This window comes from Aptenodytes patagonicus, chromosome 2 (assembly GCF_965638725.1).
Source record: "Aptenodytes patagonicus chromosome 2, bAptPat1.pri.cur, whole genome shotgun sequence".
Classification (NCBI taxonomy): domain Eukaryota; kingdom Metazoa; phylum Chordata; class Aves; order Sphenisciformes; family Spheniscidae; genus Aptenodytes; species Aptenodytes patagonicus.
Genome location: NC_134950.1, coordinates 122632117 through 122758535, shown reverse-complemented (window position 1 = coordinate 122758535; position 126419 = coordinate 122632117). Strand labels below are relative to the sequence as shown.

Below are 126419 nucleotides of genomic sequence, written 5' to 3'. Positions count from 1 at the left end.
ACTTCCTCTCGGATGTCTTCGGGCTGCCTGCCGGGCAGGCTGGCCGCAGGACACGGGAGGATGCCCCCTTTTTGCTGCCCCGGGGCATTGTGACTGCTGCGTTGCCGCGTGGTGGCACTGTGACACGGGGGTGACGGGGCCCCCCTGTGCAGCCCCGCCCGCCACCCCTCCGCCCACCCTCCTTCACAGAAGCCTAGAGTCATGGAATCACAGAATCGCTGAGGTTGGAAAAGACGCTTAAGATCATCGAGTCCAACCGTCCACCTAACACTGCCAAGTCCACCACTACACCATGTCCCTAAGCACCACACCTACAGGTCTTTTCAATACCTCCAGGGATGGTGACTCAACCACTTCCCTGGGCAGCCCGTTCCAATGCTTGAGAACCCTTTCGGTGAAGAGATTTCTCCCAATCTCCAATCTAAACCTCCCCTGGCACAACTTGAGGCCGTTTCCTCTTGTCCTAGCGCTTGTTACTTGGGAGAAGAGACCGACCCCCACCTCGCGACAACCTCCTTTCAGGCGGTTGTAGAGAGCGATAAGGTCTCCCCTGAGCCTCCTTTTCTCCAGGCTAAACAAGGCCAGTTTCCTCAGCCGCTCCTCCTCAGAGTTGTGCTCTAGACCCTTCACCAGCTTCGTTGCTCTTCTCAAGGAAGGTCTGCTGCTCTTCTCAAGGAAGGTGTGCTCTTCAGAGGAAGGCCTTTGGGGTGCTGGCCCCGAGGCAGTCCCCGTGCCCAGGGGGCTGTCCCTGCCCTGGGCACAGCTGGAACCACCTGGGAATGGCGGTGGGATGCCATTGCTGAGGAGGTTATCCAGATGCAAAGGAACTTCTTTTTTTTCTTTGAAATGACTAAAAGAAACGATGAAAAACAATCCCCTAGCACAGGCTTGGTAATTGATCGGTCTGCAAAACGGGTGCCATGAGTGCAGGACTCAGCCAGACTATGTCTATTCAGTGAAAGGATCTCAAGAGTTTGATGCCAGCTCCGTGTGAAGAGGCTGGCCCTCGCACGTGTCCTGATGGGGATGTGACGGACCAGCAGGCAGAGTGAGGCTAGAGACGAATTCCCTTGCCAGGAGTGCCCCCTGTCCAGAGGGCTGTTAGGAAAAGAGAGCCTGTCGGGAGCGAGGACTTCAAACCATACCTAATTTATCAGCTAAAGCCTGTGTTTTGAGTCACGCTTGAAAACGAACCGGTCGCCAGTGCCTTGGAAGACCATGCTTTCCTCTTTGCAAAGGGCCCTGCAAGGCAAAGGGATGCTGAAGTAGCACCTCCCGGAATAATTAGCTCTAGCTGGACTCATTGCATTCCCATAGAGCGCTGTATCTCGCAACACTCCAGACGGGAAGGATCAACTTCCTCCATAGCTGCACTGACTGCCACATCAAAAGAGACAGGTCACGTCTTTTAGCCAATGTAGACGGAGAGTTGTTTGGAAGTGCAGGTGTTAATTGCCGGGCTTCTTGCTTTAAATAGCCTTTGCCTTTCCTTTCCTTTCCTTTCCTTTCCTTTCCTTTCCTTTCCTTTCCTTTCCTTTCCTTTCCTTTCCTTTCCTTTCCTTTCCTTTCCTTTCCTTTCCTTTCCTTTCCTTTCCTTTCCTTTCCTTTCCTTTCCTTTCCTTTCCTTTCCTTCCCTTTCCTTCCCTTTCCTTCCCTTTCCTTCCCTTTCCTTCCCTTCCCTTCCCTTCCCTTCCCTTCCCTTCCCTTCCCTTCCCTTCCCTTCCCTTCCCTTCCCTTCCCTTCCCTTCCCTTCCCTTCCCTTCCCTTCCCTTCCCTTCCCTTCCCTTCCCTTCCCTTCCCTTCCCTTCCCTTCCCTTCCCTTCCCTTCCCTTCCCTTCCCTTCCCTTCCCTCCCTTTCCTTCCCTTTCCTTCCCTTTCCTTCCCTTTCCTTCCCTTTCCCTTTCCTTTCCTTTCCTTTCCTTTCCTTTCCTTTCCTTTCCTTTCCTTTCCTTTCCTTTCCTTTCCTTTCCATTTTGTTTCGTGTCGTTTCCCGTCTCTTTCCCGTTTCCTTTCTTTTCCCCTTTCTTTTCTTTTCCCTTTTCTTTTCCCATTCCTTTTCCCTTTTCCTTTCCTTTTTCTTTTCTTACTATGGCCAGGTCTTGGTTTCCTATCTCATCCCAAGTGCCTTGCAGTCACGCCATACACAAGACATCCAAAACCTCTCCCTCTGATTCCTCCTCCCACCTCCCCACACCCGTCACACAGCTCTGTCTTTCACGACATCTGGCTTGACAGGCGCTCTGTGAATTCTGGTTTATCCTTTACTAATACCTACTAAGAACAGCGGTTTTCTCCACTCTTACCAGGAATTAGGAAGGTGTTTCCATACTCTTTGAGTAAGGAAAGACTTTTGAAAGGAGTTACAAAAGAAAGTTGCAACAAAATCCTGCAAACTCAGCTAATAAATAGGCACGAAGCGCACTTGCAGGGGGGTTCGCCTGCACAAATACTCCAAAGTGAATGGTGACGGACGCGATCATGACCAAAGCCAATCGGTTCTGTAAACTGTACAAGCAAACGTGTCAATAGTCTTAAGGTTGCATTTAAGGAATCACGAGTTGTAAGACGGGGTCCTTCTCGTGCTCCCAGCCAAGAGGCACTGTTATTGCTAGCAATTAAAAGGGGGTTTAGCTAGCGCGTCCTTCTGCTGCCTTTTTTTTCCCGGTCCCCGCACATGAACTCGAAGAAAAAGGCAAGCAAGTCCATTTTGGTGTCACCAGCACAGCTCAGATAAGCTTGCCAATACCCTTCCCCTTCCCCTTGCCTTCTCCTTCCCCTCTCTTCCCCTCCCTCCCACCTCCCCTTTCCTTCCCCTTCCCCTTCCCCTTCCCCTTCCCCTTGCCTCCCAATGAGTCAAATAACGGTCACCCTGTTAGTTGCCTGAAATGCCAGGGGGGGTTCAGCTCCAAAAGCACTTTCAAGGACACGTATCACAAAGGTTAGAGGTGGTAGCAGGATTTTATTGTCTTTTTCTCAGTCTGTTTCAGAGCAGGTGCTCACAAGCATTAAGACGGTGCGCCCGTGGAGCCAGGAGCAGGCTGACGCAAGCCTCAGTTTAGCTTGAAAAAACATCCCTTGAAGCCTGGCAAAGGAAAGCGAGAGCCACCGAAAGTCGCAAATGCCCTACGTGGTGTGGAGAGCCGGATGCATGATTCTTCTGGTTCATGAACTGTTGACCTTTGCCACAAAGAGGAAAGCAGGTAACTGACTGAGGCACAAAGAAGGCCCTCTCAAGAAGAAACGGGAAAGTTTTAGGAATGGGGTTTTTCTCTCTTTGTTTTGGTAATGAGCTTTTTTCACATGCCTTTTTATCTTGGCCTCCAAAAAAAACCCCAAAACATTCCCGCCCCGACTTTACACTTATTTTTTCTCTTGCGTTTCTCAATTCTTCTTTTGTTTCAGCCTTTGAGAAGAAAGGACTATCACCACTGTCCCCTATCACTTAGGATGAAAACCTCAAAGAATATGGCAGCAGGAATCGAGGCCGAGCAGTCCCTGTTTCCTGAAGAGCGAGAATGTGAAGAATGAGGACCGTGACCGACCACGTGCAAAAGCGGAGGAGGAGGAGGAGGAGGAGGAGGAGGTGCGTGGTATTTTCCAAAGTATTACACTTCTCGATGCCAGTCGTCCTTTTTGCCCTCCCAAAACTGCTCCTCTGTGCTTCTTGGCCAGCCATGGGAAAGAGAGCCAGAGCGAGCCAGGGCACGAGCGGTGCCCTGGAGGTGCAAGAGCAGCAGGCAAGCAGCGAGCCGCAAGGGCCCAGAGGAGGCCTGACAAGGGGCTGTGCTCAGTGCTAGAGAGGCCAAGAAGCAAGCCGCGGGGGCCCCCCTTGGGGCCCCCCCTGGGAGTCTAGAAAGCTTCCTCGCCCCGGATGCGGGGCATGAGGACCACCTTCGTGGAGCAGGAGCAGCAGGCACCTGGCCAAAATGGCCCAAAGGAGCCCTGGCAGGGGGCCGTGCTGAGTGCTGCAGAGGAAGGCCAAAAACCCCCGGAGGCACTTGCTAGCCCACCGTGGGGGAAAAAAAGCCTTCCTCCCCGCAGGTGCAGGGCATGAGAGGCCATCTTCGTGGTGCGTGAGCAGCAGGCAGTAACCTGGCCGGACCGGAGCGGAGGAGCCCTGACAAGTGGTCATGCTCAGTGCTGCAGAGGAAGGCAAAAAACCCCCGGGGACCAGTGCCCACCTGGCCCGGGGGAAAATTCCTTCCTGACCCCAGAGCTGGCGATCGGCTATTCCCTGAGCACGTGAGCAAGACCTGCGTCCTCGTCCCACAGGCTGGTCACGCCTCCCAGGAGATGCCCAAGCCCTATTCTCCCTCAACCTGGAGCCATCTCGGGCGGGGGCTTCTGCGAGTGGCCACATGCCCCCGGGCCTGATGGACCTTGGGGGCAAGAATCCTTCCCGCACCTGGCAGGACACCGGTGGGTGCCCCAGAGCACTGGGACCCCTTGCAACACCTCTGCATCCCATTCCTTAGGGCTGCTGCCCCTGGCTCTGCAGGGGATGAGGACAGAGAGCTCTGCAGTGCTCCTCAGGTGCTCCTCCAGAAGGCATTCCCTTGGTCTTGCCACTGGGCTTGGTGGTTCTTGTCATCTCCTGAGGAGCTGGCGTCTGTCCCCTGAGGGCTGAAGCAGGATTCCCATCCGTCAGGTGGGCTTTGAAGGTGGCCCCGCCAGGAGCTGGCCTCGCAGTGAAGAACCTCCAGCAGCCTCGTCCAGCCTTCAGCCTCCCTCCAAGGAATTCCACCGGCTCCTCAAGGACTTCCTCTCGGATGTCTTCGGGCTGCCTGCCGGGCAGGCTGGCCGCAGGACACGGGAGGATGCCCCCTTTTTGCTGCCCCGGGGCATTGTGACTGCTGCGTTGCCGCGTGGTGGCACTGTGACACGGGGGTGACGGGGCCCCCCTGTGCAGCCCCGCCCGCCACCCCTCCGCCCACCCTCCTTCACAGAAGCCTAGAGTCATGGAATCACAGAATCGCTGAGGTTGGAAAAGACGCTTAAGATCATCGAGTCCAACCGTCCACCTAACACTGCCAAGTCCACCACTACACCATGTCCCTAAGCACCACACCTACAGGTCTTTTCAATACCTCCAGGGATGGTGACTCAACCACTTCCCTGGGCAGCCCGTTCCAATGCTTGAGAACCCTTTCGGTGAAGAGATTTCTCCCAATCTCCAATCTAAACCTCCCCTGGCACAACTTGAGGCCGTTTCCTCTTGTCCTAGCGCTTGTTACTTGGGAGAAGAGACCGACCCCCACCTCGCGACAACCTCCTTTCAGGCGGTTGTAGAGAGCGATAAGGTCTCCCCTGAGCCTCCTTTTCTCCAGGCTAAACAAGGCCAGTTTCCTCAGCCGCTCCTCCTCAGAGTTGTGCTCTAGACCCTTCACCAGCTTCGTTGCTCTTCTCAAGGAAGGTCTGCTGCTCTTCTCAAGGAAGGTGTGCTCTTCAGAGGAAGGCCTTTGGGGTGCTGGCCCCGAGGCAGTCCCCGTGCCCAGGGGGCTGTCCCTGCCCTGGGCACAGCTGGAACCACCTGGGAATGGCGGTGGGATGCCATTGCTGAGGAGGTTATCCAGATGCAAAGGAACTTCTTTTTTTTCTTTGAAATGACTAAAAGAAACGATGAAAAACAATCCCCTAGCACAGGCTTGGTAATTGATCGGTCTGCAAAACGGGTGCCATGAGTGCAGGACTCAGCCAGACTATGTCTATTCAGTGAAAGGATCTCAAGAGTTTGATGCCAGCTCCGTGTGAAGAGGCTGGCCCTCGCACGTGTCCTGATGGGGATGTGACGGACCAGCAGGCAGAGTGAGGCTAGAGACGAATTCCCTTGCCAGGAGTGCCCCCTGTCCAGAGGGCTGTTAGGAAAAGAGAGCCTGTCGGGAGCGAGGACTTCAAACCATACCTAATTTATCAGCTAAAGCCTGTGTTTTGAGTCACGCTTGAAAACGAACCGGTCGCCAGTGCCTTGGAAGACCATGCTTTCCTCTTTGCAAAGGGCCCTGCAAGGCAAAGGGATGCTGAAGTAGCACCTCCCGGAATAATTAGCTCTAGCTGGACTCATTGCATTCCCATAGAGCGCTGTATCTCGCAACACTCCAGACGGGAAGGATCAACTTCCTCCATAGCTGCACTGACTGCCACATCAAAAGAGACAGGTCACGTCTTTTAGCCAATGTAGACGGAGAGTTGTTTGGAAGTGCAGGTGTTAATTGCCGGGCTTCTTGCTTTAAATAGCCTTTGCCTTTGCCTTTGCCTTTCCTTTCCTTTCCTTTCCTTTCCTTTCCTTTCCTTTCCTTTCCTTTCCTTTCCTTTCCTTTCCTTTCCTTTCCTTTCCTTTCCTTTCCTTTCCTTTCCTTTCCTTTCCTTTCCTTTCCATTTTGTTTCGTGTCGTTTCCTGTCTCTTTCCCGTTTCCTTTCTTTTCCCCTTTCTTTTCTTTTCCCTTTTCTTTTCCCATTCCTTTTCCCTTTTCCTTTCCTTTTTCTTTTCTTACTATGGCCAGGTCTTGGTTTCCTATCTCATCCCAAGTGCCTTGCAGTCACACCATACACAAGACATCCAAAACCTCTCCCTCTGATTCCTCCTCCCACCTCCCCACACCCGTCACACAGCTCTGTCTTTCACGACATCTGGCTTGACAGGCGCTCTGTGAATTCTGGTTTATCCTTTACTAATACCTACTAAGAACAGCGGTTTTCTCCACTCTTACCAGGAATTAGGAAGGTGTTTCCATACTCTTTGAGTAAGGAAAGACTTTTGAAAGGAGTTACAAAAGAAAGTTGCAACAAAATCCTGCAAACTCAGCTAATAAATAGGCACGAAGCGCACTTGCAGGGGGGTTCGCCTGCACAAATACTCCAAAGTGAATGGTGACGGACGCGATCATGACCAAAGCCAATCGGTTCTGTAAACTGTACAAGCAAACGTGTCAATAGTCTTAAGGTTGCATTTAAGGAATCACGAGTTGTAAGACGGGGTCCTTCTCGTGCTCCCAGCCAAGAGGCACTGTTATTGCTAGCAATTAAAAGGGGGTTTAGCTAGCGCGTCCTTCTGCTGCCTTTTTTTTCCCGGTCCCCGCACATGAACTCGAAGAAAAAGGCAAGCAAGTCCATTTTGGTGTCACCAGCACAGCTCAGATAAGCTTGCCAATACCCTTCCCCTTCCCCTTGCCTTCTCCTTCCCCTCTCTTCCCCTCCCTCCCACCTCCCCTTTCCTTCCCCTTCCCCTTCCCCTTCCCCTTGCCTCCCAATGAGTCAAATAACGGTCACCCTGTTAGTTGCCTGAAATGCCAGGGGGGGTTCAGCTCCAAAACCACTTTCAAGGACACGTATCACAAAGGTTAGAGGTGGTAGCAGGATTTTATTGTCTTTTTCTCAGTCTGTTTCAGAGCAGGTGCTCACAAGCATTAAGACGGTGCGCCCGTGGAGCCAGGAGCAGGCTGACGCAAGCCTCAGTTTAGCTTGAAAAAACATCCCTTGAAGCCTGGCAAAGGAAAGCGAGAGCCACCGAAAGTCGCAAATGCCCTACGTGGTGTGGAGAGCCGGATGCATGATTCTTCTGGTTCGTGAACTGTTGACCTTTGCCACAAAGAGGAAAGCAGGTAACTGACTGAGGCACAAAGAAGGCCCTCTCAAGAAGAAACGGGAAAGTTTTAGGAATGGGGTTTTTCTCTCTTTGTTTTGGTAATGAGCTTTTTTCACATGCCTTTTTATCTTGGCCTCCAAAAAAAACCCCAAAACATTCCCGCCCCGACTTTACACTTATTTTTTCTCTTGCGTTTCTCAATTCTTCTTTTGTTTCAGCCTTTGAGAAGAAAGGACTATCACCACTGTCCCCTATCACTTAGGATGAAAACCTCAAAGAATATGGCAGCAGGAATCGAGGCCGAGCAGTCCCTGTTTCCTGAAGAGCGAGAATGTGAAGAATGAGGACCGTGACCGACCACGTGCAAAAGCGGAGGAGGAGGAGGAGGAGGAGGAGGAGGTGCGTGGTATTTTCCAAAGTATTACACTTCTCGATGCCAGTCGTCCTTTTTGCCCTCCCAAAACTGCTCCTCTGTGCTTCTTGGCCAGCCATGGGAAAGAGAGCCAGAGCGAGCCAGGGCACGAGCGGTGCCCTGGAGGTGCAAGAGCAGCAGGCAAGCAGCGAGCCGCAAGGGCCCAGAGGAGGCCTGACAAGGGGCTGTGCTCAGTGCTAGAGAGGCCAAGAAGCAAGCCGCGGGGGCCCCCCTTGGGGCCCCCCCTGGGAGTCTAGAAAGCTTCCTCGCCCCGGATGCGGGGCATGAGGACCACCTTCGTGGAGCAGGAGCAGCAGGCACCTGGCCAAAATGGCCCAAAGGAGCCCTGGCAGGGGGCCGTGCTGAGTGCTGCAGAGGAAGGCCAAAAACCCCCGGAGGCACTTGCTAGCCCACCGTGGGGGAAAAAAAGCCTTCCTCCCCGCAGGTGCAGGGCACGAGAGGCCATCTTCGTGGTGCGTGAGCAGCAGGCAGTAACCTGGCCGGACCGGAGCGGAGGAGCCCTGACAAGTGGTCATGCTCAGTGCTGCAGAGGAAGGCAAAAAACCCCCGGGGACCAGTGCCCACCTGGCCCGGGGGAAAATTCCTTCCTGACCCCAGAGCTGGCGATCGGCTATTCCCTGAGCACGTGAGCAAGACCTGCGTCCTCGTCCCACAGGCTGGTCACGCCTCCCAGGAGATGCCCAAGCCCTATTCTCCCTCAACCTGGAGCCATCTCGGGCGGGGGCTTCTGCGAGTGGCCACATGCCCCCGGGCCTGATGGACCTTGGGGGCAAGAATCCTTCCCGCACCTGGCAGGACACCGGTGGGTGCCCCAGAGCACTGGGACCCCTTGCAACACCTCTGCATCCCATTCCTTAGGGCTGCTGCCCCTGGCTCTGCAGGGGATGAGGACAGAGAGCTCTGCAGTGCTCCTCAGGTGCTCCTCCAGAAGGCATTCCCTTGGTCTTGCCACTGGGCTTGGTGGTTCTTGTCATCTCCTGAGGAGCTGGCGTCTGTCCCCTGAGGGCTGAAGCAGGATTCCCATCCGTCAGGTGGGCTTTGAAGGTGGCCCCGCCAGGAGCTGGCCTCGCAGTGAAGAACCTCCAGCAGCCTCGTCCAGCCTCCAGCCTCCCTCCAAGGAATTCCACCGGCTCCTCAAGGACTTCCTCTCGGATGTCTTCGGGCTGCCTGCCGGGCAGGCTGGCCGCAGGACACGGGAGGATGCCCCCTTTTTGCTGCCCCGGGGCATTGTGACTGCTGCGTTGCCGCGTGGTGGCACTGTGACACGGGGGTGACGGGGCCCCCCTGTGCAGCCCCGCCCGCCACCCCTCCGCCCACCCTCCTTCACAGAAGCCTAGAGTCATGGAATCACAGAATCGCTGAGGTTGGAAAAGACGCTTAAGATCATCGAGTCCAACCGTCCACCTAACACTGCCAAGTCCACCACTACACCATGTCCCTAAGCACCACACCTACAGGTCTTTTCAATACCTCCAGGGATGGTGACTCAACCACTTCCCTGGGCAGCCCGTTCCAATGCTTGAGAACCCTTTCGGTGAAGAGATTTCTCCCAATCTCCAATCTAAACCTCCCCTGGCACAACTTGAGGCCGTTTCCTCTTGTCCTAGCGCTTGTTACTTGGGAGAAGAGACCGACCCCCACCTCGCGACAACCTCCTTTCAGGCGGTTGTAGAGAGCGATAAGGTCTCCCCTGAGCCTCCTTTTCTCCAGGCTAAACAAGGCCAGTTTCCTCAGCCGCTCCTCCTCAGAGTTGTGCTCTAGACCCTTCACCAGCTTCGTTGCTCTTCTCAAGGAAGGTCTGCTGCTCTTCTCAAGGAAGGTGTGCTCTTCAGAGGAAGGCCTTTGGGGTGCTGGCCCCGAGGCAGTCCCCGTGCCCAGGAGGCCCAGGGGGCTGTCCCTGCCCTTGGTGGCCGTGCCCTGGGCACAGCTGGAACCACCTGGGAATGGCGGTGGGATGCCATTGCTGAGGAGGTTATCCAGATGCAAAGGAACTTCTTTTTTTTCTTTGAAATGACTAAAAGAAACGATGAAAAACAATCCCCTAGCACAGGCTTGGTAATTGATCGGTCTGCAAAACGGGTGCCATGAGTGCAGGACTCAGCCAGACTATGTCTATTCAGTGAAAGGATCTCAACAGTTTGATGCCAGCTCCGTGTGAAGAGGCTGGCCCTCGCACGTGTCCTGATGGGGATGTGACGGACCAGCAGGCAGAGTGAGGCTAGAGACGAATTCCCTTGCCAGGAGTGCCCCCTGTCCAGAGGGCTGTTAGGAAAAGAGAGCCTGTCGGGAGCGAGGACTTCAAACCATACCTAATTTATCAGCTAAAGCCTGTGTTTTGAGTCACGCTTGAAAACGAACCGGTCGCCAGTGCCTTGGAAGACCATGCTTTCCTCTTTGCAAAGGGCCCTGCAAGGCAAAGGGATGCTGAAGTAGCACCTCCCGGAATAATTAGCTCTAGCTGGACTCATTGCATTCCCATAGAGCGCTGTATCTCGCAACACTCCAGACGGGAAGGATCAACTTCCTCCATAGCTGCACTGACTGCCACATCAAAAGAGACAGGTCACGTCTTTTAGCCAATGTAGACGGAGAGTTGTTTGGAAGTGCAGGTGTTAGTTGCCGGGCTTCTTGCTTTAAATAGCCTTTGCCTTGCCTTTCCTTATTCCTTTCCTTTCCTTTCCTTTCCTTTCCTTTCCTTTCCTTTCCTTTCCTTTCCTTTCCTTTCCATTTTGTTTCGTGTCGTTTCCCGTCTCTTTCCCGTTTCCTTTCTTTCCCCCTTTCTTTTCTTTTCCCTTTTCTTTTCCCATTCCTTTTCCCTTTTCCTTTCCTTTTTCTTTTCTTACTATGGCCAGGTCTTGGTTTCCTATCTCATCCCAAGTGCCTTGCAGTCACACCATACACAAGACATCCAAAACCTCTCCCTCTGATTCCTCCTCCCACCTCCCCACACCCGTCACACAGCTCTGTCTTTCACGACATCTGGCTTGACAGGCGCTCTGTGAATTCTGGTTTATCCTTTACTAATACCTACTAAGAACAGCGGTTTTCTCCACTCTTACCAGGAATTAGGAAGGTGTTTCCATACTCTTTGAGTAAGGAAAGACTTTTGAAAGGAGTTACAAAAGAAAGTTGCAACAAAATCCTGCAAACTCAGCTAATAAATAGGCACGAAGCGCACTTGCAGGGGGGTTCGCCTGCACAAATACTCCAAAGTGAATGGTGACAGAAGAATTCTACATGAATTAGAAGATAGGAAAAACACAAGGAAATCCATGGCGGTAACACCCGCATGCCTAAAATAATCTTGCCATTTCAGCCCCATACTAGAGTCTTTCACAGGTGTCCCTTTACACCACAGAAAGGAGGGAAACTTCCTGATTACTTCAAAACCGTAATACACAGATGCAGAAATCTCAGGGGTAGCATTTTAGTGCTGACAATCCATACAATGCTCTGAATGTACAAAGCGCTTTCTACGTAGGTATCTCAAAGCATTTTTATAAATTCAGGAAGGTTCCCAATACCATCCCTGTGTAGTGCTGGAACAGATTCATTCCTGTTTACAGGGAGAAAACTGAAGCATAGCAATTTGTTCCAGGTGACACAGTTGACAATTGACAGATGGAATCATCTGTGTAAAGATTCCCCACTTTGTCTGGATTTGTTTTGTGCCGAGAGCATGAGAAACTCCCTGGCTATTGCCTTATGTATTCTTGGGTGAGTATGTAATCTGTCAGCATCGTAATTCCTTGATCATAAAATTGAAAAAGATTATAAGTACAACTGTTTCAATGGACTAATGTATTCATTATCACAGTGTATTTTTAAGAGAAAACATTCTAATAACTGTATAAGAACACAGATACATCTAGTGTATTTCATATGGAACTAACAGGTGTTGGTAATAGGCACATTATAAACAGATGAGCTAGATTATATACTATTTAATTTCTACCAACTTTCCAAAAAAACTGTAGAACTTATATTCTTTTATGGCTGCTGTGAAAGGATATTGAAAAAATTTGTTAATAGATTATCACCTATAAATAAAGCCCCTTAAAATTTATTTGTAAAGCCATGATATGAATATGACTGATCCTTTCATGTTTTTTACAGTGCTTCACACAGCATAAACTCTTTATACTTGAGTCCACATACATGCTGCTATTGCTAGGAGAATAACATTTATTTCATTGTTGTATCATCCATCTGTTTTTAAAGATAATTATCGCTGTGATTTCTGTTTGCTGCTTCGGTTTTGGTTGTTTGCTTTATGGAGCCAAGCAAAACTAAACTTCAGAGTGTCCAGATTTCAGTTTTATTAAGCAATAACCATAATGTATGCATCTGTCCAACACTAGAACATTATAAACAAAGATCCTTAACAATTTCACGTTCTGTCATATAAGAGTTATGAATCCATATTTAAAAGCTATTAATCTTGTCTGAGCCAAGAATTTGCTGTGTCTTCCCTAAGAAGAGACACCAACAGGTCACTGGTGAGGCCACACCTGGAGCACCGTGTTCCAGTGCTGGGCTCCCCAGTATAAAAAAGAGATGGAGCTACTGGCGAGAGTCCGGCAAAGGGCCACGAAGGTGATGAAGGGACCGGAGCATCTCTCCTATGAGGAGGGGCTGAGAGAGCTGGGACTGTTCAGCCTGGAGAAGAGAAGGCTCGGGGGGACCTCATCAACGCATATAAATACCTGAAGGGAGGGTGTCCTGGTTTCGGCAGGGATAGAGTTAATTTCTTTTCTAGTAGCTGGTACAGTGTTTTGGATTTAGGATGAGAACAAAGTTGATAACGCACCGATGTTTTAGTTGTTGCTAGGTAATGCTTACACTAGCCAAGGACTTTTCAGCTTCCCATGTTCTACCGACTGAGAAGGCTGGAGGTGCACAAGAAGCTGGGAGGGGGCACAGCCAAACTGGCCAAAGGGACATTCCATACCATGTGACGTCATGCTCAGTACATAAACTGGGGAAAGCTGCCCGGGGGGGCCGCTGCTCGGGGACTGGCTGGGCATCGGTCGGCGGGTGGTGAGCAATTGTACTGTGCATCACTTGCTTTGTATATTATTATTATTATTATTATCATATTATTATTATCATTTTATTTCAATTATTAAACTGTTTTTATCTCAACCCACGAGTTTTTCTAACTTGTGCTCTTCCAATTCTCTCCCCCATCCCACCGGTTGGGCGGGGGGGGAGTGAGCGAGCGGCTGCGTGGTGCTTAGTTGCCGACTGAAATTAAACCACGACAGAGGGCACACACAGGACAGAGCCGGACCCAGTGACAGGACCAGAGGTGATGGGCACAAACTGACACACAGGAGGTTCCCCCTGAACACCAGGAAATACTTTTTCACTGTGAGGGTGACCGAGCACTGGCACAGGTTGCCCAGGGAGGTGGTGGAGTCTCCATCCTTGGAGATACTCAAAAGCCATCTGGACACGGACCTGGGCAACCGGCTCTGGGTGGCCCTGCTTGAGCAGAGGGGTTGGACCAGGTGAACCCCAGAGGCCCCTGCCACCCTCAACCATGCTGTGATTATGTGATCTCAGTGTTCACTCCGTTACACCAGAACGGTATTGGGAGTGTCAGGCTACAGAATCAGTGGTATTAGGTTTCAGCAGGATTACTGCAGTAATATGAACCAGAACAGATCAAATTCGTAACGTGTCATGCAGTAACACTGAACGCAAAAATCTCAATGTGGAATAGGGCTCTTAAACAAAACTGGTTTACCAATTACAAAGCTCATCAATGCATACCCACTTACCTTTTTATTATAATTTTAAGACGTTCTCATGCATTTTGCTCACCTCCATCCCATTGCCAGAACTTCTGTCCCCAGGAGACTCACTCACTCATTCATTCATATTTGAACAGCCAGAGAAGCAAAGAATCCCAAAAACTGAACAACTCTTTTATTTTCTGATGGCTTCAAGAAAAACAAACACAAAAACCCCTCACACAGCTTCCCACCTGCTTGCTCCCGCCTCCGCCTGTCCCCGTTTCCATCGGAGTAAAGGAAGAGCGGAGCGAAACTGGCCCTGCCCAGCGCGGCCGCAAGCCGAGGCCCGGCAGCCCTGCCCTCCACGCCCGGCGGGCAGGCCCTGGAGCTGCAGGCCGCCCCGGGGAAGGGCCGGGAAGGACGGCACCCCACAGCCCCACCGAGGAACCCCGAACACCCGCCTCGCCTCGCCTCGCCCCTCGCTGACAGAACGCCGAGCTGACTGGGGGGGGTGGGGGGTGGAAGGAGGGGGCCAGGTGCGCATGCGCGGACGGTGCAGCCGCGGGGAGGGAGGCGACAGGGTCCGCGCCGAGCGCGAGCTCTCGGTGGGGGGCAACTGCGGTTGCCCCGGGAAACGGCCGCCGCCGCCCGCCGAGAGGGGGGGGCGCCGGAGACGCGGCTGCGCAACGCCCGGGGGCGGGCGGTGCGAGTCAAATGAGCGAGCCTCCGCCAATAGGAGCGTAGCGAGGGCGCTCGCGAGGCTTCGTTCTCTATGGCAACCGTCAGCCCGTAGTCAGCCGCTGAGTCCGGCCGCCGTCTCCGGCCGCCGTCCGAGCGCCGGGGAAGGGGCCGCCATGGTGAGTAGCGGAGCCGCCTCCGGCCGTCAGGGCGGAGGATGGCGTCTCCGTCTAGCCGGCCTTGCTCCCCGCCGCGGAGCAGAGCCCCGCCGAGCAGCGCCGTAGCCGCGAGGAGGCTCTCCGCGTCGGTCGGTCGGCCGTCGCCGTGGGCCGGCCCGGAGACTGGGCAGGGAGGCGGCCCGGTCGAGTCCTGCCGGGGAGAGGCGGCCCATCGTCATGCGGGGGCCGCTCAAGGGGGCTGCTGCTGTCGCCTGCCGTCCTGGGCACTCGTGCCACCCCTCTTGGACCCTGCGGAGACTAGTGGGGCTTGGGGCTTTTGCAGGATCCGATGCCCCGGTCGCTTAACAGCGCTTGGAAATCACGAGTGGCTTTGGCCTGCGCTTATGTATTTATTTATTAGTTTAATGTCCTTTTGTAGCTGCGCTCTGGATTGTGAGATTTCAGCACCGGCGATGGCATACATCTTCCTTTCTATCTGTAATGAATAGAAACTTTTCACCTAAAGAAAACCCAGCAACAGCAAAGAGAACATTAATTGAGCTTTTCATATGATCTCTCATTTGCAAGATGTGGGCCTTTGTGGGAGACATCAGACTTGCAACCACTTTGTGAGAGCTTGTTTTACTTACTGCTGTTGCTGTTTCCTAGACTGCCTTTAATTTCCAGGCAGTCGAGATCTGTGCTCACACTTTCAGTATTGTTCATCCAGGTATTGCAGTATTTCATTTTCACTGGAGCTACCCTGCGCAGTTAGATTAATAAGGACAAGGTGATCAGATTAACTGTTTTGTCTGAGTTGCTACATTGCTGTGTCCAACATCAGCAATACTAACTCAGTACATTGGAGTAAATGAAGTGGACTTCAAACGGACTTCACCTTTGGTTGCATCAGCTCTCCAGGGACTGTGATTATAAACTCCCATTTGTGCCCTGTTGTGCCTCCTTGTGACTTGTGCTACTTGCACGAGCAAGATTTATTCTAACGTAATTGGCCATGCCAATACTCCTTCTTTTGAAATAGAGGCGTACATAGAAGGGTTAGTTAGCCAGATCTAAAACCGCTTCCTTCTTAATTTGCCCTGGGAATATTTGGGTTTGGGCAATAGGCTGATGAGAAACAAATTCAGATTCTCACTTAAGTCTCAAGGTTTTGCATATAAACTAAGAAAGAAACGTAATGTACTTTCCTGTGTATTTTTGTTAGTACATCTATAAAAGATACATCATTCAGCTACATTATACATGTGTATGTGTAATACAAAGACAAATTTATCCAAGAGCTTCCTCTCCCCTACAGTCCTTCTGGTTCTGATCCTCTGATTGTCTCTGTCTCTGATTTTGTATGACTTTTCTGAGGGTACTGGTCACTTGAGGACTTACTTCCAAGTACTGGTACTTTTAAAGGGGGAGCACTTACGTGAGGTATATAGGGATTACACATATGAAAATATGGTTGGTTTTTAACATACTAGTTAACGTGATAACCCTATGAAAGCAAGCACAGAAACTAGTCAGAAGGCAAGTCTTCACAATACTTATGCTCCTTTTTACTTATTTCAGTGTATATTTATCTTTGTGCTTATATCCTTATCTGCAGGCAGAGCTAGGCCTTAATGAGCACCACCAGAATGAAGTGATCAACTACATGCGCTTTGCTCGTTTCAAGCGTGGCCTGTGTCTCAAAACAGTGGATTCTTGTTTTCAGGACCTTAAGGACAGCAGGTACTTTGGGGGGTGGTTCTGGGCAAGAATAAAGCAAAATATGCTAGCAACAATTGCAGGTTTAAATGCTTTATGGGGCAAGTTTTGTCCGTTTACATTTGTATGTTCTTAGTGAGGAAGACAGACCCAATAATTTTCCAAATGTTACAAGTCAAGTCTTTTTAAAACTAAGTTGTTCAAATTTTTAGGAATTAACGTAGATATCGACAGCATGACATTGCTTTATATCTTGCTTCTGATGTCTAAATTTGATGTAAGACTGTAGCGGAAGTAAGGTTTGTGATTATAATGTTTCCAAGAGAAAATTTAAATACCATAAGCAATTAGTAGTGCCATGGTCATCTAAGAACTACTGACAGTGAATGTTTTTAGAAGGACATTGCATTATATGAGTGATACCTGTGTAGTGAGGTCTCATAACAATGCAAAATTGTTACCTTTGTCATACATGACTCATCTTGACTGCTCTGTTTAGACTTGTTGAGGAGACCTTCACAGTTGATGAGGTGATAGACATGCTGGATGGACTGCGGACTGTTGTACACAGTGAAGTGGAGTCAGAGCTCATAAATACAACTTACACCAATGTTTTACTTCTGCGGCAGCTCTTTTCGCAGGCTGAGAAATGGTACCTTAAGTTACAGACAGACGTCTCTGAATTGGAGAATCGGTAACATATATTGGACTGTATATTGGACTGTATAGAATGCCTTTCAATAATAAGAAAACTTCAAAGTGTTAACTATTTGCATTCTTTTTCTAACCATAGAAAGCTGTTCTTTTACTATTGTATTGATGATAGGTTAGTTTCAAGTCTTCCATCTATAAAGTAGCAAGATACGCAATAATCTCAAATTTGTCAGGAAGATGTTTTTATTGGTAATATTCTTACTTGAATTAATCAGTTAAGAGCAGGTGATAGGATTTCATTAAAAAGCCTTTGTTGTCTGAGTAGATTATATTTTAATCAAGGATGCTAAATCTTACAGCTCTAATGCATATACCATACCACTGCATGACATGATCTGTTGCATTTATTGTATTTGCATAGGACTTCATTCTGTACTTCTAACGAGAATCTTACATGCAATAAAGAGCATAGCATCAGCCTGGTAAAATGTGTTTCATAACATAGCTCTTTCACTAAATAAGTGCCTCCCTTTATTTTTCTTTTCAAGAGAATTGTTGGAACAGGTTGCTGAGTTTGAAAAGTCAGAATTTACATCTTCGAACAAGAAGGTAGAGTTTTATTTTAATCAAATCATAATCAAATGTCATGTGGAGTCATGACAGGTCTTTAAAATACTTAGTACTGACTCTTTGTGCTTAAGAGAGGAAAACAAAACAAAAACAAAAAAAATGCCTTTTTTCAAAACAATCTTTGAAAGTCTCTAAAAAGTAGCATTTTGCAGTTCGGCACCAAGGCCTTGGCTGTTTCCAGATTGCGGATTCTGCACACCCAGGGCATGCCTCATAATCCTCATCCCAAAGTCAGCCAGACCAGGGATGTGTTGGAGCATCTGCTCCTGGGTTCCCTTCCCCCTGGAAAGTGGGGTAAGGCTGGGACATTCGCTTGTCCCAAGGCTTTGTCCCAACATGGAGTCAAGAGCTGAGAAGATTCCACAATACAGATATGACTCTAGCTTATCTTGTATGATTATGGTTGCACCTCATTTGGTTTGTAGCCTAAATGTATATTTAGTTAATATGTATTACATTTGAAGACTTAAAATAAGAAAATTATTTTGAGCTGTGTAAATATTTTTTCCTCTTACAATCACTCAAATATTTTTTCCTCTTACAATCACTCAAATATTTTTTCTGTTTTCCTTACTCTTTTGTCTTTTGGTTGCTGCAGCATTGGTAGTCTTTTGTAAATTCAAGTTTGCAATCCTTTTATGTCTCTATGCAGTATTTTTGTTTAACTTCAGCTGAAAGTGAAGTATATAACTTAGGAGCCAAGGTACCAGTAAAAAGTGAACTTGAAATAAAAGGACATTCATTTGCTTTACAAAAGAAAGCTGAATTGACTGTCAATACTTTTCTTCCTCCTAGAAATCTGTATAATTTAATTTTTTAACCTTTATTTCTTTAGCCCAGTGCAGATCTCATTAAACCAAAACTGGCTCCATTAAATGAAGGTGGGTCAGAGCTGCTAAACAAGGTAAGAACTTGTCTGTTCGTGCAGTTGTGGTTAATGACCATTCTGCTTATTCAACTGAACTGGATAGCTGTTGGATAATGTGCCTGTCACTATATAGACATCAAGGCAATATACCCCAGAATGTAAAGTAAAATGCTAATAAATTAATAAATATTGTAAAGCATCTTAAATTTATTGTGCAGTTATGGTCTCTAACAGGTATTACAATATTGACCTTCCTTTTGCAAAGACACTTTCGCTGTTGTAATTATTTATTTTACCATTTAATGAGGTGCATTAGTAGAAAGCAGTATTCGGTTTGTGCCATGCAGCTGGCTGGCTTTCCAACAAGGAAATAAATTAAAATATGTAGCTGGCTGAAATGATCAGGTTATCGGAGATTTTCTGTATCACTCAAAGTCAATCCTATTACATTTCAGTCTTTTTTCTTTTGTTAGCTGGTTAAATTCCTTCTAAAGAAACAGGCACTTAAAGAGTTTGGAATTTACTAGTTTTGAAAATGCCTGATTTCCCACTTGCTAAAGATTTTCAGAATTACAAAACACATTATAGTATTTGATGTTATCAATAGTTTTTATTAGGTATGGAACTCGTTTAGTTCAACTGAACTTTTTTAAAATGCCACACTTCTTTATGTTATCTTTATACACTTTTAAGTTATGGGCAGTCAAGAAGTTTAGTGAGGAGTTGTGTTTTCTGCCTTCTAGCCTACATCACCAAAATGATCTGTGAAGTACAGTGTCTGAATCAAATTGTTGTTACCCATTAAGATAATTAAAGCATTCAAGAATTCAGACTTGTATTTTACTTATAGATCAATGTAGTTCTCTTTCAAAAATAATTTCAACATCTGTTTCACAACAGTTTTTGTTGAATATGTACATCTGATGTCTTTTTTTCCTCAAAAATAATTCAATATTTATATGGTGAATTTACTCTGACTGATAAAACATGGTTATTTCCTGTGACACAGAACATGATATCCAGTAACCTGGTATTTGTCTCTTTTAAACAGGAACTAGGAATAAATTCTTACTTGCCTGTTGATTGAAAATACAAATGTGAGCAGCAATGAGATTTGCGTCTCTGAACATGCAATTTTCTTTATCATGAATCTTGATACTAAAAAGATGCTGAGCTTACTAATCTCAATTCAGTAAAGCATGTGTCAAATTTAAGTGAACGGTCCTATATATTACAGTAAAATTGGGAACTTAAATTTCTTGCTGACTGAGGCAGAAAACACAATAAATAAATGGATTACTGACTTCTTATGAAGGCCATTTTTATAAGCGTTTAGAAGCTTGTTTGCTTTCCTAAGCTGTGAAGCGTATTTTCTTACCTGAAATATTTGGAAAGTTCAAAATAGCACAAGAGTTCTCACAGACTTTTTCTTGTTCATTAACCCAAAGACAGTTGCTTGTCTCCAAGAAGAAAATGAAAAATTGAAGACCAGACTCAAGACCATAGAAACACAGGTAAATTCCCTGTAAGCTTGGATACTTAACGCTGTTTGTATATTAAAAAATACCTAAATAAGAATCCCATGGTTATTATTCTCATGTTTTCGATTAAAATATGTTTCTGAGGCTTTACATTTTCAATGTATCACAGGCTACAGCTGCACTAGATGAAAAGTCCAAACTAGAGAAGTCACTGAAGGATTTACAGATGATCCAAGGAGATCAAAAGGTAAATATAATTAAGATTTCCCGCACCAGCACCCCCATTTAACACAACTGTTGCCTGTACATCTAAAAAGTTGGTCTGTATGGTGTGTTTCTTTTCTGGTAAATATGAAGGTTCAAGTTAGTATCGTCATGTTCCTGCTGACATTGTCATGTTCCTGCTAGTCTGTCAGTCAGCAGATAACCCAGAATGTTAGTTGATTTTATGACACGTATTTTGTGTCACATAGACCATGATAAATTATTATCAGAAAGTATTATTCCAGATACCGTCAGGAAGTAGTATTTCAGAGTTCATATTGACAGGGCTGATATTTGTATTAACTGATACAAATTTATTTCTGTTTGTTTCTTCCCATTTACTAATGAAAGAATGGTATCTAACCTGTTTTTTGTAGCAACGATAAAAAAACTAGTTCTTTCAAGCATTTGTCACACTTGATATTGACATGGACAAGCCAGACTTGCTGCTTCTCACTTCAGACTTTAAAAACCTAAATACTTACATGTAAGTGTCCAGTGTCCTATATTCTTTAACATCAGTTGAAGTTTTGCTACAAATGTCAATGATCATGGGTCAGATGACAAATGTTTGATTTTATGTAGTTCTACCCATATCAGCGTAGTGTCAAAAATGGTTCACTGTTTATTTTTACTACTTGAAGTTCTTAATCTTTTTTGTAAATGAGGATTCAAACATGGTGAGTTGTTGCTGCAGAAAAAAACATAAGCTAGAAGTCATGCAGATTGACATAAATAAATCTGTTCAGGTCACCTTAGTATTTTTTTTTTTATTTTGTATCTTTGTTTTGTCAATAATCAGAATTTTCTAAAGTTTGTTCATGTGTGATTGTTCCTTAATTTAAAACATTTCAGTTCAAACTTTTAACAAAATTAGAACACTTTAATCCCATTATTTTGACAAACTGACTTTTTAAAATTCCTATAGTATTTACAGATTTGGAAGTGAAGTTCAATATCATAAAACATTTCCACTTTAATTTTCATATTTTAATCCTGATTTCTTTTTATTTTGCTTTCTAACTGGTTTATGGTATGTACTTTGGCTTTCTTAATATGTTATAATTTTATCTAGTAACTTTCAAAATCTGTATTCAATAATATTATTTAATAGGGAACTTGATTTATCAGTCATGGCAAATATTTTCTGTATCTGTCTGGTTAAGCCTTAAATTATTAAAGGTTTAAAATATTAAAGGGGTTTATTAAATCCTGGATAATAGTGTTTGTAATTTTAAAAGATTGGAACCAAATCTTATCCTACTTTTCTGGTTAAGCATGAATTGGCCTCAATGTCAGGGCTGCTGAGTATCTTCAGCTTTCATGTCCTAATTTGCTATAATCTGACACTTTCTTCTCCAGCTTTTACATTTTCTATTTACAGGCATATATATGTTGTTGAAACTAGCTAGTAGATATAGTGCTGAAATGTACTACTTTGTTTAATCAATTGAAGTATTAGTTGTTTGGAGCAAATGCTAAATTTTATCTGGTTTCACTCCATATTTTTATAGGATGGGTGTCAATAAGATCATATGAACCCAGTTGCTCATTAAAGCAGTAGTTTTCAAACTCTTTGGACAAACAAATGACTGCCAAACCACAATGGTTCTTAGGGACCAACTCTTAGCTCAGCAGATTTCTACCTTTTTTTTTCTTGTGGGTTTGTTTTTTTTTTTAATAGTTTAATATGGTTCCACACACCAAGTGTGAACCATGGTTTGGGAGTAACTGCTCTATTGGATCAGTTTAACTTGAGGATTTAGAATTTTTACATAATTGACTTATGTCACAGTTTAGAAAAATGATCACTGTCTATTCTAATCTGAAACATTATAATGTAGCGCTTTTCAGCACTGTAGCTTTGGACTCTATCTCAAAATTCAAAATAAGCTTTTCTTCTGTACAGGTACTATTATCAAGTGGTTTCCTATGCTCAAATCTTACCTTCCACATAGAAAAAGGAGCAGAGCTTCCTTAGTTTTATATTTTTGTTCTTTTTAAGGTGCTGCTGGTTTAGCCTCATCCTGAGTCATTATACTTCTGAGAGTTTGAACTTGAGCTTTTAAACCTGAGAGGGTTTGTTTTTTTTTTTTAATTGAAATCTGTAGAACAGTTACATGAATATAATGTTTTGTGACCCAGAACTGATGGCCAGAAGTGTTTGGGTTGTTTCTTCTTACAGGGAAACAGCAAAGTTGCTTCACAAGCAACTGTGGAGGCTCTTTTTGTAATGCATCGGAGAACAGTGCAATATTGGTAGCTGATTGATAATATGAGCCTTAACACTTTCATCCTTTCCTACCAGTATTACACTAACAGCTTTTGAAACGCCTGTGATATTATACCTGCTTTAAAAATACATTATAGCATAGGCATTCAGACCTTAAGCTGTAATTTACTATTTCTGTATGCTAAATAACTTATTGTGATATTCTTCACCCTGTGGCTTCACCTAATTCCTAAAAAAGTGAAAGACTTGAAAAAAAGTACAAGGACTTGAAATCTCAACTTGGCAGAGAAGACATTCCAGCCATCTTTAAAATGCATTTATTAACGATTTTTTAAAGTTATAAATTAGTTAGTGCTTTAACTAATTTTTTTTACTTAAAGCACTTCTAATTTAGGCTTTACAGGAATAACGTGAACACAATTATTAAAAATTAAGATGTACCCACCTTATGTGGAATTTTGCACTTGACAGTTTAAATATTTCTTCTCTTGCATTTGAATATTTTAAATATTTCTTCTTTTGAAGATTAATGCAAACCAGGATATCACTGAACTGGAAAATAAAGTGGCAGCTTTGAAATGCCATTTTGAGAAGACTTTGAATGACTCTACTGCAAACCAAAAATTCTTGGAAGAGAACTTGGTGACCACAAAACATGACTTGCTTAAGGTTCAGGATCAGCTATCCACAGCTGAAAAGGTTAGCATTTTATTGTAATGTAAAGATGAGATCCTTACTCATATTTTAACTGATTAGTAATTTAACAAGCATACACTACAGGATGCAGAGTTCACTGGGTCACGCTTGTGCCAGTGTATTTTTGTTATTTCAGTGGAAAAACACGTTATACATAAAACAGCAAAAACACAACTAACTGCATGATTATAACTAGATGAATACTTAAAAATTGCCCATTTGTCTGCATAGAAATTTTTGAATGAAAAGTGTATTCCCAGTCTTCAGAAGACTTTTAGCCTGATTTCATTAGAAAATAAAGTTTGTGTTTCTCTGTCTCTCCCAGTAATATCATTTGAATCTACTAGCTGACTTCATCTAAATTTGAGTAAGTTAGAGAAACTACTATTCTGAAACTGAGGAGGAAAAGCAAGTCATCTTTTTTAAAAAGCGTATTAGCCTGGTTTTCATAATATGTAAATAATATGTTGATGTTATTATGTAGGAATTAGAGAAGAAATTTCAGCAAACAGCTGCCTATCGCAACATGAAAGAGATTCTCACTAAGAAGAATGAACAGATAAAGGATCTACGTAAAAAGCTTTCCAAGTAAGTGGTGCTGTTCTGTCTGTCCAAACAGGATCCTTGTTCTGGATCCATGTTCTACTCCCATTTTGTTTTTATAAATGTGAAGCTGTCTCTAAAACAGACTATAAATTTTCCCTTAAAAAGAATTTCTAGTAGGCTGTTCCCTGATTTTTGACAAGCCAATCCTTTTAATGGGTGCTAGGTGAATAGGACTGATGTGTGCGACAGCAGCTGCTGTGTAGCAAGTAATGAGAGAATTTACTACGGAGAGGATATTCATGGGTGTGGTAGATAAGCCCCCAGGTGCTATACACAGAGGTACAAGTAGGAGATGTACTGGATGCTTTGGCATTATCTTATTTCTTCCACGCTTGTTTATGGGAATGAGAAGTCCACTGTATGTAAGCAGGTTTAGGCCTGTATTGAGTAAAGAAAGATGCACCCTGGCCATTATATTGCATAGAAGACTATCGTTCTGCAAATGTCAAGTGAGCTTTGGCAACATGGATGCCTTAGACCTATGCTGTAGGACGACAGAGGTGGAACTTAAAACTTCTGTTTAAACTTCTGCCTGTATTTTGGGATTTGTGGGTGAGTTACTGGTCATTCCCTCATTCTACTATTTGGTACACTGGCCAATTTTAAAAGGAGAAAATAGTCTAAACAGTATATGCGTTTGTCTGTGCCCTAAGTCATACAGTGAGCCTTGATAGGAATGCGCCACTAATAGGAGTAATTTATTACTTGGGTTTCATATTTTCTTTAGAGACAAAATGTCTCTTGGTTATTTTCTACTCTTGTTTTAATGATTTTTTTTTTTTTTTTTTTTTTTTTTTAAATCCTCAGATATGAGCCAGAGGACTAAAACTCCAAGAACATCTGATCTATCAGAAGCTGCCATAGAAAGAAAATGTGGACTGGTATTATTTTTCAATAATTTTTGTTCTGAATGGTATATTTTTTGCTTCTAGTGCTTAAAATAACTTTTTATTAATACTAATAAGATCCTGAAACTCCTATCTTACTCCCTTATAAACCTACAATTTATAGGTATTAGTTTCTGTAGTAGTGTTTTTAATTGTTAACCACCAACATTCCTTGAGAAATAGCGAACAGGAGCTTATTGAAGTGAGACCATTCCCTACAAAGAAAGGAGTTTATTTTTGTTAAGAAAAGAAAAATAGACAAAAAATAAGTATTAGAGTTTTTTGATGTCTCTGAGGTGGAAACTCCCATTGTTACTTTTGGTATAGTTAATGTAGCCATGAAATGGCATTACATGTGAAAATTGCATTAGTGGAAGTAAAAAGTAGGAGGAAAAAAGAGACGCTGATTCTGTAATGTTATTTCACACTGGACATCTCATACCTCAGCAAAATGTGGTCAGTAACATTTTGCTAGAGGGTGTTCATTAGATAGTGAGGTAAATATGCTTTATAGTGGAAGCACTGGACCTTTTCAATTAAAGCCACTAATTGGAGTTATACTTTTTCACTTGAATTTATTTGAAACAAATTTGGACATCAGAATATAGATTCTGATTTTGCCACTGTTCTTAATGTTAAGATGGTAATCTGAAAAAGCATAGGGAAGTTGCTAATGGAGCAACTTTCTTGGGAAATAAGTTATTTTAGATGTTTTCATCTCCTTTCTTATTGTAACCTGACCAGAAAACAGCTTACTTCTCTCAAGTCTTTTGCTTGTAATCCTCTGCCTTGCATTTATCTGGAAGCCTCTAAATAGTGCATTCTACTTGTTCATCTGTCCCTGTTCATATGTATGTTGTATTTTACTCCAAATAAAACCATTATGTTTTCAAACACTTAATCTTCAAGGAGCTGGTTTTTTTTATAGGAATGTTTTGTATAGCTCTTTTTTTAATATCTGTAGAAAGGAGTGGCAGATCAGTAAAGAATCTTGCTAGAAATGCGAACTTGTAAATTACAGATTCATGCCCAAAGCCACACCACGTCAAACAGCTGTGTACCAGTGGCAGGGCTGGGAAAAGGCTGGTGTGTGTGTATGTTACAGAAACGCATTTAACAGCGCTTGCCTCAGGAGCTGCTTGAACTGAAATGGATCATTTTTCCTCATTCTTTCTCAAATGGGCAAAGCTGCTAAAATTGCTCAAGCAGTGATGCCCCAGTCAAATCTGCCATACATTTGCAGTCTATAAATTCTTTTGTTGTCCTTTTTCCCCCACTGGTTAAGCAAGATCGGTTTGGGATAAAGTCCTGTATCTATCATGATATTATTGCTGTAACATGATAGTAGGGCTTTATGGGGTGATATACGCCTCATGCAGTGTCAATTAAATCTGTGTTTGCTCAAAGCAATTATGTTGACACCAACAGGTGTACTTGTCTGGGTGAATATTGTGTTTTTCTTTGTAATGAAACTTACTTTAATGAGATCAGTTACTATTTCTAAAATGGCAGGTAAAGGGTGAAGAAAGGCAGAGAATCTTATGATTTCTGCTGGTTTTCTCTTTTCTGATAAACTTTGGCTGTTGACTTAGCTAGAATATTGTCTTTGTGATAGGCCTTCATTCTCTGCTTAAAAACCATTTTGACAAGAAAGCATGCTCTCAACTTCAGAATATGGATAGGTCTCAGTGAAATAAGTTGGCTGTAGGCAAGTGTGGTTACGGACCTTGTTATCTCCTCAAATGGGTAAGGCAAATCTTGTAGGGAACTGTGCAGCACAAAATTGAAACACTGACTTTGATTACCTGTCTTGCAGATTGCCAGTTTAGTGAGTACAAGATCAGTGTGATGCTGTCATCGGTTTGTGTTGCATGATGGCTAAGGTAAAAGGTCTTGTGTGGAGCTCTTGAGAAAAAAATACATCATCTGTCAAAGATGATGTACTTGTCAAAGAAGACCTGGAGCATTACACAGTAGTGATTCTCTTTTTTCTTGAGATAGATACAATATTTAGAAGATGGAGAGGACATCTGAACTTCTCCTGATTGTGTCTGATGTTTCTAAAACTTCACTTCTTTCCCTGAAGTGTAAATTCTAATACTGCTTTTACCAGCCTTTGTTTTTCAGAAGTTCATTATACTGCTCAAATAGACATCATCCGTTTTTTCCACTTCAGCTGTTAATTCCCTAGTTATGCCTGAAAGGAATGTTTAAAAAGAAAATTTCTCTATAACTGGCTGATCTGCAGGAATCAAATCTCTTTCAAGCTGGGTGGGGTTTTTTTGCTTGCCAACTGAAGCGTATTTTCTATGGGAATGAAATCTAGGCAGCTCAGCTTCACTAGTATTGACTCTGACAGCTAAAAAACTACCCTGTGCTGTAATGGTGACCTGAGTTCAGCAGTTGGTCATTAATAAATGAGCCAGCAGTGCTGCATGCTACCTTCTTAATGAGACAGTATATTACCTGATGTTCTGTCACTGTTCATCGAGTACTCCTTAATCTGTTTTTCTCTTGTGGATAATAGCCTTTTTTTTTTATGTCCTAAGATGAATGCTAATATATAACACTCACTTAAACTGCAAGTGCTCCTCTTTATTTGATAGACCAATGCAAGGACAGCTGCAATTTGGACATTTCTGACATACCTTGCTTTTGGGAAACCCAGAGTCATCGGCCAGGCACTTAGATTTCAATTCAGCTTAGAAGTTCTTAAGGTTCCTCAGTCTGATTTCCTCCTTCTGGCGTTATCAAGGACTGCTCTTGGCTTCTGCATGATACCAAATGCTGTCAGACCACAGTCAAATGATTCTTACTGCCTCAGGAAACAAACGTGAATTATCTTGGGGTGTCACGTGGCTGAATGGATCAAGCTTAAAAAGTTTGAGCCATTCTAGGAGGCCAGGCCTTTTAAAACATGTTAAAAAACAATTTAACGTGATTTGAAGATAAGTTTGTATGTGAGCAGGTAAGAATTGTTATTGTAATTGTTATTGTAAATGTTTCTAACTGGCTTTCAGCAGAGAATGTGCCCACAGGAGTTACCCTATGACTGTTAATTTTGACAATGTCCCAGTAAAAGCGTTTCCCCAGGATTCCTGCCCTGCTCTGGCCACCTACAGAACTCTCCCTGACGGCACCTAGATCTGCTCTCCTTATCAGAGTCTCCTCTCAGACATACCCTGAAACATTAGGCAGCCTATTTGGAGTCAAGTCTTCTCCAAATAAAGGTGGGTAGATACATGTCATTCTATTTCATCAGTCTTAATATCTAGAGACACTGATTTTTATCACTTTTTAATTATTATTTCTAGGAACCTGTTAATGTAGTGTCTTGGAATGTGTGTTGTAAGTGATGGTGATGCTGAGTGGTTGGCGCAGGACTCTGACAGGGCAGCTCACAACTGACAGCTGCTGCTGAACAAGAGAGCTGCCTGGAGACCTCCCTAAACTGCAGGCAAGCTTTGACAGAGAGAAAGCATGAACTGGCAGAAGACAAGCAGAAGAGCTGACTGAATAGGCCAGGTATCCTTTTGATTTTAGTGAGATGCCAGTTTGTGGCTCTCTTGCTTCACACAAGTAGATTCTGAGGTCTGGGTGAATTAGGTGCAATTCTGTGATGCAGAACCGCATTGAGTGCACCTTTACGGATGGAGTACCCTAAAAAACCCCACAGTTAGAAGATGGATAGAGCTGTGGTGCTAAGGAAAAGCAAGGAAAATAAAAAGAGGGACTCCTCAGGCATGCTTTCTTGGGGATAAGGCCTCCATAAAGATGCTTTATATTACTGATCTCTGGGGACTGAGAGATGTGTCAAAACTGTGCGAAACAGTTTCAAGGGTGATTAAGGGACTGGATATGACTTCAGGGTACAGACCTCAACAGTATCATCTACAGTTAGGAACCAAGCAGCAAGTAGTAGTGATGAGCTGGGAGGAATAATGGCAATCCTAAAAACTGCTTACAGGAGTAACTGTAATCTCCAATTACATGTAGAGCAATCATCTAACAGTTGTCATGGCCTGTGAGTTGTCAAAGATCTGGAAACCCAGCTGGATTCTTTCTTTCTCCTAAAGTAAGGCCACATGGAGCTTAGAGTAGCAACTGTGAACAGTGAATCCAAACAGAAAAACTGTTATGTGGGGGCTGCAACTCTCTTGGCTGTATATCTGCTTCCCTTGATAGCATCACTAAACATTTGCAGAGGCTGCAGAGACTCTTCCATCACTTCCCTTTGATAATCATCTAATATGCTAACACCCAGCATGTTTCCATTTGTAAGGGAGTGCCTCCAGGAATGGCAGGTACTAAACACCAGAGCTGGCCCCTGCTGACACTTTGTCCCCCTCCAACATATCTGGCTCATCAAGGAAAGCCCAGAGAGTTTATTTTTAAATCTAGGGGTTATAGACCTGCACTTGGGTCACAACAATCCCATGCAACGCTACAGGCTTGGGGAAGAGTGGCTGGAAAGCTGCCTGGTGGAAAAGGACCTGGGGGTGGTGGTAGACAGCCGGCTGAACATGAGCTGGCAGTGTGCCCAGGTGGCCAAGAAGGCCAATGGCATCCTGGCTTGTACAGAAATAGTGTGGCCAGCAGGAGTAGGGAAGTGATCGCTCCTCTGTACTCAGCACTGGTGAGGCTGCACCTCGAATACTGTGTTCAGTTTTGGGCCCCTCACTACAAGAAAGACATTGAGGTGCTGGAGCATGTCCAGAGAAGGGCAACAAAGCTGGTGAAGGGTCTAGAGCACAACTCTGAGGAGGAGCGGCTGAGGAAACTGGCCTTGTTTAGCCTGGAGAAGAGGAGGCTCAGGGGAGACCTTATCACTCTCTACAACCGCCTGAAAGGAGGTTGTCGCGAGGTGGGGGTCGGTCTCTTCTCCCAAGTAAGGAGCGCTAGGACAAGAGGAAACGGCCTCAAGTTGTGCCAGGGGAGGTTTAGATTGGAGATTGGGAGAAATCTCTTCACCGAAAGGGTTCTCAAGCATTGGAACGGGCTGCCCAGGGAAGTGGTTGAGTCACCATCCCTGGAGGTATTGAAAAGACCTGTAGGTGTGGTGCTTAGGGACATGGTGTAGTGGTGGACTTGGCAGTGTTAGGTGGACGGTTGGACTCGATGGTGTTAAGCGTCTTTTCCAACCTAAATGATTCTATGATTCTATGTTGGATGTAGCATAATAAGTCTAGGCTACCTGGTGGAATTATCTAGGAGTTGTCTATACCAGACTTCTTCCACTGCTGCTTATTATTCCTTCCTCCCTTGTTTCTGTCTCTTTTGGCAATAGATCTGTTAAGCTTCTCTCCCACCCTCGAATCATGGTCCCCAACCTGTTGCTAGGACTCCAGACTCCCTTTTTGTTTGTGTTTTAAGTATCTGGGAGAAGCGCTTGGCTTCTTACTGTGCTGGTGTCGAGAGACACAAGCCTAGGATTTTCAGTCGGTACCTTCACCTAAGTACTTCCAGTTTTGCTTCAGTGAGAAATGGGATTCTCTGCTTTGTTTACCAGCTTCTGATTAGATTTACATAGGGCAGTTCTTATGCTGTCCCATCAGTCCCTGACCTGCTGTGGAGATGAACCCCTACCCTTTATCTCCCACTTCCCCCAAACCCCACATTCTCACATTTGTTAGGTACCAGGGAAAAAATTTCCTTCTAATCCTCCTTCAACATGACCAGTGAAATTACCAGAAGTTCTTGCATGTGTCTATTAGAGGCTTATCTTTGTCCCTGCAGATAAAGCCCAAGTCCTCATCCAACACAAAGGAAGGAAGTTCAACGGAGATGAAATCTTCAATGGCATCAGAAATAGCATATTGATTATTTGAGGTGTGTATGGACGGTCCCACAGGAAGAATCCGTAAGTGTTATCCGTTTAAATACCTTCCAGTATATTTAAAACCTGTCTCTCAAGGAGCCACTGGATGACAGGCACTTTGCTGGGTGCCTGTGTGCGTGACTGCCTTTAAAAACTCATAGTAGTTTGTGATCCAAGCTGCTTATGAGACTGACATTTGTGAGAGAGGCAAGGATTCATTTCATTGCATCAGAACTTCCTGATCTGGCCTCACGCGAGCCGAGGACAGCACACCCCTCTGCCTGCAGTGTCTCCCTAGACCATTAGTAAACTAGTTTGAAATGTAATGGGAAGGAGGTACAGAGCCAAGGAAATGTTTAACTTGATTATGCTCATCGGTAGAAGTAATCTATTCACACAGAAGCATCCCAAGTGCTAGTGATGTGCTATTTTTAAGGCTGTCCTGTCTGCGAGTTATTAAATGCTGTAAGTTACTTATAAGCATCATTTGTAATAAATCCCACAGGCAGTGATGGACATTTAACTTTTTAATAATTTGCAAAAGTTTTTGTGATGTGGGACAGTTAACGTATCTGTAGCTTCTCAGTGTGTGTCCTTCAGTTTAATAGCTTATGGACCTAAAATTGCCTTGGATTTTTCCTTCCATCAGAATTCAGGGTTACCCATGAGACTTATTTCCAGGGCTAGCTGGCATGTTACAATTCTGCGGGCAAGACAGGAACAACAAGGATGTTGCAGAAGAGCCATGAGCTCCCTCAAAACTGTACTCTGGGAGGGTTTGGCAAACCCTGATGTTTTCCAATGACAGCCTCCATTTCCAGCAGCGCTAAAACTCACAGTGAAGAATGGATTCACTTATGGGAGGTGCATAAACCTTTTGCAGTCACCTTTTCCAGCATGCAAAAAAGTGGCGTCTGACTTTGTGACTTTGCTACTACAGGTGGCTGGTCAGCAAGTCCACCAGAGTGGTTCTGCTGGTCTCAACAACGCTGCACGACATACTCTGCAGTTTGGGCTCATGTCCAAAGGCCCCGGGTAGGGGTTCTCACCTGTACCCACAGCTGGATGCCTCGACTCTGCCAGTGCCTGGTGGGATGCTGGAGCAGCACGCACAGCACTGGCAGGGAGCAAGTTGCTGGCACTGGGGGAATGAGACTGACAGCAGCTGAGTGGGTCTTATTTGTAAAATGACATGAAAGGTGCCCAGTCCTGGTGTGAAAGAAACCATGTTTAGACAGAGGAAGGAAGCTGAGTCCCTGGACTTGTTCAGCCCCTTTTTATTGCTACAGATGCTGCCGGTAGCCTCCTTCACTGGGAGACCTGTCTGAAATGGTTGAGCTCAAAGCGTACCTTGGCAGGGACCCAAGCGCACAGGGTTCACGTTCAGACCTGGCATCTCAGTGTGTGTTCAGGTGACCCAAAGGCCTCCTAGGTCCTTCTGCCTCCACAACAGGCCACAGACACCTTTTCCCGGTGGCCTTTGTATATATTTGGTCCCTGCTGCTTGACAGTATTTTAAAACAGCAACCCCTCAGTAAAGTTCATCTGCAGCAGTGGGGTTTGAGCATGAAGATAAGTGAAAAGAGACTGGGCTATTTTGCACTCTCTCACATACACAGCACATGTAGAGGGAGGGTAGTATTCCCGGAGGGTCAAACTTGAGTGTTGTACTCAAGGCTGCAGCAGGCTGGGGACCTGCATGGCTGATAGGGACTGTTTCAAGGCCACTTTTGGAACTGGGGAGTGTGCTGGGCTGGTTGGGGTGAGCACCAGGTGCAAGTGACAGGATGCCCGAGGACCCGTTTAGGGCAAGGGACACTGGGAATAAAAGCCAGCTCTGACAGCCACTAAGCCCAGTCCTAATGGTGTGGGAACCCCTTCCCTGTTCTGTCAAATCTAGGCTAGTGCCTCATGCACACAAATGCCACTCCCAGGGAAGAGAGCCCTGTGGGGAAAGAGTTTCCCATTTCCAAAACCAAGCTGCAGCCCCAGTGTTATTTCTTCCCTGTGTCAAGTCGGTATGTGAGCTGATAAAAATCCCTGGGCTCACATCTTTCCCAGAAATGCCGGTCAAAACCCAAGCAGCTATTCACCCACAGTACCAATTTTATAGTTCTGTGTGTGTCTATAATCTATTTACCAGCATTCCTACTTCAGTATGTGCCTGTTAATAAGATTAGTAATTAAAAAACCTAATAGGAATTGGCAAGCATAGCTCCTCCGCCTTTCCCTCCCCTCCAAGCCGGGCTGGCGTGGAGTCTGAGGCAGGGCTGGCAGAGTACCTGAAGGAGTGAAGGCAGGAAGGCTCTGCTGAAACCTCTGCCTGCAAGTCAGCAATGGAGAAATCCCGGCCGCTATGGGACAATCCCCTGCAGTTTGTTTTCGCCTGCATTTCCTATGCTGTGGGGCTGGGAAATGTGTGGAGGTTTCCATACTTATGTCAGATGTATGGAGGAGGTAAGTGTGGCTTATGTTTCTTGCTTCCCTTGAGGAGCGTGGCAAGCTTTAAATCCAAAAGTATGTTTTCTATGCTAATGCCCTGTCCACCCTGCAGGGTCCAGGGCAGAGTAGGAGGTCGGGCTTTTTGTTGGTGTGCAACCTCTTCTATTGCTGCGTTATTTTACATATTCTTTAGCATAAGGCTTTTACCTGACAGCTGCCCCAATACAGCAGCTTTCGTTTCCTAGAAGTGCAGTGAAACAGTGCGAAGGCCCATGTTTTCTGAAAGGATGGAGGTAGAGAGAGAGATGTCGGTCCACATGGTATTAATTCATTACTTTCTTGCCCCATTGAACCACTCCGAAGGCATCAGAAAACAGTTTTGTTAGTTCACTTGGAACATATTGAGAAAGGGAAATGCTTATGCTGATTCAATTTAAGGATCAGCAGTATCATTTCAAGTTGCTGTCATTAATGTGTTGTCTTTTATACAAAGCCTTACTTTAGGAAGTGATAACTTGGCTGCAAATCTGTCTTGAAGTTGGCTGAAACTCCTTAATCAACAGGAGTTCCACAGCTAAAGCCTCCTGGGAAGCTTTGAAAACAGGGAATAAATTGGTTACAGTTCAAAAAAAAAAAAAAAGCTCTTTGAAAGTTTATCCTTCTCCTAGGTCCAAACTGGAGAAAGGGGATGTCTGTATCATACCAGCCACAGATATTCTTCCTTAGAAATCAAAAGCCAGTTAATTAGATTAATTAAAACCTAACACTAATAATCTCTTCTAGTATACGGCTACCACTGGTTAATGTCAATGTTTTGAAGAATCCTTATAAAAAGCCTCTCTTTATAAGACACCCCAGTTTTATACTGCTTCTCGTACTGCATCCGTTGTCGTAGTGTTGGACCCATCTCAGCCGTGCATTAAGTGACATGATGAGTATCTGCCTCATTAGCTTCTGGTCTGCTTCCGCCTATTCTTCCTTTCAGGAAGAAACACACTGAGATGTTTAAGTGGTTTTTGCTTGTCTTGTGCTTGTTTTGTTGGCTTGTAGCTTACTTCTAAATGGACGTGTGGTGGTAGGAGTTGGTTCATGCTGGTTGTTGAAAAGCCAGCTCTGTGCTGGGATGGCATCAGAGCTGCTCTGTGGGATCAGGTCAGAAAAATCCAGATAATACACTGGGTGAAATTACAGTAGAAGCTAGATGCTGCAGTGGCTGAAGCTTTCTTAGATGTTTCAGATAGCAGAAGTGATAGACGTGCAGTAATTCTGGGTGTATTGCTCTACACACATGCTTTTGAGGGGAAGGACTTCATATCTGATACTGAACTCTAGCACAAAGCTTAAAATGCAAGTGTTTCTGCATGCAATTAAACTGCACGTGGTTAGTTCACTAGCAGCCTGTCTTGGCAGACATCCTGAAGGACAGCAAAACTCAAGACACTGGGGTCTTTGCATGGTTTATCCTCTTCTTATCAGCCATCAGTAGTGTAGTAGATGGTGAAAATTCTCTGAAATGTAACCAAAACTGGAACACTTGATTAACCAGAAAAAAGATTCAATAAACCCAATTATTATCTGAAAAGCATGTTTTTATAAAAGTAGTTTCTTCACTACTTTTGTCCTCCCTGGTTAAATTTCCCAGGGGAGAGGCAGCTCTCCCTACTGTGAAACTAAATTCCTGACAGCAGGCTTTGCTGTTCTTAATTGTTTTTCACTGCCCTCCTAAAAAGGATTCAGTGGCTTTCCAGGGGTCTGCAAAACCCCCGCAGACAAAACATCGTTTCAGGAACTTAAAAGCTGGATATGCCAGGCGCTGGGCTTAGGGGGGGCGGCAGCAACTTCTTGTTTGGCACCTTCCTTGTAGAAAAGCACAGAGCCGGTCCTTGTCCAGCCCAGCAGAGCAATAGAGCCCTTATCACTGATGATACTCATAAAAAGGGTATTTGCTGAGTTTACAACCTCCTGCTTTTCTGTTCATCAGCATATTGCCCCCTTCTTCTTCCTCACTTCCAGAGAGCTTGACCCGAGCAGAGCAAGGGGGGTTCAAACCTTGTAGGTGCAGTTAGTCTGTAAGCAGGCTGGGCCAGGCTGAAATGACACTGGGATGGGTGTGCAGCAGGGCGGGTGCTCAGCAGCACTCAGCCCTGAGTGAGGAACCCCTGGGCACCAGGCGGGATGCTGAGCAGAAGCGAGGGTGCCACTGGCTGAGCCTGGTGCCTCGACCACACCCAGGGCACACTCCACATGTGCCAACTGCAGGGGTCTGGCCTGGGGGCTGGTTTTCGCAGGCGGTTGGCACTGTAGGGAGCAACGCTGGGTGTAAATGAGCAAGGGAGGTCAGTGGAGCCGTGCTGGTTCACGGCAGATAAGGAGCTGGTTCATACAGCTGCCCTGAGTCACTTACATGAGGCATTGGTTCTACCCTTTAGGAAAAGTAGCATCAGGAGCAAGATCTGCATGCAAACAGTGTGCAGAGCAAGGGGCTCAGCCCCGGCACCCCCAGCTGTGGGGAACATTGGGGTGAAGAGCAAGCCTGGAGGCACTCGTCCTCCTTGCAAGGTGGCAAAGCCAATGCCAAGCATGTGTCAACGCTGCTGGGAGGGCGGAAGAGCCTTCACAAAGGGCCTAACGCTCATTCCCCTTGCAGTACATGGCAAAACTCCCCTGGGTGGCTGCTGGGGCAGCTCGCACCCCATCAGGACAGAGCGGCTGCGGGAACTCTTAAACCTTCGACAGCTCCCTTGCAGCATAGGAAGTTATCTAACAGACTAACAAAGGGGTTGTTAATAACGATAGAGCCGGGAGGTGGGAAATTAATTCCCAGAATAAACCGGATTATTGCTCGGTGTTTATTTCCAGTTCTTTGCCTCAGTTGCTGCCCAGAGTTCATTCCTCTGCAGTGCTGCACCGAGCCCCTTGCGAGGAATGTTAATGCTGCAGATTAAATCCTAAATAAGAGATATTTACGTAAATATTTTTGGCTTGCTGTAAAAAGGGAAGCAGGAAAGCCTTCGCAAAAATCCAGTTTTTGACTCAGTCAGCAGCTCTTTCTAAAGTGAGCTCCAAGTCGAGGACAAGGATTTCTTTTTTTCCAGCAGAAATTTAAGCCGAAGTGCATCCTTGTTGCCAGGTGGTCCTTTCCCCTCCCTTGCCACCTGCCCACCTGTTCCTCTTCTGCAGGAGCATCCCTGTGGCTCTCCATGCCAGGGAAGCAGGGATGAGCAGATGTGGGGCAGGGGGAGGCCATGTGCCTCTGTCCCAGGGTCTGCTCCTGCAGGTGGGACCCCAGGGTAAAAGCTCTCACCCCTTTGCTGGCATTTGCGGGCTCAGCATGGGTTTTGGGGGAGTTTTTCGTAGTTTTGGGGTTTTTTTTAAGCCAGGCCAGACTTCAATACATTACTTAAAACTCTATTCAATGCAGACGTTGCTGTTACTTTTTCATCGAGCGCTTAGGCTCTGCTGCAGACTGTCGCACATGAAGTAAATCTTTCCCTCGACGCCTTTCTCTCATTATCTTTTACGAGGTTTGGCTGGCAGTTAGTTACCCTTTAACAGCCCCAGCTCCGAACGTTGCTCAAACTGCCTGCAAAGCACCTGGGCAGCCCCATTGCACCGGGGTGGCGACCGGCACATTTTAACAGCAGAAATCCCAGTGCTGCCAAGTGCCCGTGGAAAATTCCCTGCGCCCAGGCACTCGGTGCCCAGCGGCATCTGGGATGCCTCCTGAAACCCCATGACTTGTCCCTCAGGGTTGTGCAGTGCCCTCAATACACAAGGTCCCCAGACAGGACCTAGCTCCAGCCACCTCCTGGGACACTAAAGGGGCGATTTGACTACGAATAGGGCAACCTGGTGCTTATTATGCTGCTGATCTGCTGAAGGCCATCTGTTGGGTTTTTCTTGCAGGTGGCTTTTTGATCCCATATTTTATCATGCTGATCGCTGAGGGGATGCCGCTGCTCTACCTGGAGCTGGCTGTGGGGCAGCGCATGCGTCAGGGCAGCATCGGTGCCTGGAAAATAATAAGTCCCTACCTCTGCGGTGTCGGTATGTTCTCAGTTTGGAACTTTATTTTTAAGTGCCTGGGGAAGATGGATGATTTTGAATGGAGAGCTTTATCTTTCAGAGCGGAAACCAGGCAGGAGCTGGAGTTTTACTGGGTCTCACCAGGCTGAGCAAAGCGATTATCTAGATGCCCCACGGCACGCATTTACCCCGTCCCTCGCAGGGCATTGGGGCCAGACCCTGGCTCACTGTACCAGGTCCCTGGCCACGGACGTGTGAGTCCCCCTGCCCTCAGGCAGACTGCCAAAATCACGGCATGAAAGCCAGAGCTTAACCCAGCCCCTGGGGCTGCCTGCACTGGGCTTTGACCCCAAGAGCATCATCCCGATAAGCTCAACATTGAGTGATATATCAAACGGTGTCTTAATTTCCTACTGTTGCTGCCTACCGTTTACCAATGTCCACTCTCAGCTACATTATTATGTTATTAAATTACCCCAATAGCCCAAACTATCGCTAATTTGTTTACATGCACATTTTATTTTTAATGATACATTGAATATTCACCCCCCTCTGGGGCTGAAGTATAAAATGCAGTGTAGGATAGCCCTGATGGGAGGAGGAGGAGGCTGCAGCAGCGGGGCATGCCCTTTGCACGGGGCCGTGCAGAGGCAAAGCCCCCACCCTCCGCCCCCTGCCAGCTGCGGTGTCCCCCTGGGGCGTTACGGGGCCCTGGACGTTTCAGGGTTTCACCACTGACCGAGCACCTCCCTCCATGCCCACAGGTGTCGCCAGCGTCATTGTCTCCTTCTTCCTCTCCATGTACTACAATGTGATAAACGCCTGGGCCTTCTGGTACCTCTTCCACTCCTTCCAGGTATGTGGGCGCCTGGCGGCACGGCTCAGCCCTACCATGGCCGCGGAGGGTCACAGTGGCTTTGCATTGGTGCTGGTCATTGCTCAGTACCGTTGTCAGCTGGGGGGGACCAAAAGCTCCAGAAATCCACCCAGGGCTTTTCTGGGGGGAAAAATGAGGCAGTGGTGTCCCTCTCTGGGGGCTCCGTAAGGACATCAGGGTGTTTTCTCCTCTCCACGAAATGCAGGTCGAGGCCAGTCCCGTGATCCCTTGCTTGCATGTGCCTTGGTGGCAACGGTGTCCTGCACCCTGGGGTGGGTCTGTCCAAAGGCAGAGGAGATGGTCGGCCCTGGGGGAGAAGATCAGGAAGGTCATCCCCAGGGGAGAGGGTCAGAGAGGCTCAGTCCTCAGGGAGAGGGTCATCCCCAGGGAAGAGAGGCATAGTGGGTCTGTCCTTGGGGAGAGGGTCAGAAAGGGTCATTCCCAGGAGAGAGGGTCAGCCCTCAGGGAGAGGGTCATCCCCAGGGAAGATGGTCAGGACCAAGGGAGAGGGTCATCCCCAGCCCCAGGCAGCACAATGCAGGGACAAGCAAGCCCCAGACAGAAAGCCGCTCTCGCCTTCATCCCCCCCCCAGCTCCCCCCACCATGCTGATGGTGGGCACTTGCCCCGCACCCCTCCCCTCCCTCGCAGGACCCCCTGCCGTGGGCCACCTGCCCCCTGAACAGCAACCGCACCGGCTACGAGGAGGAGTGCGAGAAGACATCGTCCACCCAGTACTTCTGGTACCGGCAGACCCTGAACATCTCTCCATCGCTGGAGGCCAGCGGGAGCGTGCAGTGGGAGCAGGCGCTCTGCCTGACGCTGGCCTGGCTGGTGGTCTACCTCTGCATCCTCCGCGGCACCGAGTCCACCGGCAAGGTGAGAAGCGGGCGCAGCCCTGCCAAGCCCCAGCAGGATTTGGGGGAGGATAAATGAGTGCCGAAAAGGCAGCAGCCATGGCTGCCGTTACTTGGGGTTACGGCATCTCCCCAGGAGCAGCCGGCCCTGCTGCCTCTCCCAACCTGTTAAGTTGCAACTGAAGAATGTTCAACCAAAACATTGAGTGATATTAAAAAAAACCCCAAACCCCAGAAAAGTCCTTTAAGTGCAGGCACCTCTGCTGCAAAACCAGCTGCCAGGCTGCTGGCCCTGTGGAAAGCCACCTGCCACAGCAGAGCCATGTCAGGAGACATCTGTTCCTCAGTCTGCAAGAAAAAAAAGACGTCGACCAGGCATTTTCGCTCACTTTTTATTCACAGCAGAAGTTATGAGGAAGTGGGGAAAAAAAGCAATGTCCCGGCTGAGCCTGCACTAAGAAGCAAGCTGAGGGCTGTAATCCCCAAATCGTATTAGCCAAACGCAGAAAGCCAAGAGACTGTAAACCAAGAATAACCTCTTAAACTTGCTGCAGCTGGCTTTGTGGGCAAAAAAGAAACAAATAAATAGGCAAGGTGCATTGAAAGGACAACTACCTGAAAGGAGGTTGTTGCGAGGTGGGTGTCGGTCTCTTCTCCCAAGTAACAAGCGCTAGGACAAGAGGAAACGGCCTCAAGTTGTGCCAGGGGAGGTTTAGATTGGAGATTGGGAGAAATCTCTTCACCGAAAGGGTTCTCAAGCATTGGAACGGGCTGCCCAGGGAAGTGGTTGAGTCACCATCCCTGGAGGTATTGAAAAGACCTGTAGGTGTGGTGCTTAGGGACATGGTGTAGTGGTGGACTTGGCAGTGTTAGGTGGACGGTTGGACTCAATGGTGTTAAGCGTCCTTTCCAACTTCAATGATTCTATGATTTTATGAAAGCGCATCGTGAAGGCAGGGTCTCATCAGGGGGAGCAAAGGGAGTGCAGGGGGCTTCCCCTGCACCCCCTGTGCATTGGAAGCAGGGCTGTCCTGCTGGGGAAGGTGAAGCTGCTCCATTTCCAGGTGTGTGACAAGGAAAGGCAGATGCCCACTGGCAGTGTAGGCAAGTGCAAATCGGAGGAATATATGGTAATTGTCCATCTGCTGCTCTTCCCAAGAGCTTGGGAAGGCATGTTTTTTGTGAGTTAGTTTTTGTATAAGTTTCTGGGTGAACCATTGGGGTACTTCCCCCCCCTTTTTTTTTTCACGTGGCTCTTTCCAACGTGGAGATTAAACATTTAGATTCAAACTCAGGGCTTTGCTCAAAAGCTCATGGAAGACAACTGAAAGATTTAAGTCCCTCCATCCCCCATCTGGGTTACATTAAGTTAAAGTCTTTTTCACATCCGAATTTAAATATTTTCAGTCAGGTTTGAGTTTTGACCTTTTATGAGGTCCCGCTCACCTTCCTCCTAGAGCAGATGATGGATGACCTTTGCCTAATGCATTCTTGACAGATGGTTGCAAACTGGTGTTACTCCACTAAATGCTGCAGAACTGTATTTGTAAGTGCTGCAAATATTTTAAATGTCATTCTTATTTTTCCAATCAAGGAGAAGACCGGAGGGAACATTAGCACAGGGTCTTTATTATTAATACAAACTTGTTTCCTTAAAACCTAAATCTATAGTTAGATTTATCTCAAAATATTTGTTTAAAGATTAATACAGGGTAACAAATACTTTACATAAAGCATTTCCATTATTGTAAGTGAGAAAGAGCTGATCTATTACGGCCACTCTTGTGCATTCTTTACACCAAGGTACTTCCCCTCCTTCCTCCAGGTGGTCTATGTAACAGCCTCTTTGCCATACTGTGTTCTCATCATATACCTCATCAGAGGATTAACACTTCATGGAGCTGTGAACGGGCTCGTCTACATGTTCACACCAAAGGTACAGAAAAATCGTACTGAATTTTTCGCAAAATGTTATTAGTTACCAAACGTGTAGGTTTTTAAAAGGTGGCAATACTCCTTTTCCCTATATTGAATTTTTGCAGCAGTAGCTCAGGTGAGGCAGCTGGACACCCCAGCTGGGAGCAGCTGGAGGCTGTTCTGCCACAGTGCCCGTAAGCTGCTTGCTTTCCCCTGCAGACAAAGACCTGCCCATGAACATAACCCGTAGTGTATTACTTCCAGACTGAGCAATAACCCTGCCCAAAAACCACCCCTGAGCTAAAACGGGTGCGCAAAGGGACCCGTCCCCGTCCCCGCAGGCTGGAAGGGGCAGTGCCGGCCATCTGTGCACAGCTTCATGCTCCCACTTTCCCCGTCCGGTTTTGCAGCTGGAGCAGCTGTCGAACCCCAAGACGTGGATCAGCGCCGCCACACAGATCTTCTTCTCTCTGGGCCTGGGCTTTGGCAGCCTCATCGCATTCGCCAGCTACAATGAGCCCAGCAACAACTGCGAGAGGCACGCCATCATCGTCTCACTGATCAACAGCACCACGTCCATATTTGCCAGCATCGTGACTTTCTCCATTTATGGCTTCAAGGCGACATTTAACTACGAAAGCTGTATAAACAAGTAAGAGGCTGGTATTTCACTTGTTTTCCACGGCAAGCTGGTCTGGGGAAGGTAAGGGGGGGTGGTAAATAAATAACAGCACATGGTGCTGCCAGCGCTGCCCCAAGCCCAGCCCTAATACTGCTCTAATAAAGGTACCAGTGCGATTTAAAGCGATGAAAGCTGAGACGAAAGGTCAGAGCTGGTGTGCCTTTTGACACCTGAGTGCCGCTTCCAGGCACGGGCTGGGTCAAGGATGAGTTTGCCTGGGCGAGACACAGCAGCACTTTCCCCTGCACCCCAGTCCCAGCACGTGCTTTGGAAGAGGGGGGGGGGCTGATTAGTAAGATGCAATGATGCTCAGATCCCCCCCTTTAAGGCTAAGCCCTGTGCCAGGAGCTCAGCCTCCTTGGCAGTGATGCTCTGGAGGTGCCCAGCAGCCTGCAGGATTGTGCCCCGAGGCAGCAAGCTCGCATGCTGTCCCTGGCACAGGGCCCAGGGCAGTTACACTTTTACTCATATTTTTACAGCTTTCAATCTATCTGCTAACCAGAGAGGAAACCAAGCTGCTAGTCCCTGCTCCTTGCCAAAAGGCTCGTTAAATTGGTGGGGTGTGGACGTGGGACTGGAGGGCAAAGGGGAAGAGATGCCAGCCAGCACCGGCCAGCACCCAAAATACCTGCCCACTCCCTCCCGGGCGTCCGAGAGCGGCAACCCAGGCGCAGGAGCTGCTCCCTCCGAAGCAGAGATGAGCATGAGGCTGCCGGCATCCCAACACCATGCTGGAAGTGCCACGGCCATGGCTCCCACCTGGGCAGACTGGAGCCCTGGGGCTGGCAGAGCAACCCTGTGTGTGGGCCGATGGAGAAGGGGATGGGGTATAAAACCAGCATCGGTTTTATACCTTGGCCTGAAAGACATTGAATTCCAATAATCTTTCCCAGGGTGATCCTGCTGCTGATGAACGCTTTCGACCTGGAGGAAGGCTCTTTAACAGCAGACAACCTCAACGAGATGAAAGACTACCTCATGGCCACCCACCCGCAAGAATACACACAATTATTGCCTCAGCTTAAAAACTGCAGCTTGGAAGCTGAACTAGATACGGTGAGTTGCTGCTTTGTGCTGGTGCCTGGGCTTCACTCATGCCTTTCCTCCCGCCAAACCCGAGCAGCCCCTGAGCCCCACTCGGGCACATCCGCACCCCCAGGAGCTGCCTGGCTGGGGGCTGCGGTGGGGCTCATTTCTGCACCTTGGGATGGCAGGGGGGAGGCACACTGGCTCAGCCCAGCAAGACGCTCGCTTGGTTCGTTAGCAACTGAGCCGGGTGGTGACACAGCCGGACTGCTGGCTCCAGCTGTGGAACAGGGCAGGCCGCAAAGGTATGGGGCAAATGTTTTCGCTACGAGCGGGACTGTGCCAGTTTCTATCCAGTTTGAATAAATCAGTGAAGATCTTGTCTGCCTCTGCTGTGCAGAACCGCCACCACAGGTGTATTTTGTCGTTGTGGAGGATCAGTCTCGTATGTCCCTATTCTTATGTCCCTTATCAAGCTGAGGAGCTGCCCGTAACTCACTTCCCCCCTTCTTGCCGGCAGGCTGTCCAGGGGACGGGACTGGCATTTATAGTCTATTCTGAAGCAATCAAAAACATGGAGGTGCCCCAGCTGTACTCTGTGCTCTACTTTGTCATGCTGCTGATGCTGGGCATCGGCAGCATGCTGGGAAACACCGCCGCTATCCTCACGCCGCTGACCGACAGCAGGGTCATTGCTGCACGTTTCCCCAAGGAGGTGATCTCAGGTAAGCACCTGCCATGAGCAGTATAGGCCATGCAGGGAGAGAGCACGTGTGCAAAAGTTTTGGTGTCCCACAGCTGTTGAGGGTCCCTCTTTGACCTCAGGTGGAGGACAGAATATCAAATATGCTGCCGGAAGGGTTTGCCTGCCCTTGGGAAATCCTGCCCAGCCTGTACAGCACTTTCCCTCAGAAGCTCTCAAAGCACTAGGGCAGTTGTGGCTGTGTATGTGCAGGCTTCCCAAGACACCCCAGCTCCTTCAGACTGGTGCCTACTGACCAGTGAAACTCAAAAGAGCCAGGAGACATGTCAAGACACCTGCAGTGAGTGGCTCTTCAGTCACATCACTGTTATCCCAACTGCCAACCCCCTGTCTTTGGCCAAAAGTGATATGCGCTCCCATTCGGCCGTGGAAATCAGTTGTCCCACCTTAAAACCTGTTTTAACTGGACGCCCAGCAGTAACAGCAGGTGCTGCGCACACACGTGACAAGGCTATAGCTAAGACTCAGTTGTCTTTGCTGTGGTCATGTGCTGTGACTGTGCAGGTCTAAGGAGCAGCAGTTTAAGGATACACCAGCACATTTACACACCCACACCCACCTACACCCACCCCCCCTACACACACACACAGCCAGGCCTTTTCCAAAGGGCAAAAAAATATCTTTCTCCTCCGAGAAAGCTGCTCCCGGACAGAAATCAGTAGAAATCCCACCAGCTTTATAGCCACAAGAAGTGCGACATTTCCCCCGCGCAATTAAATTTCCAGGTGTAACGGCAGGGTCCCCATTTTATCCACGCAGGTGTTGTGTGTTTCATTAACTGCGTGATTGGCCTAATCTTCACCATGGAGGCTGGAAATTATTGGTTTGACATATTCAATGACTATGCAGCCACCCTCTCACTGCTGCTCATCGTGCTGGTAGAAACCATTGCTGTGTGTTATATCTACGGGATAAGAAGGTAAAAGCTTGAACCCTCCTTTCTTCATAGTGTGACAGCAGGGGTGTGACCACTGGCCAAGACATGCAGGGCCCAGAATAAAAATACCGCCTCTGGCTGAATTTTTCTCCTACGCTATGGTATCAGCAAGGCAACGGGGTGCCCCCTGCTCTGCAGACCCCTTCCAGGGCCTCGGGTTCAGGGCTGTGTGGGGGCCAGGCTGGGCTGATGCTTTCTCTGCAGGCAGGGGAATACTAATGAGCCATACACACTGCTCCCTGCTCTTCTTGTCTTTGGTCTCAAGAGCACCTTCTGCTGAACCTCTGCTTCTCCTTTCACAGCAATTCAGCGTGAGCACAACAGTGCTGGTAAGTCTGCTTTCAAACCTTGCACTTCGCTGGTCTCCTAAGTCATCCCTTGCAGGTAAAAGCAAGATTCAGCATCAGGAAAGGTTTTACACAGCAGAGGTGTTTGCGCTCAGGGCATCTAAAGGAAAAGGCTTCAGTATTTGCTTTGTTAGTCCGCTAGCACAGTACGTGTACGGGCACCTACATTGGTATCACGTCCTCGATGAGTTCAAAGCCTTCAAGTCAGATCCAGGTTTCCTGTGTGATTTTAGGTACTATCCCCAGCATTAGTTCTTCCTCAAAGACAGTCGCGTAACAGCGGTGAGAACAACTCAACTACACAAAAAACAAGCAGTGTTTTCTCCACGTTACTTAAGCATAATCGCTTTTCTCCGTCAGCTTACACCAATAACGGTCTGAACTTACACTCCAGGCAGAATTTTGTTGGGACTTTTCCTGCTGCACCTATTCCTAGCTACTCTTCCACAGTTTGGGATCCTCTCGGAAGCCCTGCTATCTTTTTTATTTCAACCTCTATATATAATCCTGGTAAGCCAGTTCTTCAGACAATACCTCTCTGCTCTTTAATCTTCTGGTCAACTATACTCCCCTTTCCCATCTTACATATTTAATTCTGTAGGTGGTTTTGAAGTAACTCAGATCAAGGTATCGATTGAACATATGCAGGTGTTCTCAAAAATATGTATGCTTGTTTTTTTCTTAAACACAGATTTGAGAAAGATCTTCACACCATGATTGGACGCAAGCCAAACTGGTATTGGAAAATTATGTGGGCTTGTGCTAGTCCTTTGCTAATTATAAGCCTATTTATATTTTACCTCACCGACTATATCCTCACAGGAACGCTGCAATACCAAGCATGGGATGCCACACAGGTAAAATAGTTCTGGTTCAGGGTGGTTTTTTTCAAACTTTCCTTAATTCCTGCAAGGACAGAGTCTTCCTTCCTAACTACCCGGTTCCACAAAACTGCCTTCTGAAAGTTTGCAGCTGAAGTCAGGGCAACTCCTTAATTTTGTGGAAAGGGAAAACTTGACCTAGTGACAATGCCATGGTTCTGTAAAATGGGAGTAATTTCCCACTACAGTTCTTAATTGATCCCTTCAAACAGTAAAATTTTATTCATGTTGATTGAAGACCCACATATCATCCTAAAAAATACTCTTTGAACAGAAAAATGACTTTCAAAGTGTAGTATTTTGAACAAAATTAGTGGTATTTTAACAGAACTGAGCTGCTGTTGGAATAAATAGTTTTCATAAACCACTCTGGTTTTCATAATTTCCATATATGTTTTTCTTCATGGCTAAAATGCTTTTGTACAAATGCTGAACTGTGTTACTTATCACAGGGCAATTACTACTAGATAAGTAATCACTGGTTTCATAACCTTTTGTGGAAATGTTCCTAGCACGCAGAAACAAGTTACATCCGTTGTTTTCATGTCTTCACTGATTTGGGACCCATGGTGGGCCTGGCCTGTTGACTGTCAGCATGAGCCCACAGCCTCCAGGAGAGGAATGCAGAGACCTGACAGAGGTCAGGGCCGAGCCTTCTCGTTAAGAAACATGCATCAAGCCAAAATCTGCTCTTTACCAAAGCTTGCAGAAGTTTTCCCCAATATTTTTGTCAGCAGCTCTGTTCTCGTCAATTTTAAGCTTGTACTGAGGACAGTCACAGGCTGCTGCAGCCTGCAAGTGCTTCTCAGGTGTCCGGTTTAAATACCCAGCTTTGCTCCAGACCCGACTCCAGGACGCTGAAAACCAGATCCCACAGATCCTACGCTTCTTCTCTCCCTTGCAGGGGCAGCTGGTGACAAAGGATTACCCAGGCTACGCCCTAGCGGTGATCGGGCTGCTGGTGGCGGCGTCCACCATGTGCATACCCCTGGGGGCACTATCAACTTTTGTAAGGAAGAGACTGAAGAGGGAAAGCGTTTCAACCGTTGCATGAACGCTGACAGCTGGATTTGGGAAGACCGTACCATCCCTGGCAGTGACCAGGCACTTCTGGAAGACAGCAGCAACCATTACTTGTAGCAGCTATTTATAGAGTTGAGAATCGTGGGTGCTATATTGACCAAAAAGTGCTCTTAGGAGGTTCCACAATGGTTTGGAAGAAAAAAGCTCTTCTGTAACAAGATGAAGCTTTAAAATGGCCTCTGTAAGAGAGGGAAAAACAGAAGGGCAGTTCCAAAATGCTAGCTAGCGCAAATTAACCAGCGTATCAACCTATTACGCATTAGGTAATTCTCTTCCACTCTGTTGTAGCACTGCCTATGTGGAAACACGAGCAACCAACCGAGCATGTTCCTGCACCAAATTACCAGCAAGTACCCTTACCATTCAGGAAAGCCACGCTTAAGCGTGCACGTTATTTGAAATTACATCTGTATTTCATCAACAGATGAAACTGTTGAAGTCTTGCAGTGCGAATGCGATAATCCCTTTCCTACAAGGGAAAAGTCAGTAGGGTGGTATTCGAGATGAATGTGGCCAACACTGCTTCTTTCATACTTGTGTCCAGCAAAGCAGGTTTTTTATATATATATATATATGAGCTGCAGACGTTCTCTCATCTCCAGAAGTAAACTTCCAATTCCAGCATGTAATTGTGCTCCGTGCTGTACTTCGTACTTTCTAGGGATGCACTTTAAGTACACTAGAAGAAATCTGTGATAAAGCTGCTTTACAACCCCCACCCAAACAAAAGTATGCCATATAATTAGCTGTGCCAAAGTTCATATCCAGGTATACTTTAATCATGAGATGTAACAATCCAGCAGTTCCACAGACCTGGTTAATTTCCCTATGTGAACGTTTTATAAAGAAAGCAACATGTTTAAGTTGTAAGCTTCATATAATAGAAAACAGTACAATTGTATCTACAAACTTTAAAGAGGTCGCTCTGAAGAACGACATTAGACACACACTCATGGGATGCGGGTTCTTAATACAGTATCTTAACTGCGTAACCATTAGAAGTGGCAAGTGCCTTATAAAAGAGGAATTAATTCCAAACAAACATTGTTAAAGCACACCAACACGAAGTCTCTTGCTTGGGGCAAAAAGCAGGAGGTAATTGTACAGCCTTCAGGGGTGGGTGAAGTCTCGACAATGACAACCAACACCAACCAGACATGCTTAGTCTGCAACAGCCTCTAGAAATAGGACATGCCTCCCTCCCCAGACTCCACTAACAAAGGGAAGACAACTTTTTCACATTTCAGTTTATTAAAAATGGACACCATAAACAAGACCTGTACAAAAAAAGAGCCGGTTTGTATTTATCTGTAATTGCCCAGAATTCGGAAATTGTTGCACGATGAGAAATTATCGTCTTGGGCCCCCTCTTCCTCTTCCACGACCTCGGCCTCTCCCACGGCCTCTGCCACGGCCTCTCCCAGCAACTTAGCAGATGAAACAAAAAGGATAAATCAAGTGAGACCCAGGAATACTTTCATTTTGATTAAAACATTCTGCATCAAAAGCATAAAACAACATAACGTCTCATTGCAGGGAAGCAGTAAGTCAGCTATCAAGTCTGTTAATTCAGTAAGTTTCAGACAATATTTTCATCTTTTATATTAGGTTTTTCAGTATACAGCTTCCACAGACTATCTGTCTTTGGCTTCACTGCAGAAAACAAGGGGATGTAACAGTTGGCTGCTCCCAAACGCTAGGGTAAGTCTGACAGAGAACTATGATTCCTCCTCTTTTTTTTTGATAAAATCTAGTTTTTCAGGCATCAGAAAAAGCATTTGCAAGACAGAGTATTTTGTTTACTATTCATTACAGTGGAAAAGATTTTTTCTGGCCACAGCTCGCATTGTGGTTTATGAGGTATGCTGCTAAAGGGAAAAGCGAGTTTTATCACGCTGTGAGATTCCCAGGCTCACCCTTTCCCAGGCACCATGTGAAAGGGCAGCATTTTGAAAGGATCCCAGCACCACGCAGCTCCTGCTGTTTTCAGTGATGCCTCTGCCAATTTCAAACATGATTCTCAGGCCAAGGTCTTGGCTGTGTGCTCCTACTTTTAAATACTGCTCTTTAATGGTAAAGGGAAGGCAGAATCACAGAGTAATTCAGGCTGCAAGCAACTGCTGGAGGTCATATGATCCATATGATGATCACATGTCATTTCACCCCTTTTTCCTAAAGAAATACGATGTCCCCCACCAGGTTGCAAGGCCACCCTACAAACTTTTGAAATTACTGGTTAATTTCAAACAAGTTTGTCAGCGTAAGGCTCAAAAAGATACCAAGAAACTTAAAATTCTGTGGAAGTGGGTGGCCGGGCAAGAGATACCCAGTAGCATCCACATTCAAGAAGCAGGCTCTAACAATTATTCTGTTCCATCTGAGGGTACGTAGGTTAGAAACACAGTGAAGACAGAAAGAGCAGAGGGCACAGGACAAATCTGTGAGAAGGAAGGTGTCACTTGTTTTGCCGGTAATGGTTTGACTCTTTGAAAAACAGACGGAAGCATCAACACCTGACTAAATGATTACAGCACCTACATGCATCAGTAGATAGTCGTGTTCACTAAGTGCCAGCACACTCAGACCCAAGGCATGCGTGTCACGTACATCTCTCAGCCAGCATCCTGCCTTCCACCCGGTTTCATTGGTTTCATGTGTTCATTATAACATTATTATAACAGATCACGTGTTACAAGCTCTTGAAGCCCAAGGGCGTTTACAGATTAAGGGAAAGTGCAGCACAACGCAGCTGCGGTCTGAGAGTGCTTCAGTACAGGGAAGATGCAAGGAGTATTGAACCGAGGTAAACAGCGCTATCACAGCTCCCTTTCTTTCTTCAAAGTTAAAAAGAAATAGTCACGTTCTTGCTCACATCACATCGTGAGGTTCAGAAAAGCAGCAATCCAACCACACTCCAATTTCTCCATGTGGTCAGATTATTTTTAATGGACATGAGAGGAGCAAAACACTTTCAGGAGCTTTATCCTTATTCTCTATAAAGACAGCAGCCGTAACACTTGCACTTTGTGATGCACACACCTGAGGGTTCCTTATACCATTTCAATAAGGTAAGCACACCAATTCATAACGTACACGTGGATCAAAGACCGCAGATCCAAATACTTAAACACTAATTACAGGAGAAATGGTACAACATTATTTTAGAGCACAATTAGCTTTCACTTCAAGCTTATTATTTTAAAAACATGCAGATTAGCCACTGGGCAAAATATATACTGCCTGAAGACAACCTACAGATTTCCTGGGGTTTACTGGATATTAATCTTTAACAGTGTGGATTAAAACTGAATTACTCTCTATACTGTTAGGCTTCTAAGGAAAAGGTTTTTCTTCAACAGCCTTTTGAAAAAAAAGTTCCAGGAAGAGCACAGAGTGGAACACTACTGGGAGCCAAAGCTAGAGCGCTGCTCATCGGAATACAGCCTAGACTCCCTCAGATTCTCAAGTCTCAAATTCAGTTCTCTGACAGATTATTTTTATCCACTACCAAGTGAGATTCCAGTGAAGCATTCAGCACTGTTCAAGAGGCTGTTCTGTACTTTCTCATTAGGCTATGTGAAGTTCCCCGTACAAACTGGGGAAACACAGCAGACATTCGGAGAAGAGGAAGTGTAAATCTCTTTGGTGTCAACTCTAAGACTGTGACAGGTTAAGATTTACTCAAGCTTAAAAACATTTACATTTTTAAAAACAGATATATGAAAAGCCATACACATAATTTCACATGAAAGAAAACTCTACAGATGCTAAGAAGGTGGACAAAGCAGACTGAGCCAGTTCAGTATCAAACCCTCAAAGACGAAAGAACTAGCTGCCAAACGCAGATATTAAGACACTCAAATCAGATGTCTTCAGATTCAGAGTACTAAAACGCATACAAAGGCATACAGAACGAACACAGACTGGGAAAGCACACACTAACCTGCTTCTCTTTTCTTGGATTTGACTTTTGGTTCAACATCCACTAGCAAAGTATCCAGAGGCAAACTGTCTGGCAGAATGAAGTATCGGATGTTATTCCCTCGAATGCTCAGCGTCTCCAGTTGTACCGGTTCTCTGTTCTTCAGCGTCATTTTCACTGCTTTGAGATGCGTATTCATACTGACATCCACTCCTGAAACAACACAAGTCTAACTTCAGGGACGAACGCCTGTAAGATGGTCCCTTGTTGGCTATTTTTAAGTATGCACATGCTTCAAGATTTATCCTGTTCATTAACACCTGCTTCTCCCATTTGTTAATTAAGCCTCTAACTGAAGGAAACCACATCTTTTTCTCTCTTAAATTATGCTCGCTAATTTATCAGTTGCTGCCTTCAACACCTCACTGCTAGAGATCTTTAGCTAGGTCTTAGTGACAGCCGTAGCGATTCCGTAAATGGTTAAAACAATTCCTTTGAATAACAAATAAACTGCTGCTTATTACAGAAGTCCAATGCTAGTCTTCTGACTCTTTTAAAAAGAAGCAAAACCAAACCTTTGAGGAGGAAAAATAACTTGATAATTTCCTCTTTCTGTAAGCCTTAGAAAAAGTCCAACTGCCAAAGAAGCACTCGTTTTCTGATAAAATATATCTAATACTAGTGTGGTATCTTCTATGAAAGTACATAAAATACACTACTGCAAGGAACAATCATTGTGGTTACAAACTCCATGAACAGCCAGTATGTAAGAATTGTATGGAATCAGTACTGTGCCCACTACGCAGTGCTAAGCATAATCCAAAACTAGGAAAACAGTCTCAGCTGAATGCCTGTATTGAATAACAGCCCTAAAAAGCATTAAAAAGCGTCCTACGTTAATTTTTATTTTGCATATCACAAGTCTTGCATGGGATGTGATCTCAAACTATGAAGATCAAAATGAGAGTAACTTTTTCAGATCAAAAATTTAGGCAAAAGATGGAAATTGTAGTTTACAAACACCTGCTAATTCACTGACAGGGCACCCACATGAGCAAAGTCTTTTGCGTGTTCAAACTTCTGTACAAACAACCCTTTGTGGTAAAAATAATTACTGTCTCGTTTCATCAACACAGAAAGACAAACTGTCGGATGTCTTACCAAGGTAAATAATGTAAGCGAGTAGCAGGCCAGAACCAGAAGAACTATTGTGCTGCGCTCATTCCATACATTTTTCTGTCCTCTTCCCTTACTTCTAGGTTTTGCACAGCTCTCTGACACCTGCACTCCACCTGACCTGCCCCCTTAGTTTGTGTAAGGTATGCATTACATGACACCCGCCCCTTCAGCATGCCTGCTCTGACCAACCGACACACCGAGAGGAAGAGGAGATTGTACAATTTGCAGACCACACAGCAATTATCAACATAGTTCACGCACCAGTGTAAAGGGAAGATTGTCATTTTAGAAATATATGGATTGCATTCAAAGTTTTTACAGATTCTTAGCAGAAAATGAGAGAGACTTTGCTCAACAATCAAGCCTGCAAGAGCACCGAGGTCAGGAGACGAGCAGTTTGTTTGCTTCCTACCTAGCTGGGTCCAACAGAGCATGCTGCAATCAGATACCAGGGTGGTGCATTCAGGCCTAATCAAAGCTGATGGATCCGGCTGCAAAATAATGCCATTTTTTAACTGCCAAATCTCAGCAGATTGCTACTGGCCAAAAAAGCACCTAAGCAATCCCCTGGAATACAACTCTGCCAAGTTTGAATTTTATGTTTTTTAACAGTGTCTGGGCAGAAGAGCTTCTAAAAGTAGCCTGGGGTGAGCGAAGGAAAGGAGATCAAGCATGTTCATCAACTTAACTGTAAGGGTTTGCTTCATTAAATACGATGTGCCCCACCCACATACCTGATCCTCTCTAAAGTAATGCCAACGTGAATGTTCGCAGAACAATATCCTTCACTAATGTTACTAAAGCAAACAGAATAGTCCGCACATTTTTCAATACATATGAAAACCGTATAATGAACCACCGAGGTTTTTCCTGCAACTACCAGTTCAGTGATACAAAAAAGCACCTCCTAGACAATTAACGCCCAGAAACTTACATGACAGACCTTTGGCAACAGCAGGGGACCAGGTTCTCGACACCAGGATTCCTTTTTGCCCTGTATCCCCCATCAAGCTATGTTTTCAAATCAGTTTCATGAAATCAATGCAAGTATATGCAAAGATGCATTTCCATGTAAGTTCACCTTAAGCAGAGCTAAAACACGCTCAACAGAAATAATTAATTTTTAGATTAAAATTGCCTACACAGAAAGTTTAACCGATTTAAGACCATATCAACACTTAACATTGGCCATTTATCTGTACCACCGTTAAAAAAAGTCCCCCCTCTTCTGACAATTCAGCTGTAACGTTTTTATGTGACCATAGCTTATTACAATTTCACAAATGAAAGTCAGATGTACTGAAAAATCTTATAACAATTTAGCTGTCTATCCACTGCTAGTTTGATATGGTAGTAAAACTACCTCACCAGCATTATCGTGCTGCTAAAATTCTAAGAGACTATCATGCTTACACCAGCTTCGCCAACGGTTTGGAAGAATTTACTTCCTTCGCCCCCAAGCCTGTTTGTAAGCAAAGCCTGCAGTCAGGCTCAGAGGCTCCCAGGACTACAGCGAATTTATCGCCTCCCAGCAACTTCTGCAACTGTCCAGACTCTCCTGCAACAAACACACCTCAAGCTTGCACGTAAAGATGTGAATTAAAAAGAACATCTCCTACGTATTGTAATAGAAGGAGAAGGTCCCCACAAGAGGGAGTACAAAACAAAAAAGCTCGGCCCAAACCACGGCTGCCCGTTGTTAGCAGAAAGGTAACAGGCAGTACTTTGCTGTAGCCTCCCACCCCGCCATACCTGTGATAGTTCCATGCACCTGTGTCCCATTCTTCAGCTCAATGGTCACAGTCTCATGGCTCAGCTTCATTAGAAACCTAGAAATTAAAAAAAAATTTGTTCACTCCCACATAGCGCCTTACACCTTTAACATCCTGATACAGAAAACCAATATGCACCAAGTATTCACGCATCTCCAGCTTCCACAGACAGCGTTCCCAGAGCCCACGGATTCTGCTGAAGACGTTTAGCAAAGCGTTACACGGGAGCAAGATACAAAAACCCGAACAAACCCCACGTCCTACCTAACCAGCGGGAGTGGGGACACTTGACTGACACACTGTTGAACCCTGCATCCTGCTTCCAGGCCAAATAGCCGTTATTGTACAAAGAAGGAAACATTTTAAAACTTGTTAATACCTCAGGAAAGGAATTCTAACCGAATCTGGTTTCTTTTCCCCCCAAAGAGGGTGGCTTTACTGAGGAACCTGCGCAGACCCCGCTCCAGGAGCCCCCCAGCCCCTTGCCGCACAGCTGTGCCAGGCCGCCAGGCCAGGACTGACACAGCGGTAGGGGAGAGCAGGGCTCTCCCGCCGCCAGCTAGCGGGTGGCGGCCCGGCCGGCGGCAGACCCCGCGGCCTGGCCCGGCCCGGCCCGGCCCGGCCCGGCCCGGCCCTGCAGGGCGGACGGCCCACCGCCGTCGCCATCCGGGGGTCCGCAGGCGGCCGCTGCCGCCCGCCCCAACAGCCGGGGGTGGGGGAGGGGGCCCGCGAGGCGGCCGTTAGCGCGGGGGCAGCCGTTGAGCGCGCGGGCTTCCTTGCCGCCGTCGCGGCCGGGCGCCGGCAATCCGCCTCCATCCGCTCACCTGACGAGCTTCATGGCGGCGGGAGGCCGGCGCTGCGGCCGGGCGGCCTTCGGCAGGGAGCGGCGGCCGCCCCGCGGAGAGAGGAGAGCCCCTCGGCGGGAAGGCCCCGAGGCGCGGGCGGTGCGGAGGCCTCCTCCGAGCAGGCCGCGCCGCCTCTGGCGCCAGGAAGCGGCCGCCGTCCACAGCGATGAATGGGCGGAAGCGCCGCCGCGCGCGGGGCGGAAAGGGGCGGTGCCGGCGCCCCCCAGCGGCACGGAGGCGCGCTGCAGCCGCCGGTCAGCGCATGCGCAGAGTAGGGCCGGGCCCCACCCCGAGGGCAAGCTCGGCTTAAGGGGGAAGCCCGGGCGTAGGGAGGGGGACGGCCCTGGATGGAAGGAGATGGCGGGACCGGCGGCTTCATGCACAAACGCGACCAAGGGCCACGCTGGTCTGTGAAAGCCGAGCTCTTCGTAAGACTTCACCGCTACACTCTTGCCCTACATTTTAGACAAAATTAGTTCAAGTATTTTTAAAGTATTTGGTTTTAAACCTGCTCTGAGCTTCAAAAATAAAAGCTTCCAAGCAAAACAAACAAACAGTACAACCTGTAAAGAATTTATTTTAAAAAGTTACACAGCTTCAGGGTCCAAAAGTTAACAGTAATAATTTTGTCAGTGTGGGAACCAGTTATCTAGTGAAGCCTGACCAACTCAAAACATACACACTAGGCTGGCTCTTCCAAGTATTATTTCATCAGGGATTCAGAAAGGCCCAGATCAGAACCTGTGCATTTGGGCAAGCGCATTTCAAGTTTGAGTTTGTGATAGGCCAATGGAACCGTCTAACATACCACAACACAACAGTGAAAAAATACAAGAAAGCTGATGCATGCCTGCGGTGCGGGAGGGAAAGGGACAAGACAACTTGAATTTTCACCCTCAGCACCTATTGCTGCGGTCAATAAAAACCCCTCAAGCAGTCTCGTGAGGGAAGCAGAGGTAGGCGACGCTTACGATTAAGCATCAGAGAAATCCAGCCACAGTAGTCCTCAGACTGAGATCCAGACCTGGCAACGAAGACAGGAGCATGACGCTAATGCAAACTCTTACATAGGGTACGGGTGCAAGATCATCGATATTTAAGCACAGAATAGCAAGATCTTCACACGCAATGAGCAGAGACAAAACCAAAGCATCCTTCTGGTGAGAAATAGCTCCTAAGGAACAACTTGGGAAAAGTCCACTCCAAAGCGCAAAATGCACCACAGACAGTGTATCTAGAAAAGTTGAACATTTTATTGTCATTTACGAGTACACCATTTGTGATTTTAGAAATACAGACTCTTTGCAAAGCACTGAAATACAGGTGCCTTCCAACTTCTAAAACCTACATTATTCTATGTCTTAACAAACCTTTTACAATAGCAATTCAAGTTTGGCTTTTGCTGCAATGAGTTCCTCACCAAAGATGCAAAGATTTAGTTCTAGACTGCAAGACAACCAAACCCAGTTTCAAACGCCACCTGCCAGTGAGCCATCAAAACCATTACTTTCAAATACTGAGTCTATGATGTTCTTGTACTTTGTGCCCATAATGGAGTTCACCTTTGAAAATTTTAAGTTAGAGGATGTTCCAGTTAACCATCAACTGGTATTTCCATTACAGCATCTAGAAGCAAACAGATACTAGTGCTTATGAACAGGTTATGTTGACACAAAACCCAGAGAGGCCTCCAAAAACATTCAAGGTTAAAATGAACAGTTAACAGTTGCAAAAATCTGTACATATTTTCAGTCATAACACAAGGAAACACTGGAGTATCAGTGTTTTGTGTTCTAGCTTCAATAGTGACAACTGCGCTACTCCTAGTATTCTACATGTTTCTCCCTTCCCCCATTTAAATTTTATAATTGCAATCTGAATATACAGCTGTACTTACAGGAAATATTAAACAATGCACAGCGCCTTAAGCAAGTTCCATATCTGGTTTTGAACAAACCATATAAAATAAGTGACAAAATAGGTTAAAATTGGTCCTTGATTAGGATTACTACTTTTATACAGCTTGGAAGCACTAAATTTAAAGACACACATTTATTATTAACCAGCACAAATTATTCTGTAGCTTTTTTTTTTCTCCTCCTTTTTTTTAATTTTGAGTGTGTTACAGTATCATGCATGAAAAGCAAGCTGCTGCTCCCAAGTGCAAACATGGAGTTTAGACTACATGCCTTCTCCTCAGGTTGTTATTCCTTCTTTCATAAATTTCAACACAACCAAGAATAGAAGCAGCTGACTAGCAAAACAATATGAAGTTCACCTTTTACATTGTGACCCATTCTTAAAGTAATGGAATACTTTGGACCTTTAGCATAAGGAAGGTTCAATAAACACAGCAAAGGATTTTTACATTCTTTGATTTCATTTACATCTTTAGAAAGAAAATTCTATATTTTAACTTGCTAACTAATGAATCATCAGCTGGAGACTAGTATTGAAACAGTGCAAGACATTTGCAACTTCAGGAACACTCAATTACACTGTCCTTTCACCCAAACAATGATTAGTAGAATATTGCATCAGTCCTTGATAAATAAGACAGGACAAAAAGCTCATTTTAGAGGACCATTAGGATTCAAAAATCTTTTACACTTAGTGAAGAGAATCCACACACAAATATGCACAAAGGACTCCTTAACATGGACTTTATCACAACAAGTGTAATCCAGCTGTAAGTCTTAGAACTAGACTCTTTATTGGTATGAAGCCGTATTTGTTCAGAGACCATGATTAGAAGCTCCATTATTAATGCTTCAACATCTGGGCTTTGACACATGAACAGCATCAGCGCGCTCTCCTGTCAAGCCAGAGACCAAAAATTCAGCTGAAACAGTCCAGGTGGACTATGAGCTTAAGCAGTCCACTTACACCCTAAAACATTCCAGGCACCAAAAATCTGGCTTTCATCTTTGCATTACCTCAGTTAAGAGCGGAACCCCCTCCACTAATGCAATATTCCAAAGACCATTGCAACTAAGAGTGTCGAGTCAGGTCTCAGCTGAAAGCTACCACCACCAAAGGACATTCATTATTTTCTTTCCCCCTCACCCCCCACGCTGCCAAGGAAGAATGTTAGAGAGACCACTATTCGGTGTGGAAAGCAGGTCAGTAGAGACTCCAAGTGTGACTTGAGGAATCCTCAGTACCAAGCCGCTTTCCACACACACAAATTCAGTCCATCTTCTCTTTCTGGACCAGCTTGGGTGCATCTACAAAATCCTTGCCATTGTAAAGGATGATAGCGAAAGTTCCAAAGCTTGCACTTCCCCAGAAAAGCACATAGGCCAGTGTCTCAGTCCATGTATCACCTGTTAAAAGTCAGATAAACATTTTAGTTCATTATCTCCAATTACCAGAGAGAGGTTTTTTTAGTACCAAAGCAAAATATTTCCAGCCCTCCCTTAGAGATCTGCTGTCCAATGAAGTTAGAAGTCCTTCATGGGTACTGGCGTCTTTTCTTTTTCCTATTTCCTTACTTAGGAAAACTGTGTTTGCCACACAGTCCTTAGAACATTTTGAACAGACAGCTACAGAAGTCAGAGTCAAGAACTCTGCTGGCACTAATGTTAGAAAATTCAAGGCAAAAGCAGAAGGCAAAAACCTTCACAACTCCCAACACAGATTTATATTAGGGGGACATCCATCAGAACAGGCTTATGCCTATATCTGACTTTTCTGAACTGTCTTTCTGCCCAAAACGAGGTAGGTATTCTTCTGGGGATTCATCCGGCCTATAATAAAGCTAGATGTCTACTCAGGTGCAACTAGATTTGGGGGCAATTCACTGCCCCTTAATGACTTCTACAAGTTTTAACATTGTTTTCTATAGTACCTCAGGTTTTTCCACATTAATGATATAGTGCTAACCCTCAATCTCCAGAGCCATGCTCAAACACCTTTTGGTATGACTGAGAGGCAATTTTATACTGAATAGTTTCTGGTAACCATTTATAGAAAGTCCACACACAAGCAAGCTAATTTTGTGAAGTTATACTCAGTAGTGACTTACCAGCCATTAGCAAACAAATAATGCACATGGAGAAAGCAACCACCATAATAATAGGCAACTGGGGAAAAAGAAAAAGAATAATCACTTGATATAGTAGCACATATATTCCTTAATTTCCTTTCAGATGGGCTGTACTGTAAAACTATTTACTTGCTTTGCAATAAAGTTGCTTTAATTGCTGATTCACCTGCTGTCAGGTACAACTAAAATTCTGGATAGTTCCAAATTTTGGAAGAGCGTTCAATAACTAGGTTAAGAATTAAAATACACCTTCTATCTATTAAAAGAGAGGTTGAGGTTTCTGTTTTGTTTTAAAAAAAAAACATCAGCTACTAATGAAACCCATAATGTCCCCAAATCCCATTCCACAAAATAGAAGGGGAAGGAAAAAAAAGGGGTTTTTTTTGTTACAGTCTATGCTTCTGCACGAAGTATGAGAAGAGATCTTCACAAGTGCCTTCTGCAGAAGGAAACAGTCATTGATGGTGACTAGCAGAATTTCTCCCTTTCCGCTTGATGAAGCAGATTTTAAAAAAAGAGCAAGCAGCAGTTTTTTCAATACCTCAAGGACACTCCATTTTCTGTCAAGGGAACAGTCTGGGTTTAGTCCTATAAGCAGGTATCATAGAAACATAACCAGATTATAGGGACGCTTCATTACTACATAGACAAGTTCTACTTAGTCATATGAAGCAAGTGACTAAAAGGTTGTATGTGTTTCTCCAATCATGAATAAAGTCTCCATACTCACAGCTAGAAACTTCCAATCTTTCTTGACATGTAGAGGACTAGCAGGTTCTACTTCATCCACTGAATAATTTCCAAGAAAAAGATCAATCGCATCCTGGGTGAGAAACGGAGAGCAAGAGTTAAAATGCACAGCAATGTTTGTCAAATACATTTCCCCACAGTTAAAAGCCTAACTTACTTGTCTAAATCCATCAGAAAAGTTATTTTTGTAATAACGTATTAATGAGTTCCAGCCATCCATTATTAAGCCCCACTGAGTTCTCTTCCCAGTTCTGCAAAAAGAAGTTTAGAAAAATATTTAAAATGGATTTGTAAATTCAGGAAGATAATTTCAGATTTACAGTTCTTTCATTGTTCAAATGTGTACTATGTTTAATGAATACCTGCATGTAAATACATTTATCTAGTGCTGCCTCTGCATTATTACCACACATAGTTGTAACAAAGTTTGAAAGTAAAATTACACTTCCCTCCATCCCACAATATAAATGTGCCTTGAAGAGGCACACTTTCTTGGTTTTATTCCTAGATAGCCTTTTCTCCTTTCATATAAACACAGTGAAGAACAGTGTTCTTCCGTAGATTTTAGTCTGACATTTTACCAGTTGAAGCATTGCAAAACTCATTATGGTCTAAGCCCCAAATTAATAACCTTCTCAGATATGAAGACTTAAAGAAAATCCCAAACATGCCCAAAACCCCAGAAGGCCTTTACAAGAAAAGCTGACTTGCCTTGTGTAATCTGTCTTTAAGGCACCAGTTCCAGCATATTGTTTGGCACAAGCATTAGCATTATCAGCCCATGCTGTGAATAGAAAACATTAAGAAAGATTAAGGAAGTTACATACTCTGTTTGGAAAAAAGTGATTGTTTGAACTCTAAACAGCCTACCATTTTTGTAGATTTTCTCAAAGTCTGCTTGCTCTTCAATTCTCTGTCCAACATGCAGAACACCTAGCCTCTAAAACAAAAAGCATATTGAGGCTCACTAGTAGTTTGCTAGAAAAATTAGGATTTGCTTTCAGAAAAAGCTCTATTTATTAAACTAGAGTCTGGCCAATGCATTTCAAGTAGTACAGTAACTCAAGTATGCAAGCTCTTATTGAAGTGTTAAAATTACATTTCCGTTCCAAACAGAAAGCCCCTCTTCTCTTCCAGCTTGTTAAACAAGAATAGCATACTTACTTGAAGTTGGGCTTGAAGAGATCGGCGCGCTAACAAGCTCTGAATCACATTAGTCCGATCAAGGCAGTCCATGCAGTTACTGCGGAATATTCCTTCCTGCTGAGTCACAATTTTACCATCGGAATCGACTAGAAAATAACTAATACATACAATCCACTTAAGTATTTATAGATAACAGTCCATATAAACCACACATTTTCAGAAGTAAATATTCTAGCAAGCAAAACACAGTTGTCTCGAGCATACGAGAAGTTCTTAGCCATGTCTTTGAATTCTGATGCCTCCTTGAATTCTTCCCCTCCCACACTAAAAACGACATCAATATATGGACATTTAATAATCTCAGGGCAGTATTCCCTCTTAGCATTTAGACAGCCAACGAGCAATATTGAGTTATATACCACCGGGAAGTGCAGCTTCTGGTGCAAAAATCAGTGACTTACATTTTATTTTTTTCAGTTACTATAGGGTCCTAGCTCCACAGATATCGAGATCATTAGCAGAGTGTAACAGCAGAAGTAACCAGATTTGTATATACCTGGTCACCTGGTTCAATCCAGTCACCACCAGATAAAAAGTCATATAAGCTGTCAGGCACACTTCTTCTAGGAAGGTAGGTAATCAAATCTTTAAGTCCGCTACCGAAAATCTGCTACTGTCACTTACTCTTCTCTCCATTATGTGAGCATCTGGGGGAACCAGATGTTCCCTCTTGCAACTGCATATGCTAATTGTTACCTCAATCTTTTTAATCAACTAAACCAGGTGTTTCTAGTAACTGATAACAAAGATCATTTTAAATACTGAATTGCATGCAAGTATTCCGATAACTGAGCTGGTAAAACAAATACACCGATTGAGTTGGTTGTGTGAATGGGAAAGAACTATACTTGTCCTTCTGCCACAGCATTAAACTTCCAGTTGCCTAAAGATTTACAGATCATATTCTGTAGATTAAGTTACTCCATTATGTTTGGAGAACAAGTCTTATGAGGAGCGGCTGAGGGAACTGGGGTTGTTTAGCCTGGAGAAAAGGAGGCTGAGGGGAGACCTCATTGCTCTCTACAACTACCTGAAAGGAGGTTGTAGCGAGGTGGGGGTCGGTCTCTTCTCCCAAGTAACTAGCAATAGGACAAGAGGAATTGGCCTCAAGTTGCACCAGGGGAGGTTTAGATTGGATGTGAGGAAAAATGTCTTTACTGAAAGAGTGGTGAAACATTGGAACAGGCTGCCCAGGGAAGTGGTGGAGTCCCCATCCCTGGAAGTATTTAAAAGACGAGTAGATGAGGCACTTAAGGACATGGTTTAGTGGACATGGTGGTGTTGGGTTGATGGTTGACTCGATGATCTTAGAGGTCTTTTCCAACCTCAATGATTCTATGATTATGAAATTATTAACTCTGAATGTGGACTAGCACATGATCCACTGTTACTGTACAGCATTTAAAGATCATAAAGTCTTAGAGTCATGCAGTACTAAAATCAAGAGCCTTCGAAGCATATGCATTTACTTTGATCAACCTTGTGTTAACGAGACCCATTTTTGTCATTCTTGGAAAACTAGTTTTGTTAAACCAAGTTTTACATTGTTGTATGATTAAAGAAGACAATAACACCTGTGAAACCTTCATTTTCCTCCTTCTCCCCCCAAGCTTTGCCTAGAACTGATATTAGGATAATTAGTGTAGTTGAAAAGTAGATATTTCTGGTTAACAAGACAGTTTAAGTGCTGCATCTCCTATAATTGCTCTAAAAAAATTAAACACACACCCCCCCCAAACCAAACACCTCCCCCCCAAACAAAACAGCAAGCCAGCTCTCCTTTCCGACAGGTCTTTCACAACTGGATTTAACCTGCAGAAAATAGAGTTGTTTACCTCCCTCAGGGTTGCAGAACTTATTTTCTAAGAAATAGGAACAGAAAAGTCTGAGTTTTGATATTAAGCAATAGTCACTCTAGATGAAACAAAACCAGGCAAGGTAGAGCCAACCTAATCTTGAGGAAAAGCCTTCACTTTTGTATCTTGTTTTAGAGACACACGGCCTTTTTTCCTTTCTTTTTCTTCATTTCAAGGAAACCTGGTTCTTTTGTAAGCCTCCAATGGACAGGGAATTGGTCCATGGTGACAGGGAACAAGTTATGTGATTCAGTATTCACTCTAAGAATAAAGGATCCTTGCTGCATAGGCAACCTACGTGCTTATTTCTCCTTATTTGAAGTGCTCAAAGCAAATTTATTCTTCAGCTCTTCAGGTGTTTTTTAGCTTTTTTTTGGTGGTGGGCAGAGAATATTTACTATCATCTGATTAATTTATACTATTCCCACAGCCTTCATGCTAGGCAAGAGATTTCATTTGTGAGACTCCTGTTCTAGTCCGCAGCTTACCTCATTTTTTTAGGCTAGAATATACCACTGCCAGTTTTGTAATGTTTTAGCTGATCGACTTTGTGCTTTAGGCACAAGACTTTAGGAAAAGGAAGGAAGCAATCAGAAAAGCAGAACAAAGTAAACAGTTTCCCTAACAATCTACATGTCTACAAATAGCAAAGACCAAGAAGGGCTTAAAACCACCCAATTGTGGGCCTAAACAAGATTTAAGTTGATTTGGACATTTAGTCTACTTTTATATGACTAAACAAAATGAGAATTTGTTTCCTTGTCAGTTGCTTATGTTAGCAAGGGCTGACAATCAGTGCCAGTGCCAAGGCGTGGTACCACAATGTGTGTTAGAGAAAACACTTTTTTAAAAGAGAGCAGGTGCCTGTAGAAGGAGCACTAAGTGTTTGACACTATGTAGCAGAACAGTTTGCTGTCAACAACACATGGAATTACTCTTGGATGGAAAAAAATCACCTAAGGAGGCTTTTTTTTTTTAATTAGCTTCAGTTGTATGCACACTCATTTCTTTGTCTAACCTTTTACCCAAAGGTACAAAGGCAGCTCTTGAGTCACAATGCAGGGTTGCTACAATTCTCAGAACCATTTTATTGGGACATAAAAAAGGCTCTACATGTTACCCACTACTAGGTCTGTAATCTTGCACATTGTATCAGCAAGAGATCAGAGATAGAAACACTAATGCATATGGATGTAACTTCTTTATAGAAGATTACAGGTCTGTTTTACTGTCCCTTAACTCAAGACAATAGAAACTATGAGAAAGTGGTCTCATTTTAACAGTACAGAAGTAAAAAGAACTGCAGAGCCTTACCTAAACTCATCCTGCTGTTCTGCTAATTGATCCATCAAAATCTGGAGTCGATCCCACCTCATCCGACTGCACTCTTTATGGAAGTCAAATGCTACATATCTGTTCAGAGACAGAACCATCTTTTCAGATTACATATGTACTGCAGCGAAGGTCTCAAAACCCCACAGGGAAGGGCTGATCTATAAAACAGGTAGTGACAGAGGATTTGTTTTTCTTTAGAGATGGCTTCCAGCAAATATCTGTGGATTTTGTCAGTGCTCTGTAATCTTCCTGAGGCTGCACCCTTAGTGTGCATGGTGACAGCACTTACATTTCTTCACAAGATGCCACTAGTCCAGGGAAGCACACACTCAGTTCCAAGTTACTCATTCTACATTCTGGCTTGTATTTTTCCTCCAGACAGTATAGAAGGGATATGCATCTGATTTTATCTTTTTTTCCCCACCAGGGTTCTTTTGCCATCCTCTCTTCCAAGCAACTGCATTGGGAACCTCAGTTCATTTTTAAAGAGACACAGGTGTTGAAATGCAACGTTCTTTGCCAGCATACAGCATAATTCCCTTGCTAGTTCTCTAGAAACCTGCCACAGATTCTGTTTAAACAGCTAACCTTCTCTGTCATAAGAAAAAATAAACAGCTACTGACTTGGAACAAGATTTTAACAGCCAATTCATTTCTAGTAAGAAGTGCTCTAGATGAGCAGTGTTTGATTCAACATTTATATATATACACATTTGCTGTGAATTACAGGGCATTACATTCCTCCCCTCAAGTACTCATAATCCAAAAGTTATTACTTGCCAAGTTTTCAAGACTATTTGCATGAAGAAAGATGGTATATATACACTGAAAACTCAAGTCAGTCTGGCAGGTAAACAGCATCAAAACTGATTAACAAAAGAAAAGGATTTTGGCAGCATTAAGAAAATGGGGCTGACAAACACCACTTTAACATATACAGAACAAGCAGCATCTCTAAAACACACCCCGATGGAATTTTACATCTTGGTTTCCACCACATGACTTTATAGCAAAGATGCACAGAATTCCACAAGCTTTGTACAGCTAAGGTATCAATACCAGCGTAGGTATGAGAGTGAGGAAAGAGCTCACCTTAGAAGTGGTCTTTTTTAATAAAAACAAAAGAAAAATCTACACCCACACACCAATAACACACACAAATGCATCCCTGAAGGTAGTAAAAGAAGCACACAGAAGTGAGACAGGCATCTATAACTACCCTGGCAAGGGCAGCAGCAGGGCATCACACAAGCAGAAAAAAGCTTGGACAAAATTCAAAGTATGTCAGGATTTATAAGGGCATCTTGATTATACTCTGCAATTCCTTAGTTATACTTTGACAGAAATGAGTCCTTATTAAAACAGGATGCCTTTTTGCTTACAGGTAGGATTTTGTCCTTTGACATACCTGAGTGACAATAATACTTTACAGCAATCTCAAGGAAAGGATAGAGGTAAGTATCTGTGGAAGTTGGATGCTTAGCCCTCCCTCTAGAAGTTAGTGAAAGCAAGCACAGGCAGGTTGTAAAATCATGTACTGCACTCAAGATTCCCACAAAGAGATGGAATTTCTCTTGTGATTAAAGCACATTCTTCACTCTCTTGGCCCATTGTTACACCAAGGTCCAGACATTTAAATTACATGCTCCCCTTACTGTTTCCTCCTTTATCTCAACACTGTTTTGCTCACACTCAGCACTCCCTTACTAAGTTAGCAATATAACCAAGCCCTTTTGCCAGAAGCTAGTTCTGCAGGGGATGATTTCTTTTTCCTAAAATGCAAAGATCTCCACAGTTCTCACAGCATACTGTAACTCCAATACTAGCATTACCATTGCCTCTGAGCTCCCTTCTTTATTCTGTCTGTCTCCTCTTTGTCCCATATTCGCTTCACAGTCCCACTTCTGCTTAGAATGTGAGCTCTGAGGTAGGGGCATTGGTCATATGCAAGTTACTTCATAAAAAAACTCAAACAAATCAGACTGTTGGTAAAGGCCTCCAAAGAACTGATCACTCTGTGGGTCTCGGAGGCAATGCTCAACTTTTAACACAGAATGTATCATTTCACTTCACATGTACCTGACCATTCCGTTTGCCATACTGTTTACCATTTTTGCAAATGTTTGCTCAAGAGGCTTCTCTGAACCTTTTTGGTTAACCTGGGAGAAAGAAAAAAACCAAAACAGTATTAGTCAAAAGTCTGCTTAAAAGAACAGCAGCTTTTTCAGGAAGAAAAAGTGAAAGCATACCAAGTTGACAATCATTTGTTTTCCATAGCTAATTATTTGCGAGTCAAAATGTCTTTGGAAGCCATCCATCTAGAAAAGAAAGGAAATGTGTTGACAGATGTACGCTACTATTAAGATCTGTGATTTACAAGAAATCTCTATAATCATATTTTGATGATACCACACAAGCAGTTTTATAACTAAGAAAAGTGTTTGGTGTTCTCTATTGTGCTAATACATTTCTACTTTCATCCCCCCAGTCCATTCAGCCCTCCTTATTAAGCAAGCCACAGATAACAAGTATTGTGCAGCTACTAAAACTGTGGCAAAAAAGAACCAAAGAGAAACTACCCCCATTGATGTCTGGAATTTTTTCAGGCTCTGAACTCATCTTAAGGAGTACAAGGCTTCTTGCCGCTACTTTTTAAACAAAGCTCAATCCAGTACTGCTGATTTTTATTCTTGTGGTTACAGTTTGCTACCCTATCACACAAACATGAGCCCAGAAGTATATTAAAACCCCAGGACACAACACTCACATACATGATTTACTGACTTGCTGATCTGTGGCTTTGGCTTATACTTGAGGTTTGGTCTTTGAGACCAGAAAAAAGGAATTGATCCACGGGTCTGCAAAAAAATAGAAACCGTTTTAAACAACAAAACTTACAAAACTTACAGAGTCACTTGCCATTTAAAAATAAAGCAGACTGGTTTAGTTTGTTTATTTGTGCACAGGCACATCTTGTATATAATCTATATTTAGAAACACAAAGCTATCTATCTACATATCTTAAGCCAGTGAGCAGTTCCTTACACTGACTTTACCTGAACGAAGGATGCTTTGCTCCCCTTGTAATGCACAATTTGTTCTGTTTCAACGAAGTTCGCAGCATGTCCTTCTGAATCAATACCTATGTAGGAGAAAGACCTTGTTAACCAGCTCAGACTGGCTGCAGAACAGCAACAGTATATCAGCAAAAGGCTTCCTAACCCTTCCCTTTTGAGGGCTCACAGAAAGCATGAAGATACCACAGAGCTGCCTGGAGATGGTAAATTAAACACACCTTTGGCAGAAGTTTAACATGATCTGTACTAAACTTAACTTGAAGCAGCACAGTTGTGCTTAACATATTTTGATATTTGTAGTCCTAGAAATTGAGTAATTTAATACAAAATAAAATACGAGTGCTTGGACACTGAAATATTCACAATTCAATAGCAATGGCGCTGCAGAAACTGACCAATTTCTTCAAAAGCATGTATGTTGGGACTAAGAGAGAGTCATTTAAATCCATTTCCTTGTTCACTTTTTAACTTGAAACAATTAAAGAACACCACTATTCAGGGCTCCCCTGCCAGCACCAATGATGCACTCAATTGAATTTACTGCTAGGCCAAAAGGGCTATTACACACTTGCATTTACTCCAATAAAAACAGTAAAGTGTTAAAAACCCCTACAAAACTTTTGCAGTTATCTCTAGGAGGAATAAAGAAGAGTCTGCTTTAATAAATACCAGAACATGCTTCAGTTTATCATACAGGTTCCTAATATTTTCTTTGGAGCAAGGACCTCTTAAGACAAAATTATAAGCATTTTTTTGCTCAAGTCATTATACAGAAGTTACTCTTAAAAGGTAAGTCACACATATACATGGAATTTGCATTATTTTAAAATAAATCAATTTGTTATTTTACCTCTTACATAGTAGCGTACACCAGCCCTGAAACAGCTTCTTCTGGAAACAAGCAGCCAGTCAAAACACTTGCCATTAATAGAACAAGAGTGCATAGTGATAACTAATGAATAACACTAAGGAAAACCCCCCCAAATTTCATTAGGATATTTTGATATATCAAGAGGTAGGAAACATCAAGGAACCAAGCAACCACATTCAAAGAAACTTGTAAACATTTCTCACACCAATAACAGCTGAACATTAAACTTGAGAGAGAGGGTAACAGTATTAGGATCAGTATGCGCATCACAAAAGGACAGGCTATAGGTGATGTCACTAATGAACACACATTAAAACTACTATGATTTTGAGAAAATGGGATTCTAAAGATTAATCTGGTCTTATGGTCCTATGTATATCATTAAATGGACTGACTTCTGAAGTTCTATTCAGTGCTACATCCATCTCACCCACGATTTTATTAAGCTATCTAACAGTTTCTTGCCCCTATTGCTTTTAACAAAAAATACCACTCCAAAACTTTTTTCTAGGCTTTTAGAAGAGTGAATATCTTGGGCTGTTATACCTTGCACCTGTAAGTGCAACATACATCACATTTACAGATGCCAGAACTAGCAGTAAGGTAGACTGGCTTTCAAATCCATGCCAAGAAAAAGAATGAACACATACCAAGTCTCCCGTGGGAGCTTCTTACATAACAATGCTTTCCTGCTCGGGCTGGATACCCAAAGTGGCAGATACACCATAATCTGGGACTAATCAACAAACAGGGGCCACTGACAGCTAGTTTCAGTTTTAGAGTCTTGTTCTGTGCTGCTTAATTGCCTTTATTTGGACTACAGTAAATTACCAAGTCTAATAGAGACCAGCATTCATTATGAGTAACTTCTCCAGGTAGATTCATAGGCTTTCATCCTTTGCCCCTAAAAACTGAAACCTACAACTTTAAAGCAAGCAAAAGATCAAAATGGTCAATTTTTGCAAGCTGCAGTATTAGCATACTGCAGTCTTCTATTCTTTGAGGGATCTAGATATTTTGTCTTAAAGTTGGTAAAGTAAACAAGATGTATTTTCTTTTTTAAAATAGCACATTTTAGTGATTCTGTATTTATGATTCAAATGGGACATAAAGCAGCTGTGTCACATGTGAGCACCTAAGCTATGTTAAAGAGCACACTGACTGCATACATGGAACATCTTGATTTATGAATGCATTTGTGCTAATACTGTTTTTTAAAAGTTAAAAATATTGGCCCTACATAATCCAGAATGTTCTCACAATTCATAAATTAGACTGTGAAAGAGACCTATTCCTCTGCTTTCTTGGAAAATTACTGCCAGGTCCTACACCCTTTAATCCAACACTTATACAGCCAACAGTTTCCTGCAAAGAAAGGTTACCTCTAAACTCAGCTGCTTAGCAATAGACAGCCCATTTTCTGTCTGCGATCTCTGTCCTAATTTAAATGGCAACTTGCTATTGGCTACTTTCCACACACACAAAAAAGGAAAAGACATAATTTATTGTTCTTTAGAAGGGGTTTTTTTGGAGCAGCAAGGGAAATATTAAACATAGTTTAGGCTTTAGATGATCAGAGTCTTGATTACCCAAGTCAGTCCATTATTTCTCATCACTGCAAGACTAGAACCCCAGTCCAGATAGTTGAACAAAATACATTTAGGTTTATATAATATATTTAGGTTTATATGGGGAAAAAAAAGAATCTTTGATTTTACTGAAATAACTGCTAGTGGCACTGTAACAGTTCTGGTTAGGGCTCCTGCTAGCATTTTCATCACTAAAAATCCAGTTTCTTTGAATTCCTGGGTTCTCTAAGGTGTTTGGTTAGTATTAGAATTACAGCAAAATATACATTACTTATGCTAATTATTTATATAGCAAAAATAGGACAGAGGAAGGTGTTAATTGCAGTCTGCCAATTGCTAATTGCAATCCACCCAGACTCTTCCACCCAGGACCTGCAGGATAAGGATTGGGTTGTTCTGACACATCCATTTTGCTATCTTGCCTCGCCTCTCCACCTACTCCCACAACGTTTTTCCATTAAAATGAAGTCACAGGAAAGAAGAACTGGAGATCTGCCAGCTGCTAACAGTCCTACCAGAACAACCGATCCAGTCTGGAAGCTGTTCCCTGCACACACCTGAGGGGCCTTTGCAATGGAGGAACTAAGGAGAATGTGGCATGAGTTGCTCTACCCAGTCTTGCCAGTCCTTTTCATGCTGCCAGTCCAGGAGCACCTGGCACTTACTGTTGATCACACACTGCATGAGGAACACTGCCTCCAGAAAGCATTAGGCTTACTCACAGCATACACCCCTTCTCAAAAATAAACTCATGACTGCTTTGCTAAAAAGGCTGTTACTCAAAGCACTGGTGCAGGAAAAGCAGCTGGCTAGGAGAAGCATTCCAGGAGCCTTCAGTAGAACTCCTTACCCTTTTATTCATCAACAAGAACATCCATAAGCACTCCTTCAAGTCAAAACTGTTCTCCCTTATTTTAAATCCAAAGTAAATGCTAAGTGAAGGTATCCTTATAGCAAGATTAAAAAGTACTACGGCTGATGTCAGAGCATTTGCCATATTCATCTTAACCTTCAATCCCACTGAAAGACAGTTATGCAAACCATGCCTGTAAAATTAAATACATTAAGCCTTAAAAGCAGAATATTCAAGTGACTTAACATATGAGTGGGCTATCAAACAGTACACAACACTCATATCTGAACAAAATACAACTTAATTCTGACACTGTGTTCTATGTTGCCAACATAGCCAATAGAGCAAAATGGTTGCTGATGTGGCTGCTGTTAGACTATCATATTCAGCACTGAGCTTTACAACGTAAAAAGGATACATCCGTGCATCACAGGCGTGGCAAACCTATGGATCTGAAACACACAATAGATGTTAAAAATATTAAACACTAGCAGCCAAAAAAGATAAGTGAGTGACTATGCTTTGTCTAGGAGGTTTTTTTTTTATAGTTTTATATACTTTATATCCTTTACTTTTTGTTTAGGGTGCAGTAATTCTTTGAGAAAAAAGTTCAAAGAAAAACAGCAACATATGTAACCCTTATTGGCAGCAGGGAAAAAGTGAAAGTCTAATCCTAATTAAGTGACCTTGACAAAAAAACAAGCTGCTTTGTCCTCCTATACATGGCATTTACTCTTCTAGAAACATGCCAGATATAAAGCTGTACACACTGAAAACCTTTTGATATGGTATTTGCTATACCTCCACAGTAGGATGTAAGCAGAGATAGTAGTAAACAACACAGGGCTTCAGTAAGGAATACTTTTATGTGATTAATACTTGAAATGCTTGTTCCAGGGTTCCATCCTGCCACTCCTGAATAACTTGGTCTTTCAAAAAAACTTAAAATAAAAATTTTCCAATACTAGAAGTCAGAAGTACTACATCTCATTACCTAAAACTGTTGCTATAGCAAGCCACCTGTAGTTGATATCAGGTCACACTTCCCCTCACATATCAGTTATCTCCCTTTTCAACTTCTGTGTTTTGCCTCCTACGTCTGTTTTCATCAGCCAGCCACACTTGGCTTTCTTTGCTGTTCCCACCACAGCTTCTCTTTCATTTCCCAAGCTTTGTTTGCTTAGCACTATCCAAACCATATACCCAGTCATATGCCTCCAGAATATGCACAACAGCCCTTTGCTAATTCATATCTTCACATTCCAGAAGCACTGCACAACCCAGCCTTTTGGAACAGTGCTGTCTAATGTAAGAGCACATCTCCACAGGTTACCAAGACAGAAATAGAAGCAGTGCATCATCCACTTCGATAAATGAGAAGTACTGATAGAGAGAAAAGGTTGCTGTAGCGCAGACAATTCAAGAAGTTTAACACACATCTGAAGTCTCTAGCAGGAAGGAGTTTACATCAGTCTGGCCATTGAGGTACTACAGTTGTGGCTCATGGTCATGCACTTGTATTTGCTGGACTAAGTGAATTCAAAGGTCTTCATTTGAAGTAAACTGAAAGAATCCAAACTGTCAGTCTTACTCTTAATTCTCAGCTTTATGACCTATTCACTAGACAAATGGAGTTTAACTGCGCTCACAGAGACAGATGCTAGCCACTCTTAGAAAAAAAGCGATGAGCTGAACCTTGCCTATATCTAAAGATAAATAAGTAGCTAAACTTCAAAAAAGCTTGAGAAGCATATGCTGTGCAGTGTAACTTCCCCTTTGGTTTATATGAGCACAGTCTCAGCACAGTATCTTCAAATGCAAACATTTCCAAATAGACAGCTTTACTATATGTACTACTGAGGACATTGACATAAAGTTGGAAGTTTGAAAGCAGAAGACTGTCACTGTGCTAAACTAGAAGGTGAATAGCCACGTTATACTAGATTCTGGCTGTCTGAAGTAAGAGACAGTTACAGGAAACTGCTGTATACTTACAGTAAAAGTATATTCGTCCTCTATTAATATAATCATTACAAAGTGTTTACCTCCGGTTGAGCAGCAAATTCTCTAAGAAGATGTCCATTCCATACAAACCGTGGATCTGCCTGCCGCAACAAAAAGCCAACATGCTTTTAGAGACTGTCAATTCTGTTTAACTCATCATAAAGGGAATATCATAGTATCCATGCATTACACAAGTTTAGGTGAACAGATATACATGGAGATGGAACATCCTTCTTTTATCAGTAACATCCATAACCTCAACTAGAAATCTAAATAAAATAAAAATAGCTAAAAGAAGAACAGTTCTCTCCAATGTTTAAGGGTGTTGCCTGGCACTTCAGGCATGCTGAACTGTTAACAACTGAGCTGCAGTATCGGAAGAACATTCCGGTCTTTGCCCTAAGAAAACAGGGCTTGAAGAGATTATCCAAAATTTTAAGAACAGTAACAAGGTAACACTCCTAAAATGGGGAGAAGGTAAAAAATACAAGGAGTCCTGTATACAATAATCAACAATTTGAGAATCAAATGTTAAAACAATACTTGTAGCTTAAAAGACAAAAGTATTTATATTCCACTGCATATATGATCCTCTTCAAACTTTGTGTATTTCCTATTCCTAAATTCACCTCAAAAGTGTCTTGAGCAGGTTGCTGAGCACATTCCAGAAAGCTACCAGATTAGTCACAAAAGTGACATTTGCTGCAGAGCATAGTGCAGGCTCCAGCAAAGTGGCATAAATCTCAACTTTAAGATGAGGCAGGCAGACAACACATCACTGAGGATGAGGGTTAATTCAAGCTCAGCATTGGAACAGTCCTTTGTCTAATAGAAAAGAACAAATACAACTACATGCCAGAAACTGATCAAATCCTACTTGCAGTATCTTGAACTAGTGAAAGAACATGACATGATGCTTTGGTGCCCCTATATTGGGGCTGTTTCCTTCTACCAGTACTGTTTAAAAAAAAAAAACACCAAACAAGTATCAAACCAAAACACCCACACAAACACAGACCAGGCCTCTCTTGTAGAGGTGAACTGGAGATGCCCAAAATTGCCATCATCCTTTCGTTAAGCCATTATACTGCAACCACATGAGTGTGAAGTTGTTAGAATTATTTTAACCATTTAACATCTGAATTTACTTGAACCTGACACCTTTTTACTGTACTTTGCCTTTCAAACAACCTTCTGAAGTGCCACAATTTTAAGGCAAACCAATCCTTTCACATCAGCAACTGCTCTCCCTGGCAAGAGTACTGCCAGAGAAGCATTTGATAATGCAAAGTAGTCCCCAACTATAAACTGATTTTTAATTTTATTTTTCCTAAATCTTGGAAAAAGTGTACTGCTTCCCCAGCTTAGACAGTTTCAGTAACTAAGAGACAATGTCTCATGAGTCCACTGCCACCTCTTCAGCGAAGGAAGGAAAAGTGCTATTGACTTCCAAGGCTTCAGTATTTTAGTGCCTAGGCAGTTTAGACCTTGTTTACACCGCAGTATAGTAAGTTACCAGACTAAGGATTCTGGAACTCTGGAAGCACAAGAGAATTTTAAGCTCAAATTGTATTCAGCTATGTGATTGTTGTCTTTAAGACAAAATCAACACATTAAATTCATGCTTCAAACATAAGCAATAGGCATCGTTTAGACAGAATGCAACATCCTAGGGCCAACAGCCATAAAACCCACAGTTCTGTTCCACGTTATCCTGGAAGAGAATTTGAAGTCAAGTGCCATTTGCACACTTGCTTGGTTGCTTCTTTTTCCTCTCACTGTCAGCTTATTCCAGAGAACTGCCCCAGTACAACTCAATTGACAAGATCAGATATAGTCTAGTTACACAGTTTAGCAACATAGTGCTATTTTTTGCTAGTTCTATCATAAGGATTTGCATCTAAGCAACATGTAAATCTGTTTCACTAGTTTAAATTAGTGATTAAAATAGTAAAGCCATTTTTAGTTTAACAGAGGACCATAAATGCTTTAACAGTATCTGCTACCATTTAGCATATTAACTCATTAATTCATTTCAAAGAAGGTTTCATCTTAAGTGTAATGGGACCACTGATTTCAGCAACATCACCTTAAGCTTTATGTAAAGTTTCCTTCAGTTTGTGATAGTTTGTTTTGGCATCATTTAAACACCAGCTGCATAAGCCATGCAGAACTGATTGGTAATGTCTGAGACACTGACACTAAGCAAAATGAAATCCTTACCCTCTCTAGGAGGCTCATTTCCTGGAACTCTGGGCTCGTGTTGGCTAACCGTTGCAGAGTGTGTGTTAGGTCGTACGTTGTTGAGAAGTAAAATCCATCCACGCTCAAGACATGACTAAGCATTGATAAAAATACTTTATTGTCCTGCAACTGTTGAGGAGGAAAAAAAAGGACAGAAGGGCTCATTTATTACCGAACTATCTTATTCTTAAGCTACCACTACTTTTTGAAGCGATGAGATGAACTTTGCCAGTGTTCTAGCAACACATGACATCATCCAGAGATTACCATATAAGAAGGAAACCATGAGATTGCAGTTTTGATACCAGTTCACTGGTAACTTGCAGAATTTGACTGCAGTGTGCTAGCTGTAAGAACAGTGGAGAACGGAGAACAGTATTCCTGTGAAGTAAATAGCTACTGATATTAAACTAATATTAGTGACTTCCAAGCAAAAAGGAATCCATTAGTTTCCCTGAAAACCATGCAGTCAAAAAAAACTGAGACAAGATGGCAATGCAAAAGAAAGTATATAACTTACTGTCATGATTACCCCAATAACTACTCTGTGTTCTGGTTCAAGTTTTGATTAACCTCATTCCTTTCCTGAAAGAGCATCAGATTCCCTTTCAGCTCCATTGGTTAGACACCCTTATCTATTCTTTATCAACCCACAACATATCTGTTTTAAACAATCTTCATCCTTTCCTTCCCTCTCAAAAAAAAAGAAAAATAAATTCTTCCCTGATGGGTAATTATGTAATTGAACAATTCCATAAATTAAGCAAGACAGATAGTTAGATGACAGCAAGGCAGCTTATTGTAGGGGCTATCAGAATAGTAAAGCTGTGAGAAAGACGTAATGGGAAGAGCGTTGTGATTTTGTGGATTGGCTCAGGGAGCCTGCTTTGTAATAGGCTGCATTTGTGCAATCTATTACAAAGCAGCCCTAAAACACCTCTGCAGTATGCCAGGCAAGCAAAGCCTTCATGAAGGTCCTCAGAGTAGAAAAGATGATACAGGATTTAGGAACAAGAACAAAGCTGCAGCAAGACACTCCACCTCATCCTCCTATACTGTACCATCTTAAAAGGGGGAAAATGCACAATATGCAGATCAAACTCTGGGGGTGATATTTTAAGTTGCACAATGTGAGTTTGTTATCTTGAATGACATAACTTTATATACATCTATACCCAGATATTACATCAATTATAGTAGCCTGAACAAATCAGAGAAAAAAGTATAGTTCAAAGGGCTTCTTAAAAAAAATTTTCAGTTTCATCAATTAGGTCCTGTGGTAATGGACATTAACAGAAGATAACATTCGCCTACACTCCCCTAATCAATCCACCTACCTGAATATCAGTTAAGTGCAGCATGGTCTTTTTGTAGGAGAGGATGTCAAAGTCTGTTGCTTTCCAGATTGCATGACTGAAAATCTCACCTACTTTTTTCTTTTTTGTTATTACAATAAGATACGTGCCTGTAAATCAGAAAGAGCAAAGTTAAAAAAAGATGCATATATTAAGAAAAGCAGCCTATAACCATACCAGAAAACTGAAACCAATAGGAAAGAGTAAGGTTTCTTCAAGTTACACCAAGGACTTCATATTCTTAACAGTAAGGGGCTGGAACAGAAACAAAACGCACTTGCTAAGCTACCCACTTCTCTATGCTCACAGATCTTGAGCTACTCATTAATTTTAAGGAATTAAGAAAACAGACAAGATAAAAGTGTCAGCTACTCTTACTTCAGACCAGAGACAGTCTGAAGTAGGCTTGCAAATGCAGAAAGAGGCATGGTCTTGAATGCGGTTTGGAAAGCACAGAGCAAGTCAGAAATACACGAAAGGAAGCATGCTGTAGAATCCAAAAAGCCTATTCATCTTATGCTGAAAAAATATTTATCCTAATAGGTTGAAAATGGAGGAAAGAGAAGGTGTCTCAATAATTTAAGTCGTGAAGTTTACTTATGCAACCAGGAAAACAGCAACAAAGCAAAAAACATAATCATGACAGTTCACTCAAAGCAATTAATTTACACTTGCAGGTAAACACAACATAGCCTTATTTCCAAACCTATCATATTTCAGTGCCATCTTGTTTTTGAAGAAAAAGGTTGCTTTATTAAAACAGATATTGATGGATAAAAATGTCTCATCATCTACACCTTATAACTATTAAATGCTTACAACTTCAATAGAGCAAAACAATGTGCAGGCCATGCAGAAGTACATAACCACAAATCTAGACTTTTTTACTAAAGCATTGAAAGAATTATAAATGCCAAAGCAGAAACAGTTCATGTGTGCAGTAAGTTTACCCATTATTTGTATTTACTACTATACCTACATATACATCAAGTTTTATGGACAGGTGAATTATTATATCAGGTTTATCTAGTTAGCCAAAGAACAGGTACCACCCCCACTTTTTTTAACCTCTGCAGCTCTAGTGTTATACCTCTCATTTGGGTGGAATATTCAAGCACTTAAGAATGCTCTAGCATGTTTGCATCTATAAGTATTGCTTTTGGTTGGTACGTCAGAAGCATCCAGATACCTTACAAAAACAGTACATTACATCCACAACTATGCCACAAAGATGCTACACGAAGAGATAAATTTAATCTGACATGAATTTTCAATATTGCCTTTTCCTATTTGGATATGTAATCTTCTGTTTAGATTTCAGAGCTTCAGATATTGCTTCAGCAATTTTTTTTCCTCTAATACTGTAACAGGCAAAGACTTTTTATGCTTGTTAAAGACACTGCATTGCTACATATGGAACCAGTTTTACAGTTAACAGTGAACTGCTTAACAACACTTAGCTAAACGTTTACTTTAACTGATACCATCTTTAGTTTGACAGCTGTATACTAACAATCAGTGCACAGCTTGGGGGGGAAGAAAAAAAACAAGTGATTAAAAGAAGTTACATACTTCTGTATTTTATATAATATTCAGTCAGATGAATGGAAGTCATTACCAAGCCTGTAAGTTATAAAAATTCCCCTCTGGGGCAGTTCAGTTTTAAAACAGTCAGGGCTTGTCAAGTACCTAAGGCACAGGTGTCCATTACATTGCTCTTACTCTGCAAGATTCACAATTCTTTAGAATATGAGCACATAAAGTTCAGTAGTTTAAGATCCTGTCAGAAGTTACTGCATTTAACACAATGATACTTTGCTTCAGTTGAGAATACTGCAATGAGTGAACTTAAATCCTTTCTACGTATGGAGACTTATTCAGTACACATGCTTCTTATTACATCATTTTTCAGACTACTCAAACTCTAATAAAGTCTACCCACAAAAGATCTTTTGAATAGCAACACTTACTTTCCTGGAAGCTTAGACTTTATGCATCACGTTTACTTGTGGCAGTGACTGTTTAGATCTGAACATCACTGAGATACTTGGAAAAAGCAGACAGCTTATTCTTACCTTATCCTACAACTCCCTAAAATTTAGAATTGTTCCAGTCTGTCCTTTTTCTTTTAATGTTGAATTTTCTTGGTATTTGTAGGATAGCTGGAACACAATCATTACATAAACAGCTGCATCTGCTAGTCTATCACCCTGTCACTCTCAGTTGTGTACTAAGATTATTGATTTAAAGTCAAACTTTACAACCCAATATTTGACTGTTGCATCAAATCCTGCAGCTAAGATTAAAACAGTTATAAAGAGTGAGTAGATTAAGTTCTTTGCACGCATTTGAAATGCATTCCTTAAAACTCAACAAGCTGTCAGTTAACCCCACCTTTAGAGCAGCTACAGGTTTAAGAGGTACATGAACATTCATGATAAACTATGTTTTGATACCTCCATCCTCTAGCAGCCATGAGGAAAGCCCATCATACTGATGAAAGTGTAACCTCAGATACTTGCAAATACTATTTTTGTCTTTAAAGCTTCTTTAGCAATATATTTTGCCTAAGTATTTTTAAAGAGCACAGTTCTTTTCCTTACCTGCCACCAATCGGATTGTTCCCAAAATACCATATATAGGCCTTGTAACAGCTGAAGGAGGAACATCTTTCTTAACTGAAAAGCAGAAGAAAAAAGTCAGAATTTCAGACTGCTTCTTTCTAACTATATCAGAAAACTATTAAACTAGGTTTGTTAAAGCTTCTTGGTCAAATCTCAAGTTTTGCTAGAGTCTTAAGTATAAGCAGCAATGCATCAGAATTTCAAAGCCTGATGCAGGGCAGGGGGAAGGATGTGGAAGTATTCTAACCCAATTTCTCGTGTTGTTTAATCAAAATAGTAATTCAATTTAATAAATTCAAGCTCATTTACATGATAGCATAGCAAGTAGACCCCTCAATAATGTATTGTCCTGCCAGCTTCCAGGAACTTTTTGTTTTGAAGCCATCAAGACAGCAAGGACAAACAAACCAAAAATGCTTGTGCCTCCCACTTTTGACTGCTTCTTCTGAGCCTCAGCCTATTTCCACTTCAGAAGACCTAGTTTACTTTTTGGTCTATCTCTGCAAAACTACCAACAACAGCATAGATGTGGCAAGGGATACAGTATTTCAAACAACATACCAAGAGATCCAAAAGGTATCCAAATATCAATTAGAAGTCCTAGCATGTTAAACTTTCATCTATCCACATTTCTAGAACAGCAGAAGGGATATTAGAGAAGTTTAAAAAAAAACAACTCCAAAACACCCACACCAGAGTTAGGCATTTTCCCAGAGCTTGGAGAACAGAGAAAGATAGCACTTGATTTTTCCTTTGCTTTAAACACCTTGCAGGTTCATCTGATAAAACACCAGTAATGAGAACAGGCAAAGACTAATAAAAGACTTGGGACAGCTATCTTTACAGTTTTGAAGGAACAACTTTGAAGGAGAAATTGAAGTATTATACTACAACACCAAAATTATCAGTGGGATGAGCACACTGCTCTTACATGAGGTATACAAGAGACCTAATAAAAGGAAGAGAATGACTGCTTTTATATTAATATTACTATAGCATTTCTGTCTGTTTAGAGATTAGTAGTACCAGGTACAAACTCCTGAAGTATCAAAAGGGAAATCACCCATTGCTTCATTTCATGTTGTCATTTAATGCAAATTCTTTGATTGTTTTTATGCATTAGTTTCACATTCTTAAAAAAATCAAACTAAAGTTTTGAAGACCTCAGCATCAGTATGCTTAAGACTACTTGCACTGACATTTCAATCCAGATTTGCAACATAACTAAGTTTACAGTGAGGGCCTTTTGCTGTTCTTGTTTCTAGAGGCTTTATGAAAATTCAGGTTTCAGTATTAAGTGAAATACAGCACTGAGACAATTTGACAAAAGCTGCAGAAGCCCAACGTTCAACCCATCCTAGATTTAATCTTGGACTTGTAGCACCAATCCCAAGTAGCTTAGATGAGTCAGTTTTTACTGTTGTCATGCACAGTCTTACCAAAACCAGGCAAGCACTATCACCCTGGTTAACCACAGCATCAGTCCCACAGCAAGAAGGCATTTCAAACAAAGTTCTTCACAGGACAGAATACAAAGCACTATTTTAAAACAGTAACTAAAGATAAAAACAATTCTCCCAGTACCAATTTAAGGTTCTGAAGATCTTCTGGGAGTGCCTAGAGCAAAAATAATAGACAGAAGAGGCCTGTATTGAGAAATACTGGTGAGGAGAATACCTGCAAGAGTGACTTCTGTGGAGACTCTATCAATAGCAAGCACATCATCCGCTCCATCATCACAAGCTTCCACATAGAATTTCTCTGGTGTTATATGCCTTTAACAGAACAGATAGGAAAAAGGAATTTGTTTAGCAACACTTACTTTTGGTTTCTTTCTTTACATTTAAGCACTTCACCAGCTGAAGATAGAGCAATCTTAAACCTTATTTCAGCTGCAAAACCAAAATTCTCACCGGATTACTTCCCAACAGCCACCAATGTTGACAGTGCATAAAAAGCAAATCAAACTAATCAGTTACTGCAAAATACATGGCTTGTTCAATAATCTCAATTCTTATTTAATACTGAAAGTTAAAGACATGAAAGTGAATTTGCGTACATAGTGGTCCATTTTATAATTCATGTAAACTGGAACTATGTCACTTAGAAGTCTGATAAGCCAAAACCAAACTTCAAAAGTTTTTAATGAAACTTTCTAATACATCAGAAACTAAAGCACCACATCCCTGATGCAAGTCTAGTAAACAAAAATAATGTCCAAAATTATAAAAACACCTGTTTCACATTAGGGTGTTCCAAGTATTGTAAGAATCCACTGGAAACAACACAGGAAAAAAACAGAAGAGTTAAAGTCACACACTAGTTTATTGAAGCAGGTGCCTCAACACTACCATTCCCCAGATTTGTTAGCCAGGTCTATGTGACACACATGGGGTAACCTGTATCCTCACCATCAGACACATTAGACAAATTAGACACTGACATCCTGTTCAGACTTCATACCTATCTTTCCTTTAGATAAACTGTATGCAGTACAACACTAGCCATAAAATTAAAGTTTTCAGAAACATTCCTTAAATACACCTGTTGAGATACTTGCAAGAAGCCAGACAGGTTATACCATGCAACAACACAAGAGTTATGCAGAAATTACTTGTAGCTGTACATAGGAAATGCTAAACAAACAAACAACCCCAAACACTCCTGAACTAGTGTTCTTAAACTAAGAAAAATCATTATGAGAGTTAAGGCTTTACAAGACTAGGGGTCAGAGTTTTAAACATCTTGTTCTGGAAACTTCTTCTACAGGATAGATATTTCTAGGCTCCTTCTCCCTAAATAGATCTTGCATTTCTTCACATCTTTTGTATTTTTTTTAATCCTTCAGAAAGGTGAATTAGAATCCTAATTTAGATCAGAAGAGTCCTTTGAAAGAGGTCTAGAAGACCTCTCTTGACATGTCTAACACCCCACCTTCCACCCACTAAAAGCAGGGCCAACTTCAAAGTTTAGCCAACTTCAAAGTTAAACCCTATTTCTTAGGGTGTGTTTTGACTCTCCCCAAGGATGGCGATTCTGGAACCTCTCTGAGCAATTACAGGAAAGCCAGAGAAGACCAAATGCTTAACTGAACTGAAAAAAATCCACCCAAAACCATAACACAACAAACTGTAAAGCAATCAATAGTTAACTGTTCATCAGGTAATTTAACCTCTTTAAAGGAAAATTAGTCTATGGGTCCTAAAACAGGAAACACATCAACAGTATTCCCCTTGTAAATCATCCTTCTTAATCTTTCATGTATGCATATGAAATGCTTTATCTTTGAAACTAAAAACATCAAAGTAAGAAATACAAACATGCAGTTCATTGAACACTGAAGCCTTAAAACCCCTACTTTGCTTTCATTACTTCTGTTTTTGATGAAGTGCACATGTGCACCCCTGGCTCTTTATGGGGGTTTCATAGGAATAATGGAAGCCGTTTTTATGGTGAAGAGCAAACAAGCTTACACAGACAGAACAGGCAAGACAAGCTTAAGGACATTTATAAACCCTCAATTTGTTAGAGAATTTAAAAAGAAATCAGGATATACTATTTAAGGTGCAGTCAGAAACCCATTGCTAGTTGGCAGGAAACAGTAGTAGACAGTTTTTCCACAAGAAAAAACTGCAGCTACTTGACTTCTGTTGGTTTAGTTGAACAAAAAAGTTAGCTTTTTCTGGGAGGTCAGTTGACACACAAGACTCCAGCTAAAAAAACTGGGGAAAAGACACTGCAAAGTTTAATATTGGACCTGTTATGCCTTAACACAGATGCTTATGCACTCTTACTCATGTGACTATCTTAAGCAAAATAAGTTGGAAAAAATCTTTTAACATAGCAGGTTGTAAAATAGTGTCCAAACAAAGCAGTGAGAACGATAGTTTTAGTCTTTGAATACTCTGTATAAAGAACACAGCATAGACAAGACACCTATACTCACCATACAGAGCACAACTAAGCATTTCCATCCATGATCAGTATTTTTAAAAGCTGCTCTTTTCATTATAAAGTGCAACATGGGCATGACTATATTATAGTCTCAGCACTGAGATTCACTTGCATATTAGTTAAAGCCTGTTTTCAAAGAACTGAGAAAAAGCTTACAGGTGTAGAATATTTGTCAAATAAACAAATTTTCTATTTACTACACTCAAGAATAATAATTTCTCCCTGAAGAACATGAAGTCTTTTACCCTCATCATCCACGAGTTAAGAAAAAGGAGAGAATTAAGGCTGCCAGTGCAAATTATGCCTAGCCTCTCAGTATGTGTCACATGCCCTGCTTCACTAGACCAGCTCCCAGCATTTCTCTCTCTCAAATCCTAGCCCATATTTTGTCTCCTGCCACTACTATTGCCCTTTTAACAGTTTGGGGGTTTTTTATCACCTTTATCTCCTCTTACACAATGCCTGTACAGTTCTATCTTTGCTTAAACTACGTTTTACCCTCAACACACACAGAAAAGAAAACTTTGCAATCAAAATCCTCCTTCTTACGGTCCTCTCCAAGACCAGATTTGGTGACAAAAGTGTCATGGAGAACACAAGACAAGCAATCCCTGTTTTCAGTTCAATGGACCAAACGCGCTCTAGGCTTCGGCAGCTTGCAGCACACTGGAACCATCTTAGCATCGACTGTTTTGGAGCTTTGGGTGTTTTTCTTTTGGAGGTCTTTGGGGGAGGAGGGGGGGGCAGGAGGAAATTAGGTTGCCAGTGTATGAAGTTGAGAGAACTTGAACTAATAGTTCTCTGTTGGGATCACCATTAAAAACTGCCTAAAATACAACTGCACAACACAAACTGAAAAGCCCAATGCCCTGCAAAATGTTAAATCCTTTCTTCAGAAGAAGTGGGAGAATTAGTGCTCTTTGAAGTTTTTAACAGAAAGATGATTCACTTAGTCCTGGCTTTATTTGTGTAAATAGTTGAAAGTTTTCTAAAATATAGTTGAAGAGGCCAAGACTCAAAGAGGTTTCAGACCAAATGCCGGTTTACAAACTTAACAATTACCAGAACTTGGCTAGTAGGCTCATTCTCATTTAGATGACCTTTTCAATCGTAAGATTGCTATAACCAAGATGATTGCCTCCTACTTCTCTTTCAGGAAGGAAGCTGATGAACATTGCATGCAAAAATGGGTGTTTTTCCACAGACTCTGCTCAGTACCAAGTCTGTAGTTCTATCACAAGCTTAGAAAAACACCACACATGCTTATTTTACTGATCTGAGAAGAAGATTAAAATGCTGAAAGAAGGATCATTCACAATGATTAGGAATCTGCAGACAGATTAATTCTGTTTCTTTAATGAAGTAAGGAACAGATGAAAGTCCAAGTGCTAGTATTATAACAAAAATAATAAAGAAATCAGTATTTTCTAGAAGCCCATAATCTCTGTAGTTACTTTTAAAACTAATTTTTCATATACTAGGCTATACTCTGCTTTTGTATAGCCTTCGTATTTGACACTGGAGCCTGCCTTCTCCTTGGCTGCATTGTCACTGCTGCCTATAACCATCCAAAGCATCAAGAACTCTTAACAGCAATATCTTGCTTCCATTACAGCACATAAAACCTTCACAAAATCTGAGTCCCTCTCAAATACTTTTTTTTTAAACCTGACCACCATTACCATGGACTATTTCTCAGTGTTGCTAAAGAACAAAGGGTATATATGGTATATGCTTATACCATATATAAATGGAAATAGTTGACACTGATAGCATAACTCATGGTACTCAAGAAAAGGAAGGTATTGAAGCACTGCAACCACCAATTTCAAGTATTACTGAAGATGACTTGAATTTCATTTTGAAAATCTTTTCCAAATGAAACTGTGTGGATTGCTGCCAAGAGATAAAGCAACTCATTCAATAGTTTTCATCCCTACAATTCAAAGTTGAGAAAAAAGTATCTGCAAGTGATTTAAAAGATGACCTGGAAGGAAAACACAGCACAGTTACACATCAGGCCTCAGTTTGAGTTTGGTTGTGGTTTTTACTTGGGGGTGGGGTTTTTGCTTTTTAAATAAAAGGCATTTTTTCATTATTTCAGCTCATGTTGCTGAAGAAGCAGTCAAAAGGAGAACCTATGTAAAAAGGGTGCACAGAGGCTACAATTAGAAAATGCTTTCAACTATCTTGCCTTGAAGCAGCAAAAAGAAAATTCAGTAAAACTCACTAAAAATTAAGCCTTTTCATTTTCTAGTTTCTTCAGCTCAGGCACTACCACTCTTGTGAAATCATTCTAGTCATTGACATAAGTCAGTACCCCTAGTAGCGTAGTAAAACAAGAGAAAACTAAATGGCTCTACTGAGGTTAGTCCCCATACTCTCCAAAGCTGGGCTAAGTACTGTGTTGCAGCGTAAATTTTTAGATGCAAGAGAGATTTTTAATGCCCAGACAGACTGTTCCACATGGGCCTGAGAAGAGGAAAAAAGGACAAGAGTACCTATGACCAGTTAGAGTCTGAATGAGTTAACTCAGTATCTCTCATTTCTGTAGTTATTTCAGTAGCATCCAAGTCATGCTTTGAATAAAAGATGTTTTCCACATTTATAGTGAGTGTCTGAACAAGGTCAGTGTTATGTCAAGAGTGGTTTTCCTCCAAAACTTTCTGAAAATTCCTACAAAAACAAAGATACTTTGAAATTACCTTAAAGCAGGAAGTTTCACAGGTTGTGTTTTTTCTTGTTAGCTACTTATATTACAAAATATTCTCTATTCTTCTTAATTCAATTCAGGTTTACTGTATTCCTATGCTTCATGAGAAATTAACAGAGGAAGTAATCCTACCTCAAAACCCTTGAGCTGCATCTTAGGATCTTCTAAGAAAAACCATCTTCTGTTGTTTTAACTGACCGCTTTCATGGATCTCTTTTTAAAGACATTGCCTTCTCTTTTTAAGCCATTAATCAAAACAAGAGTTGTCTCATTTAATAATCCAAGGCAAAAGGCTGCCTTACAAAAGTGTTGATTCCCAACATAGAAGAAAAAACAGAAATATTGTTTGCTTATACCATATATAAAGTCAGCTTAATTTACACTTAAGTGAGATAGATTTTTAGTTTGTATACTTGTGAAGTTTCACTTCATTAGTTATATTATAAAGTAGTGTTGTACATCATGAAGATGATGCAGTTGCATCCCACATTTTAATTAGGCAGATCTTACAGATGAGTATTCCTGCGTTCAGATACAGCATGAAAGACGACCCATCATGCTCTAATGGCAACTAAAGATAGTACTTCACTCAATATCACTTAAGCCTTCCAGCCAAACCCTTACTTCAGTAATTGATTATTTCACCATAAATACTTAACAATGCTCTAATGTAGGAAACTCTTTGATGTCAGCCTCTAAATACTGTAATAAAGCAAGCCAAAAGCACATCCTGTACTGCGCAGCAATGCATTTGCTGTACTCAAGATACCAAAGTGGTCTGCAGTGAGATATAGGAAAGACATTAGTATACGCACAGAGTCCCAACAGTGTGTTAAGTAACAGTGCTAACACACTGATGGTTTCAACACTCCAGAGATTCCAGACTTTCTAGGTGAGCAGGTGTGCTAATTATACATCTACAATAATTATTACTCCTCAAGCAGAAACAGCTCAAGGAACTGGAACATCTCCCATGGAGCAGTAGTTGTTGCAGGGAGGAAAAAGGAAATATAATCCCAGGATTAAAAAAACACTAATGGAAATACCATTTAAAAACAAAAAAGGTACGTATTAACAGCACAGCTTCATAATAACTATTTCACTTATGCAGTGAGTTATTTGTCATCTTAAGTTAATGCCCTCCTCAACCAACATCCCTAAGCTTCACCATGACAGCCACTTAGATTGAGCAGAAAAAAGGATGTATAGCTGGTCTTTCTAGAAGTATTATCCAAACTCTGAAAACTCAGTTTAGAAAACAAGCAAAAAAACCTAACAAAAGACAAGTTGCACCAAATACAGACAGGCAGAAGGCACTGTGTTCAAGTGCAGTAGCTACTAATGACTGACCAGTACATTCACAAAGCATGTAGGCATAACTGTGGGCAGGAGGAGTTAAATTTGAAACACAGCTAGTGTCAGAGACCCACAGGATACTGAGAAGGCTATCACCAAGATAAGTCTTCACCCAAGCACAGAAAAAAAAGGGATTTTAAGTGAGCCAAAAGAACAGCCAGGATTCTCTCTATTCTGCAGACAGCTTTACCAACCAGTTTTTATTGATAAATTGGACTGGTAGCTTTACTACCATCCACTAGCTTACTACCTGCAATAGCTGTTTGAATTTTACAATTTATTCCTGAGGCTACGAGAGGAAGTTAAATAAGTACAGCAGTGACATAGATGACAATTATGGATAGCAGTCTTCAGGTTAATAATTTTCCCCAATAACTGTTGGTGTAACTCAAGTAGTTCCAATGATAGCACAAACACTAGACATCAGCATTTTTACCGGTATCATCTGAACTTGACTGATGACACTGGTCAAGGCACACAGGGTTTGAATCACCAATTTTGATACATGAGAAACACAAGAGGTTTGCATTTAGAGCTAGAACCTGCAACTGGATGTACAGAATGGGACCCCGCAAAGCACTACAATCAGTGAAGCTCCATACAGGGCCACCAGACTACCCAGAAGATGTATAGCTGCAAAATCCAACCTCTTCATAGTGAGAATGAGAAGTCAGTTAAAAAAAGGTGACTGTTACCACTAAATCCCCAAACTCAAGTCTAGCCTGGATTTCTCAGAAGAACATTCTCCTCTGACCTTGCCAATCTAGTAAGTTTGACTCATCACCCAAGTTACAGCCCTGTATCTTAAAATGCTTGGTAGAAAGTCTGCAGGCATTACGGCAACTTGGTGTAATAACAGGAAAAGAAGCCTAGTTTTCAGAACAGAAAACAATTCTGTTTTCAAGTTTATGAAAAAATTCATGTTAAACTACATTTGACACAGCCTTGTTCTAAAAAGATCAAAACTTACTTTTAGTTAAGATTAAACTTTAAATGAGAGAATTCTTTACTAGCCTGTATCCAGAAAAGTGCTTTTACTTAAAAAAATTCTCAGTAAAAAGGACTGTGTACTACAAGCTACATAACTGCTACTCATATAACTCACCTTTTCTCCTCTGCAGGCAAAAAGATGACAAGTTCAGCTTAAAGAAAGACAAACATCATTTAGGTGACAAGAGGAAAAAAAGCTGTCTGCCAAATAAGCAAGTCTTTCAGCCATCACTGATGAACCTACTCTTCAGTAATACTCAATTATCTCCAGTGTCTGTGTACCCTTACATAGCTACATAATCAAAATAAGGAAAGAAGCCCAGTGATTTTTAAACACGTAACAGCATTATGACAAACTGTTTGTACAGATCTCTAAGAAAGATCCAAGTATGTTTGCTCTGAATCCAAAAGATGACTGTCAAATTAAATTTAACAGAGCATTAAGTACAGTTAAATCAGACTCAAAAATCACTTTCAGATACTGCTGCCTGAAAATGGCATCAGTAACTCAATTATGGAGTTTCAAGCTAATATTTAGAGGTCAAAAGCCTGGGAACGCCTTTAGGACACACAAGGACATTTCACTGTTGGTTTCAGACAGCCATGAAGAGTCTCATGCTCAGAGTAATTTTTTTAGGAGTTTCAACCGGCCAGTGTGAGGGCTTATAATGGAAACGCCTCTTCAGTTTTAACTTTGTATTGCTTTGGTTATGCAACTTCTTTTGCTGTATAAAGGCAGCAAGCAAGCATCTGGCACATGCGAGTTCAAAGGGTTACATTCTCCCCCAAAACCTTTGTTTTAATGAAAAAAATTACACCGGGAGGTTAGAAGAATTTATTTGAAAAGTCACAGTAGGCACTACACAGGAGAGTCCCAGAAGTTCAAAGTCATCAACTGGCATCAAAACCATACCACAAAACACCTGTGCCACAAAGGACTGATGGGTACGTACACTTAACGAGCCTTCTGCTGGCAAGTAACATCGCGCATACAGAGCTTTACCTTAGCATCACTACTCGAGTTTCTACAAAAGTCACCTAAAAAGCAGAAGACAGCCTAGGTTCCGCCGCTCCGTGCGCCACCTCCTCTTTACAGACCAGCAGTTACTCCAACATGCCCGCGGCAGAGCGGCCGCTCTCCCAGCAGTGCGAGTCGCCTACCACGGTACGGCGGGCACCAGAAGAGACCTGCACGCATCACCCCTCCCGCACATGCAAGAGGGAAACGAGACAGACACGCGAGCCGCCGCCAGCGTTCCTACCCACAGCTGCGCTATCAGACGGACGCCGAAAGGGGATCGGATCTGTACCCGTGGCCGAAGTCCTTCGCCCTCTCGCCCCGCGCTGCCGCACGCAGCCGCTGCCTCGGGCCAAGCCCTTCACGCTGACCCAGGAAGCGAGGGAGAGGCGGCGAGCCCGGCACAGCCCGGCGGCGGCCTCGGGGCGGGGGGGGCGGAGACGGGACGGGGCACCCGCGCAGCGACGGCCGAGAGCGACAACGAGCCGCCGCCGGCCGCGGGACTCCCCGGAGCGCGGCGGGACCGTGAGGGGAGCGCGAGACGGGCGGGGGGAGGGGACGGGACAGGCGACCGTTGCTCCAACGGCCGGCCCCTCCCCTCCCCTCCGGCAGGGCCGGTAGCGGCAGGTGACGGAGCCGCGTTCCCCCCTCCCGGCGGGTCACTCACAGCTTCAGGCTGGCGTAGGCCGCCGCTGCCGCCGTTCCTGCCGCCGCCGCCGCCGCCATTCGTCCCTCTCCGGCTGTCTCCGGCCGCCGCCGGCTCCGCGTCGCTCTCGCCCTCTCCGACCCGGCCGCTCCCTCCCTTCCAGACTGACGCGTCCCCCGGCCTTGAGGGACGGGACCCCGCACGGGACAAACCTACTCGGGCACGTTAGCGAGGGCCACAGGGCGGGGCACCACCTATGGAGGAAGGGGGAGGGCCTGGGCTGACGCGCCGGCCCCGCGATTGGCTGAGCCACCGCGCTCTAACCCCGCCCCCGGCGCGCCGGGGGCTACCAGGGCACCGCGAAACGGTGACGCGCGACCGGGGGCGGGAGGGGCGGGGGCGTTCAGACGAAGCCGGTGGGGATTGGCCAGCGCGCGGGTGGTGCGGTAAGCCACGCCCCAGGGGAGCCGCTGGGAGGGGTGTCGGCGGGGGGGTTGCGTTGGATTGGCTGCCGTATGACCGGCGGCCCCGCCCCCGCGCGGGATCTGTGGTGAAGTGTGTGTGGGCAGTAAGGTAACAGCGAGCAGGGCCAGTGGCGCAATGGATAACGCGTCTGACTACGGATCAGAAGATTCTAGGTTCGACTCCTGGCTGGCTCGGCTGCTCTTTTTTTTCTTCCCTCCTCGCCCCCTCTCTCTCTTTTTCCTTCCTGTCCTCCAGCCCCAGCGTGCTCCCTGCACCCACTCCGCGCCTAGGCCGTCCCCCCATTCCTGCACAGACCCACCACGGCCACCCTCATGCCCCCAACGTGGGGGTCCACCAGGTGCAGGGGCCTCCAAAGCACCCCGGGGTGGGGCAGCGTTGCAGGGGCCTGTTGCCTTCTGAATGGCCCTTGGCAGCCCCCCACCACAGGCACCACCTGGGGGACAGCTGCTGCAGGGGAGGCCGGTGCCTACCTGGGGGGGTGCCCAGGTCTGGGGGTTCAGCATAGAGCAGGCCTGGGGCACGTCCTGGCCAATTCCCCACTGGATCCAGCCCTCTGGGTATCATCCCCTGGTTTTGGGCAGCTTCTCGCCTCAAGGAGGGGGAACCCTAAAGTATAATTATAATTACAGGTAATCCTATTTATTAGCTTCATTTTAGCTGGTAGCTCCATGCTGCTGTGGTGCTGCTCAGCCAGCAGCACTTAAGCATCCCGTCTTCAGACATGAGGCGTCATGGTCACTGATTGCAGTGAAGCTTACGGGGGCACCACATGGCTGCCTGCCTCTCAGAACCACGCGAACTCTCCCCAAAACCCTCCCCACCAATGCTGCAAAGGAGACCCCTGTGCTGGGACCAGAGCCTGCTCCCACCCGTAGCACATCCCTCCCCAGCTCCTCACCTGGGGACCAGGGTCTCCCCGGAAGGACACTGGAGCAGGACAGCCTCAGACAGGGCCGCAGCAAATCCCAGCTGCCTGCAAAGGGCTGGAAATCCCCAGTGAACCCCACTAAGAAGGTTTCCCCCTGCCAGTCCCTGCTTCAGCTATTGAGGCAGGAGGAGAGAAGGAAGGCAGAAGTTGGGAAACCATCATTTCACAGCATAACTCCCTCCCCGTGGACTCTGAGCAATGACAATCATTGTAATTTTAGGAAAGACTTGACGCTGAGCACTGCTTTACAGTATTGTCTTTAATCACTGAAATCACAACAGACCAGCGGCTTTGCCCCCGCTGCCAGCCCTCGTTCTTTATAAATATTTAACAGCACAGAAGAAAAGAGGGCTGTGTTCACAGGTGGCTAAGGTTAGTTACACCAGCACAAATCCTAAAATACTCTCTCCTGGAGTTGAGCTTTGAAGGAAACATAAACAAAATAATTAGTACCGTTCAGTATCATTAGCCAGGCTCTGGATTTGCTTTCCAGATACAGAAAGCCACAGCCTGCATGTGTGCACCCGGGTCCCCGTCTGGCCGTGCACCGCAGACCTGCTGCGTGGGGACGAGGGTCGGTGCCAGCAGGGCTGGGAACTGCAGCCCGGTCATCCCTGCACTGGGGCCGCGGGGCATCCCTGTCATCTGCCTTCAGGGGCTCTACACCACGTATTTTCACATGGGGACATTTTCTTCCCGTCTCTCATCTTGTCTTAGCGGGCTACTGATGCATATTGCCACGCGAGCTTCTGGCTGCCCTGGAAGAAAGCAGGGTGAGGATTTTTATTGCTCAGAGAAGCTTAATTTTGCTTCTCCTTAGGATGGGTGAGCAGCTCAGGGCTCTGTCTGGGCTGACGGCAGGAAGACACCTGCCCGATTGGCTCCGGTAAGTACACCTAGTGCCACTGCAGCCACCGAGTGGCAGGACACAGAAACGGAAAAGAAAAATGAACGCACAAATGCAGTGCAATGAGAGAGGCAAATCCCCTCCCAGCTTCTCCCAGCGACGCAGGCACTCAGCGTCAGAGGATGGGGGAAAAGGGACATGTATCTGGCCGTAGCCCTTCCCTGCCCGCAGGTACTGACTCCAGAGATGTTTCTCCAGCAGTAAACCTGGGTCAACTTGTCCTTACATTCATTCAAGGTTGCTCAAAATGCATCTACGAACACTTGGCATGGGCACAGGGGCGTGAAAGGCAGGTCTCTCGCAGGCAGCACGTGCCGCATAGAGCACACAGCCGAGGCCGACATGGGAGAAGCACGGTCCAGACCAGCATACGCAGGTGCGCTTCCCCTCAAAACCCCCTCTAATAAATGTCCAGGAATACAACAAACAAAAGCAAATCCCCTCCGTGCCACCTTCTCCCCTGCTCTCTGTAATCACCTGCCCTCTTTTCCCTACAGCTGCTGTATTTTTTAAGTCACATCCTTCTTTCCCCGTGCATCCCCACTGCGTCAGTAATTATTTTTGTTTATTGAACAAAAAAGGTGGCAGTCCATTTCAGCGATCTTTTCAAGGCAACTTTTACACTGCCGCAGATTCATCCCCAGGTATGTCTTGTCTGTAATAAAATCACTCTGCCCTTGATCCAACGCTGACCTACGCACACACATTGATTTTCATGTGCGCAGCCTTACTGGTTTCAGTGGGATTGCCTGCCTGTGCACTTCAAGTTCAATGCAGATAGAGTCCTTCATGCGATTTTCTTAGCAACAGCAACAGAGTACAAAGCTGCCACTGCATCGACCAACAGCAGGCTGATATTCAGGTAATTTGGAGGATCAGGTCAAAGCGTTCAAGTAAGGATGGGGAGCGTGTGTCCAGTTTCCTTTAAGCAAGGACACGGTTTTGCTGTTGCTTAAATAATAAAGTGGTAAAATTTCCAGGGAAATACAGAGTCCAAAATCAGGACTAAATTCATGAGGAAGAGTGCGCCTGTGATCCTCCCCAGGGCTGTGAACTCACAGGAGGGAGAGGAGGTCACAGCAGTGCTTATGAACAGATCCGAATACTGAAATTCAGGGATGCCAAATATTTGCCCAGTGCTAAAAATCAGCACAAGGAGAAAGCACAGGAAGATATTTACTTTCTTCTCTCGGCAGCCAGAGATACCCCTTCATTTCAAACAGCCAGCCAGACCTGTATCAGCTCTTAAGAGCCCAGTTTCCCCCTTTCACATCTGCCATAGCACACCTGATGCTGATGAGACCACCGTTTCCAGACCAAGGAGCTATTCACTTTGCAGTAAAAAGATCTACAAAAAAATCATTTAAACCCTGAAAAATTGGGAAAACATTCTAAAAGCCCCCAAATGAAACTCAGAAACTGAAGAGCCCCAGACCTCATCAAACACTCCTCACCAGGGTGTTTGAAAATGCTGTTCCCTGCATTTAACATCAGGGCAGTTTCCTAAATCACTTTGATCACAGGTGTTTCTTACACTTTAAATGACACAAAAATGTCTGCTGCTTCTATAGCTGGGGCTTTTCCCCTGCCTTTTATGCAAAAATCCCTATTTAAATGAGTTTCTGTATTCTAAACAATTGAAATTTAACAGCATGATCTGAAAGAAAATATCTATTAAGCTCTGGCTCCTGAAAGCAAGTTTCAGGGAATTCACTTAACAACTATTTGCGTTTGAGTTACTCATTACCAGCACAATGGGACTTCCAAGGGTCCCTTACCCTAAAACCAGTTAGAAGAGCATGCTGGGGGAGAAATTAAGACTAACTTTTCATGGCACGTTTCTGCATCTTAATAAATAAAAAGACAACAAGGTTCATGTGAACAGCAAAACCCAATGCGTATCAGCCAGGTGACAGGCAGAATTTAACCCGTTTTCATAAATTCTTCTGCAGAGCATGCAAAAGCCTTGCACCTCCAGCTCCAGTTACCGGCCTGCCCGTTTTTGCCTTTGGGGGAGCTGCCTGAAGGCAGGCAGTGAGGGCTTGCAGCTCCACAGATGCCTGGCAGGGGGTCAGGAGGAGGAGAAGCCTCCTCTGTGCACGATGTCCCTGCCTCCCTACCAGACCCACCATCAGGCAGCTGCAGAGCGGGGGACAAGCTGGGGACAATCAACACGGACTCAGACACCCACAGCCTAGGAGAAAAGGCAGGAATAATAAGGAGCTTAAATGAATTCAAACTCCCAAAGATAAAAGCGGTGCAAGTTAGCACACATCGGGGAGCAGGGCAATGCAGCAGACACTTTAGCTTCAAAACCACCAACTCACGCGGTCCATTTTCAATAGCTTCACATTGTTGTTTCTAGCTCTTCATAAATACAGGAAAGGAGAGCATTCACACTTAATAATTTATACTGGACCTCAAAACTGAAAGTAGGGCAGCCTTCATTTCCCCAGCGCTGAGGGATATGGGATGGCTGATAGGAGTAACAAGACACCTTGTGGGAGCATCAACCTTCTGTTGATGCAAAGGAGGCTCCACAAACGGGCTGCTCGAGGCTTTTCATGAAGGAAAATTGTCCTTCTCCCCCTCCCCTTCTTGCCTGCTTATTTTGGGGTTGTTGGTAAGGCTGCAAGAGTGAGACAGTAGTTTAAACTGCAGCTTAAAAAGAAAATATCAGCCCCACTAGTGTTTTCAAATCTTCCCAAAACAAGGCCAGAAAATGTGCGTGAGGGGCTGCTCTAAAAATCAAGAGCTAGCAAAAGCATGAGCCATGTAGTAGCTGGCCTCTCAGAGACAGAACAACAGATCAGGGCTGGTGTTTCCAGCTCATTTCCAGAAGCCACTTTGATATCTCACTGTCTTCGCTGCCAAAAGAAGCCCAGAGAGGGGAACTGCCTGCCCAGAACTATCTGAATTATTTACCAGGGACACTCAGCTGGCGTTATTTCCCACTTCAGTCCCTTCAGACAGTCCTAAGATCATAGTTGCATCTTGAGATACCTCCCACCCCCCCCGTGCCCAGCTGTGCTGCAGGACACAAGCTGACACACTGTGCCGGGGTGAGAGCACTGCAGGATCTGCCCTGGGTGTTTTGTTGCCCCCAGTCCATATTGCCTGGATACAGCACCAGTTATATTTTATGTCGGTTCCCATCCCTTTGCTATCCAGCATTCGGAGGCCAAATTTAAGGCTCCAGGGAGCTCACATATTTGGGGTCAATTTTACCTCCTCTAAAATCACAGATAAAACTCTCCACATTATATATGCCCCAGAGCCACGTATACTGCAGTGGGAAAGTCCCCCCCCTTGAGCTTTCGGCCACTCACTGAGGGCTTGCATGTCCCCAGGAGAAACAGCACCGGAGAGCCAAGCTACATGAAAGCTGGGGCTCTGGATGGTTTCCAGTGCGGCCCCGAACTCCAGCCGCTGTCCCCACCCTGAAGAGCAGCAGCAACAGGTGGAGGCGCTTGCAGCTGGATGGGGCAGAACGCTGGATGGTCTGCCAACCCAATGAAACTCCACGCCAAAACCACCAAGCTTCCGAGGCTTGGGCAGTTTCAGATGTTCACACTTCAGCCGAGGCAAGCTGATACAGACGTGTAGGGGGATGCTAACAGGCCGCTGGTCTTCATCCGTTTCATAGCAGATGCTTGTGCCTCTGTTTAATACTTAGCGCAGCAACTTGCACCACTCAAAACGGAGGCCCGTGGTATTTATTAGCACAGGCAGAGACAGGCAGCTTGCTGCAGCCGGCACCTGTGCTGCTCCAGATGGGTACACGAGGCAGTCTGACTACATGGTGTGAAGTTCTAGCACCTATCTAGCTACATTCATGCTATGGGAAAAGAGGTTTGGTTGAACCATAGTGGGTTCTTGGCACAGGCTCATGTCAGGAGTCCCAGTGCCACTGCTCAGCTAATTTATTGTAGTTTCCTCACTAAAAAGACCTTCAAGAATGTCATCCTGTCCTCTATCAATCAACTGAATTTACATCTTTAGCATGGATACATTAGGATTTAACTAGGATTTAACTAGTTTTCCACACAATATGTCGGAAAGGGTAGCTAAGATCCCTGACTGCATCCGAGACTTTAAATTAAAAGCTTTTTCTTAAACAAAAACTTTGTACCTGTACACAAGGGGCTGCACAGCTTTGGTACCTACAGAACATGCACTGCAGGCATATCTATCTTACATGTAACACATACCGGGGGAGCAGATTTCTCTGACTATAAAGCAGGGGGGTTCAAAAAGAGAAGTGATCTGCTTTTCTGCTTTCTCAGCAGAACAGAAAGCAAGGGCCAAACTCACTAACCCCTTGCTCAGATAAGCTGTTGTTATTCATGGGAGCAAATCTGTTTATACCAACATACTCATTTGAGCACAGGTTGTGGAGCTGGGCTCTAAATCCCTGTGTAACAAAGCCTCCATTACAAGCCTTCATAACCATCTCGAGTTTGTTCCCAGAGCTCTAAATAAGCACCGTTATGAAATGGCTTTGTGCTGGGTGAACACCACAGCAAGGAGTGGCCAGGCTGGGGGCTGAGCTGTGGGGACAAGCTGAAAAACTCAGGCAAGTGTCTGTGTACGGAGAACTTTTTTCCAAAGCACGCTCTGCAAGCAAGAACACGGCTGGATTTCCCCAGTGTCCACACTTTCAGCATGCCGACCTTTCCTTTCCAAATACAATCCGCTATTCAGTCTCTGACACAGCAGACTGGCCCCTGCGTATCATGCTGACATGCAAGCCTGGGCCCCAAGTCACCGGGGTAGCTTAGCCTAGCTTGTTCCAGTTTTTTGTTCGCTTTGAAATGGGATGTTGGCCTCCACCTGCCAGCCAGCACGTCTGGTTTGTGCTTGGAGAGTTGGTGCTTTTACAGCCAGACGTGATACCCGAGTTCGGGGAATTAACTGGAAGGTCTGAGCACGCCATTTTGCACGGACCCCTTTCTTTACTTTTCCTAAAGAATTAATAAAAAGAGAGAGAGTGTCTAAAAACTGGTATTAATAGATTGATGTCCTTCAGGGAATCTGATGAAATGTGCTTGTCAGGAAACACTTAGTGGACTGATGGGATGTCTCCGGCAGGCAGGCAGGCAAGCCAGCCTCTGGCTTTTTAATTGGGCATGGCACGATCTGAGTTCATAGGCACGACAGCAAGTTGTGCTTTCACTGAAGAATCTTCTGAAATGAGCGAAGAGGAATCTCCAGAGAGCAGAAAAAGGCACGTAAAAGTAAACCGATCAGTTTAGATAACATGCCACGTTCTTGGTCAAGTAGACATGGTTTGATACAGCTGGAACTCACAAGCATACAGACTCTGGGAAACCAGCAAAAATCTCTCATATCCTTTTACAGGAACATTGCCGACTGGCGAAAAACATGCACAGGAAATCAGCTGAGGGTGGGGAGAGGGAGATCACGTAACAAGTCTTCTGTCTGGGCTTTCCCATGTCAGCCACACTGGCTAGTAGTGGTGCTGGTACACAGCTGCTGGGGTAGTGCCGTTCTCTATGTGTTTCAGATGACAGGAGTGACAAAGCAAATGTTCATCTAGCGGGTAACAGCGATGCCCGTCTTCATCATTCAGTTCCATCCCACAGTCCTGCAAAGAGAGGCCATGCAAATTATTAGAGCATGTGTTCATCTTCCAGCGTCAAGCGGGGTCTGGCTTCCAGGAGCATGATTTTGTGACAAGGATAGAAGACACCCAGACAACAGCTCCTTCCTAGTAAGCCCAACATTTGCCACGAGAAGGAAAGCATCTCACACAGGCATTTTGAGGGGCAGCCTTGTACAAATTTGTCTTATGCAGTTTTACTGCATAGGTGCATAGGTGCTGGAGCGTGTCCAGAGAAGGGCAACGAGGCTGGTGAGGGGTCTGGAGAACAAGTCTTATGAGGAGCGGCTGAGGAAACTGGCCTTGTTTAGCCTGGAGAAAAGGAGGCTCAGGGGAGACCTCATCGCTCTCTACAACTACCTGAAAGGAGGTTGTAGCGAGGTGGGGGTCGGTCTCTTCTCCCAAGTAACTAGCGATAGGACAAGAGGAATTGGCCTCAAGTTGCGCCAGGGGAGGTTTAGACTGGATGTGAGGAAAAATGTCTTTACTGAAAGAGTGGTGAAACATTGGAACAGGCTGCCCAGGGAAGTGGTGGAGTCCCCATCCCTGGAGGTATTTAAAAGACGTGTAGATGAGGCACTTAGGGACATGGTTTAGTGGGCATGGTGGTGTTGGGTCGATGGTTGGACTCGATGATCTTAGAGGTCTTTTCCAACCTCAATGATTCTATGATTCTATGATTCTACTGAATAAGCTTTATCTCGTGGCGAGGTGCAACCCTATGTATTTTAAACGTGCTCGTGTCTCCTTACACTCTCAGGTAGGATTCACCTCTTCACGTTACATTAATTGCAGTTGTACTGATGTGAAACCGGCCTGCTGAGTCAGGGCCTCTTTCCACTGCATACGAGCACAATGAGAGAAGACATCTATTTATTTTATTCACAGAGCAGGAGTATGAAGGCTCTCTGGGAAGCCCTGCACAGAGACCAAACGGTGTTTAAGAGCTGGCATCTCTTGGGATTTTTTTGTGCAGCCATATCCCTTCTCCAGCCCCAATGACACATTCATTTCCCATGAGAGTGAAGGTAACTTACACCAGACAGGATCAGTCATCACCTTAGCATTTTTGAACCATCTGACTTGGAAATCAGGTACACTAATGTGATCTGGAGCTCAAGGCTTCTGAAAGGCAGCGATAGAACCTTACCAAGTCACCACGTTTTCTTCATTAACAAATAAACTGCCAAGTTTAAAAGTTATAATTAACTCTTTGCCCATAATTTTATGGATAGCAAATGAAATCGCAGCTGAGACACATTGCTGCAAAACGTTTTGTCCTCAAACTGGAAATTTCTCAGCCACTGATAGAAAGGGTTGCACAATGCAAGGTTTGAATTGCCCATCTACTGCCATTGGAAGGGAGGAGATTTATTTCCATCTTAAAAATAATAGTAGTTATCACTATTAAGTGCCCACTCCCTGAGAAAGCTGCTGACCTACCTCACAGTGATAACATTCCACATGGTAATCCTTGTCCATGGACACAACCCGAATGGTCTCATCAGACCCCTGTAAGCATTCAAGCAAAGAGAAATTACAAAGGATTACAGCAGGATCAGACACATGCACTCTGTAGATTGCTTCCTGCAACAACGTGAATGTTTAACAAATGCATTTGAGCTGCTTGCTGGCCACCACAAATAAATCCTGCCACCTGCAGTTATTTTTACAGTAAAGCTTCATCATCGACTGCAGATATCCTCTACAATGTAACATCAGAAATGTTAAATTCTCCCTGTTTAACAGTCACATCTATCCCAAATCAGGCTGTTAATGATTTGGTAATTTCAATATATCACATTTCTCAGCATTTTAAATTGGTTTTGACCAAAATTCATCTCCTTCAAGTATTAAAATGAGTTCATCCCAGAGGGGTCACACAGAGCTCACTCATGAGCACCACCAGCATTTATTGACATGAAGGAAAGGTACCTCGAACATAAACCTAACAGCAGTATAATCCTGCAGGAGATGAAAAAAGCAGCCTGGCTCAGCAGAAATAAGCTTCATTATCACGAAAAAGAAGGGTCACATCTCAAAGGCAGTGTATGAGCCTGGGTCAAAAGGTTGCACGCTGGAGGAAGCGATCATCTCTCCCCATCCCCAAGGACATTCGTCTTGACATACGGTCAAGCGTGAAAGAGAGCAAGGCCTGAGACATGATGTTCCCTCCCCAGAGGGGATACGAAATAAAAGGCTCTCACCTCAGAGGGCAGAATGGGAAGTCCACACGCTGCACACTTTGGAGCTAAAACTCTGGAAGAGCAATGAGAAAGTGAAGGCAAGTTATAGACCAACATAAAAAGAGAGGCCTGTATGTTCTCAGTGATAAGACGAAAAGCTGCAGCTATAACTAACTTATCCAAAGGAAAGCTTTACATCTCGAGATCATAAATTCATTTTAGGATTGATTGTAAGTAATGCTTGGCACACATTGCTCAGTCAGGAAAAAAGAGATTTTACATTTTACATTTAGTGCCAGAAAAAAACCAAACCTACCGTAGAATTCTTGGCTGCTACCGAGAGATTTGGAAGAGAGAATGAGAAGAAACTGAGCAGGACCCTCCCCAGAAAAACACATTAAAAGAAGTGGCAGCCTTGCACCGGGGCAGGAAACCTCAGGGAAAACACCATGGGACCGTAAGGTTCCCTAAGGCCTTATAACACAACATAACGTGATAAGTAAATAATTAAATGAAATAGCAAGGAAACGTGCATCATTTCAGAACAACAGTGGCACATGGAGGCAACTCTAATCTTGGCACAACACAGAACAGTTCCCGGGGCTGCCTGAGCAACACTTAATACTCTGCCTGCTCAAAAAATGGAGCAAGGAGCAAAGCAAGCCAAACAGACACTCAAAATGTATGCACTCTAATATCATAACTACCAGCTAAGAGCACAGCCATTTTATTTTACTAAATTACAAGTGGGTTTTTAAGTGGATTTATCAGTTGTTTAATTTAGAGCTGGATAAAAGTTTCACTTTGATTTCTAAAAGCATTCTTTAAAAGTCAAACTCAGCCCTGCAACTACTCAAAAAGCAACTCACCTTGATTTCAACAGGCATTCACAGTCTTACTTTAGAGTGGACTGACTTCTTACATCACTGAACACTTCATGAGCACTATTTCTCACTATCTCTGCTTTGCAGAAGGGGCAGCTGAAGCCAAGGGGTTAAGTGACTTCCTCAGAGTTACACAGGAAGTCAATGGCAGGGCAAGAGGAGAGACATCAGGAATTTCTAGGGTCCAGCCCCATCCTCAAACTTCTACCTTCTAATCCTGTCCCTATTTTACTAATCCATGCTTCCTAATTAGCTGAAAAGCTAAATTAGAGGCTTGTTGACTGGAGCATCTCTGTTGTTTATTTTGTCCTTACTTGTGGTAATCTCTGACACAGTAGATTTTGTTTTCAGAGTCTACAGTGAATGGCACTCCATCCAGACACTCGTTGCAGACCACGCATCGGAAGCAGCCTGGATGATATGATTTCCCTAGAGCCTGCAGGATCTGCAACAAACCAAGAGACAGGAAAAAACCATGTGAACAGCCAATAAAGGTGAAAATAATAAACACACAGCTTTACATCAGACAATGCTGCATATTCATCAGCGGGGCTGTGTCTTTTTTCAGGCACCTCATCTGAAAAATGAGTTAACAGGGATGGAAAGGGCAGCTGGAATCAATATATATCACCTGGTTCCAGAGAAATGAATTATTAGCATGGGTGAGAAAACAATTAAGAGTCTCAGTCAGGGTATTTAGCATTACAAAGGATAGAAGTGACAGAATTTAAAGGAAATAAAATAATTTCTGAAGCCAACAGTTGGAGAATTCTTAGCAGGATCACAAGGCAAGACGTACCAGGCCAACAAAAGGAAATACATCTTTATATTCTCCATGAGAGGCTGAAACAAATACTATTGCTAGGTTTTCATAATGCCTTAGATATCCAAGAGCTTTGTACTCGCTAGCCTGGCTTTCTAATTAACACAGACTATGGAAACTGTATTGAACTCAACAGCGGCAATTCACCTGCTGGCTTTGGGGCAGCAATTACTACCCGGAATACCACTTCTGAGTGTAAAATAGCTTTTCCAATTTTAATGCTTTCCAGTGTAAGCAGGCAAGCAAAGATAATTAACGATAAGCACTAGAAAATCTTGGGAGGCATGCTGTGAACTAACCACTCAGAAATTCCTAACATCTTTGCCTCAGCCGTAGCTCACCAGCTACATGACCATGAATTTGTCTCCCTCTGAATCACCCACAACTGAATGCTGCCCGGTGCTGGTTAAAGGCCAGTTGACTCCCTGAGCTGTGACCGACTCCGTGCAAATCTTGAACGGATGGTGCCTGTTGTAGGCTAATGAGAACTGCCTGCTTCAGCAGGATGTCCACACATCTCCTGAACAGTTTTCAAGGACTCAGACAGATCTGGACTGAGGTCTGGATCACATACTCTGGGTCAAACCTATTCCCCAAGGTATCAGTATCAGCCCAACACCTTCCAGCACCCACAACAAGCAGCAGCTTCATCCTGAAGGTATGTGGGAAGCCACAGCTTGGCTACAGGAAAGACAGGCTCAGCAGAGCCGCACTGATGCCCCACAGCAAGGGAGCACGGCAGAGCCATGGCGCTTCTGAGCAGGAAGCATTCACAGGATTACGAATACACTGTCCAGGGAAGCCTGAAAGGGGATGAAAGAGCTGAAGGCTCTGATTTTCAATTTGCACTGAAAACAGGCAGAGCAAAGTCTCTGCATCACATACAGCAGGGTGCCAGTTTTACTTCCTTGCAAAAATCAACAAAAGGCTTAGTGGATTTTCTTTCTGCCACCAATCTCACACTAGGCAGACTACCAGATGATAACAGACAGTACTAGAAATGAATTTATTTCGCTTTTGATGCATTCTTCTAAAAAGCTGTGGGATTTCTTCTCCTAAAGCAATTATCACTTACCATGTCCATTATCAAATGACCACAAATGAAACACCTGTCAGCTGACTGCTGGAAACCAGAATACTGCAAGGATAAAAAAGAATTGGCTTAAAATTTCACAAGGCTAGTTGAGCATAAACAACAGCATATTATGGGGCGTTATTTGCTTGGCCATTTTCTGTACTCCTTACACAAGCTGAAATTTCCAGTGCTTTTTTCAGTGTATGAAGCCGTGGATGGGTCCCCAGAGGATATTCTATAAAGACATCAAACTTCCACTGTTCAGAAGGCACATGAGTTCCTGTAACTTTCAAGTCCTAAATTTAAGTTTAATTAAGTATATAAGTAAATACCATAAATGCACATGCAAATAAGGCATTTACTAATAAGACTTACATTCTTATTTGACCATGTGGACCTACACGCCAGGAACTTACTTGTGTTTATCACAAATTCATATCACATCATCTGTATATACAGGCTCAGAAAGCCAAATTCTTCCTTTGGTTACACCGTTATAGGTCTACTGGAGCTCCTCCGAGGTCAGTGGTATTGTCCCAGCTCTCTGGTAATATAACATTCAAGTTTGGCCCAGAGCACCTTTCTTGCTGCTATTGCTAAGATCTAACAGTAAGAAACTGCCTGTCATGTCCACAGCATGCACAAGACATCATCTGTCTAAGGTTTCAGTCCTGTCTGAATGGTGGAAATGCAAACTGGAAAAATGAAATATTTTAGATGCATTTAACCAATCTTTCCATTTTCACCCTGCGTAGAATATACTGATGAGAGCAAAGAAGATTAACTCACTTCTCTCTGACAGAAATCACTAGACTTCCCCAATAAATAGACAAATATGACTTTTTCAAGTCTCAATGAAGGCTTAATCTATGAGGGCTTGAGGGCAGGGGGGTATACGGCTTTTTACCTCCACCAGCCAAGGCGAGGACCATGGGGTTGCTTCATGCTCAGGTACGTTCACACAAAATCCACTGAGGGCAATGGAAAGATATCCATTAAGACGCCCAAGCAAAACAAGTTTGTTGGAAAGGGAAATACACTCAGTGATTCTTCTGCAGCCATTCATCTCGCTCCTGTCTCCACAGCATGGCCACAAAGATACACTTCGAAGGAGCCATCGCAAGAGGCTATGGCTTCCACTTCAGGCTCTGCACTGCAAAACCATGGCCTTTCACTCGGCTACTTCCAGCACCACATGTGGGTGGCCACCATGGCTGGGGCTGGCCCTGGGTAAAGGGGGAGCAGAAAGGCCAGGCAGGATGCCGGACTAGAGCCGTGTGAAACGTAGGCAAAGTTTCCGGGCAGAAAGGCTGCGCGTCTGCCGGAGAGGCTGAGACATGCCAGCACAAGGGTCAGCCACGTGCTTACCAGGAAATCTTCTTCACAGAACACCTTGCCATTGACAAAATAAAAGGCTTTTCCTCTCAGCTTTCGACCTGAGGAAAAACCACAGAAAGAAGAGAAAGGTCAGCAGAGAGCAGGGAGAAAATGTGAGCAAAAACTGGCTGCTGAGAAGCGAACAACAACGAGGACATCCAAGCACAGCTGCCACACAGCCAGAGAAGAGCACCCAACCCCAGCACAGGTCTTCCCAGCCTCCACGACTAACCCCATCCCCTCTTCCACTGGCGGCTGCTGATGAATGCCAATCGCTGGATCCGGACAACAGTCCCACCTCCAGGCAGGAGGAGGTAGCTTTGGAAGCCTGGACCACCTCCTGGCAGATTACAACACAAAATAACCTGGCAAGACCAAGGGTACTCTGACTCGTGCTGGAAAACACCCCAGGAGAGGAGCAAGGAGAAGAACGGGCATGCAGAGGGTGATCCATACTTGACATCATTCCTCAAAATGTCACCTCCCATGCTGTTCCACTAGAAGGTGCCATCAACCAGCAGCTGCCAGATAAGCCACTGCAATACCTGACCACCCGGTCTGCCTCCAGCAGAGTGCAACACAGGAGCGCCGAACACGCTTCTCTCTGCTCCCTACCAGCATATTCATTAATGCAGCTGCCAACAAAAATTTGAAAGCATTTAAAAAAAAAATTTTTTTTTTCAAACCAGAATGTCCTAACAGAGATAAGATGACAAAGTTTTTCCAAGAAAGGACTCTACACATGGGGAAGATTTATATTTACTGCAGCTGTTGTGTTTATGCCTCACATTCGCCGTCTGTTTTCAGTTCCACATAACTATGGCAACACATGCTCACGCTGCCGTCACATCTTCTAAATGCCCTGCCTTCCCCCCGGAGAAAGGGCTGGGTTTTGTTTGTTTATAAAAAGCTGCTCCTACCTCTTTGCAGCCCAGTTTCCCTATTCAGCCAAGGGTTTGAAATGCAGCCTAGCACTGGAGTGGCTCTTCTTGGTCTGCTCCATCAAGGAGCCCCAAGCACATGCCCGGAGGCAGCACCCGGGGCAGGGGGAGCAGCACTGCCCAGGCACAGCCAGAGCAGGTCCTGCCGCAGGCTGGTTTTGGGGACCTGCCAGGCATTGCTGGAAGGAAATCGGAACCAAGACAACAGGGCCCAAAAGCCTCCTGCTTGATATGCGTGTATAATTAAAAAATGATCATCAGCTGCTAGGTGTATAAACGCAGACAACACACAGGACTGGTCTGGAGCTCACTTCTCGGTGCTTTATGGCATGCACCTACCTGGCAGCCTTCAACGATTAACCACGCTGCTTGCAAAGTATTAAGAAAAGAAGGAAGCCAAGAAAAACCACTTCAATAAATTAAGAGCTTTACTGTCTCCTGCATACGCCAGAGGGCACTCTCAGGCTGGGAAACAACTCACACTGCTTCTCGGGGAAACGGAGATGCTCCAGTGAAGCTCTAAAGTTTTGCCAGTGAATTCAGCCAGACCAGCATTTCACCGGTAGCCCTTAGTGCCCTGCCCAGGTTTCAGCCAGCAAGGCAGGTGGAGGGCATGGCAGCGTGTTTCTCAAGGAACAAATCCCGGTTTGCACGTGTAGCAGCTTCGTGGTTAAGCTGCAGGCATTGCTCAGCCACATGTTTCCCGGGTGGCATAGGAGCCAGAAGCATGCCACCCCAGCATGCTCATCGTCCCCTGTTCTCCTCTAATTCCTGCTGGGGACAACTGTATTACCCGGAGGCCAGCCCATCTTTGCACCAACGCAGACGTCGGACGGGACACGGAAGAAAACCTGACAAACCTGAAAACATCCCACTCTGATTTCTCTCACCCACCCTGATGCTTTGCCAGGGTTGCTGACACCAAAACAGGATCCGGAGCCCAAAATAAAAAGTATCTAACCTTGGACGCGTTAGCTTTGTGGCCCATAACCCAGGGTGCGTATTTGTATGATAACCCCTCCTCTGTGCCTGACCATCCACAGGTAAGCCTGGCACGCTCACCAGCAGTCGCAGAGTCCCAGTTTCTGAGGAGGGGACGGAGAGGCATGGGGATACCTGGGATTTGTAGCACCCTTGTCAACAGTGGTCCTAAGCGAGTTAATAACAAGCCTAATGCAGCAAGAAGTACCCCTGAAAATCTCCCACTGATTTAAATACAGCATTGGGATTTGGCACTCCTAAAAACAAAAAACAAAAAACATTTAACTTTGATTTCAAATTACGTGGTAGCGCGGACTCCAGTTTAGTGCGATGGGGAGGTGCCCAAGTGACTTTCCACCTGTGTGCAATGTCTCTCCTTAAAGACAAGCTGGCAGCGGTGAGGACAAACATACACGTGGAGCCACGCAATGAGACACTTCTTTGGACAATGGCCGGTGCGCGAGCAGCAGCCGTCACAGCAGAGGGGATGATGTTTGGATTGCTGCCACCACGTCATTCTTCCATGGTGACAAAACCAGCATTTACCGGCCATTCTGCACCCGGTATATTTTTAACCCTGTGACATTAGCAGGTCAAGATTGATGGCCACAGACCTTCAGAGAAGGTGCCACAGCCAGTGCGCTGTGTCTGGGCTTCTCCTGCAAGCTCATTCAGCAGAGGGATAAACCCCTTTATAAAGGATTTATAATTTGGTTGTTGGCATTACATGGGCCCATGAAGAAGAGGTGCTGACACCAAGAGCACTTTGAGGGAAAGAGGGGGATGATTTAATTTCTTTAGGGAAGAAGTGGTCATTTTGACTATTTTTAGCTCCTCTCCACAACTCTCTTTAAGCCCCTGGCAGAAGTGTAAATGGAAATTTGCCAAATAAGCGAGTAACTAGGTACCCCTGCAGCGACCACGGGAGTGGTGCCTGCAAACAGAGCCAATTTCTTCCTCTGCTGCTCTCAGCCTCTCCCTGCCCACATCAGGATGGACTTCTCCTCCCACCACCCCTTTGAGATGAGGAAGCATCTCCTCATCGTACACATGGGAAAGCAAGATGCAGGAAAAGCTCACTTCCCCAGGCTGCACTGGGGACCGTCCCGGTGGAGCTGGGAAATGCACGTTCTGGCTGCAGCCACACCAGTAAAACAAACCGTGCTGGGACTGCCCCACAGCACAGAGCAGGGCAGCAGCAGCTTCCGTCCCTGCGCTGAGCTCCCTGCCACAGGACAGCGCCTTACATTAAACAAGTCCCTCTCAAAAGCGATACTTCTGACTGTGTGCCTGCAGAGGCTGGCACAGGTTTCACTTGAATATGGAGATGCTGTCATAATTTCACTGAAAGGAAGGACTGAGAACTTAAATGGCATATAAGGAATCACATATTGATCACTGCCTACTTTAAACATGCATCACTTTAAATATGCATCATGATGACTACAGAGACGATATTCTTTGATAAACCCAGGAATATAATGTGTGGCTTGCTGCTTTCAGGATCAATTGCTCTACTACATGTCTTAAGCTGCTGGCTCCTGACTGTATTTCACTTTCACTTCACCCTGAATTTAGCTAATCTCTCACCTGAAAAAATTCAGACAATTAAAATTCTTTGGCATTTCAACCCTACCATCTTCATTCATTGTTACAAGATTTCTTGGTCCTCTTCCTGACAGAAGGTTTGAGCCTCATGCTTTTATGTACTGCTCATCCCTAACACATCTGTCTAATCTGTTTAGCTGTGGGACCTTCAGGATGACCTCGAGGTCATTTAAGCACTGATTTCAGAATAATTCAAGCTTAGTCACTAGTGCCTTTGTGCTAAAATAAACACACTTTGCTTAGCAGCTGATAATAGGCATACCACCAGGCTGCACTCCCAGGATGTGGGTGCTTTTGTCCACCGTTTTCTCAAATGACAGCTCTCTCCTTTTGAAGTTCATACAGAGAGGGGTTTACCAGTGACTTGCAACGGCCCAAGGAGTACGTTGGAAGATGCATCATTTGCTTGCTGGGGAGCTGGACTCAACTTTCTCTTTTTAAGTTGCTTTTCCTTTATTTATTAAAAGGACAATGGGGTCACAAACCCATGTTCAAAGACAAGAGATTGCTCTCGATGTATGTAATGGTACAGGGCCATGTCCAGATCCCAGGGCCCTATGGAGATGCATGACCAGGACCCCGCATTGCTGGGGAGGCAGTGTGGACCTCACTTATCACTTATCTAAGCACCATGGAGCTCCCTGCTGTATCTGCACAGCAGATGGGCGAGAATCACTGCAGACTGGCAGCTGCTCCTGGGTCCCTTCCACACTGACAACGCTGGGCCTCTGTCATTACAAAAATCAGTCCTTCTTAGAGTGCCACAGCTGTAAGATAAATTTGGACATGTGATTACTAACGGCAGGTTAAATACAAAAGGATTTCACTTTCCGGATTCACTGGATGTAAGCTCCTGACACACTAGTGGGACAGCAGGCTGGAAACACCATCCGTCTAGCTGCTAAGGATCGAAACAAGCTCCTCCTCAGACTTGGGTGGCTCTGGCCCAAGCTGCAGTCCTTCCCCCATTTTCCATTTCCCCTATGTAGAAGTATGAGGAGGGTCAGATCAAAGAACCTACTCTGGTCCCTGCAGGCAGCACAACGGGCGCAGGCAGAGCCCAGAGGCCTCAGCTCCCCCGTACCATAGAGAAGTCCCTGCTGCCCACAGTTCAGCAGCACACGAGACCCACTGGTGCCTGGCCAGCACACGCGTTTATGGAGCCCTCCGTGGATACTGACTTTGCTGACAGGCAGTACGGTGTACTACCGTGCGCAGCAGACTAGGTTGAGCATCAGAGAGCTCTACTTAATTTCTGCCACCTGTGCTATTTCTGTTGGCCGCCATTAAAGCTGGATGCAGCACTGAGTCTGGCACAGAAGCGTCAATATCTCCAATCCGCTTTTGAACTGGGGCTGCACGGAAGAGTCACTTAGATGCCGGCACATCCTCCAAATCAGGTAAACACAGACTGTGATCAACCGGCAGACACCCCAAGTCAGATCAAAGCCTTGGTGAAACCATGGGCAGAAGGATAAGACGCCTCTTAGAAAAAACTGCGCTAAGACACAGTAGCTCCATTACCATTAAGATGTTCAGTCTCTCTCTCAACTGTACCAGCTGTCTTGTAAAATTGCAAAAAACGCCCTCCGCGCTCTCACCACACACACATTTGAGGTGGTAAAAAATCCAACAAAACTCTGAGAAAATGATCTGATGCCTGAAAGCCAAAAGTATGCTCTGGCACGTGTAAGAAAAGATCAGCCGCCTCTAACGGCAAAGCAACCACAGGTGAAGGCAGAAATGGCTCCTGAGAGGGAAATACTGCAAAACCACAGTAAGCCACACAACTGAGCAACACCTCTCCCTTGCTGATGGCAAACCGTTGCAAGAAGATACTCAAATGTTTTTCTTTTTAGGGAAAACCCCTTGAAGCTTCAAAATTCAGAGGTAAGATAAAGTCACCCTGGGACAAAGCAGCACCACGACCCGGGGAGTCCCAGCTGAGGTACTGGTTTTCAACCCAGTGCCCAGCTGCTCTCTGCATCACTCCAGGGACGGCTGCCATGTTCCCCAAAACGCACCAAAAGCAGGCAGCCATCAGAGCTGGCCTCCCACTCCGTCACCCATCAACTGTCATCAAAACACACGGGGGCTCAGAGGAGGAAGGAGGGAGAGGCAATCTCTGTGTCCTCGGTGAATGTAACTCTGCATTGAAATTATACAAGAGAGCAATTTTTAAATTTCTCTAGGTATGGAAGAGGCCTCAGTGCTTACAGAGCCACTACTCAGAAAATTATTTATAGGTACCATTAAAACATTATAAGAAACCCCCCAAAATCTTTACAGCACAATTAATCCTATGCCTGTTCTTAACAAAAAACAGTACTTTGACGATGACGTTATAAAATAAAAAGACCAGAAAGACTGGAAATACATTCCATTAAAGGTTTCAACCTTTTTTCTCACATTGTCCTGATGATTTCAGACTTTCAGCCAGCACTAAAACACATGCAATTGACTCAAACCACTAGCATATTGATAAAACCCTGACTGCATCTCCTGTGGGTGAGCTGAACACTTGTACCTTTCCAGCAGGGATATCTACTGAGGACACCTGGACCATGCCAAAGCTCCTTTTCAGCTCAGACCCCAAAGCACTACTGCCCTGAAATCTGGCCAGGAGAGGAACAAGTACTGTCATCCTACCATGAAAGCTGCCCCGGCGTTTCTCATCTATGGCAAGCACTTCTTGTGCCAAACAGCAGGGATTTGTCACCAGCGAGCTGAGAGACTGAAGACAAAAAGTCAGCAAGAACAAAGCAGCAATTTAGACTGGAGCTGAAACACGCACTGATGCCTTCCCTGTCTCCCAAAATGTCGGGAGGCACGACTGAACCTTTTCTGAGATTACTTTTGCTAAAAAAATATATTGTTTACTACATGGACTCTTGCATGATAATTTTATTAAAGGGATGCTGAGGAAGGATTACCAGCAGTACTTTGCACTCTCCACTTTGAAGATCTGTGCATTTCTCACACATGTCAATCACTATAGTGGTTTTATATCCAATTACAAGCAGTACACTCTGCCTCCACTAGAAGAGCTGGTAGTTTCTGCATCTGAAGATAACCAGACACATACATGCGCCACGGGGAAATTCACTTGGCGAGGCTGTCTGTCCTGCAACCTGGGATTAAGTCACACTCGCAGAAAAAGGTGACTTTCTGCTTGTTGAGTTATTTAGTGATACCAATAAAAAACATGGCCTTGTTGTTCCAGGGGTTATATACCAATATGGGGCATGCTTATTCAACATAATTATCCCAAAGACACGAAGAGCCGCATCGCTCTAAGTAGCCATGCTTTATAATCACTGCAGCGAGACTAATTAGCCCAAGCAGAGGGCTATGCTCGCAGATATACTGCTTCGATACCTTAGCCACCTTGTTTAGTAAATGACCCTTGATACCTCTAAACACAACTACATTGTGAAATATTAAAAAATACCCTATATATATCCCCAGATGGTGGCAAGAGACAGCCAACTCGTATTATTTCAAACTCTGCCACTGGAACAGCAGCCTGTTAGCCTTACACAGACATCAACATTAATCTGAGCTTACAATAAAAAAAGAAAAAGAAAGTAAGGTAGTAACGTTGAGATGTCAAAGGTTGAATTCTGTAATCTGGCAAACATGCAAGGTTTCCACCTCTTTGTAATAAGGGGTCAAAATCTGGTCCTCATTTTGGACCTTCTGCTGCAGTTCAACATCAAGCCCTCCTTCAAACCACCTTGCAATCAGTTCTTTCTTTCTGACTTCCTTCCTCGCCTACAGATTTCCTTCACAGTCATCTCTGACACTTCCCTTGCACTTTTTTAGCTTTCAGATTTCCTCCGAGGACCAAGCGGCTCAAGCACAAGACCCTCATGCTCTAAATTACACTGCCAGCAGAGCTAAAAAGGTCTGTTTTCCAGGCAATCTGCAGCAGTTGGATATAAGCCTGGCTGAATCCTAGAGAAAACACTAAAACACCACAATAGGTTAGAGCGATACTGTGTAGTGAAATCTATATAATTTATAAGGTCTCCTTACTACCTAAATAATAAATATTGACAACTGGAAACACCTGCATTTTTTGTGTTCTGAGGAGGTATAAACAGGTGATTTAACTTAAATGGTTAATGTGTAACAAACCATTTGATAACTACAACTGTTTGTCCAACAAACTGAAAAAAAAAAAAACAAGACAGAAACAGACACCTTGAGCTTGCAGGAAATAGCCGTATGAGCTTCGAGGACTTTTTTTTTTTTTAACCTACTTTCATGGTCCTCCTGTAAAGCAAATATAATGTATTACTAATCCTGCAGAAAGAGCCCGAAGTTTTTTCCTCTCCCTCTCTGCAAAAAGCTGCCTTGTTTGTGCCTCTGCCCTGTAACAAACAAGAAGATAAATGAGACATTTATGCCAAAGTAATCATTCTAAATCTGTTGTTTTGACCTCTAAGCCAAATTTTCTGCATTACATGCCAGTGGCTCAGATAAAACAGTGCATTTTTTTTCCTGACAACTGAACCCTGTAACGTATGTGTAGCTCTTGCTCAACAAATTGCTCTATCATTTATCTCTGAACATATGTGTATCAGGAAACAGAGAGTGTAGGAAATTTGGCGCCATGAGGTATCAACACCCCTCCCCTCCTTAGACCCTCTTGGTTTTCTGTATCTGGGAAACTAATGCACATTTGGACACAAATCCAACTACGAGCAAAATTAGAAATCCTCACTAAAATGAAAACAGCAGGACAGCAGATATAAATATCTGGAGGACAATATGCTTTACCTTAATAGGTAATTTTGTATATTTTATTTATTGGAGCGGAGATATTCAGTGTTCCACCAGAGCAGAAATTTTAGGATTGAAATCATGAGCAACCTTGACTTCTCAAAGACAAGATTGTACTGGATGGTGTCCAAGATGAACTCCACTTGACCTTAAAAGCACTACTTACTTTTCAGCTGGAAACCAGAGTTTCCACATAGGCTGCTCAAGACGTGCTTTGCAGCTAGACAGACAATACTGTCCGGACAAATATTTATTTTTCTGGCAGATAAATTGGTCTCATCATATTTACTGCAGCGACACAGATGACAGCAAGCCTGCAGAGAGGCACGCGCTCTCTCTGGGTAACGACACGGCTGTGTGCCCTTCATTCATCTTGCAGCTGATGGTCCTGGGGACTGGGAAATGACCTCGGTCTGCGAAAGAGGGGATTCCCCTTGGGTACATTTCCTCCCTGAGCGCAAGGGCAGGACGGCATGTACCAGCCCAGACAACAGTTAAGCAGCTGCAATGCAAAGAGGCTTGATGAATCAGAAAGTCAGCCCAGCTATGCCTTCACAAGCACAGCAAGCCAGGTGGCAAAGCACGCTGCTGGGGGGGGGGAAGTACAAACGCCCTCCCTGTGCCTCCCAAGCCCCTGGAGCAAACAAACCCCGCACGAAGGGCCCTGCAGACGACAGTGGCAGCGCAGGAAACCACCCCCTGTACTGGAGGGTTTCTTGTAAGCCTTGCCACTTGTAGGTGCACATGAGAGAAACTCCGCTGCTGCGGAGGCCTCCCTCCAGCACCGCTCTCCTTCGAGTACCAGAAGTCCCACGCCACCACACACGCTCCTCTCCATCCATCCGTGCCGGCCGCCGCTGCGTCCAGCTCCCATCTTAGTACAGCCACTTCCCCAATGGGAAGGGCTTGAGCTTTCATGAGTAATTACTCTCCTGCACGTACCAAGCCAAAACAGGCTCTCGCTTATACTCGTGTGGCTTCCATTCCCCTTTTTAATCTCATATAGAAATACAGTATTTTCTACTCAGATAAATATTGTTATTACTCCCCTTCTTTTTTTTTTTTAACTAGCATTTTTACTAGCCCTTTTTTTTTTTTTTTTAAACTTTCCATTTGAAACCCTTTGCACATCTCCAAAGAGATTCCTCAGTTACAGCCTGGGTTAGAGAGAAAATGGGCTTCACTTTGCTGAACTTAGGTTTTTTTTCCCATCTAAGTCTCACCCAACACCCAAACCTTTTCATCTTGCACTGGAAACCTCTAGAAAGGGTTGCCTTTTAGAATAAGCAGCAAATAGCTATTCTTTCAGCCAGCCCTTACCAGCCCACCTCATTAGAAATGGGATTAAGCTATTTTTTAACCAAACACAAACAAACATAAACAGAAGTAACCACTGATACCTCTGCAACCGCAAGTACCTCTCTAGTGCAGGTCTCCAAATAAAGATGGTAAAATCCATTCTAAAAGGAGGATTGAAAGTGTTTCTTTCTAAAGCACCAGTTGCACAGTAGTAATTTTAGACATTTAAGACAGCTCGAACTTGCTGCTGGATTATTTTTAACAGGAGCTTTGTGTGCAAAGGCAGTTTGGAGGCCACCCGGCCACGGAGGGCAAGAGGTCCCTGAAGCAAAGCTCTGTCTGCAGCCAGGAATCCTCTCTGCAGGAGAAGATTTCGAATTAGTTTATAAGAGGGGACAAAAGAGTGAGCTGCTGACTTCTGAGCCTCTAGGAAACTGCCACCACACGCAAACACTACTTTTTCTTTTCAGTTTTCCTGTCTTCAGTCAGATGACGGTGAAGTGCTCTACTGAAAACATAGGTGAGGCAAGGCATCTGGTGTCAGACAGCTGGGAAATGAGCAGAGTTCAAGGTTCAGCTATTATTAAAAAGCACACACATCTTTCTATATTTATTCTGACTTTACAGCTCCAAATAAAACACATGCAGTCCTGATGAGTTTACAACTCTAAATACAACGCAGGAGAAAAACCCTAAGACTCATCTGGGAAAACCAAACTGATATATACAAAAGCACCAGAAGGATTATTATTTTTTCTGCCACCACATATACAGCTACATTTCTAAAAATATGCTACTAGCCCTAGAGTTAGACATAACAAAATAGAAAAAACACTGTCTTACAAACACAGCCACGATTTGAAATCAAGTGGCCCAGTTCCTCACCCCATCATGGACCTCCTCGAAAAGCCGCTCAGGAAGATCCATACACTGCAGCATGCTGTACACTCCAGCAAGCTTCACGTGTGGGTCTGACATGCGGCAGGAAGCTCAGCAGGGCCAGCTGAACTATTTACGCCGCTTCCTGGGCAGATTTCACAGGGCTCGCCATCGCTGCTCCCAGCCTGATACCTCTGGCACAATAACCAGCTCCCTCCCTGCAATAACCAGAAAGCAAGCCCACAGAGACATGTCCCTCATCTCAGGGCACGGCTCCATTTCTCTGAAGAAAGAACAAGCAAGATGTGTAACCTGGGGAATTCATGCACTTAGATGCTTTGACCGGAGGTCCCTCAGAAGGGCAAAACAATTACAGCGAGTAAAGGTAATGCACGCAGTGAAAACACCATGACTGGACCGACCATGCAGCAGCTCCATCTGAAAAGGTGTCTCCAGCGCTCGCAGAGCCCGCTGCCGATACTTGCACCCTGCCTGCACCCTCGGCACAGTGCTGAGCTGGCGGCTCTCCCTGGGGTCCGCAGACTGAAAGGCCAGAATGGCTGTAAAGTTTGACATGACAAATGAAAAACCCCTAAATGCCAGCTAAGGCATATTCACTGCCACTTTGAAAAAATACTCTTATGAGTAAGAAAACATAGCTGTAACAGAGAGACAGAGGAATGAAAACAACCATCCCCCATACCAGAAGGCAGATGGCCGGCACAATCCAAAGTATCTTTTCTACATGCTTTGCAAGAACCCATTCAAAAACAAATAGCAACCACTACCACCAAGACATACAGCTGTGGCAGACAATTCAATAACCACCTCCTTTTTTTCCCCCTTTACACCAGAAAAACGTTGAGCCCGAAGAGTTTTCACCAGGGCCCTGCTCCAGCGGCACCAGCAGTACGCCAGGCAGGGGGTACTCACTGCAGGCTCCGCAGGTGAAGCAGCCATCGTGGTAGAGGTTGCCCATGGCCTGGCAAGCCTGGTTTGCTCCATACACCCCCTTGCTGCACTTCACGCAGGTGCCTGGAAGAGAGAGAGGGAGACAGAGGTCAGAAGCAGCACCTGATGGGGTGGCTGGGGTCACTGGCTGGGTGACCACACCTGTAATTTGGCATGGTGGCTCGGCAGCTTAGGACCAGGCGGTTCACTGTAGCCACAAGATGTAGGTGACATCAGTGTCACCCACCCTGAGAGATGCTGTTAACAGCGGCCACAACGGTCATCAAACCTCCACGGAAAAAGCCTTTTGCAAAAAAGTAAACTGGACAACAGCAGCCCTGTTTGTCTACAGTGACATCTCCTTCCTTCACCCATTCATTCCCATAAACTTTATATACATTTAAAACCACTTAATGACCCTCCCAAAAGCCTGGGTGGTAGTAAGTGGTGCTCAGGGCTGTTCACAGACCAATAGTTTCCGCTACTTATTGCATAAAATAAGCTTGTTGGTTGCAACTGTTGTGAGGAAAACACACTTAGTGTGTGCTCACTTAGCCCCTTTAAATCTTCATTGATTTCAGACCCTGCTCGCATCTGCTGAAGGCCCTAAGGATTTCCCACCAAAACAGAGCTGAACTGACTACCTGACACCTACCTCTCTTCCCTCTGTCAGCCACACGTGAACAGGGAGACCAAACGTTGGCGCTATCTACAGACCATGTACCCTGCCGAGACGTTCTTCTCACCTCTTGCAGGACAAGGCAAGAAAGAAGTCAGTTTTAAGGAGAGGATACCTGGTGGCGGCAGCACCACCAGCCAAGGGGGGCTGACTCTCATGGGGTGAAGGAGAGCCAGGGCCAGCACACACGGCCAACTTCTGGCTATAAGCTGTCCCAAGTGCAAGTCCAAGTTGCTCCTCGCACCCAGGCTTTCCTGCCACCACCATCACCTAAAGACCAGGGTCAGCTCTGGAGTCCAGAGGGAGAAGACGACTGTGCTCGGCTGTTCAGCCCAATCTCTCACTACAGCCAGCACAGCCAAGCACACTTCCACCTGCACCTGCCCCGGTGTGGGGCTCCAACCCAAAACCCAAGCCAGGCAGAAAGCATAGGGTGAGGAGTTCTACCTCATGAGGAAGCTGCTGGGTCCCTCCAGGCACAGACCTGCCTGATCGAGGGTGGAAACAGTGGCAACAGGGCAGATGCACGGTGGTGGTGGTGGGGAGGGACCGCAGGGAGGAGACTTTAGCACTGCAGGTTTGCAAAGGGTGTTGTGTGTTCACCTAGGGCCTCTCAAATCTCACCACATTTCCACATAAAACTATTCTGATAATGGAGTAAGAAGTGACAACTGAATTTCACGCCTTTAATGGCATCTGCGAGCAGGACCTGCTCCCTCCACCTGGCAGGGACAAACGCAGCAAGGCCACCCAAAACCACTATTAGCGGCCGGCGAAAGAAAGTCCTTGTCCAAGGAAAATGACACATCAAGCCAGTTTACTTACTTCAGGCATTTCCCTGTGATTGCGACAGACCGGTTTTAAAGCAGCATCGCCCTTTAACTACCTCTAAATGAGAAACTTTAATCTGTGTTTAAGCAAATAAACATGGATCTACCCAAAAAGGGCAGTGTGAAGGACAAACAGAAGATGTTTCTCTGCTCCTCAGTGACCCTGCAGATGTGACTTTGCCTCCAGGTCTCTCCTTCCACTGCTACTCTGACTCTTAAACTCCCTGGGGCAGGGACTGTTGGTCACGTCTTGCTCCTACTGGCCCAAGAAGAGGGATAGCATCATCTTGCTGGAGATCCTTAGTCATGTCATGGTTAACAAAACTTCACTTCTTTCAGGGCCCCGCAAGCTCCGGAGTAATTGGAAAGGTCTGGTGAAAGTTAGGAAGAAACCCAACGTACTTACGACAGCGCTGAAAAGTAACTCCCAACTCCGGCAGCACCACGCTGGCAGTCCCAGGGTGGTTAACAATTTCTTCATGCAGCCGATAGCTGCAGCCGTCAGTTTTCGCACTATAGGGTTAAAAACGCTCAGGAACCCTTTGCAGTAGCGCACACAGGGCTGCTGAAAAGCAGATACTTCATTTTCCCAGAGCAGACCCGGCTCTCTGTGCTGCAGCTGCCTGCGTGTGTTCAACTGCACACTGAAAGCTGTCCTAGCACTGCTCCAAGCCCCACTGCACTCAGAGCCAGAGTCCAAACTGACACAAACCTGGAGAGAAGGCTGCAGAGAATAATTAGTTACTCTGTTTTGTCCAAATCCAACCTGAGCTGAAATGCTAGCTTGGCTGCAGGCCCACCCCAGCACACAGACTGGCACCAAGTTAGCAAAACTTGCTGGTTCTTTTCGAACCAAGCAGATTTATCTCAGTTATTTATTGAAAGAAACATTTTAAGAAAGCAAAAGGTAAATCACGCAGGCATTACAAAAAAAAGAAGAAAAAAAAAAGAAAAGACAAGACAAAGGTAAGAAAATTTGGCTTTCCAAATGGATGTGTTCTCCCAGGAACACATACATTCAGCGGCAGCCTGAGATGCTGTGCAATCGTCTGACACAAGAGTTAACAGCTACCTCGCAAAATTCCATCTCAACTACAGCAATGCCGAGTGGAAAGTTTTGAGAGCAGAAAACCTGCTGATTTTGCTGCTCAAAGCCTTCTTTCCACGACATTCACCAGGCTTTCCACAGAACCGATGTACTTATTGCACTGCAAGTGCTGCATTTTCCCCTTTTCCATACCAATGAGCAGTTGCTCCAGAAAAAATCACCAGTGTGCTCTGATTTCCTCCTTTCCAGAAAGCAGCCGGGTAACACTGAATATGGATGAGCAGCGAGAAGAAGCAGGAGGCAGAAGGCACAGCAGCTGCGTGCAGGCACAGTGCACAGTAAAGATGCTGGCAGGCATCTAAAGCCACTATAAAATACCCTAATGCAAATCCCACAGAGGGCAGAAATTGCCTCTGCTGTCTCTTGTCCATCCCATTTAAGCTTCAGAGCGTAGGCACTAGATATGTTTTCCCCAACAGCACAGATAGTCCGGCCGGATCCTGCAGGAGCTGCCCGGGCTCCCGCATCCGTACCCAAACCTTCCTCCACCTCCCGCCCCTCGACTGCCCCCACCATCCTTCCCCCTTTCTTTCAGTACATGCTCCGTTTCATCCCCTGCTTAACCCTTTTATCCACTTCTTTAAATATTTAGGCCCTTAAAACATGGAAAATAAAGTCATAGAATGAAAGGGCTTTTAAAATAAATTGACAGCGTTGTCTGTAAAAACTATAATGTGCTAAATTACCCAACTATGTAATAACCAACCATGCTATAAGTATTTATAGATGTCCCGTGGCAAGGCTGACAAATGAAAAATGGCATTATGGCAAATCTGTGTATCATTTATGTTTTTACTTGTACCTGCCAACTCTTACTTGAAAGCCAATTAAATCTCAGTAGCAATTGGAATTATTCTAGAAATAAGTCTTTGCTTCTTCCAAATATAATATTCTGAAGTATTTTAAGCAACATACTTGAGCCTTCATCTCCGACTCGCAGCACACCTGGCCTGAAAGGGGAAAAAAAGGTGATTTTTATTGATTTTTCCTTTCCACTTTTTTTTGGCCGCTCGCTCCCTGCTGCCACAATGATCCTGTTCTTTCGGCTTAGGCTATGCAACAAAAAAGCAGTACCTGCTGCTGATGGCGGCCAGCCACCAAGCTCGGCGACACATGTGCAAAGCCAGCCTGATGGAAGGCAGCGCAGCACAGGGCACATCCAAGCCCATCCTGCCGCAAAACGGGCTCTGCGCCCTGCTCCACGCCAGCTCCAACAACTATTTCCCGAAAGAGTGCTGAGTGTGCTTTCTGCTAGCCAGGGTGTAGAGTTAAAATGTCAGCAGCATCAGTCCAGCCCCACATGCTGCTGATGCTAGTCAGCAGCTTAGGGTAATTTTCTTGGCATAACGCAGCATTTAGCACAAACTTCTATCCTCAGCTCGAAGCAGAGGGATCCCGAGTACCCACGGCTCAGCGAGATGCCCGATTCCTGCACTTGGTTACTTCGCGACGCATAACAAATGCTTATGCAAGCGTCGATCTGAGCATATATGCCCTCCAAAATTATGGCTTTTAACCTCAGATGGCGTGATTAAGATGTTATTAAGGAGAAATGAAAGGTTTCTCTTTCACCACCAGGATGACAAGCCCAAAGCACCGCACACGTGCAGCGCCGGTAAATTCATGCTCGAGCGTGCCGGTAGAATGGTAGCCAGATTTGGAAAGGGAAAGGGATGGAAATTGCTGATTTCGGCTCAATTTCTGCCGGCAGGGCAGCCGGGCCCTGGAAAACAAAGAAATCTCTGTTCCCTTTCACATCATGCGGCAAGCAACCGCCTGCGCTGCAGCTGAGCGCCTGAACAAAGGGACCTTTGGGGCAGAGCTGGGACCAAAAACATGCCCTGTAAGCCACGTCCCCGGCGCTTGCCGTACTCCATCTCGGCACTGCAAACCAGGAGGGCTGTCACTGGGAACAGCCTTGGCTCACGAGATCAAACAGGTCTGATGCAGACCTCAAGGGCTGTCAGAAATGAAAGCAAACCTGGCGCCCAGTCTGAAACGTCATTTCCATCATCAAAGCTCAACAAGTGCATTTCCATTTACCGCCAGACTCAAAGCCTTTAGAGATGTTTTTTCCTCTAAGTGTTGCTATTTCACGCTCACCAGAAGGAGCTCAGTTACTTACTGTATCCCACTTGCTAAAAATTCAATGCAAACCATGCTGAACAACAGCATTTTCTGGGACTGGTCATTATGATTTATTTCCATGTGCCAGACATCATCTATCTACAAACCAAGAACACAGTTGTGGGTTTTTCCAGCAGCATCCCCCTCCTTTTCAGCAGCATCCCTGTTCTCAGCAGCATCCAGAACAGCCAAGCTTTTCTACACGTGCTCCTAGTTGGGTTTGCTAAGGCTGTCGCTTAATTTTAGAGGGCCAAATGTGTTGCTGTGCTGCTTCAGTGGTGAGATTTCCTTGCCATGTCAGTCCGGTCCTGGATAAGAGGAATGCAGTGGCATGATGAGGGGAGAGTCTGGTGGTGGGGGTCTGCATACGTAGCTAATCCAGAAACAGCACTCAGAGCAGTAAGTCTATCCTACTCCGTCCACTTACTCCATGCAAGCCACATTTCCATGATCAGCTTGACTCTTCTCCACCACACGTAACTGTTTTTTGCCCCCTCCTTACAGGAGGCTGGATTTATGCTGAAGAACCCCCAGCTGCATTTGGAAGAAAACCCCAGAGCCTCTGCATGTAAATACTTCCCATATCATCTTTCCCATCTGCCCAGACATGCACGTGGCTAATCCAGAAGTAGACCCTGCTGCATCTTGGCAGAAGCTGTACCTTCAGGAGGGTCCTCCCCGTCAGAGCAGGAAAGGGGAACAAGGTAAGAGGAGAGCTCTCCTCCTCTTCACCCTCGTGAAGCTACAGCTTCTGTGTTTCCGACCCACCTATTTATTCCAGGAGAACCAAATCCTTCACTTAGACACACATTTTTCAAAGACCGCCTGCTGAAAAAAAAAAGACTTCACCCCGTCATACCCAACGTGATGCTCAGTTCTTTGGGTTTTACTTCAGACCTTCTCCAGAACCTAATGCCACCTCCCTGTGGCTCACCTTAACCAAGTCATTCCTACATCACTCTAAATTAGACATACTGCGTGCCTCACTATGCTGTTATCCACTACTGTGCAATCACACTTGCTGGAGAGTTGATTTCAAGGAGATCTGGAGGCCCGTGCGAGATCAAGTGCCTGGGAAACCTGGCAGTCTGGTCCCATTCACCACTGGATATCATCACTCATATCAACCCCATGTCGTCACTCAGTGGTAGCAAAGATGTGCTCCCTGCAAGTAAAGGTCCTCCCTGCCCAAAGAATGACAGATTTGGTAAATGCAATTTTCCTGTACTGTTTTTGCATGCCATGTTCTTGACCCCCGACTTTGCTGTAGACAGTCATGCACACACTGCCAGCAAAGTACAAAATGCCATCAAACTCACGTCAGTGACATTTTAAGTACCTTATAGCGATGTCAGAGATTACATTAACTCCAGTGCCAAATAAATGAGGTTCCTTATTCCTTTCAGTCCCCACTGCCACAGTATCCTGTCTGAAAGACCTATTGATCCTCTGCCTCAACTCCTTCCTTTTTCTTTCCTTTTGGTACAGATTCTTCCTTAGCTTGCAAACCCAGCTGAGCTCCCAAGAGGAAGGGAGGAGAAGCACATGCTGCTGTAATCTTGAAGAGCCATATCCCAGGCAAATACTTATTTGCTTGGTTCCCTGCAGTGAGAAAAGCTTTGCAATCTGCACACACCCACTAGTCCACGTGCCATGATCCTTCCAGCTTTCCTTGTTCCACCAGGACCCGCCTCGCCCTGCCTCCCTCTCCTCTCCGCTGCAGACAGGCATCTCCTTCCAGCCGTGGTGTTCTCCCAGGAACAGGCAGCGAGGGATGCCTCCACTCATTCCCAGTGGAAACAACACCGTTATCATCACCCATGTACAAAACAAACCTCAGAAGAACTTTCATTTTAACCAGAAATTCTCCACTCGGCAGCCCTGAAATTACCCTCATTGCTGCCGAAGCATCCTGGTGCACCATCATCAGCAGGGTTTGGTAAAGGCTGCAGGTGTGTACAGTCTTAAAGTTAAACGAATTGTATTTTTGGCAGTGGTAAAACACTAATTTCACTATGCACGAGACTTCGAAAGAGTGCTGCTGGCCTTTGAGCTGATCACACCCATTCAAAGGTGCTGGGGTTCCATGTCTCCATGGGGTTTCAGCGACTCAGCTACCACTCTGCTTCTGCCAAGGGGAAAAGAAATCTGCAGACTTCGCTAAGAGATCTTCTCTGCCTGACTGCTGGGAAGCATCCCAATATTTCACTGCAAAACAAAATGCTGGGGTGCTCCTAAAATACCTGCAGCTTATCAGCTCTGCTCTAAATAATAAGGAAGATGGAACTCAATATCTAACAAATACTTGTAACAAGAAAACCATTTATAAAAATTGTTTTAAAAAAAGCTCTTGGTAAGGGTGTAGATAGTCTCCATCAGATGGAGATTTCCATCTAGCTATATGAAATAAGCACTGGTAAAAAAGTGATGCTACATGTTACACCTCTGAAAGCATCTATCTGTGCCTACAGACCAAGGAACTGCATGGTACCACAGGTTCTGCTAAAATGAATGGCAAAACCTCCCTGCAGACCCCAAGGCCTCTCAGCCAGGCCTCTCCCCTACCAAGTCACTTCCAGGCAGTGCAGGCAGACACTCGGTTTGGTTGTGCACCTGCCTGGCTCTCACCTGAAAGCTTGTCCCACGCCAGTTCTTGGAATGGTGCCACCGCACCTAACCCAAAACATCTGCATTGCACTGGGTGGTGCTAGTGGAAGAGTTGCAACTCCCCCAGTCACTCCTATTTAATTAATCTTCCCTTCACCAAGCGGAGATGAAGGCTGGTGCATCCAAAGGAACACCATGGAAAGTCAGCGGGATTCAGGCACCTCGCTCCTGGCTGGTCCCTGGAAACAGTATGCCAAAAACCTGAATATAACCTAAGGTGGCTTCTAGCAGCACCTCCTGGGACCTGGGGCCCCCTCTCTGCTGCATGGGAACCAGCATCTCCAGGGAGCAATTTTAGGATTTCCCATCCCAAGCGTAAGACCTGGGTGATACCTGAGACTCCCTATGTCCTCCTCGAAAGCCCACATAAATCAAGTCAGCATTTCAAAAGCACTCTTGGAGAACACAAATTCCTCCAGAGACACGTGCAGCCCATGCTGCTCACACATAGGCCACTATTTAAAAAAAGAAACTTCTTGGCTTTGTTTGCTTCTTTCCTTTCACTTATTATACATACTCTGAGCAGACAAATAGATTTTGTACAGCAAGCTGGTGCTGACAGACAACCAGACTGCCTGTTACTCCTCAGCAGAGCATCCTACCTATGTTATGCCTAGTCCCTAGCTTATCCTTTCCTAGGCTTTCATTTACAAATGCTCGTTTTCACATAGTGAAGGAAAAAGCAGCTCCTTTACTGTGATCAGAATTAATTGTCCATGATAAATATCTGGTCCAGACAGAGACAGACGGAAGGACTGTATGTTACCAAGACAGACAGACCCATCTTAAAAAATCTCCTTGTTATAAAAGCAGCGCCCAAAATTAGGAGAGCTGAAAGCATTTTAGATAAAACACTTTGGTCATCTGCATTTCAGTCCTGGTTTCATTTCCTGGCTCTGATGTACTGTAAAGCTGCTGCATGAGACTTCCCTTCACTGGGGGAAAAGTCTGATCCTTTTTATCACTATTGCATAAAAGTATTTACTTTCCATCCTAAAGTTTGCTAGCTTGAGGGCAGGGAATAGCAAAGATAGATTCAGAAGACCAGCTGGGTCCTTTACTCCTCCAAAGGAAGTATGGTAACTGTGAAAAAATGAAAATAAAAGTGAGAAAGAAAGGGGGAAGAGGCCCAGAAGTAAAATACCTCAGTACTTGCCCCTTCCTGCTCCTTGGTCCTCTGCAGAGCAGATTTGCCGAGCCTTCCTCCACAGAGCTGAGGCTCCACAAACCGTTACTTCTTCCTCTGCCATGACTGCATCCTTTCGTCTTTCCCTCTCCCTCTCCTCCGTCACTCTCCTCCTTCCCCAATTTCTCAGACACTACACCCTGGTGTAAAACCTCCTGCCAGGAGGACGTCAAAAGACCTCACTGGGGATCAGGCAGCCTCCCCCTCTCCTCCCTCACCGGGGCTCACCAGTAACTCAGCCACCTGACCAGCAGGACTCTCCATGCTGCCAGCATTACTCCTGCTTCACTACAGATTTCCCACAGGACAAAAGCCTCCTCCTGGCGCTACCCCCTATTTTGTGACAAAAATGTAAAAATAATCTAACCACCAACTAGGTCTCTCTGCTTTCTCACCCCATCCCCATGCACAGTTTGGATGAGGTATGATCTAGCTGGTTTACTTGCACCGTGAGGAGAAGACGCACGCAGCAGGGTCTGTTGAAGAGACCCGTGACACCTCTCCAGTGGAGCTGAATGCCACCTCCAGCAAAATATTCCCATTTTTGAGCACCGCCTCCCACGAGACTGTTGTCCCAACCCCATCTTCGTTATCAGCTCCTTGTCACAGCGTTCAGCCCCCCCCTCCCCAGACGAGGCTCCTTGAGCTCCTTCAAACCACGCGCTGCCCGCACGGGACGGAAAGCGCCAAAACACATTTCCAGGCCAAAACGCTCGAAGCACAGCAACTCGACACATCACTTTTCTGTGACAGAATAAAAACGCATCTGCCCTGCCACAAGGCTGAACCCAGTCTCAGATACTGAGATAAACAATCCCAGCACAGCCCTCTGCAGGCATGTACCACCACCTGATGCCAAGAAACACACTTTGTTATGCAATTTGCAACTGAGCACCCGGTGGTCCCTCCAGCTATGTCCCCAAAGCTTGGCGTGAAGCCCGTGGCTGCTCCTGTGTGTGCAGGCCACCGCTGAGCCACCCACCGACCCCACTGGGCAGGACCCCATGCAATGGCATCTGTGCAGCCCGAGATGCAAACCCTTCCTCTGCACCAGGCTGAAGAGTTTAATCTGTCCCCGCTTCTACTTCTGTGTCTGTGGGTCTAAAATCGTGAGGAAAATCTATACGCTAGACCTGCTCCCATAATTCGTTAAATTAACCACGGAGTTCTCAGCCTTCCCAGCAACTTCGGGTTTCCACCTCCTAAACGCTGAAGTATTATTAAATTGCAAAGTGGCACGGCAGGGAAAGGAAACACTCGATTTGCCTCTGACCTTCTGCCATCCTGGGGTAGTAAATCGGTTTAATCCAGCAGGACATTTAATATTCTCATTGGGAGATCCTCACATGTAAGCAGTCCCTTTCCACTGCCAAGCACCAGCAATAACCTCTGGTGGTGGTTGGGACTACTAGCAGACCTGAGATTTAGGATTCAGGATGCACCGATCCTTTCAGAGCTGATGAGGACCAGCACCTGGGGGCAGGGGGAAATCCTGGCAAGTCTGGGAAACCACCACCCTTCCCATCCCCAAGCAACTCCTCTTCAAGAGATCCCACAAGCACGCCTGGCCATGGCCACCTCCATGGGGGGTACCACCAAGCCTCACCCGAGCTCTGTGCCCTTCTCCATGCCCGCAGAGTACACAGGCATGACTCCTCCACAAGCTGGACGGCTGCCTTCCCACTCACACGTGGTCAGGCAGAGTACTTTTAAGACACGGAGAACCAGGAGTACTGTCAAGAAAAGTTAAGTGCCTCCCTGCCGGCAATGAAGGGCACTTCAAAAGATGCTGCTCCAGCTTCTTCTCAGTGCTGTCCTCCCCAAAGCTGCTAAACTACCTTTGCTTTAAAATTTAAGAGATAGGATAAAAGAAAAATGTGTCACAGGAGGAAAAGCCTCCAGTCCCTGTGATAAATAAAAGTTAAATAACAAAAAAACTGAGAAAGAATAACCAAGCAGGCGTATGGAGGTGTGAACCCTGCAGTGACACTTTGCAATGAACCCCTTTCATGCTGACTGGCAGACTGCCTCCTTACCGAAGTAATCGGCCTTCGGCCGAGCATCCATCTCCTGCTCCAGGCGCTGGGTCAGTGCCTCCAGCTTCAGCTCAGCCGCCGATGGCCCTTGCTCCGGCTGCAGAAGGAGGGTCTGGCAGGGCAGCTTCACCTTTGCTGCGCTGGAGCCCTCCGGGTGCCCAGCATCCGACCGTGGGCCACTCACGCCCTCCAGGGAAGGCGGCTGTGGAGCATCTGGAACCGTCGGCTCACGTGAGGCCAGGCGTGAGGAGCCCAGCTCGGGGCTCGCGCCGCTGCCATTGGGCCGATGGTTTTGACCATGGGCCACGAAGTGGCTGGCTGGGCCGGGGTAGGCGGCAGTGTGCTGGTAGTCCACGCTCGGGGCGGCGGGCACGGAGCTGGGGGGGAAGGACAGTGGGACGCCCTGGTACCACAGCTGGCCACCGTCCCCTCCAGTGCTGGGACCGCAGGTGTCAGCAGGGCCCGAAAACCCCCGGGCGGGCTGCACCGAGGGGGCCGAGAAGGAGGAGGACCTCTGCTGCGGCAGGGCCCCCGGCACCCCCTCCTCCATTCCCGCCAAGGGTGCCGGGGGGGTCCGGGCGTGCGAGAAGGAGGAAGACCTCTGCCCGGCTGGCATCAGGTCACGGCCCCCGCCGCCCCACCTGCCCTCACTGCCGTTCTCCTGCCCGCTGCGGCAGGGCTGGGGGTCGCCGGAGCTCCCGGCCTGCTGCTCCCCGCGCCCCGTGCCAGGCCGCGAGCCCCCCGCTCTGGGGATCCTGTCAGACTCCGCTTCCCAGCCCCGGTGCCCGGCCTGGCTCCCCGGGGCCTCGGAATGCACCCCGCTCTCGCCGAAGCCACGCTCCCCTCCGTCATATGGCCTCACACGTGGCCCCTCAGCGGCGGAGGCCGGGGGCGGCTTGGCACCCCGTGCTGCCGGCGGGCTGGGCCGGGGGGCGTTGAAGGCAGCCCCTCCATTCAGGGCTGCCATCAGCATCTCCTCCTGCTGCTGCTGCTGCTGCTGCTGGAGGTGGATCTTGGCCATTTTGGTGGCGAAGACCCGCCTGGTCTCCTCGAACTCGGGGTTGTTGCCGGCAGCTTTGTCCACCCGAAAGAGACCGTCCTTGGAGGCCTCGTACATGTTGAGGTCTTCGATGAACTTGCTGGCTTCCAGACCCAGGTCGTCGTACTTATCCATCCCGCCCGGCTTAGCGGGCTGACTCCCGCCTTCCTCCTCCTCCTCCTCCTCCTCCTTCCCGCCGGGCTCAGGGCGCTGCCGGCCGCGGCGGCCGCTCCGTCCCGCCGCGCCGTCTCACTCCCGCCGCGCCCGTCCCCGGCGGGGGCGGGGGCTGGGGGGGCGGGGCCAGGAGGCGGGGGGGCGGGGGCCCCCGCCCCCCCGCCTCCTGGCCCCGCCCCCCAGCCCCCGCCCCCGCGCTGCGCGAAGCGGCCGCTCGTCACCGGCCCAATGGTGGTTGCGTGCGCGGGCGATCGAAAGACGTCACGTGCGGGTCTAGAGGCGTAACCCGCGCAAAGAGCGCGCCGCATCCGGCATCGGCGGCGTCATATAACGCTTGGCAGATAA

The 126419-nt window shown here is 45.0% G+C and overlaps 5 protein-coding genes and 1 non-coding gene across 7 annotated transcripts; 3 read left to right on the top strand and 3 right to left on the bottom strand.

The window, feature by feature from the left end:
* The first annotated feature begins 14526 nt into the window (after positions 1–14526).
* Positions 14527–25526, top strand: LZTFL1 (leucine zipper transcription factor like 1). Of its 2 annotated transcripts, none has more exons than XM_076331038.1 (10): positions 14527–14613; positions 16211–16335; positions 16811–17005; positions 17514–17574; positions 18431–18499; positions 19912–19977; positions 20114–20191; positions 22982–23140; positions 23622–23725; positions 24551–25526. In XM_076331038.1, the coding sequence occupies exons 1-10, from the start codon at positions 14611–14613 to the stop codon at positions 24567–24569; spliced, it is 879 nt and encodes a 292-aa protein (XP_076187153.1). In that variant the 5' UTR covers positions 14527–14610; the 3' UTR covers positions 24570–25526. The 2 variants fall into 2 exon arrangements, with proteins under 2 accessions (XP_076187153.1, XP_076187152.1); XM_076331037.1 differs by having other exon boundaries at positions 22967–23140.
* Positions 25527–32724: 7198 nt separating this feature from the next.
* SLC6A20 (solute carrier family 6 member 20) lies at positions 32725–46993 on the top strand. Its single transcript, XM_076331035.1, has 11 exons — positions 32725–32905; positions 36797–36937; positions 37681–37772; positions 38444–38671; positions 40475–40585; positions 40977–41218; positions 42142–42304; positions 42795–42999; positions 43797–43956; positions 45013–45178; positions 46107–46993. The coding sequence occupies exons 1-11, from the start codon at positions 32785–32787 to the stop codon at positions 46254–46256; spliced, it is 1779 nt and encodes a 592-aa protein (XP_076187150.1). The 5' UTR covers positions 32725–32784; the 3' UTR covers positions 46257–46993.
* A 44-nt stretch (positions 46994–47037) lies between these two features.
* On the bottom strand, positions 47038–54143 carry SNRPD1 (small nuclear ribonucleoprotein D1 polypeptide). The gene is made up of 4 exons (XM_076331036.1): positions 53983–54143; positions 53139–53215; positions 50229–50420; positions 47038–47712 (listed from the first exon to the last, which is right to left on the bottom strand). The coding sequence occupies exons 1-4, from the start codon at positions 53994–53996 to the stop codon at positions 47636–47638; spliced, it is 360 nt and encodes a 119-aa protein (XP_076187151.1). The 5' UTR covers positions 53997–54143; the 3' UTR covers positions 47038–47635.
* Positions 54144–55236: 1093 nt separating this feature from the next.
* Positions 55237–88704, bottom strand: SACM1L (SAC1 like phosphatidylinositide phosphatase). Its single transcript, XM_076331034.1, has 20 exons — positions 88514–88704; positions 79493–79590; positions 77795–77869; positions 75174–75301; positions 73816–73965; positions 71634–71693; positions 70007–70040; positions 67126–67227; positions 66255–66340; positions 65970–66056; positions 65448–65516; positions 65278–65357; positions 63178–63276; positions 59966–60104; positions 59672–59741; positions 59513–59585; positions 58959–59052; positions 58782–58874; positions 58031–58088; positions 55237–57329 (listed from the first exon to the last, which is right to left on the bottom strand). Exons 1-20 carry the CDS (start codon positions 88570–88572, stop codon positions 57193–57195), a joined length of 1791 nt encoding a protein of 596 aa, XP_076187149.1. The 5' UTR covers positions 88573–88704; the 3' UTR covers positions 55237–57192.
* A 374-nt stretch (positions 88705–89078) lies between these two features.
* Positions 89079–89151, top strand: TRNAR-ACG (transfer RNA arginine (anticodon ACG)). The gene has a single exon. It is a non-coding gene; the product is annotated as a tRNA-Arg (tRNA).
* Positions 89152–90147: 996 nt separating this feature from the next.
* Positions 90148–126153, bottom strand: LIMD1 (LIM domain containing 1). Its single transcript, XM_076331033.1, has 8 exons — positions 124862–126153; positions 114211–114312; positions 102773–102840; positions 101405–101467; positions 99821–99951; positions 98644–98695; positions 97880–97948; positions 90148–96421 (listed from the first exon to the last, which is right to left on the bottom strand). Exons 1-8 carry the CDS (start codon positions 126033–126035, stop codon positions 96284–96286), a joined length of 1797 nt encoding a protein of 598 aa, XP_076187148.1. The 5' UTR covers positions 126036–126153; the 3' UTR covers positions 90148–96283.
* Between the last annotated feature and the right edge of the window lie 266 nt (positions 126154–126419).

Excerpts from the sequence above, each read along its gene's own strand:
- LZTFL1 (XM_076331037.1), top strand. Across the intron at positions 17,006-17,513 it reads GTCTCTGAATTGGAGAATCG|AGAATTGTTGGAACAGGTTG; the intron begins GTAACATATATT and ends TTTCTTTTCAAG. Across the intron at positions 20,192-22,966 it reads TGATCCAAGGAGATCAAAAG|ATTAATGCAAACCAGGATAT; the intron begins GTAAATATAATT and ends CTTCTTTTGAAG.
- SLC6A20 (XM_076331035.1), top strand. The coding sequence starts at position 32,785 with ATGGAGAAATCCCGGCCGCTATGGGACAATCCCCTGCAGTTTGTTTTC. Across the intron at positions 38,672-40,474 it reads GCACCGAGTCCACCGGCAAG|GTGGTCTATGTAACAGCCTC; the intron begins GTGAGAAGCGGG and ends TCCTTCCTCCAG. Across the intron at positions 42,305-42,794 it reads TGGAAGCTGAACTAGATACG|GCTGTCCAGGGGACGGGACT; the intron begins GTGAGTTGCTGC and ends TCTTGCCGGCAG.
- SNRPD1 (XM_076331036.1), bottom strand. Across the intron at positions 50,421-53,138 it reads GGTGCATGGAACTATCACAG|GAGTGGATGTCAGTATGAAT; the intron begins GTATGGCGGGGT and ends GTGTTGTTTCAG. Across the intron at positions 47,713-50,228 it reads ATCCAAGAAAAGAGAAGCAG|TTGCTGGGAGAGGCCGTGGC; the intron begins GTTAGTGTGTGC and ends TCATCTGCTAAG.
- SACM1L (XM_076331034.1), bottom strand. The coding sequence starts at position 88,572 with ATGGCGGCGGCGGCGGCGGCAGGAACGGCGGCAGCGGCGGCCTACGCC. Across the intron at positions 70,041-71,633 it reads AATTTGCTGCTCAACCGGAG|ATCCATAGGTTTGCCACGCC; the intron begins GTAAACACTTTG and ends TGTGTGTTTCAG. Across the intron at positions 65,517-65,969 it reads TCAGCAAGTCAGTAAATCAT|ATGGATGGCTTCCAAAGACA; the intron begins GTATGTGAGTGT and ends TTTCTTTTCTAG.
- LIMD1 (XM_076331033.1), bottom strand. The coding sequence starts at position 126,035 with ATGGATAAGTACGACGACCTGGGTCTGGAAGCCAGCAAGTTCATCGAA. Across the intron at positions 114,313-124,861 it reads GCCGAAGGCCGATTACTTCG|GCACCTGCGTGAAGTGCAGC; the intron begins GTAAGGAGGCAG and ends TCTCTCTTCCAG. Across the intron at positions 97,949-98,643 it reads TTCCCATTCTGCCCTCTGAG|GGGTCTGATGAGACCATTCG; the intron begins GTGAGAGCCTTT and ends GAATGCTTACAG.